The sequence below is a fragment of the Mesoplodon mirus genome (assembly GCF_964341445.2).
Source record: "Mesoplodon mirus genome assembly, chromosome: 2".
NCBI lineage: Eukaryota > Metazoa > Chordata > Mammalia > Artiodactyla > Ziphiidae > Mesoplodon > Mesoplodon mirus.
The window spans coordinates 103,903,990-104,025,885 of NC_138977.1; the positions used below are offsets into that span (position 1 = coordinate 103,903,990).

The following is a 121,896-nucleotide window of genomic DNA, read 5'->3' on the forward strand; positions in this document are numbered from 1 at the left end:
CCACCTCCCAAGGTAGGGGACATGGGTTCGATCCCTAGTCCAGGAGGATCCCACATGCCGTGGAGCAGCTAGCCCGTGCACCACAACTGCTGAGCCTGCACTCTAGAGGCCCCAAGCCACAACTACTGAGCCCACATGCCTAGAGCCTGTGCTCCACAACAAGAGAAGTCACCACATTCAGAAGCCAGCACACCGCAATGAAGAGTAGCCCCTGCTCTCTGCAACTAGAGAAAGCCCACACGTAGCAACAAAGACCCAACACAGCTAAAAATAAATAAATTAAATTAATAAATTTATTTTTTAAAAAAAGAAAATCAATGAAATCTGGAAAGTTTAGTGTCTAAACCAATGAACGTGGGATTATCTCATTTCAGTAAAGCATGTATGTGTGTAGGGAGGTGGTGAGTAAAGGCTTAAAAAAAGTATTCGAGAAACCAGTCACGGAAGATTATTATAGAGCTAAAGAATTTGGATATTAGCCCAAAAGGCAAGTATATTTCCACAACCCACTTGGGTCATTTGTTAAAAATAGAGTTTCCTGAGCCCTATTCACAAATAAATAAATCAGAATCTCTGCCAAATAAGCCTCCAGAATGCACACTTGCAGCTAGCTCCCCATGTATTGATTGCCACACTAAAATTTGAGAACCACTGCATAAGTGGTTGGAAACTATTAAATGGTCCTGAAAATTTTTGAGCAAGGGAATCACCAAATCATGTCTATACTTTAGGATGACTAATCTAATGACAAAAGGTGGTATACATATAATAAAGGAAACATTATAGACAAGGCAGGAGATAGGTTTAGGAGGCTGATGCAAGAAACAATGAAGGCTGGGATAAGGGTGGATATAAAGGGCTCTATCTTGTCATATAAAACACAGGACAAAAGTAGAAATCTAGGATTTTATAACAATAATATCTAAGAGGATGAAAGAAAGGATGCATCTAGGAAGACTAAGGTTGTAAGCCTAAGTAGCTTAGGTACTTAGAGGTAAGATAGTCATAAGGAAAATCTTGCTGGGCATTTAACAAGAAGTACATGATGGATTCAGACTGGGACATGTTGAGTTTGAGATTCTGGTAGGACACCCAGAGCAAGATATTCAACGGTTGGTCTGAAATATAGACTGGAGTCCAAGAGTGAAGTAAGAGCTCAAAACACAGATTCAATATTTTTCTGGATAGAGATGATGGTTGAAGCAATGTGGGTGGGTAACACTTGGCTGTTGTCTAGCCAACACAGGCCCTAGGGGAAGTCACACAGAATCAGTGAACTTAATGAGAATATAGAAGTTAGAAATTGAAATTGTATTACTAATGATATCGTTTCTTGCATTGTTAAGTTTATGATAGTTTATATTATGATCTATAACTAAAATTACACCTCTGGGCCTTTTACATAGATTTTAAAGCTAAAAACAAACAGCCCTTAAAATGTAATTGTAATAAATACCGTAATTTTCAGTGTAGAATCAAGTAGCATAACAGCCAAAGAAATGTGTGACTTGAGGCATATTGTTCCTTACTATCTCCAGTATCTTCTGTGTTCATATTTGCAATTTTTTTTTTCAGGAGTACATTCTCAGTTTTCTTCATATGATGCCCATTGCTCATAAACTTTTTGAGTGTTTTCATATTGACAATCTATCTTACCTTCACTTGATTGTGTGGCTGGATATAGATTTTAAGTTCAAAAATCCTTTTATCTCAGACTTGGAAGGAATTCCCTTTGTCTTTCACTTCCCAGTATTGCTGATGAACTGTCTGAAGCTGATTCTTGTTCTTTTGTAAGGATCTTTTTTTTTTATTTCTCTCTGAAAGCTTTTAGGATTTCCTTTTTATCCTTAAGAGTTCAGAAAGTGTTATCAAAATGTTCCTAGATGTTATCTTTAAAAATTTCTTTCTCCTTGGCTCTTAGAGGATTCTTTCAATCTGAAGACTCTTCAGCTCAAGAAAATTGTCTTTATTGTTGTTTTTCTCCTTTCCACTGGTCTGTTCCTTCCTTACGGAATTTCTATTAATGCTGTACTTTCTGAATCTATGTCCCTTAACTTGTCAATAATATTTCTCATCTCTTTATTTTATTATTTATCTCTATCTTTCAAATTGCCAATTGCTTTTTCAACCATGTCCTTTCTAGTATTTATCACACCTACTGAATGTTTAAATTTCTAGTAACTGTCTTATCCTCTGATTGCTTTTTTTTTTTTTTTTCACTGATAGCCATGCTTTTGTTTTATGGATCGAATTTCTTCTTTTGTACTTCTAAAGACACTAACTGGATTTTTTTTTTTTTACTTTTTTAAATATTTTCTTCTCTTACCTGAATTGTTTCTGTCCCTTCCAGGATGGTCGTTGTGTCAGTTCATCCCGATCTATCTTTTTCAGGCTATATTTTTTTGCTCCTTGTATGGGTTTCTTCTGCAGTTTGCTTCTTCTATCTCCCTAAAAATCCTTTCATTTGAAGAGGAGGGTGGGTTTCACATAAGGGCATGGCATTTGTCAATAGGCAGGCTTCTCTGTAGGGTGGATACCCTGGGAACCAACCAACAGGCAGACAGGGCTGCCATTTGACAAAATAAGGACATAACATATTCTAGCATTTTATACCCATGGATGCAGCTGCCTGTACTTTAAACTTTCCTCTGTATCTATTTTTGAGGACCCGAGCTCTGTTCTACTTCCTTCTCAGGTACAATACCCAAACCAGGAACCTGTTCAAGAATTTGCTCCATAATATTGATATACTGTACCTGGCATTTAATAGAAACAATGAAATTACCTTGCTGATTATTATTACTATTATTATTACTATGACAATTTTTAGAGTAGTTTTAGATTTACAGAAAAATTAAGTGGAAAGTACAGAGAATCCCCATATCCCCCCTCCCCTCCTAATACACCAGCGTTTCCTATTATTAACATCTTGCATTAGTGTGGTATTTTTGTTACCATTGATGAACCATTACCTTGCTTTTCTTTCTTTTTTTATAAATTTATTTATTTTATTTATTTATTTTTGGCTGTGTTGGGTCTTCGCTGCTGCACGCAGGCTTTCTCTAGCTACGGTGAGCAGGGACTACTCCTTGTTGCGGTGCTTGGGCTTCTCATTGCAGTGGTTTCTCATCGCGAAGCACAGGCTCTAGGCACGCAGGCTTCAGTAGTTGTGGCACGTGGCCTCAGTAGTTGTGGCTCATGAGCTCTAGAGCACAGGCTCAGTAGTTGCAGCACACGGGCTTAGTTGCTCTGCAGCATGTAGGATCTTCCTGGACCAGGGGTCAAACCCATGTCCCCTGCATTGGCAGGTGTATTCTCAACCACTGCACCACCAGGGAAGCCCCAACCTTGCATTTTTTTATTGAGGTATAATTGACATATAACAATATATTAGTTTCAGGTGTACAATATAATGATTTGATATTTGTATACATTGCAAAATGATCTCCACAATAAGTCTGGTAAACATCTCTGTCACCATACATAGTTACAATTTTCTTTTCTTGTGTTGAGAATTTTAAGATTTACTCTCTTAGAAACTTTCAAATGTGTAACACAGTATTATTAACTATAGTCACCATTCTGCACATTAGCTCCCCAGGACTTATTTATTTTATAACTGGAAGTTTTTACCTTTTGATCCCCTTCACCCATTTCACCCGCCCCCACACCCCCCACCTCTGGCAACTACCAATCTATTCTCTGTATCTATGGACTTTGTTTTTGTTTTAGATTTTTTTAGATTTGTTTTTGATTCCACATATTAATTATTCCCTGCTTTGCATATAGGCATCATGTCTTCCCTGATTCAGACCTTTCAATACATAATGATTATATATAATATATACATAGAGATTATATCTATATTATATTATATATTATGTATATTAGATTATATATTATATAGATACATTCTTTAAAAATAATAGATAATATATCTACTGAATTTATTTTGCTTTATTATAAATATAAATTTAGCATAAAATAATATTGATATTATAACAATAATTAATAATGTTTCCTTGAGCTTACACATTCTAATGTCCTGTCCACTCACAATAAAAGTTAGTAAATCATTAAGTCCTTTGGATCCAGGGGCCTGATAAGTACCAACTTAAGCCAAGAGAATGGGTCTAATAGGTCAAATCAAAGATAATTTTACTGAGAAAGTAGCTGTTGTGCACTTACTAGATGCCTAGGCATAAGATGGACATTATTGGAAGATACAAAGAATTGTAAAGAATCATCATATGTTGGCACATGTATGGGTTATTTTCCTAATCAAATGTAAGCTTCTTATAGGAGGTTACTGGGTCTTATATATCATTTGTATTTCACAGTTCTAAGCATTAGGCAATAAACCACTAAGCACCTGTTTGTACACAGTTTTCCATTAGAAATGGTATATTCTACCAGTCCTTAGAATGGCTTTCCTTAGTTGTGAATCAACTGCAAATAATCACAAAACATTTGAAGTTTAAACTAATTAGAACTAATTAGGAAAGAAAGTAAACTGAAAGAACATTTGGATTGCACTTTATAATGTGCAAAATTCAAATCAAAGTAAGTAGAAAAAAAGAATCTGTTACTTTTTTGACATTGTCTTGGCAATGACTTCTTGGATATGACACCAAAAGCATACATAATAAAAGCAAAAATAAACAAGTGGGACTACCTCAAACTAAAAATCTTCTGCATAGCAAACAAAACAATCAACAGAATGAAAAGATAATCTACAGAATGGGAGAAAATATTTTCAAACCATATGCCTGATAAGAGGTTAAGATTCAACATATATAAAGAACTCATACAACTCAACAGCAAAAAAAAAAAAAAAAATGGGCAAAGGACTTGAGAAGACAAATGGCCAACAAGTATATGAAGATGCTCAATGTCACTAATCATCAGGAAAATACAAATCAAAATCACAATGAACTATCACCTCTCACCTCTTAGAATGGCTGTTATCAAAACACAAAAGACAACAAGTGTTGACAACAACGTGGAGAAATTGGAACCCTTGTACACTATTGGTAGGAATGTAAGATGGTGCAGCTGCTACGGAAAACGATATAAAGATTCCTCAAAAAATCAAAGATAGAACTACCATATGATCCAGCAATCCCACTTCTGTGTATATATCCTAAGGAAATGAGAGTAGGATCTTGAAGAAGAGATATCTGCACTCCTATGTTTCTTGAAGAATTATTTACAATAGCCAAGATATGGAAACAACTAAAGGGCCATCAATGTATGAATGGATAAAGAAGATATAGTATGTACATACAATGGAATACTATTCAGTCTTTTTTTTTAAGATTTAATTTTGTTTATTTTTGGCTGAATTGGGTCTTCGTTGCTGCACGCAGTCTTTCTCTAGTTGTGGTAAGCAGGGGCTACTGTTTGTTGTGGTGTGCAGGCTCCTCCTTGAAGTGGCTTCTCTTGTTGCTGAGCACAGGCTCTAGGAGCACAGGCTTCAGTAGTTGTGGCACGCAGGCTGCACGGGCTTAGTTGCTCCACGGCATGTAGGATCTTCCCAGAGCAGGGCTCGAACCTGTGTCCCCTGAATTGGGAAGCGGATTCTTAACCACTGTGCCACCAGGGAAGTCCCTATTCAGCCTTTAAAAAGAAGGAAATCCTGCCATATGCAACAACACGAATGAACCTGGAAGACGTTATGCTAAATGAAATAAGCCAGTCACAAAAGGAAAAATACTGCATGATTTCACTCATATGAGGCATCTAAAATAATCAAGTTTATAGATCCAAAGAATGGGATGGTGGCTGCCAAGGTCTTAGGGGCGAGGGAAACAGGGAGTTGCTGTTCAATGGATATAAAGTTATGCAAGATAAACGTGTTCTAGACATATAGTGCACAACATAATGCCTATAATTAACAATACTATATTATGCACTTAAAATTCTGTTAAGAGGGTATATATCATCTTAAATGTTCTTACCACACACACAAAAAAAAGGGCACAGGAAACTTTTGGAGGTGATGGATATTTTTATTATCTTGATTGTTGTGATGAATTAATGGGTATGCATGTATGTCCAAACTCATCAAATTGTATACATTGAATATGTGTAGTTCTTTTGTATATCAATTACACCTCAATAAAGCTATTTAAAAAGTGAAAAAGAATTTGTTATTTTAAGAAACAAACTCTCCTTTCATCCAAATTAACCTGGAGTGTCTTATCAACCTATGGTGGTTTAAACTTAAGAGGCAAGGCACTGCAACACCTGATAAGTCACAGGTATTTTAAAGAGGCTCAGATTAATGAATTTATCTAATCTATTTTTATGTGGCAGAAAAAATGCTGAGGAAAAAGAAAATAATAAATGTAAAAGGCTATAAAGGATATAAAAGACAGAGCCAAAGGCGAATATATTTCGCATGGGTTGTCAATAGTAAAAGCAACATTAAGACAAACGGGTTAAGAAAATAAAGGGAAAAATAAGGGCAAGTTGTTTTTACATTGAGAACTGTCCTAGGGAATGGTTTTATAAAACAGCATTTGGCAGTTTTACAAAGTAAGCATGGTTATACCATACAACCCAGGCATCACATTCCTAGGTATTTGACCAACTGAGTTGAAAACTTATGTTCACACAAAACCTGCACACAAATGTTTATAGTAGCTTTATTCATAATTGCCAAAAATTGGCAGCAACCAAATGTCCTTCAGTATGTGAATGGATAAACAAACATGGATGCATCCATACAATGGAGTTTTGTTTACAAGTAAAAAAAAAATGTATCTATCAAGCCACCAAAAGGCATGTAGGAATCTTAAATGCTTATTGCTAAGTGAAATGAGCCAGTCTAAAAAGGTTACATACTATATTATTCCAACTACATGACATTCTGAAAAAAGCAAAACTATAGAGAACATAAAAATATCATTTTTTGCCAGGGGTTCAGGCAAAGGAGGAGGTGGTTAAACAGGCAAAACACAGGGAATTTTTAGGAAAGTGAGGCTATTCTGCATATTGTAATGGTAGGTACATGACATTTATAAAAAAAAAGGTGCATTTATAAAAACCTATAGGAATTTATGGTACAAATAGTTAAATTATACGTATGCAAACTTTTACAGAATTATTTAGGTCAGAATATCTCTGGATGGAATGCAGAATGTGACAAAACAATCTAACTAAATTAGAAATGCATCAAACAACCTCACTGAAGGGGGTGAGAGAGATATGGGTGCTGACCCAAGAATGAGTGGAGTCTATAAGACTAAAGGCAAAAGAAACGGTATACAAGCATTGTACTCTAGCTGATTGTTTCCTATGAGGATATAAATTAACAACTCTGAAAATGCTATATGTGTTTACTGGAACTGAACAATTGTTGAGAGCCAGGTTCTTCATTGTCCTAATGAGAGATTATAGATAAGCAAAGGGAGAAGGCTAGGATGATCCATGTGGTAATGGATTAGAGTTGGAGACATCAGTATGAATTCATGTTTAGCTTAATACAATACAAATGGTTATGTATAGAGATATTTGTAGACATGTGTATGTACACAGGTTAGTATACATACATATATTATACTGCTCTATAATCTGAGAGGGCTTATAAGGAAAAACATCTGGTAGTAATGAGTACATCTAGCACCCAGATTTTGACTTCTACTACCATTCTCTAATAAGAGGAACCAGGGTTCCTTGGAGAAATGGCTAATACTAGGACTAGGACAATACAAGATGAGCCTGGAGCATCTCAGAGGGCCAGAAAGTAATAAAGTGCTAAAAAACAAAAATAAACCGACAACAAAAAAACCCATAAAACAAAACTCACAAAGATGTCAAAGGGACACAGGAACAACCTGAAGGATCTCCAAGAGCTGAAGCTAGAGTAATTTGAGCAATAAAATAAAGTAATATTTGGTTATAACCTAAAGTATAAAATAAATATCCATTGAGTCCATACAGATATGTTTGAATAAATGAATAAACATGAGAGAAGGGACAAATCTCCCATGCAGAGGAATTCCAAGTAATTTATGTGGGTATTCCACCCTCAAGGAGGGGAGCATTAACTCCCCACTTCTTAAGTATGGGCAGCCTAGTTACATCATTCCAGAGACTACAGTATGGAAAGGGAAAAAATGAACTTCATCTCAGAGAAACACAACATATGCTACCTCAGCCTGGTGACTAGGTCAACATCAACAGTGGTAAATCATGTTGATAGTATGTCTTGAAATGATATGATGAAAATGGCATTTTACCTCTGTGTTCTTCCTCCAAAAACCCATAACTTCAGTATAACCATGAGAAAAATACCAGAGAAACCTCAAGAGGCATTCTACAAAATGTCTTACTAGTACTCCTCAAAACTCTCAGGTTCATCAAAAACAAGGAATGTCTGAGAAGCTATCACTGTCATGAGGAGATTTTAGAAAATCTTACGACTAAATGTAATGTGATACCCTAGAAGGGACCTTTGAAAACAAAAAGGACATTAGGTTAAAATTAAGGAAATCTGAATAAAATTTAGATATTAGTTAATAATAATGCATCAACATTGTTTTATTAATTGTAACAAATACAAATACACCAAAATAATAAAGGAAACTCAGTGTGAAGTGAGCACAGAGAACTCTCTGTACTATCTTCATAACTTTCCTGTAAACCGAAAACTTCTAAAATTTTAAAAGTTTATTGAAAAATAGTTAATAAAAGATTATTTCAAATTCCATTGGGCTGTAATACAAAGGGCTCACATTCTTCTCACATGGAAGTTTGATTCCTTACACTAAACAAAGAACTCTCAACTTTTGAGACACTGAAGGCAAAGGGAATATGGAATGGCTACTGGAGGAGGAAAGTCAAAAAAAATCAGTCATATCCTGATCTCCAGTTGCAGAATCAAGGACAGAATATTTCTTCCTTAATGAATCATTAATGAATTTCATATTAACTGTCATCCCCTCTCTCTGCACTCTTTACCTTCAAAGTACATATATTTGATATTCTGTTGGTAATTAACATTACCACTTAATCCTTGAATTGCAGAATATTGAGATAGGGTCATTATAGCACTGAAGGAAGAATTGAGATCACCTAATTAGACTGTGTTCCTTTGGAGAGGAAGAGTGTACTTATATTATGAACAATTACATTGATTGGAATAATTTTGGAAGTTTACATCTAGGAAGATGGATATACTTGCCTATTAGGCAGCCAAAAATTAGACTGTAGTGCACATATATTTGAGTTTTAGCTATTTCCTTGATTTTCAGAAGCCCAAATAATTGTGGTCTCTCCACCACTGGGTGTGGTCTTGGCAGTTTTGAGCATTCAATGGAAGCTTATGAGAGAGTTGAAGGTAAGATGGATGGAGTAGCAGCAATGGTGGCAGTGGCGGTGGGAGCAGTAGAAGCATCAGTAGTGGAAGAGATTTTATTTAGCTCCATGCTTAGTCCAGGTATTATCCTTTACTGACCCTAGTTCACCAACTCTCTATTATTTCCAAGCACTATCATCTACCCGCTACCCTTCTAATCAATTCTTCTTCTGCTTTATGAGAGTTTCCATTTCTTTTTTAATTATTTTTTTATTTTTATTATTTTTATTTTTTTTGGCTGCATCGGATCTTAGTTATGGCACGTGGGCTCTTCGTTGCCACGCACAGGCTTCTCTCTAGTTGTGGCACACAGGCTTCTCTCTAGTGTGGAATGTGGGTTTCCTCTTCTCTAGTTGTGGCGCATGGGCTCCAGAGCACATGGGCTCTGTAGTTTGCGGCACACGGGCTCTCTAGTTGAGGTGCACGAGCTCAGTAGTTGTGGTGCACAGGCTAAGATGCCCTGTGGCATGTGGGATCTTAGTTCCCCGACCAGGAATCAAACGTGTGACCCCTGAATTGGAAGGCGGATTCTTTACCACTAGACAACCAGCAAAGTCCCTCCATTTCTTTTAACAAAAAATATATTTTCTATGTTGTTGTAAAATAAAGATGAATGATATATATAGATGTATGTTATATATACATCATATACACATGTATGAATATATACGGAAAAAAAGAATGCAAAAGAAATATCAAGGAAAGTTATTTAGCTGCAATATGAGTTTCACATGTGAGTATATTGCATTTTTTTCTAAACCCTAAATATATGTGCTTGTTATACAGCAGATCCTTCTTCTTTTTCCCTTTATCCATCCAGTATCACTTGTCTGTCTGGATTGTGTGCCAGTGTTCCACAGCCCATCCCTGCCAGAAAGGCATTTGCAGAGATATAAGATGTCAGCTCTGGGTGTCTCTAAGTATGTGCCTTTCCTCTAAAAATTCTATTTTCAGTTGACAGTATAGCACTTTCATCTTGTTTCCTTTCTGAATTAAAGGGGAAAAGGAGACCTAGATAATCTCAGTTGACATAACCTGTGCTGCTTAACAAATTAGTTCTCAGGAAAATTAATGATGCATACAGCCATAGGCAAGCTATTTGGATTCCCCCTTTTCCTACAGTGATTAAATAAATGAACAATGGATGTTTTCTAAACAGTAGCTGACAAATTTGTTTGCAGAACACAGACTTTAAAACACTTACTCATGAGGTCCCATTTCCAACATTAGTACCCATATCAACATAGGTTGGTCAAGGTTCAACTAAGTTTAATATTCAGAGGAGATGGCTCATTCACACACATCCATGATAGCTGTTAACACTAAGGAACTAGTTATAGTCTTATGTCTAAAACTAGCATAATGTCCTCTCAAGTAAAGCACTGGTGGTAATGTCTTTCACAGACCGATCCAATAAAAATAGAAGAAAAAAAAGAAGTTAAAATCAAGAAACATAATTCTTTTCTAATATTTCTTTCCTTTTCTTTCTCCTTCATGTTATAGTTAAGGTACTGAATTTTAAAATTATGTATATTATAGACTATATTATAAATTTTGTTTCAAGGTATTAAAGGAGCAAAACAAAATATTTGTTATGGAAATGGGGCTTTCGGTCTTATACAGTTTTTTTTCAGATTTACTGAGGTATAAGTAACAAATTAAAATTGTATACATTTAAAATATACAACTTGATGTTTTGATAGACTTAATACATTGTGAAATGATCTCTGTAATTAACTAATAAACATATCTATCATCTCATATAGTTACCATTATCTTTTTTGTGAGAACAATTAAAATCTACCCGCTTAGCAAATTTCCAGTATACAATACAGTATTGTTAACTATAGTCACCATACTGTACATTATCTCTTTAGAAGGAAGGAGGAGGGATGGGGAGAGGCTGGGGGAGGGGAGAAGAAGTGACAGAGACTGTGTGTGCCCCATAAAGCCTAAAATATTTACCATCTGACCCTTTACAGAAAAAGTCTGCCTACACTGACTTTGTAAAAAAGTTTCTGATTTCCTTCAATAAAGTTGTTTCTAGACTACTTCATTTACTCCTACTCAGCAGTTTCAATTTACAATCCTGGAATTTCTTGAAGCTATTTATTTTCATTAATTTGGTTCATATCATAAAAATTATAAGTAAGAATTGCTAGAACATACTCTAACATCAGAGAGGTGATACTTTTACTAATGTAAAATTCTCTTAAAGAGAAGAAAAAGCTAAATGTTGAAGAAATAAAGAACAGAACACATGTAAAGAATAACATCATTACCAGTCACTCAAAAAAATGAAATGCTTACATGAAAATCTAACACAACATGTACATGACTTGTATGCTGAACATACACAATGCTAATGAAATAAATAAAAAACATCTAAATAGATGGAGATACAGTGTTCATGCATTGAAAGACTCAACATAGTAAAGATGTCATATTTCCCCAAAATGATGTAAGGTTTAACACAATTCTTATCAAAATCTCAGAAAAATTATTTGTTGATATAGACAATTTTATTCCAAATATATATATGAAAAGGCAAAGGAACTAGAATAGCTAAAATCATTCTGAGAAAGAAGAACAAAATGGGAAGGGCCACTCTATCTGATTTCAAGACTTATTATGTAGATATATTAACAAAGACCATGTGGTATTAACAGAGGGGTAGATACAATGGATCAATGACACAGAATAGAGAACCCAGATCCATACAAATATACTGAACTGATCTTTGACAAAGGTGCAAAAGCAATCCAATGGAAGAAAGATAGCCCTTTCAAAAATGGTGCTGGAACAACTGGATATCTACAGTCAAAAAAATGAATTTTGACCTAAACCTTAAATGTAAAATGTAAAACTATAAAACTTTTAGAAGATAACATAGGAGAAAATCTTTTGGAGCAAATGATTGGTCAAGAGTTTGCGTGAACTAACACACCATTGTAAAGCAATAAAAACAAAACAAAACAAAACAAACAAACAAACAAAAAGTTTGTGTGAGGAGGGACATTAGCATACAGTGTGATAAACCAGAAAGTCCCCACTCATAGTCTCTCTCAGTAACAATATTTTGGCAGCCACCCATAGGAAAAAATAAGTGGCTTTGTGGGAGCTTTGAGATCTGGGTAGGAGATTATGAAACCCCAATGGAATCCAAGACCAAAGACGGCTGTCTTGTGAAGTCACACCCAGGTCCAGGTGGTAGACTTGCTCATCATGGTCCTGGCTACAGGTAAAACTGCCCTGCCCCCTGTAGACCCAGCTACAGCCCTGTTTGGACTTGTTCCTGACACCAACCCATGCCCACCGTAAGAGGCCCACCAATCTTGGTCCCGGCTGTGGACCCTGAAGCAAATGGACACTGAAACAGTCAGTGACTAGGCTCCAGCACCTCTTAGCCATGGTCCTGCCTAGGGACCAAGTGGGAGACAAGAGTATCAATGACCCAAGGCAGGCCCTCCAACACTGGTTCAACTGAAAATCCTGAAACAGCCCTGTAACCCAGCTCCAGCCTTTCTCAGCCACAGGATAAAAGAAATTGAGGAAGACACAAATAAATTGAAAGATATCCCTTGTTCATGGATTGGAAGAATTAATATTGTTAAGATGTCCATACTACCCAAAGCTATCTACAGATTCAATGAAATCCCTCTCAAAATTTCAATGGCATTTTTCACAGAAATAGAAAAAATGCTAAAATTCATATGAAACCACAAAAGTCCCCAAGTACCTAAAACAATCTGGAAAAAGATGATCAAATCTGGAGGCATCATACTTCCTGATTTTAAACTGTCTTACAAAGATGTACTAATCAAAACAGTATGGTATTGGCATAAAATAGACACATAATCCAATACAACAGAATAGAGAGCCATGCATATACACTAAACTAATCTTTAACAAGGACCCCAAAAATGCATAATGGGAAAAAAAGTAGTCTGTTCAATAAAGGGTGTTGGGAAAGCTGGATATCCATATGCAGAAGAATGAAGTTGGAACCTTATCTTACACCATACACAAACATTAACTCAAAATGAATTAAAGACTTAAGTGTAAGACCTGAAACTCTAAACTTTTAGAAGAAACATAGGGGAAAAGTTCCTTGACATTGGTTTTAGTAATGATTTTTTTGGATTTGACAGCAAAAGCACAGACAAAAAAGCAAAAATAATTAAGCGTGATTACACCAACCTAAAAAGCTTCTGTACCATAGAAAAAAACTTCAACAAAATAAAAAGGTAACCTATGGAAAGGGAAAAAATAAGTCTTATACTTGAAAAGAGATTTATGTCCAAAATATATAAAGCACTCATACAATTCAATAGCAAAACAAAAAGGAAGAAAAGAAAATTTAAATTAAAAAATAACCCAATTAAGAAATGGGCAAAGCACCACAATGGACATCTTTCCAAGGAAGACATACAAATGGCCAACAGATATATGAAAATGTTTTCAACATCACTAATCATCTGGGAAATGCAAATCAAAACCACAATGAGTTATTACCTCACATCTGTTAGGAGAGCTATTATCAAAATGATAAAAGGTAACAAGTGTTGGCAAGGGTGTGGAGAAAAGGCAATCCTTGTGCACTGTTGGTGGAAATGTGAAGAGGTATGGCCTTTATGGAAAACAGAATGGAGCGTTCAAAAAATTAAAAATAGAATTACCATATGATCCAGCAATCCCTTTTCTGAGTATATATCCAGAGGAAATGAAATCAGGATCTCAAAGTGAAATCTGCACTCTGATGGTCATTGCAGCATATTTCCTAATAACCAAGATAAGAACCTAAGGATCCTTGCTGGATTAATGGACAAAAAAATTATAAATTGAGAAATAAATATATATATGTGTGTATGTATATATATATGTGTGTGTGTATATATATAATATATATATATATATATATATATGAATATTATTCAGCCATAACAAAGAAGAAAATCCTGCTATCTGTAACAACATGAATGAACCTGGTGGACATTATGCTAAGAGAAATAAACCAGACACAGAAAGACAAATACTGTATGATCTCAGTTACATGTTGAATCTTTAAAAAAAAATAAAGTTAAATGCATAGAACTATAGAATGGTGGTTGCCAGGAGCTGGGGGTAGGGTAAAGAGGGAGATGATGGTCAAAGTGTTACAAACTGTCAGTAATAAGATGAGTAAATTCTGGGGATCTAATGTATAGCATGGTGATTATAGCTAATAATATGGTATTGTATACTTGAAATTTGCTAAGAGAGTAGATCTTCAGTGTTCTCACCACATACATGCAAAATATTAACTGTGTGAGGTAATGGATGTGTTAATTAACTTAATTGTGGTAATCATTTCACAATGTATGCTTACATTAAATTAGCATGTTGTATACCTTAAAAAATAAAATAGTTTGCTTGACAGTGAAAGCATGATCTATAAAGAAAAAAATCCATAAATCAGACTTTATCAAGATTTAAAACTGTGCTCTTCAAAAGACCCTGTTAGATGATGAAAAAGCATGCCACAGACTAGGAGAAAATATTTGCAAACTATATATCCAAAAATGATTCATATCCAAAATATATTTTTTATTCTTTTCCAGTTTTATTGAGATATAATTGACATATAACACTGTATTAGTTATAGGTGGATATATTTTTTAAATAATCAAAATTCAACATTTAAAAAAATCCAAATAGAAAATGGTCAAAAGACAAGAAGAGACATTTCACTGAAAAGGATACATGGGTGGCAAATAAGCATATGAAAAGATTTTCAACATCACTAGTGAAATGCAAATAAAGATTATGATGAGATATCCCTACTTATCTATTAGAACAGCTGAAAAAAACCTAACAATAGCAAATGCTGGTAAGGATGCAAAGAAATGGATATTTCATATGTTGATTGTGGGAATGTAAAACAGTACAACCAATCTAGAAAACAGCTTAGCAGATTGACATGGTAGAAATACCTATGTATTTCTGTGCATTTACCCCAGAGAAATGAAAACCTACACTTACAGAACAACCTATACACAATGTTCATATTATCTTTATTTGTGGTACATCCATACCAAGGAATACTACTAAGCAATAAAAAGAAATAAGCTAATGATATACACAACTTGAATGGATTTCAAGGGCATTATGCTGAGTAAGAAAAAGCCAAAGGTCATATACTATATGATTCCATTGATATAACAGTCTCTAAGTGACAAAATTGTAGAGATGGAGAATAAAGTAGTGTTTGCAGGAGGTTAAGATTAGGGGAGTGAAGGGAAGGGGAATCTATGTGATTATAAAGAGGCAGCATGCAGGAAAGCTTTGTGGTGATAGTTCTATACCTTGACTGCAGTGGTGTTTACACAAATTTACACATGATAAAATGACATGCAACCACACACATACACATTATACCCAGGCAAATTTCCTATTTTGGGTATTGCACTATAGTTACATAATATGTAACCATTAAGGGAAACTGGATGAAAGGTACATCCATTCATCATGTAAATGGATAAAACTTGGAATACTACTTGACAATTAAAATGAACTATTACAAGCATCATGAAACTTTTGTGGGTGATTGCCATGATGGATGTCTATTGAATTTGCTCTCCCTCACCAACTATAAACTAGCAAAATATAAAAAGTAACTATGTGCGGGCCTTGGAGAACAGTGCAGGGCTGTGATTCTTGAAAGGCATAAGTTCAGCTCCAAAGTCACCTAGTTTTATGTGCTTTTCAAAACTGGATACAGGATAGAGTTCAAACAGAGCAGAAGTCTCGCTGGGCAGAAGAAACATTATAATTTGGGGCTGTTGAGACAGCTGGAATTGTGGAGCAGGATATCAGAGAAGAGAAAACTGTATTGAAAACAGAGCTCCAGAAATATGCATGGGGTACCCAAGAGCAATGCTGTGCAATAGAACTTTCTGCAATGATGGAAATATATATATCTGTGCTGTCCACTATGGTAGCCACCAGCACTGTGTGGCTATTGAGCCATTGTAATGTGGCAAGTGCAACTAAGGAACTAAATATTTTATTTTGTTTAAATTTAAATGTCTACAGCATGTGGTTTCTGGCTATTGTATTAGCCATCACAGACCCAGAGTTTGGATGAGTAACTGGCTGCAAATGTGCAGAGCAAAATTCTGTGAGGCCTTTCTGTGCCTGGCTTATTTTACTTAGAATAATATAGTCCAGGTTCACCTATATTATCACAAATGGCAGGATCTTCTTTTTAAAGACTGAGTAATATTCTATGGTATATACTGTATAGGACATCTCTTTGTCAGAAGAGATCTGATTAATATGTCCATTCATTAAAAAATCTTTTCTAAATATTAGAGTCACTAATCAAAATAATTCAACAGAGAACTATGGTAAAAGGTACATCTATATTACTTTCCTTGGACTATGGTAACAAAATAGTACAAACTAAATGGCTTAAAACAAGAAAAATGTATTGTCTCACAATTCTGGAGGCTAACAGTCTGCAGTCAAAGTGTAGGCAGGGCCATGCCCTCTCTGAAGCCTGTAGGTTTCACAGTAACGCTTCTGCTTAGAACCCATCATTCTTAAAAGGAGAGTCAGTGTGATATATCATTAGAGAATAACTAAGGCTTTCTTCTTAATGTTACCAGGTGTACTAAAAATATGTAGAAAACTAAAGAGTTTTAGGGGAGAAAATAGTTAAATGTCAGAAATGAACTGCTAGCAGCTATTCCTGAAGTTATTTAAAATATCCTCATATGAACCAGAAAATCTTCATTCCATTTGTCAGAATTATAATTCAACAGTGTGCTTTAAATTTTGCTCTTATTTTAAAAATCAGTGCAAATGTATTACTTTTCATGTGAAACTTGCTAGGCCATTTTCCACTGTATTCCTCAACGTCTCCAAAAGAAGTTATAGAGCTTGGTATATGAATAATTTTTTTAATCATTAGAGAAACTGGTATACTTACTTTCCCAAGTTAAGAGTTATATGACTGGATGTATTTCCATCTTTACTTAGACTGGCCAGAATTTTGCTCAGTCATCTGCAATGGCTTAATTTTTTTTAAGTGAAGCATTTATTTTATTGATATAATTTACAGTCAAATGCATAAGTACAGTTCAATGAGTTTTTGACAAGTACATCTTACACCTAAGTAACCCACAAAATTTTTGTCACTTCTATTCTGTTCAAGTCTTTTCCTGTCAACCCCACTTCCACCCCTTGGGCCACTATTCTATTTATCGCTGTAGATAGGTTTTATTTGTTCTAGAACTTTATACATATGGACTCATAAAATCTTTCACTCAGCACAATGGCTAATATTCATGCACCATGTTATGTCTATCAGTTGTTCATTCATGTTTTATTGCTGAGTGGTATTCCATATGAACATATCACTTTATTTTCCTCTGGATGGACATTTGGGTTGTTTTCTGCTTTGAGCTATTATGAATAGCTGCTATGAATATTCTTGTCAGGGTTATAAATGGACATATGCTTTTGTTTCTCTTGGGTTGATACCTATGATGGAATTGCTAGGTTAAAGTATATGGTTAATGTTATGATAAACTGCCACTTTTCCAAAGTCATTTTATCATTTTACACTCCCAAATTCTGTGCAAATTATGTGAATTGCATTTGCTTCACACCCTTGTTGACATTTGGTGTTATCAGTCTTTAATTTTAGCTATTCCAAGTAGGTTTGAAATATCTGTTTATGAAGATAAGCTTTATTTTATATTATGTTTAGCTCTTATGTTTTATGTTATATGATCCATCTCGAATTAGTTTCTTTTGTATAGTGTCAGGTTGGGGTCAAGATCAATTTTTATCCTATATGGACATCCAGTTGTCTTTATTAAAAAGACTCTGTGAGTCTTCTAATTTTGTTCAAGATTTTCAAGACTGTTTTGTTAATTGTATTGTAGGTTCTTTGAATTTGCATATAAATTTTAGAATTAGCTTCTCAATATCTACTATATAAATAGACTGCTGGGATGTTGATTGGGATTGCATTGATCTTTAGGTCGATTTGGGAAGAATTCTCATCTAAACCAGCATTATGTACACTTCAGTGAACATGATATCTCTTCATTTATTTAGGTCTTATATTTCTCTTGGTCTTATTTTATAATTTCAAAATAGAGATGTTGTTCATCTTTTGTTAACTTTATTGGTAAGCACTGCATGTTTTTTGATGTTATGGTAAATTATATTATTTCTCTAATTTCATTTTTCAAGGTTTTTTTTGCGATATCTAGAAGTACAAGTGATTTTTATGTATTTAACTTTTATTCTATGACCTTGCTAAATTCACTAGTTATCACTTTTTTTTAATATTGCTTAAGATTTTCTATGAATGTATTCTATATATACCATCACACCTGTGAATATAGACATTTCGACTTTTTCTTTCAATCTTTATGCTTTATATTTCTTTTTCTTGACTTATTGTACTGGCTAGGACATCCAGCAAAGTATTGAATAGAAACAGTGAGACTAGCCATCCTGCTTTGTGGCCAACGTTAATGGCATTCATTTCACCTTAAAGTACAATGTTGGCTGTAAGCTTTAAAAAAATTCCTTTATTAGACTGAGAAAGTTCTTTGCATTTCTAGTTTGCTGAGTTCTCTTTTTAAAATCAAGAATCTATTTACCTGTGTCTATTAAAATGATCATATGGTTTTCTCATTTATAATTCACCACTTGGTGAAGTACATTTTTTTCAAATTTTGATCTCCCTTGCATTTCTGGAATAAAGCCCACTTTGTCATGATGTACTATTCTATTTATATATTGCTGTATTCAATCTCTTGATATTTTAAGGATTTTTTGTGTATCTAGGTCCCTGAGGGAATATTTATCTGTGGGTTTCTTTTTTTATTACAACATTGTGAAGTGGTGGTATCACGGTATACAGGCCTTATAAAATGAGTTAGAAACTATCCATTCTTCTGGTAATCTCTGGAAGAGTTTATAAAAGATTGATAGTACTTCCTTCTCAAATGGTAGAAAGACATACCAGTAACATCATCCAGGCCTGGAGTTTGTTTTATGGGAAGATTTTTAATTATGGTTTTAACTTCTTTAATAAGTATCACAGTATTCAGATTTCTTATCTCTTTAGTTTTGATAAATTTAGTTTTGAATTTGCCTATATCTAAATGTTCAACTTGATTTGCATAAAGTTTATAATATTTTCTCCAACAATTTTCTTGAGATTTGACATAAAACATGCTTAAGTTAATACAAAAATACTTAGTACAGTATCTGGAGTGCAAATTATGCTATACAATTATTTTTATTTTTTTCTTGTTCATTCTTGCTAAGCTTTTGTCAGTTTTGTTGTTCTTTCAAAATGATTAACTTTTGGCTTCACTTATTTTTCTCTATTGTGTTTTTGTTTCTAACATTTCACTGATTTTTGATCTGGTCTTTATAATTTACTGTGTTCTGCATACTTTGGTGTTATTTGCTCTTCTTTATCTAGCTTCTTAAGCTGGATGCTTAGATTATTGTAAAATTTCTTCCCTTCTAATTCAACCATTTAAAGCTGCACCTTAATAAGCCATTTTTGTTTTTGCTTAATTTAAGCCATTTTCTAATGCCTTAAATTAAATAACCCATTGGTTATTTTGAAGTGTCTCATAAACTCCAACTATTTGAGAGTTCCCCAAATTTGTTTCTCTGTGTTGATGACTAATTCAGAGATTTGCTAAGTTTTTCCACAATTTTAGTCCTTGACAGCCATGTGGTTTCTATTGCAACTTCTCAGTTCTGCTGTTGAAACATGAAAGCAGCCATAGACAATAGGTAAATGAATAAGTGTGGTTATGTTTCAGTAAAACTTTATATACAAAATGCAGTGAGCTGGATTCAGCCTGTAGGTGTTATTTGTCATCCCCTGATGTGGACACTTTGTACACTTCAATACTTTAACATTTATCTAGATTGTTTGATAATCCACAGTATGATCTTGGAGAATGTTCCATGTGTATTAGAAACAAATATGTTGTCTGTTGTTGGGTAGAATATTCTGTATCTATTAGAAAGAGTTGGTTGACTGTATTGTTTTAGTCTTCTATATTCTTACTGATGTTCTGTGTTTTTCTTTCCATTATTGATAGAAATATTGATAACTCATTCTGTTGAATATCTATTTCTTTTTTAAATCTGCCAATTTTGACTTCACATATTTTGAGACTGTATTGTTAGGTTCATATTAATTTATTGTTGTTATATTTTATTGCTGTATTGACCCTTTTATCATTATGAAATATCACTTTGTAATATTTTCATATTAATGTCTATTTCTCTGATATTACTATAGCCACTTAAGCTTTTTTTTTTTTTAGTCATTTTTTTTTTTTTTTTTTTTTTTTGCGGTACACGGGCCTCTCACTGTTGTGGCCTCTCCCATTGCAGAGCACAGGCTCCGGACATGCAGGTTCAGCAGCCATGGCTCACGGGCCTAGCCGCTCCACGGCATGTGGGATCTTCCCGGACCGGGGCACGAACCTGTGTCCCCTACATCGGCAGGCGGACTCTTAAAACTGCGCCACCAGGGAAGCCCTTAAGCTGTCTTTTATTTACTGTTTGTCTGGTACAGGCATACCTCAGAGATATGGTAAGTTCAGTTCCAGACCACCACAATGAAGCAAATTTACAATAAAGCAAAAATGTAAGTCACATGAAATTTTTGGTTTCCCAGTGCATATAAAAGTCATGTTTTCACCATACTATAGTATATTAAGTGTGTAATAGCATTATGTTTTTTAAAAATGTACATACCTTAGTTTAAAAACAACCCTGTTGGGAAAATAATGCTGATAGACTTACCCAACAAAAGGTTGTCATGAACCTTCAATTTGTAAAAAAATGTAACATGCAAAGCACAGTAAAGTGAAGTGCAATGAAACGTGGTACACCAGATCTTTTTCTGTCATGTTACATCCAACCTACTGTGTCTTTGAATTAAAAATGGCTCTTATATGAACTTGGATCTTGAATTTTAAAAATCCAGTCTAACAATCATTGCCTTTTGATTGTTTAATCCATTCATATTTAATGTAAATATTGGTAAGATTGGATTCCTATCTCCCATTTTCCTTTTTCTTTTCTATATGTCTCATGGGGTTTTGTTGTTATTCCTTTATTCTTCCCTGCCTTATTTTGGGTTAGACAATCTTTTTAGTGTACCATTTTAAGTATTCTGAATTTGTATCTTTTTTTTTTCGTTACATCATTTTTTTAATTTTAAGAAATATTATTATAAAAAACATTAATAATAGGTTTATTCCAAGGTTTCTTAATATCTTCTGTGACATCCCACTCAGAAGGCAGAAAACCACAAAGTTCTTCACTAAGAAACGGTGCAAATGGAGTGTAATATTGTATTACTGCACTGTCTAGAATACAAACTGAAGACAAGGAAACTCAATTCTTTCATTCCTTCCCAGATCACTTTTGCTGAAGAACTGCTCACTTAACATCCTAGGTGTTCTTTTGTTGAAATCTGCTCCTATTATCTTGGAGCAATGAACCTTCTCAGGGAGCATAATGAACGTGCCATGCCTAGACCTGTCCTGTGGGAGAGCTGAAAGGACAAGCCCTCAGCATCACACATCAGTCCACTAGAGAAATCATGCACAAAACTATTTTTCTGCAAGATTCTCCAACTTAACAATTTTAAAAACAGCTATAATATAATTGAGATCACATGGGCACCACACCTAGTAGAGCTATACACAAACATTCCCTGTTCACACACATTCAGCTTCAGAGCAACAACACCCTGGACAGTCAAAGGCACAATCACATTTCTAAAAATTAAGAATGAGAAGTAAGCACAACAGGCATATGCACAATGGCAGAAAATCCTGTTCTTGGTAGGATATTTGAAGGAACCATAGCTATCCCAACAATCTAACATTTTACATTAGTAGTTTCCCATACAACAGTTAAAAAAAAAAAACAACCCTACCAAAAAACAATCCAAACATTATTTTTTTTCTTTAATTAACCATAGTACTCTAAGTTTGGTTGGTGATATCATGAGACTTTGTAGCTTATGTTCTTGAGAAATTTTTCTAATTGCAAGATGCCTCACTATGGAGTCATTAATTAGTAAGCTCAAAGCAAACCCTGAAATGGATATCAAAATTTGTGAAACAATCACATAGTTCCCAAAATTTGAAAAACAGGAGATTTAAGGCAGATGGTAACACCAAAAAGAGCCAGTCAAGTATTAAAAGGCACTCTGGAAATGGTTCATAGCAAAACCTAATTTTCTATTGGTTTTCATCATATGGGTGAAACTATTCAGTCAGTAGGCAACAGATGGGGTGCAGCATGATTAGGCCTCATCAAGGCAATTCCTCTGTGATGTGGCCACAGAAGGAAAATGACTTCTGGTGCCACGTGGCTTGTACTCATCCACAGCAAGACAGACTAGTCCCTCAAACCACTTGTGTACCTGGGAAAAGATAGTAACAGTACTTCCATAGAAGGTAAAGACTAACAGGAATCTATAAGCTCACTCTGGAAAGATGGGAAAATGTAATGGAAAAGGAACACCATATGCTGATTTTTACTAGAGGAATTTATTGGTCATGTACACACCATAGGAAAATTACACTATCCTAAAGGTAATGCAGAAAATTAAATTCATAAGTATACATTCGAAGTAGGCAAAAATATGGCACATGTTTTAAAAACAAAATACAAAAATAATTTCACTATGAAATATGCTTTGATTTGCATGTGACTTGGTACTTATGTCATATTTACCAGGTCCAACTGCTCTAATAAATCTCTATTATACATATTTTAGAATACTTATTTTTAAAAAATATCTTTTTAAGCCAAAACGTAAAATCTACATTTGTGCATCCATGTTATCCTCCTTAGTATCTTCATAGATCCAAGATGCTAAAAGAGTAATAACATTTTTTTTTAATTTCAAGCCACAGATTAACAAATATACTTCAAGTTTTCTGGATTACACTACTAAAAGCAACTTGTATTAATGTACACTGGATTTTCAGATATAAATACCAGTCAATGGTTGGTTGGTCATTACACGACAAGTATAATTATTCTTAGAACTGGGTCATAATATACAGAATGCCTTAACTTTTCTTAGTTCAAACCCTGTAATTTGACCCTAAAATTCATAAAAATAACCCTTTCTGTGCTTTAAGCTGACACACTGACTTTGTAGTCTACACTTTGTAAGACAGCAGGTAACTCTAGCACAGAAGAAACTATATAATGTGGCATGGGGGATGACTTCCATGGCTCCATTCCATTTTTATCTTTCCAGACTGTTGCCTTCAGCCCTGCATTGAGGCCTTTTGAATATCGGTTTCTAGTGTGTCACCAAACATCACACAGTCCCCAGGCTGTACTCCGAGGAGATCACAGGAGTAATAAAATTTTGAAGGTGCTGGTTTCTCCACTTTCTGCTCTCCATCTACAACAACAGCATCAAAATAAGCCAGACAGGCACAAGCCTTGATCTGCCTCTGGGTCTGTCTTTCTCCATTTGTTAATAAAAGTAGGCAGACATCCTTTTGAAGTTCAGTAAACATGGCTTTGACATCTGCCAGTGTCAAACACTGTAAATATGTAGATTTCCACAGAAAATAACATCCTTCACTCAGTTTCCTATTGGCTGCACCACCTTTGGTTTCCTGGATTGCTTCTTCCCAGTGTAAAGTCCTGAGGTCAGTAATGCATGTATTAGAAGGATGAAAACATTCCTTGCTGAGTTTAATTTGAACTTTGTCACAGATGACTTCGGCCTCTTCTTTGAAATGGTATTTTGATTGTAAGAGCTTTATCACCTCCAACATGCCCTTCCAACTCAACCTGGGCACGTTGAAGAGTATGCTGTCCAGGTCGAAGACAGCTCACACCTGGCTCAGCCCCATGCCACTATTGCCTGCATGGCGCACCAACTCCTGAATTTGTATCTTTTGAGTTATTACTTTAATGGCTGCTGTAGATATTTCTATATTCATGTTAAATTTATCCTAGTCTCTGTCAGGTCACCGCTAACTTCATTTTGGTAAAAATATAGCAACTTTGCATCTATGTAGCTTCTTTTCCCCTTTTAATCTGTGCTATCGTTGTGTAGATTATAATATGCATATATTTGATTGTGTATTTATATATCCCAACAAGTTGGTGTTACAATTATTGCTTTGAATTATCTTTTCAATTAAGAGAAAACATATAACCAATCTTTTATATTTAATACCTTTGGTACTCGTCATTCTGCCCTGTGTATCTAACTTATCATCAGGTGTGTTTCTTTTCAGCCTTAAGAACTTCAGTATTTCTTACAGGTTAGGTCTATTAGCAACAAATTTTCTCAATTTTTTTTATACCTGAGAATATTTTCATTTTGACTTCATTTCTGAATGAATGTTCCACTTGATATACAATTCTGGGTGTTTTCTTTTGTTCCAGCACTTTGTGTCATTCCATTATCTTCTATCCTCCATCATTTCTGATAAGAAGTCCATTGTTAAACATATTATTGTTCCATTCTATGTGATGAGTCATTTTCTCTGGCTCCTTTGAGGAGTTGTCTTTTATCATTTTGACTATGTTGTTTCTAGTTATGGTGCTCTTTTTACTTACCCTACTATTGATTTGGTGAGCTATTTGCATCTAAATGTTAATGTTTTTAATCAACTTTCGAAAGTTTGGAGCTATTGTTCAAAAATTTTGTCTCCTCTTCTCTTTCTCTCCTCTCCTTCGCCAAATCCCTTTATACATGTTGGAATGCTTGTCATTGTATCACAGGTCTTTAGGGTTCTTCTGTTCATTTTTTCAATCTTTTAAAATTCTTTGTATACTTTCTATTGATATATCTTCAAATAAATGATCTCTGCTACCTCAAATTTGCTGTTGAGTCCATCTAATAATTTTTATTTTTAATTCAGTCACGCTTTTTAACTCTAGAATTCAAATTTGGTTATTTTTTATAGTTTATATTTCTCTATAGATTATATATATAATTTATATACATTTTTTTCTGTTGACTCATTTCTAACATTTTAACCTTTAATTCTTTGAGCTTGTCTATTAATTCCTGAAGTCTTTGCTAATCTAACATTTAGGTCCATACAGACTCAGTTTCCATTAGCTGCTGATTTTTTCCCTTAGTACGTTTCACACTTTTCTATTTCTTTGCATGTCTAATAATTTTTGGCTGAAAACTAGACATTTTAGGTAATTTATTATAGCAAATCTAGACTGTGTTTTACATCTAAGGAGTGTTTTTTATTTTATCATCTTGCCTGTACTCAAACTGTGGAATCTATTGGCCTGTGATGTGGAGCTATTGGCTGTCTCTGCTCATTTTTTCAAATTCTTTATTTCAATTTTCATCCTGGCTCCCCAGGGGTAGCCTCTGTCTCTGAATAGCTTAATAGTCAGCTAATGATTTGGACAGAAGTTAACATCACACACTTGAGTCTATAAGCCTTCTACCCTCTGCTAACTGTTCTCTGTGTGAGATGGGAGATATATTTAATATTGCAGCCAGTTCTCAAGTCCCCCTTGGCTTTCATTTTTTGCCATGCTCTCTCAAGTCCACCCTGTGCATGCATCATTTCTGAGTTAGACTGGGATGCTTGGTGTACAGCATGTTTTGATATACTTAGTGAAATGATTACTACAGTCAAACTAATTAGCATACCCATCTCCTCAGTTTTCCGTGTGTGTGTGTTGTATGTGGTGCAACCACTTGAAATCTACTCTTAGCGAATTTCCAGTATACAATAGAGTATTAACTATAGTCATCATGTTGTACATTAGGACTCTAGAACTTACTCATTCTACATAACTACAACTTTCTACCCTCTGAGCAACCATCTGTCCATTTTCTCCACCCCACCCCCCTCGCCCCTGGTAACCACTGCTCTGTTCTCTGCTTCTATGAGTGTGATTTTAGACTTCATATATAACTGAGATCATTTTCCAAAAAAGACATACAAAGGGCCAGCAGGTAATGAAAAGATGCTCATCATCACTAATCATCAGGGAAATGCAAATCAAAACCACAATGGCTTATCACCTCAAATCTGTTAGAAGGGCTAGTATCAAAAGGGTAAAAGATAACAAGTGCTAGTGAAGATGTGAAGAAATGGAAACTCTTTTACACTGTTGGTGGAAATATAAAGTGGTACAGCCTTAATAGAAAACAGTATGGAAGTTCCTCAAAAAATTAAAAATAGAACTACCATACAATTCAGTAATCCCTCTTTTGCATATATATCCAAAGGAAATGAAATCAGTACCTTGAAGAGATATCTGCACTCCTATGTTCATTATAGCATAACTCACAAGAGTCAAGATAAGGAAAAATTCTTGAAGGAAATTAAAAGTGCTACTCTAGTGAATATATGAATAAGAAAGTGAAAGAGCTTTACTGACATGGAAAAAGTTTTAGTGTTCTGGACGGAAGATCAAACCAGCCACAGCATCCTCTTAAGACAAAGCCTACACCAGAGCAAGGCTCTAACACTCTTCAATTCTATGAAGGCTGAGAGAGGTAAGGAAGCTGCAGAAGTCTGAAGCCAGCAGAGGTTGGTTCATGAAGTTTAAGGAAAGAAACTGACTCCATAATATAAAAGTGCAAGGTGAAGCAAGTACTGATGTAGAAGCTGCAAGTTATCCAGAAGATCTAGCTAAGATAATTCATGAAGGTGGCTGCAATAAGCCAACAGATTTTCAGGGTAGGCAAAAGAGACTTATATTGGGAAAAATGCCATCTAAGACTCACAGCTAGAGAGAAGAAGTCAATGCCTAGCTTTAGTTTCAGAGGACAGGCTGTCTCTCTTTAGGGGGAAAGACAGCTGGTGACTTTAAGTTGAAGCCAATGCTCATTTACCATTCCAAAAATCCTAGGGCCCTTAAGAATTATGGAAAATTTACTCTGCTTGTACTCTATAAATAAATGGAACAAAGCCTGGATGACAGCACATCTCTTTACAACATGGTTTTCTGAGTATTTTAAGCCCACTGTTGAGGACTACTGCTCAGAAAAAAAAATGATTCCTTTCAAAATATCACAGCTCACTGACAACGCACCTGGTCACCCAAGAGCTCTACTGGACATGCACAATGAGATTAACGTTGTTTTCATGCCTCCTAACACAACATCCATTCTGAAACCCATGGATCAAGGAGTAATTTTGACTTTCAAGTCTATTAGTTAAGAAATATAGTTCAGGAGGCTATAGCTGCCATAGATATGATTCCTCTGATGGATCTGGGGAAAGTAATTCAAAAACCTGCTGGAAAGGATTCAACATTCTAGATGCCATTAAGAACATTCATGATTCGTGGGAAGAGGTCAAAATACAACATGAATACAGGAGTCTGGAAGAAGTTGATTACAACCCTAATGGATGACTTTGAGTGGTTCAAGGCTACAGTGGAGGAAGGAACATAAGATGTGGTGGAAATAATGAGAACTAGAATCAGAAGTGGAGTCTGAAGATGTGACAATTGCTACAATACCCTAATAAAACTTTTAACAGATCAGGCGTTGCTTCTTAAGGATGAACAAAGAAAGCTGTTTCTTGAAATGGAATTTATACCTGGTGAAGATGTTGGAATGACTGTAGAAATGACAAGACTGTTGAAACGATGACAAAGGATTTAGAATTTTATAGCTGATAAAGCAGCAGCAGGGTTTGAGAGGGCTGACTCCAATTTTGAAAGAAGTTCTACTGTACTTAAAATGCTATCAAACAGCACTGCATGCTACAGAGAAATCATTTGTGAAAGGAAGTCAACAGATGCAGCAATTGATCTTTTTTTTTTAATGGTGGCAGTATGCTTTATTAAGCTGTACCTTAGTATAGGTGCTGGGGCTTGCCCATGGTGCTCTTAATGTACAAAGCCTGTACGTTCTGCCAATTTTTCTTGAGCAATGACACCAGGAAGATAACAGCTAAGTGGATGTTGTACACAAGCTCATCATCTGTCATCTTCACGTGGGCAACAGCCTCTGTCAGATACAGCAACTCCTTCATCTGGAACTTGATCATGGACTTCACCTCATCAACTTTGGCCACCATGTTCTCATTGGGGGTCAGCAAGGGAACTTGCCAGCATTATTCAGGCCTGGGCCCAGGATTCATGGGATCTGCTTGATCACAGACTCTGGAGCCAAAAAGGCATCATACTTCTTGGCCATCTTCTTGACAAGTTTCTTATTCTTGTTGAGTTTCTTCAACACCTCAATGCCCATGTGGGAGATTATCCACAGCCTTGGCCTCATCACAATGCTGCTGGTCCCCCAAAACACATATGGAGAACTTGGGGCAGAGAGTGGACTTAAGCCTGACAGTGCTGAGAAGGGTTTGTCCTTCTGAGGTCATAGTTCCTCAGGCTGATCTTTAGCTCCACCATCTCCAAAACCTTCTGGCGCTTGCACTGGTTCCCATGTAGGACTTTCCGCACTGCCTTGTACAGGGTGTCACGGGAGACTCTGCTGCTCATGGTGCCTCACACCACAATAACCGAAGAAAGCTATTGTCTTATTTTTTTAAATTGCCATAGCCACCCCAACCTTCAGCAACCTCCACCCTGGTCAGCAGCCATCAACCTCAAGGCAAGACCCTCCACCAGCAAAAAGATTATGACTCACTGAAGGTATCAATGATGGTTAGCATTTTTTAGCAATAAAGTATTTCTTAAATGAAGCTATATGCATTAATTTTGAGACATAAAGCTACTGCACACCTAACAGATGACAGTATAGTGTAAACGTAACTTTTATACGCACTGGGAAATCAAAAAAATTGTGACTCACTTTATTGCAATATTCACTTTATTGTGGTGGTCTGGAATCAAGCCCACAACCTTTCCAAGGTATGCCTGTATATCACTGGGAGCAGTGATTTTGGTGTTCCTTTCATGTTATTAAAATACTATGAACATGGTTATCACTACAGGCTATGTGTATATTCGTGGAAAAATTAGAAGATACATATGGAAGTTTGTAATGTTTATTGAAACAAGTACACAACACTGAATATTTTAAAACATTACGAATAATTACAACATCTCAACTACACAATGTGTTTTATATGTATGTATGTAAATATATATATACACACATATTTAAACTTTGCTTCATCTTTCAACTTTTTATCTGTGTAAAAAGAAGAACACTTTCCTCATTCAGGAGATTTTTGATGTTGTAATAATTACCTAGAAATAAAGTGATAAGAAAATTAAAAATTATTTCCATAGGAATCATTCCCTTTTGATTAAATGTTTAGTCATCACTAAGACCTATTACAGTATATAGTGTCAAATTAAAAAAAATCATCTAACATCAAATAACTCTTATTTAATTCCATGAACTGAAAAATCCAAGGACCATCTGTGATCCAGATAAAGCTTAAAACGATGTAAATTTCACATCATTTTGATAATGAATGCAAAAAGAGATTAGACAAGGGTGCAGATAGGAAAAAAAATCTCCCTCTGAATCCAATCATGTTTGGGGTGTTTTTGTTTTTTTAAATTGAAGTATAGGTGATTTACAATGTTATATTAGTTTCAGGTATACAACAGTGATTCAATTATTTTTATAGTTTATACTCAATTTAAAGTTATTATAAAATATTTTCTATATTCCCTGTGCTATACATTACATCCTTGTATCTTATTTATTGTATACTTTGTAGTTTGTACCTCTATTCCTCTTCCCCTATCTTGCCCCTTCCCTCTACCCCTCTCCCCACTGGTAACCACTAGTTTGCTCTCTGTATCTATGAGTCTGATTCTGTTTTGTTATATTCATTTGTTTGTGTTCACAACAGTGTTGGCACATACAAAGGACTACATAAATATAGCTATTATTATTGTTTCCTTTCATTAGAATGTAAGCTCCATGAGGGCAGGGATTTTTTTTCTGTATCCCACACTCTTAGAGCAATACTTGGTAGACTCTCAATCACATTTGTTGAATGAATGAACAAATTAAAATTCCTATCTCCAAAGACTTGTGCTCCAATAGCTTATGAAGCACACTATTCTTTATGTTTAAAATAACCAACTAAAAATTGTTTGACTACATAATGTCTTTGAGATAACATAGGGGAAAAATTTTCTTTCTACTCTGGATACAACATATCTTCTATTTTTATATTCAGCAATTACCAACTCATTCAGTTTTCATGTACCAAAACACTGATATACTTATCTAATAAAAAAAAATTAAAAGAAAATATGCACCACACTTCTTTGGCATCAGTCACATCATGCTTCATTTTGACCACTGTGGCTTCCATTTTCATGGTGCTCATGAGCAACTACATAAGTATTCAACTATGCAAAAGAAAAGGTTTTTAATTATTCTTACCTGAAGGAACATAGAATGAATCCCCAGTTGTTATTACATAAGGTGTTTCGTGTAAGGTACATAAAAGGTCACCAAAGTTAACATAAAAAATCTGTAAAATTAAAAATTAAAATCTCATTTCAAATTTAACACCACAACAACTACACTCCAAAGAAACTTAAAAGTAAATGTGGTAGGCAGAATAAGGGCCCTCCAAAGATATCCATGCTCTAATCTCCAGAATTTGTTAGTCACATGGCAAAGGAGACCTCGAGATGGTGAGATTATCCTGGATTACCTAAATGGGCCCAATCTAATTACATAAACCTTACTTGAAAGTGGACAATTTTCCTACTGGAAGCAGACGAGAGATGAAGCAGAGGAGAAGTCAGAGAAATTTGAAGCATGAAAAGGGCTTTCACTGTTGCTGGCACTGAAGATAAGAGAGCCATAAGCCAAGGAGTATAGACTATTTCTAGACACCCCAGCCAACAGCCAGTGAGGAAACAGGAACCTCAGCCCTACAACCACGTGAAACTGAATTCTGCCAACAACCTGAATGAATTTGAAACAGATTCATTCTAAAAGCCTTCAGAGAGGAATACAGATCTCACAATACCTTGATTCCAGCCTAGTGATACTCTAAACAGAGTACTCAGCCAAGCCCACCTGACTTCTAACCTACGTATCTGTGAGATAATAAATGAGAGTTGTTTAAATTTGTGGTAATTTGTTAAAGCAGTAATAGAAAACTAGTATAGGCAAACATTTCTTTTGTTCTTCCTTATTATTTACCAGTTTATGAAAATTCAGAACCATTGTAAAGAATATCACTTAGCTATATTAGAAAAATAGCTAGGTTTTATGTACACCTCTTTAAAGGTTACATGCTTGGTATATGTAACTTAATCTGACCAATGAATCAAAGAGAACAAAAAGCAAAAAAAAAAAAAGTACATTTAAACAAGCATCAACATTAAGAAAGTAAAAGAGGATAAATATAGTGCTCAGTCATACAGGCTTCCATATTCAAACACAGCAAATTTTACATTTTATATATAGATAGCACCTGGCAATGACCTTTTTTTTTGACAACTAAATACAAAATGTAGGGCCTTCAAACTCTGAGATTCAAATTCTGAGATTCAGCCATCAGGAATATTTTGCCTCAGAGAATTATGCCTTCTTCTCCTTTTTTTCTTACCACTTTTGTAAAATGAGCCTAAAATACCAGAAAAATGAGAGCAGCTAGCACTTATCCAGCACTTACCCCATGCCAGCCACTGTTCTAAGCACTTCATTTTTACTCATTTAATGTATACATCTATCAATGAGACAGTACTATTTTAATAGCTTTTCACAGATGAAGAAAATGAGGCACAGAGAAGTGTAACTTTCCAAGGTCACAATGTAAATGGAACAGCTGGAATTTGAACTCAGGTACTTTGATTCCAGAATCCATGTTCTTAACCACTACAATATACTCTCTCAATGGAAAAAAAGTTCTTAAAGTGGTTCTAAAGGTATTTTTTATAATTTAATAAAAGAAATATATTTATTACATCCAAAGTTATTTGCCTAAAAAAAGGAACACACACACTACCCAGAAAGTCAAGCATGTATTTATAGATGTTTTTTCCTTATCTATTCAGATTGGCTCTCTATGCACACCTCTCCCCACTTCTGCAAACATTTTACTAAGAATGCTTTTGAAATACACAAAAATAGAATGATGAACTCCCACAAATAAATATTGAACCCTGATACCCTGCTCTTTTCAAAGTCTGATTCCCCCATTCCATATTATTTTGAAATAAATGCCCAGCATCATAAACCATCTGTAAATATTTCAATGTGTACTGAAAGACCAAAGTCCTTTTTTAAAACATGACAACACTGTTGTCACACATAAAAATAAATGAATATTTAGTGTTAAACACCCAGTCAATATTCAAATTTCCAGTTGGCTTTTCAATGTCTTACTTTTAAGGGTTTGTTTGAATTGGGATCCAAGTAAGAGTCACATATGGTCAGTGCTTGATCTATCTTTTAAAGCAATCTATTGAGTGGTTATCAATTTGGGGGTGATTCTGTCCCTCAGGGGACAATTGGCAATGTCTGGGAACATTTTTAATTCTCACAACTAGAGGGGTACTACTGGAATCTAGTGCATAGAGGCCAGGGTTGCTTCTAAACCTCTTACAATGCATAGGATAGCCTCCCTACAACAAAGAATTATTGAGTCCAAAATGTCAATAGTGCCACGGTTGAGGACCCTGATCTCTATACATTCCACGTGGTTGTCTTTTTTATTCCTTGCACCTTATTAAAGAAATCAAGCAGCAAAATTTGTTTTAAAAATCTTCACATAGCTGGATTTTGCTTATTACAATGTGAGGTTGTCATCTGAAAAGTCTGCCATTCTTTATTTCCTGTAAATTGGTGGTTAGATCTAAGGACTTAACTTCAGGTGGTTGTGTGTGGGTTTTGTTTTGTTTTTTTTTAAAGAAGGTGGGGAAGGCAAGACTACTTCATAGACAGTGTTGTATTCTTCCATCAGGAGACACATAATGTCTGGTTGTGTTCTTTTTAGATGTTAGTAGACAATGATGCTAGAACCAATGGTTTATTGGGTGTTGTAAAATGATAATAGTCCATTCTGACATTCATTCTTCATTTATTAATTGGACTATTTCTAAAAAGGATAAACTTCCCCTCATCTATTATTTGATTACCTAGTAGTACAGTTTATATGAGAACAGCAGAATAAATGTTTAATTATTTTCCTTTACTTACCATATTTGTCAAAGTGAGTTGGCTTCCTAGAATTCTCCGACAGTGATGAATTAAGTTTTTCTTTTTGTAGTAGCCTTACAAATTCATGGGTTTAGATATAATTGATGCATATCAATCCAATGAATTTATTCTTATTGATACCCAAGTTTTCATATCTTTGTCCAGAGAGAGCATCTTCCAGTTGGATCCAGAGACCTTATGACCCAATCCTAACGGTATTTGATAGTCTGCTATCAGGTATGATAAATATTCCAAGCTCAGTCCCAGGCCTGGAATCAGACATTTCTCTAAGGAACTCTGGTTCCTTTAAGTGTATTGTTATCACTTTTTTGATTTTTTACCTCTGGAACAATTATTGTCTAGTTTTTCATATATTTCTACCTTTTGATCTATTTGGGTTTTTTCTCTCTTCTGGTTTTTGACTGGTCTTCCACATCACTTAACTTTAATATTTTCCATTTCTTTTTTTTTAACATTAATTAATTAATTAATTAATTTGGCTGCATCGGGTCTTAGTTACAGCATGTGGGATCCTTCACTGCAGTGCGCAGGCTCTTCGTTGCAATGCGCGGGCTTCTCTCTAGCTGTGGCGCACGGGCTTAGTTGCCGCGCGGCATGTGGAATCTTAGTTCCCCAACCAGGGATCGAACCTGCATCTGCTGCATTGGAATGCAGATTCTTAACCACTGGACCACCAGGGAAGTCCCAATATTTCCCATTTCTTAATACCCTTTTGTTTTCTAGGAGAGCTCCACAACAAACTCCCATAGTTAATTTGTTCATTCTTCTGTGGTTTGAATTTAACAGATCTAACACTGCTACTTTCCCTTTTACTCATTATCTAGACCTGAGTTTGAAAGAAAGAGTTAATGGCTTATGCTGGTTCTCCATCTTGCCCTTTTGCTTCTCAAAAGCATATATTTAAAAGTGTGCCTCATTTTTTTAAAATGTAAAAATACTCCCCTTGTTATTAAAAAAAAAACCTTTAAGTCTAGTTTTCATTATAAAAACTTAAAGGCAATATTTAGAAAAAACAAAAATAAACTATAATCACCTACTGACATGTTATTTTCTATAGTTCCTTCAAGGTTCTGTCATTTTCATTTTTAATTTTTACTCAGAAAAAAATAAAAAGAGTTTTCTACTTTGCAGTTTCCTTAAATATTTATCCTAAAGGTGTTCCTATATGGCTATTCTGCAAAATAATATACTTAAATTAATATTAAAATGTTTAGTATAGCACCTGGAACATGTAAGTGCTATATAGCTGATTATCATATATAATGGTTTATCTCATTACTAAGTCAAAATATAAATATAACCATTTTTTCCTGCAGCACACATTTCAGTGGTTTCCAATTTTTGCAATTACTGTCTATGTTAAAATAAAGAGCTACATATGTTCAAACACTTCCAAACATTTACTATTCAATATTCCTTTTTTAAAGGAATAAAGGCATTATAGCTTAATGGGTAACTACAGTTAGTTCAATGATGACATTTCATAATGCTTATTTTCATTATTAATTGATCCTTAAAATGATTACACAGGGATTATCTATTACTTTAGTTAGTTTAATATGTTATATTTACTCTTTTAATACCACCTGGAGATCTACAACATTTTAAGATTGGATTAAAGAATATTTTTAAATACTTTAGATCTGGATTCTACATACTATACTGATGTAGCAATAAATTATTCTTTTACTCTTCTGTGTATCTTCTCCTTTCCCTGCCTTGATTTGCCCTTCTTAGTTAATATAAACTGAAGGGTCCTGATGCTCTTTCTGTTTCTCCTTTGTGGGCTTACTTTCATTTTATCAGTAAAAAGAACTGTTTTGAACCATGATTTCATAGGTTCCTGAAATGTTACTTACTGAAAGATGTACCTCAGATGTAACATGTTTTAAATACTGATATAATATTAAATATTCTCTAAATCTGGTGATTTTCAAAATCTTTCACTTTCAAATTCAAAATGCAAAAATTATCTGATATAAATACAATGTTATAGGGGTGTGTGTCTCCAATGAGAAAGAGACAGAGAGACAGACTCAGAGAAGAGAGACTCACCTTGAGTCTCATTATAACTTCAGCCAATAATACTGCTATATACAGTAATATATTCTTTAGTACTTACTGAAGCAACTAGCTTCCAGTCCTCAATCTGCTGTTACACTTAATCTCAATAATCTCCTCCAGCTCTAAAATTCTAATGATTTGTTTGCAAACCTAATTTCAAGCATTCTTTTAAGTAAAGACCATTCCCTAAACTTCTGAATCTCAAGCCTACACTGCTATGCACAGAACAAGTACTTTTAAAGAGACATTGGTTGACTGACTTTAAACAGATGAAAAAAACTAAAAAATTATCTATGCACTATAGTAATCATATATCATTTTTGAGGAAATAGTATTTTTAACGCTTCATCAAGTCCAACAAATCAGAGTTGTGCCAAGAGCAAAACATAAATATATGGAAAAATACACTCACCAATGTGTCTAGGCCTACATGCTGCTTTCCCTTTTCTTGATGTGGTCCTAATACCAATTTTCCAGTAGAAAAAAATGGTGTGTCCAATGTTTTATATACTTTCAACTCACCATGTTCAACACAAAATTGGTATGTATCTCGTGGCCTTACAAGATCTAAGGGAAAAAAATTAATGTAAGTACAAAGTAATAGCAATTACATTTCTCTAATACAGCATATACACACATAAACCTGCCTTAGAAAGATAGATGTGATTAATATCACTGACTCTGGAGCTAGAATGCCACAGGTCAGATCCTATCTCTGTCTTACAAGCTGTGTGAACTTAGCCAAGTTGCTTATCCTCTCTATTTGTGCCTACATTTTCTTTTCTGTAAAATGGGATAATAATACTTCATCTATGTTAGAGTTGTGAATATCAAATGACTTAAAGTGTGTAAAGTATTTAAAATACTGGCACAAAGTAAGCATTAGGTAAGTCTTGGCTATTAATAATAACAATGGTAGTATTACTATTTTTCCCATAATAGCTCAGACAGAAAACAAAATCAGCTAAGAGACAAGAAAGGATCCTATCTTCAAAAAGTTTAACATAGCCACAATACAAATGTATCATTACCATGTCAGTAAATTCCTTTGTGCTTGCTTGGCTGATTATTAAATAACAAGATTTTTATTTATTTATCAGGTAAAGCCTCTAAGTAACCGGAGTTCTAAATGTAGCTCACAAATTACTATATCACTTTTTTTTTTTGCGGTACGCGGGCCTCTCACTCTTGTGGCCTCTCCCGTTGCGGAGCGCAGGCTCTGGACGTGCAGGCTCAGCAGCCATGGCTCACGGGCCCAGCCGCTCCACGGCATGTGGGATCTTCTCTGACCGGGGCACAAACCCATGTCCCCTGCATCGGCAGGCGGACTCTCAACCACTGCACCACCAGGGAAGCCCTACTATATCACTTTTTAATTTCCCTTTTACTTACAACCTTTTCCAGACCTATAATTAATACATTTTTCTATCATCAGCTTCTGACTGTACTCCCACAGACTACAGGATAAAGAAAATACATAGGCTCAAGAAAAAAAAGTGATGAATTCTTGACAACACACAACTTTTTTAACCTGATACAGTATAGCAATGTTTTTAGTTAAGACACTTCACTAAACAAAATTCTCTGTGCTTCTACCTCTGTTGCCAAATAAACAACCTGGAATATAGAAATAACTTTGCTACTTAAGATATCAAATGGAACCTATGCCACAGCCAAAATTTTAAGTGTAAATACTGCCTCTCTGGTTTGAGATATCTGTCCTCTGACTTGGGATAAATAGTCCCAAGCACTCACTGGTACAGTCATAACATTTGTTAAAATATTTAAATATTTCCTGTATGTATATATTCCCTGGTTGGTAAACAGCTGAGTGTCCCCTACTTAACCCCACCACTCTATAGCCCATCCCTTGGGACCTCCCATGTTGTCCTAGACTCTAAATGTTTAATGCCTATTAAGTATAGGAGGAGGCTTCTAGGACCCTGTACCAGCCTTAAGGTTCAGCATGGCATTTGTTTGGCTGACAGATGCCCTTGCTAGTCATCTCCAGAAAGGTTTTATGCCCCAGATACCAATATTAGCATCTCACAGCACCAAAGGCTGTCTAAATCCTGCCACAATCTCCATCTGGTCTCACAGTAAGAGTGTATCCGGGAGTCTACCAGTTAACTTGCTACAGTTCCCTATGAACAGCCCCTGTCCGCTTGTGTCCTCCTGGTCAAAGAAGGCCTGGACCCTACTGGCGGAGGCAACACTCCTGATGGTAGCACTTGTATCACAGAGGACAACTGCATGGTGCTATGTGTACCCTGGAGGTTGTCTGCCATCAATTCCCCTAGTGTAGTCCTCATACAGGCTGCTTATTTGAATTAGACTCTCTACTAGACTTTGGCTCTGAAAGATCTGGGGAGAGAAAGGGAAAGCAGACAAGCCAGACTTCAGTTTGTCCTTACTAGTTGTTAAATTAAGTATTCTCAATATCAACCCTGATCTTACCCATAAGAATAATCTCTCGTGTTTCTGGGTCCTTTACCCTCGTTGGCTGCAAAGGATCTCCCAGAGGTATATTCATATTTACCACGAATTTATTCTCTGCAAAAGAAATATCACTGAAATACTAACTACTCACTTAAAATTCTTTTTCATTAAAAAAAATCTAGTATGAAAATAGAGTTATGGACAAGTTTTAAAGGAAAATTGCCAGAGGCATATCTTTTTCCTGTTTATCAATGACCACTTTGATAAACAAAAATTCAAAAATCAGTGATTTACCACAGAAGCAAACATCCTAAACTTCTTATTTTCTTACAACTTTTGAACTCTTGCATCATCAAGAAGTTAAATGGTGTTTTGCATATTCTCTAAGAGAGCTGAAGTACACAATACACTTTAAAAAGAATTCTTTAAAATGTTTATTTTAACCAAGATAAGCTTCATTTGACAGGGCAATTTACTCAGGTGGAAATGTTTTACACTCTGCTATTAGTGATTTTTTTAAAAGAATAAAATTAGTTTACTTTCAAAATCTGAAAAAAATGTGGACATTAAAAAGATAATTTACCCTGAAGTAGTAGTATATCTGAAGCTTTTAGAGATTATTTCAAAATTTGCAAAGAGCTACTTCTCAAAGCACTGTTATTTAAAATAAGGAATAAGTTCATACTTCTTTCATCATTATCAAGACAGATCCTTTTCCTATTAACTACTGTATTGACTCTTCCCAAGTTTCCTTTTGCTTTCCTTTTAGATGATACTTTGTCTGGGGAGAGTATTCCACCAATCACAAATCCTCCTGAAATTTAACCAAAAAAAAAAAAGGTAAATTATCATACCTGGCAAAGTGAAAATCTTGAAACAAAACTCATTAAATTAATACAGCACATTTCCTTTCAAAGTACCAAAGAATACATTAGTTTTACCACACTCTACAGTTAAAAATTCAAACAACACAAATAGCAACCAATTTCACTTGTCTCTAACTATCCTAAATCTAGAAGCACTGATGAAACATGACTGAATGATCTCTGTTGCTTGAAATCAAGTCATCAGTGGAAGTGTACAAAAAAAAAGATCAGCAATGAACTATTTATAGTAATTCACATGTCAGTTTAGTCCTTTGACTCAGAAATATACATCAAAAGAAAGGAAATAACTTTAAGATAACACTCACTATACTTTCTTTCCCACCCTCTACAATTTTTGTAGAAAAATATAAGAAAATAGAATGAGAATAATAATGGGGAATACTTAATCTTTGACAGTTATAATTTTCTCATGTTCTGATCTAATGCTTCATTTTATGCAATTAAAAACCTTCCTAGGTAGTATAAAAATAAAAACACTCTATCAAGCCACATGCTCACCTCAAACTGCTACCAAAAAGAAAACAAATCAGCATCTCTATAGTAATCAGAGAAATCTGGACTTGAATCTATTCTTGTCACATTTTTGGAGGATGATGATTAAATAAGGTAATGTATATAAATACATAAGACAGTACTTGGCACGTAATGTACCTAAATAAATTGTAGCAATTATCATTATTATTATTTTGGGACACTAAAGCATAAATTTTACCAGATGGCCTTCCTTGATACTCTATTCGCTCCCCTCGCCAGTATTCCAAAGGTTTTGATCGTGTTCTCATGGTCCTGCGAACATTTGGTGTGTTGGAGGGCAATACTGTAAAAAGACATCAGACAAAAAAGGCACATATATGTTTAATTGGATGATACTCTGCAGTGAAAAGATTGATATTACTTTCTAGAACACAAATGCTTCTAGACAGAACACTAGAAAAACAAATTTTAAGACATATTTGTGCTATTAAAGAAATGCCAAGCTACTAGATTGGAAAAGATTTAAAAACATGGTAACAAACATTCACGGTTAATGATGTTAAAGGTACACCGGAATTCTCATATATTGTAGGTGGAAATGTAAACTGACTGATGACAATTTGACAATACCTATAATTGTAATACTGTTTGACGCAGAAATTTCATTTTTAGAAAATGAGTTTGCAAAATATTCACAAAAATGGGCAAAGATATAGGTGTTAAGAACATTCATGGTAGTACTGTTCATAATAGAAACAGAAAAGAAAAGTCAAAAAGCAAACTGAAAACCCCCTAAATGCTCCACAATAGGAATTTATAAATCAGGGGTGGTTATGTATACATGTGTTTGTGTGTATACACACATATCTACTTGTTTTATCTGAATAATGCCAAGTTCTATATACTAAGTTTGTTGGCTACATAATCAACTTCCTATGTTCTTACTTACTTCTGGTTTGCTGGAGTTGTCCAATTCTGAAAGTGGTTTAACAGAATCTCCCAGTCTAACTGTATTGTTTAAATTAAAATCTCCTTGCTTTTTCTTAGCTTTTTTCCTTTACACATTTTAGTTGCTAGGTTGTTTGGTACATAGTAGTTTATGATTTTTCTATCTTCTTCATAAAGTGCTAATTTTATTATTACAAGTCCTTCATCCTGTTCAGCACTTTTAACCTTAAATTTCAATTCACCTAATATTAAAAATACACTACTTTCTTTCTGTTTATATTAGCCTACTTAATTCTTTGATAATCTTCTATTTTAAAACCTGTTTTAAGTGTTTCTTATAAACACATAGGTAAGTTTGTTTAACCAAATCTGATAGTCTCTATCTTACTAGAGGAATTCAATCCATTCACACTTATTTAGTACAACAAGTAATACACATCTATTTATTTCTTCCATTTTACTTTATATTTACAGGTTATTTTACATCAGTGATTCTTTTTCCCCTCATTCTCACTGGTTTGGTCAGAACACCATTTCTTCCCCCATACCCCAAACCTTGGTCATTTCAAAGTTTACTGTGCTTTTTCACTCTAATATTGGTTACCTTCCCATTCCTGACACTCAACAGTCATACTCATTTCTCCATCATTATATTAACAACTATATCCCCTACCAAGATGTTATCTTCTCCTTTTTCTCATTTAGTAAAATGAAACTTTTAGACTACTTTTATTACCCCTCTTCCACTCCTACTCTCCTCCCCACCACACCAAGTTTTGTTAAGATAGTGTGGATTTCAAGCTACCACTGCAAAAATCCTTACTTAGTACTTATAAATCCCCAATCATATTAGCATTAAGTAGTAGACACATCCTAAGGTGTGAGCAATGAGACACACCTTTAATAATCCCCTTCCCTAGGATACATGTGGAACCTATGACACACTCAACAGAATATGGCAAAAGCAATGGGAAGTCACTTCTGTGATTACATCATGATCATACATATAAGACACTAGCAGAAGGAGAGAAAAATTCTTCCTTGCTCACTTTGGAGAAGCAAGCTGCCATACTGTGAAGGGTCTATGAAAAGGGTCATGCGACAAGGAACTGCAGGTGACCCCTAGATCGAGAGTAGTGGCCCATGGCTCACAGCCACCAAGGAAACATGTACCTCAGTCCTACAATTCCAAGAAACTGAATTCTGCTAACAACTACATGAGCTTGTGGTGGTTAACAGGACCTCGAGCCTCAGATAAGACCATGTCCCAGGCTGAGACGTTGGACTGCAGCCTGTGCAACCCTTGAACAGAGGACCCAGCTAATTTGTGCCTGAGCTCCTGACCCATGGAAACCAAGGGATAATAATATGTGTTGTCTAAACAACTAAATTTGTAGTAATTTGGTACACAGCAACAGAAAACAAATATACATTGCTTAAATTTAACCACATATATTGAGAATCATTCCTCAGCACTGTTTCCTCTCCTTGAACTCATTTTTGACTTATATGATACTTCGTTAGATTACCTTACATGGATATTTTACATAGAGGAAGCTAAACTTAATCTTGCGTTATCTGCAAAATAAATTCACTTATCAGAAAGAAAGATATCTTGGCTAGTTGTAACAAAGGATTGTAATATATTGCTTTTTTTTTTACCATCTTTATTGGAATATAATTGCTTTACAATGTTGTGTTAGTACCTACTGTATAACAAGGTGAATAAGCTATATGTATACATATATCCCGATATCCCCTCCCTCTTGCACCTCCCTCCCACCATCCCTATCCCACCCATTGAGGTGGTCACAAAGCACTTAGTTGATCTCCCTGTGCTATGCAGGTGCTTCCCACTAGCTATCTATTTTACATTTCGTAGTGTAGTATGTATGTCAATGTTACTCTCTCACTTCGTCCCAGCTTACCCTTCTCCCTCCCCGTGACCTCAAGTCCATTCTCTAAGTCTGCGTCATTATTCCTGTCCTGCCCCTAGGTTCGTCAGACTCATTTTTTTTTTTTAGATTCCATATATGTGTGTTAGCATACAGTATTTGTTTTTCTCTGACTTACTTCACTCTGTATGACACACTCTTAAGTCCATCCACCTCATACAAGTAACTCAATTTCATTTCTTTTTATGTCTGAGTAATATTCCATTGTATATATGTGCCACATCTTCTTTATCCATTCATCTGCTGATGGACACAGGTTGCTTCCATGTCCTGGCTATTGTAAATAGTGCAGCAAAGAACACGGTGGTACATGATCTTTTTGAATTGTGGTTTTCTCAGGGTATATGCCCAGTAGTGGGATTGCTGGGTTATATGGTAGTTCTATTTGTAGTTTTTTCAGGAACCTCCATACTGTTCCTCCATAGTGGCTGTATCAGTTTACATTCCCACCAACAGTGCAAGAGGGTTCCCTTTTCTCCACACCCTCTCCAGCATTTATTGTTTCTAGATTTTTTGATGACCATTCTGACTGGTGTGAAGTGATACCTCATTGTAGTTTTGATTTGCATTTCTCTAATGATTAGTGATGTTGGGCATATTTCCATGTGTTTGTTGGCAATTTGTATATCTTATTTGGAGAAATATCCATTTAGGTTTTCTGCTCATTTTTGGATTGGGTTTTTTGTTGACATTGAGCTGCATGAGCTGCTTGTATATTTTGGAGATTAATCCTTTGTCAGTTGCTTCGTTTGCACATATTTTCTCCCATTCTTAGGATTGTTTTTTCATCTGGTTTATGGTTTCCTTTGCTGTGCAAAAAGCTTTTAAGTTTCATTAGGTCCAGTGGTTTATTTTTGTTTTCATTCCCTTTACTCTAGGAGGTGGGTCAAAAAGGATCTTACTGTGATTTATCTCATGGAGTGTTCTGCCTATGTTTTCCTCTAAGAGTTTTATAGTGTCTGGTCTTACATTTAGGCCTTTAATCCATTTTATTTTTGGGTATGGTGTTAGGAAGTGTTCTAATGTCATTCTTTTAGATGTAGCTGTCCAGTTTTCCCAGCACCACTTATTGAAGAGGCTCTCTTTTCTCCATTGTATATTCTTGCCTCCTTTATCAAGGATAAGGTGACCATATGTGCATGGCTTTATCTCTGGGCTTTCTATCCTGTTCCATTGATCCATATTTCTGGTTTTTTGTTTTTTTTTTTTTTGCCAGTACCATACTGCCTTGATTACTGTAGCTTTGTAGTACAGTCTGAAATCCGGGAGCCTGATTCCTCCAGCTCTGTTTTTCTTTCTCAAGATTGCTTTGGTTATTCGGGGTCTTTTGTGTTTCCATACAAATTGTGAAATATTTTGTTCTGGTTCTGTGAAAAATGCTATTGGTAGTTTCACACGGATTGGACTGAATCTGTAGATTGCTTTGGGTAGTATAGTCATTTTCACAATGTTGATTCTTCCAACCCAAGAACATGATATATCTCTCCATCTGTTTGTATCATCTTTAATTTCTTTCATTAGTGTCTAATATTTTTCGGCATACAGGTCTTTTGTCTCCTTAGGTAGGTTTATTCCTAGGTATTTTATTCTTCTTGTTGCAATAGTAAATTGGAGTGTTTCCTTAACTTCTCTTTCAGATTTTTCATCATTAGTGTTTAGGAATACAGGAGATTTCTGTGCATTAATTTTGTATCTTGCTACTCTACCAAATTCACTGATTAGCTCTAGTAGTTTTCTGGTAGCATCTTTAGGATTCTCTATATATAGTATCATGTCATCTGCAAACAGTGACAGTTTTACTACTTCTTTTCTGCTTTGGATCCCTTTTCTTTTTCTTCTCTGATGGCTGTGGCTAAGGCTTCCAAAACTAAGTTGAATAATAGTGGTGAGAGTGGGCAACCTTGTCTTGTTCCTGGATCTTAGAGGACATGTTTTCAGTTTTTCACCATTGAGAATGATGTTGACTGTGGATTTATCATATATACCTTTTATTATGTTGAGGTAGGTTCCCTCTATGCCTACTTTCTAGAGAGTTTTTTCATAAATGGGTGTTGAATTTTGTCAAAAGCTTTTTCTGCATTTATTGAGATTATCATATGGTTTTTAATCTCTCAATTTGTTAATATGGTGTATCATATTAATTGATTTGCGTATACTGAAGAATCCTTGCATTCCTGGGGCAAACCCCACTTGATCATGGTGTCTGATCCTTTTAATGTGCTGTTGGATTCTGTTTGCTAGTATTTTTTTGAGGATTTTTGCATCTATGTTCATCAGAGATACTGGCCTGTAGTTTTCTTTTTTTGTGACATCTTTGTCTGGTTTTGGCATCAGGGTGATGGTAGCTTTGTAGAATGAGTTTGGGAGTATTCCTCCTTCTGCTATATTTTGGAAGAGTTTGAGAAGGATGGGTGTTAGCTCTTATCTAAATGTTTGATAGAATTTACCAGTGAATCCATCTGGTCCTGGGCTGTTTATTGGAAGATTGCTAATCACAGTTTCAATTTCAGTGCTTGTGACTGGTCTGTTTATATTTTCTATTTTTCCTGGTTCAGTCTCAGAAGGTTGTACTTGTCTAAGAATGTGTCCATTTCTTCCAGGTTGTCCATTTTATTGGCATAGAGTTGCTTGTAGTAATCTCTCATGATCCTTTGTATTTCTGCACTGTCAGTTGTTACTTCTCTGTTTTCATTCCTAATTCTGTTGATTTGAGTCTTCTCCCTTTTTTCTTCGTAAGTCTGGCTAATGGTTTATCAATTTTGTTTATCTTCTCAAAGAACCAGCTTTTAGTTTTACTGATCTTTGCTATTGTTTCCTTCATTTCTTTTCTACTTATTTCTGATCTGATCTTTATGAATTCTTTCCTTCTGGTAACTTTGGGTTTTCTTGTCCTTCTTTCTCTAATTGCTTTAGGTGTAAGGTTAGGTTATTTATTTGCGATTTTTCTTGTTTCTTGAGGTAGTATTGTATTGCTATAAACTTCCCTCGTAGAACTGCTTTTACTGCATCCCACAGGTTTTGGGTCGTCATGTTTCCATTGTCATTTGTTTCTAGGTATTTTTTGATTTCCTCTTTGATTTCTTCAGTGACCTCTTGGTTATTAAGTAGCATATTGTTTAGCCTCCATGTGGTTGTATATTTTACAGTTTTTTTCCTGTAAATGATATCTAGTCTCATAGCGTTGTGATCAGAAAAGATACTTCATACAATTTCAATTTTCTTAAAATTTACCAAGGCTTGATTTGTGACCCAGCATATGGTCTCTCCTGCAGAATGTTGCATGAGCACTTGAGAAGAAAGTGTATTCTGTTGTTTTTGGATGGAATGTTCTATAAATATCAATTAAGTCCATCTTGTTTAATGTGTCATTTAAAGCTTGTGTTTCCTTATTTATTTTCATTTTGGATGATCTATTGGTGAAAGTGGGGTGTTAAAAGTCCCATACTATGATTGTGTTACTGTCAATTTCCCATTTTATGGCTGTTAGCATTTGCCTTATGTATTGAGGAGCTCCTATGTTGGGTGCATATATTGTTACAATTGTATCTTCTTCTTGGATTGATCCCTTGATCATTCTGTAGTGTCCTTCTTTGTCTCCTGTAATAGTCTTTATTTTGAAGTCTATTTTGTCTGATATAAGAATTGCTACTCCAGCTTTTATTTGATTTCCATTTGCATGGAATTTCTTTTTCCATCCGCTCACTTTCAGTCTGTATGTGTCCCTAGGTCTGAAGTGGGTCTCTTGTAGACAGCATATATACGGGTCTTGTTTTTATATCCATTCAGCCAGTCTGTGTCTTTTGGTGGGAGCATTTAATCCATTTACATTTAAGATAATTATCAATATGCATGTTCCTATGACCATTTTCTTAATTGTTGTGGGTTTTTGTAGTTCTTTCCTTCTCTTGTGTTTCCTGCCTAGAGAAGTTCCTTTAGCATTTGTTGTAAAGCTGGTTTGGTGGTGCTGAATTCTCGTAACTTTTGCTTATCTGTAAAGGTTTTAGTTTCTCCATCGAATCTGAATTAGATCCTTGCTGGGTAGAGTAATCTTGGTTGTAGGTTTTTCCCTTTCATCACTTTAAGTATGTCCTGCCACTCCCTTCTGGCTTGCAGTTTCTGCTGAAAGATCAACTGTTAACTTTATGGGGATTCCCTTGTATGTTATTTGTTGCTTTTCCCTTGCTGCTTTTAATACTTTGTATTTAATTTTTGATAGTTTAATATGTGTCTTGGTGTGTTTCTCTTTGGCTTTATCCTGTATGGTACCCTCTGTGCTTCCTGGACTTGATTGATGATTTCCTTTCCCATGTTAGGGAAGTTTTCGACTATAATCTCTTCAAATATTTTCTCAGACCCTTTTTCTTTCTCTTCTTCTGGGACCCCTATAATTTGAATGTTGGTGCATTTAATGTTGTCCCAGAGGTCTCTGACTGTCCTCAAGTCTTTTCATTCTTTTTTCTTTGTTATGCTCCCTTACAGTTATTTCCACCATTTTATTTTCTAGCTCACTTGTCTGTTCTTCTGCCTCAGTTATTCTGCTATTGATTCCTTTACAGTATTTTTAATTTCAGTAATTGTGTTATTCATCACTGTTTGTTTGTTCTTTAGTTCCTCTAGATCCTTGTTAAATGTTTCTTGTATTTTCTCCATTCTGTTTCCAAGATTTTGGATCATCTTTACTATGATTACTCTGAATTCTTCTTCAGGAAGACTGCCTATTTCCTCTTCATTTGCTTGGTTTGGTGGGTTTTTACCTTGCTCCTTCATCTGTAACATACTTTTTTGTCCTTTTTTTTTCTTTGATGGGTGGTGCTGTATTCCTGTCTTACTGGTTGTTTGGCCTGAGACGTCCAGCACTGGAGTTTGCAGACAGTTGGATAGAGCTGGTTCTTGGTGCTGAGATGAGGACCTCCAGGAGGTCTTACTCTGATTGATATTCCGTGGGGGCTGAGTTTCTGTGTTAGTCCAGCGATTTGGACTTGCAGCTCCCACCACAGGAGCTTGGGCACAACCTCTGGCCTGATGACCAAGATCCCACAAGATTCGTGGCTCATAAAAAGAAAAAAAAGAAAGAAAGAAAGAAAGAAAAAGGGAGCAGTACAATATCTAAGAATAAAAAACAAAATAGGGCTTCCCTGGTGGCGTAGTAGTTGAGAGTCTGCCTGCCGATGCAGGGGACACGGGTTCATGCCCCGGTCCGGGAAGATCCCACATGCCGCGGAGCGGCTGGGCCCGTGAGCCATGGCCGCTGGGCCTGTGCATCTGGAGCCTGTGCTCCGCAACGGGAGAGGCCACAAGAGTGAGAGGCCCACGTACCGCAACAACAAAAAAAAATCAAAATAAAATTAGAAAGATAAAAAATATATCAGGAAAAATAAAAGTATAATCAAAACAACCAGTCACTGGGGGTTCATCTTGTCCCCTTAGGTGTCCGTGGTCCCCCACTGGTGCCTGGTAGGTGCCCTAGTTGTGAGGAGACATGAATTCCACATGCTCCTAGTATGCCATCTTGACCACGCCTGCCTCTGTAATACATTTCTGAAAGTAGGCTATATATATTATTTTATTCTTCCAGAGTTGCATACATGAGTTATGGTAGTCAGGTTTTGTTGGGTTTTTTTTTTTTTTTCTCCTTTTCATGTAACTTTTCTGTCTGGAAGCTTTCTTCTATCCTTGAAATTCAGGAATTTTATTCACTTATGTCTAGAGATGTATCTTTTTCATTAATTCTCTCTGGCAGTTGGTAAACTTCCTCAAATTGCAGATCAAGCCTATCTTTACTCCAGGGAAGTTTTAACTAGTACTTTCTTTAACTGTTTTAACTGTTTCTTTAACTGTTTTCATTCCTCCATCTGTTTCTTTTTTCTGGAAATCCTGTTATTTGCATGTTTTATCTGCTGTCTCCATGTTATTTCCACTGCATATGTTTTTCTTCATCATTTCCATCTTTTTTTACATTTCTGTTCTGATGAATTTCTTCAGTGTCAATACCAGCTACTAATTCAGCTCTCAACAGAAAATATCTTTACTTTCAGTTCACATACTGACTTTTTAAACTGAAATATTATGCTTTAGCAACCAGAAAGCCTTCTATGATATAACTAGATCTCTGACAGTACTCATATTTCCTTCATTGTTAAAATTGTTATCCATCTACTACAATGGTTCTAGCACACCAGAAGCTGCCTACTGTCGCTAGGCATAATTCTTGATTTTCCTCTCTTGCGTTGCTGGAGCCCCTGTTCAGGGACACTTTTATTTCTCTTTGCCTACTCTGACTCTAGGCATATTCCACTCCAAGACAAGCATTAAGCACAGAGAAGTATAGCAGCCTCTCTTCACATGGGCCTACAAAATACTAACTGACAAGATGTGAGGTTCTGGTTGAAGCAATTAGGAAAAGGTTCATTCCTACAGGTTCTCTTCAGGTACAAGTGTAGAAGCCTCAAGTGTAGGGAGAGAAATAAAAAGCCACTCCAGTTCCACAAAGGTGAGAGGTCCCATGAATCCTGACCAGCAAATATCTCTTTGAAAACCATAGTTTTAATCCTCATGTGAGCCTCTCCATGGATTCCTTAGCTCCCAGCTTACTTATCCTAGTTACTGCTTTGTTTAGGTGTGAACTGGAAAAAACGGGAGAATTTGTCAGGGATGCCATCTACCTAGCAGTTACATTTTATAGAATTCTCCACCCTAGCTTCTTAGCTTATCAGCTCCCTACTATAGAGCAATGAGTGAGAGGATTACAGGCTTCATAAATGGACAATAAAGAAACTCAGTGGCCTGTGATGATTTACCATGAAATTCATGAAAACTAAATACAAGTTTTACTTTCTCTGACAATTAATCCAAATAATATTTTCCCCCTGCCTGAGAAAAAATTAAGTTATATTTAGAAATAAAGGTTTTATAATATGAAAATATTAAGAGAAAAGTAATCTTACCTAATTTGTGATGCACCTTGTTCTCTGGTGTTGAGTTAGACCTTTTTACTCTTGAATCATCTGCAAATTGCAGAAGCAATATCATGAGCAATGGACACTAATTTCATGTTGAGTTAAAGTGGGTTATTCAGTCAACTTCAGTATATTTTAAAATAAAATTCAACCTGAAAATACATTTTTTTTCTTAGAAAATAACAGTTCTTTACTTGGATGCATACTTTTTTTTTAATAACATTTTTATTGGAGTACAATTTCTTTACAATGTTGTGTTAGTTTCTGGTATATAACGAAGTGAATCAGCGATATGCATACATATATCCCCATAACCCCTCCCACCCTCCTTATCCCACCTCTCTAAGTGGTCAAAAAGCACTGAGCTGATCTCCCTGTGCTATGCAGCTGCTTCCCACTAGCTATCTATTTTATATTTTGTAGTGTATATATGTCAGTGTTACTCTCTCACTTCGTCCCAGCTTACCCTTCTCCCTCCCCGTGTTCTCAAGTCCATTCTCTACGTCTGTGTCTTTATTCCTGTCCTGCCCCTAGGTTTATCAGAACCTTTTTTTTTTTTTTTTTAGATTCCATGTATATGTGTTAGCATACAGTATTTATTTCTCTCTTTCTGACTTACTTCACTCTGTATGACAGACTCTAGGTCCATCCACCTCACTACAAATAACTCAATTTCGTTTCTTTTTATGGCTGAGTAATATTCCATTGTATACATGTGCCACATCTTCTTTATCCATTCATCTGTCAACCTGACAATACATTTTATTACTCCCTTTGCTTTTCACTGCTGAGAAATGAAGGCTAGTGAAAAACAGTATAATATGTCTCTAGATTTTGCTACAGTGAATATATCTTAAGACGATAACAGTTACAAGTAACAAAAAACAAACAGGTTTTCTATTGGTTGTGGACTTTAAGTGAAATAAGCCACTGGGTGGATAAAAATGCAAGGTGTGATAATGAATAATTACTGTGTTAATAAAGTAATCTATGATTCTTAAAGTTGTAAATAGAGCAACCGTACCGAATTTACTTAGCAGTGTGACAATTAGGTCAAGAGGTCTCAACTTTAGTATGATAAATAGCATCTAAACATAACAACCATTACCTCTTTCCCTTCCTATGCACAAACGCTGTTCTTTTTTTTTTTTTTTTTTTTTTTTATAAATTTAGTTATTTATTTTTGGCTGTGTTGGGTCTTCGTTTGTGTGCGAGGGTCTTCTCCAGTTGTGGCAAGCGGGGACCACTCCTCATCGCGGTGCGCAGGCCTCTCACTGTCGCGGCCCCTCCCGTTAAGGAGCACAGGCTCCAGACGCGCAGGCTCAGCAGCCGTGGCCCGCAGGCCCAGCCGCTCCGCGGCATGCGGGATCCCCCCAGACCAGGGCCCGAACCCATGCCCCTGCATCGGCAGGCAGACTCTCAACCACCGCGCCACCAGGGAAGCCCCACAAACGCTGTTCTTTATCAAGAGGCAAAGTTTAATTGCCTTCTCCTTGAATCATCACTGGCCTTAGTGAGTTGCCTGACTAATGGAATGCACAGAAATGACATTCTGGGACTTTGAAAGCTAATTCCTCAGAAGACATGCAGGTGCCACCTGGATCTCTTGGAACATCAGTCTGAGGAAAGACAGCCATCATTATGAAGACTGATTACCCCAAGACTGCCATGCTGTGAGGAAACCCAAGATAACCAAGTGGAAAGGATGCTTGGCCAGCCCCCAATTATTTCAGCCACCCTGGCAGGGTACCAAATATATAAGTAAATAAGTCACCGTGGATTTCCAGTCCAGCTGATATTTCAAATGACTCCAGCCCCAGCAGCTTGCATCTAACTACAAATGCATGAGAGAGCCAAAATGAGAATTGCCCAGCTAATAAGCTAAGTCAACCCACAGAACCATAAGAGATAAATCGACTGCTGTATTAAGCCACTAAGTTTGGGATGGTAAGTTATGCAGCAATATGAAACTAGAATACTTAATATCCATGAACCATCTTATGTTTCTGATACAATATTGTGTGTAATATACATTTCCTGAAAAGCAGGTCTAAGTTTTTAGTACATTCTCAGCTAAAGAGTAGAAGGTTTCTTTTTTGGGATCATGAAAGTGTTCTAAAATTTACTGTGGTGATAATTATAAACTACTGAATTATATACTATAAATGGGTTAATTGTATGGTATGTGAAGTACATCCCAATAAAGTTATTCCAAAAAATAAATAAATAAATACAATTTCCCTTGTACTTCCCAGTATAACAAGTAGAAGGCTAGTCATTCTTGGAAATTTTCCTATAGCAGTGGGCTCTGGAGGCAACTGTTGGAGCCAAGAGAAGGAACAAAGCAAATGAATAAATATACTGAGGATAATGGGAGCCAGACTTCTCACTCTCCTTGAGAAAGGGCTTATTAAAATGGAAAAGGGAAAGTCAAACATGTTGGACTGGAGTTGGAGGTACCAATGTGAACTCATGGTTTCTAAATACAGAAACACCTCAGAGATATTGAGAGTTTGGTTCCAGACCACTGCAATAAAACAAATTTGGCAATAAAGCAAGTCACATGAATATTTTTGTTTCCCAATACATATAAAAGTTATGTTTACACTATAATGTAGTCTATTAAGTGTACAAAAGCATTATGCCTAAAAATCAATGTATCTTAAATACTTTATTGCTAAAAAATGCTACATATCATCTGTGCCTTCTGCAAGTCGTAATTTTTTTTACAATAGTAACAAAGATCACTGATCACAGATTACCATAATATAATAATGAAATATTGTGTTAATTACCAAAATGTGACACCGAGATACTAAGTGAGCAAATGTCATTGGAAAATGGTGCCAATTGATTTGTTTGATCAGGGCTGCCTGCCACAAAACTTCAATTTGTAAAAAATGCAAAATCTGTGACACAGATTAAAGCAAAGAGCAATAAAGCAAGGGATGCCTGAATAAGTACAGAAACAAGATACAGATGCTTGTGTATGTACAGCGCACATATATATGTATGTGTGTGTTTATCTATTTCCTATCTCAGTCCACTGAGAGAACCTAAAAGCAGTGATATCCCAGTAACAATGAGTACACCAAGCACCCGGATCTAAGTTTCTAAATGTCATCCCTCCACTAGGTTCCTTTGGAGAAATAACTGATTCCAGACTAGAGGCAGGGGAAGGAGCCTGGAACACCTTCTGCCAAAAAATAAGACAGTATTCAAAAAATGACAGAAACATGACAAAAGGTCTCAGGAACCAGTTGAAAGGATGTCTCCTCCTGGCCAAATTTGGCACAATTTGAGTACCAGAATAAATGATAAAGATTATAACCCACTGAATAAAACAGGAACCCAGTAGTAGTCCATAATAATATAAATAAATGAATAATGAATAAATAAATGGGGAAGGAGTAAGTAAAACTATTTCTTATAGAATGCCAACTAATTAATAGAGAAGAAATTAGGGAAATAGAAAATAGTAATTTGGCACCACCATTAGTGGATTCAGGTGGGAATATTCAAAAGATGCTAATATTGGTGCAGAGGTTTGAAAAGGGACAAGTTACTAAAATAGGATATCATTCCACAAAATACTTATCAATTACCAAAGAGAAAAACCCTGAGTGGAGAAACCTGGCAGACAATAACTTGAACAGGTGATGAAGATTAAAATCACTAGTAGAGGGGCTTCCCTGGTGACGTAGTGGTTAAGAATCCACCTGCCAATGCAGGGGACACCGGTTCGAGCCCTGGTCTGGGAAGATCCCATATGCCACGGGGCAACTAAGCCCGTGTGCCACAACTACTAAAGCCTGCACACCTAGAGCCCGTGCTCTGCAACAAGAGAAGTCACCGCAATGAGAAGCCTGCACACCACAATGAAGAGTAGCTTCCACTTGCTGCAACTAGAGAAAGCTAGCACGCAGCAACGAAGACCCAACACAGCCAAAAATAAATAAATAAAATAAATAAATTTATTTTAAAATTAAATAAATAAATAAAATCACTAGTAGAAGATGAGTCAGCACTGTGTGCCTCCTAATGTGATGCACAAAGAACACAGCATCATTTCTGTAGTATTTCTGTCAAATATGCATGGCTCACATCTGATCATGAGGAAATATTAGAGACACCCAGGTTGAAGGTCATTCTAAAGAATGAAAAGCTTGTACTCTTTGAAAAAGTGTCAAGGTCAGGAAAGTTAGAAGAAGACTAAAGAACTATTCCTTATTGAAGGAAACTGAAGGGACATGAGACCCAAACACAGTCCATGACCTTAGATTGGATCCTGAACCCGAGAGAAAAAGGAACACTGATGGAACTGCTGGTGAAATCTGCATGGAGTCAGTGAAGGAAGACTAGTGTTATACTAATGCTGATTTCCTGACGTGGATGGATGAAGAGTGAATTATGTTCTTGTCTTGCATCATGTCTGCACATACTCACACGTAATAATATGTATGCGACTTGCACTCGAACAGTCAGTCCCAAAAAAAGACTAATAAACATGTATAAACATTTATGTAGAGACGGCAGGGAGGTAAATGAAACAAATATTATAAAATGTTGGCAATTATGGAAACTGGATGAAGGGGATATGGTATTTGAGTAAATTAAAAATTATTTCCCAGAAGAGTATAAAACAAAACAAAGCAAAACACAGAGACAACTCCAGAATTTCAAAGACTAACAAAGCCTAATAAGCATGATGGAAGACACAGGTTATTTACAAAGGAAAAAAGAAGTAAGGCTGTCTTACAATATCTACTCATAAGCATTAGCTATCATGAGATAAAAGAGCAATAGCCAAATAGTTTAAAGGACAAAAAGATTGTGACTCAAAAGACTTTTACTATTTGACTAGTTGTTCATTGTGATACAAAAGAAAGTTCCTGAGTCCTTGCTAGCATATGTGAGACTTATCTACCAACTTTACAAAGAAGTAACAAAGCATATCTGTTAAACATTTATTAAAGGAAAAAAATACTGACAGAGCAAGTCAAAAATAAAAATTCAATCATGCTGTTTGAAGCCACTCTGCTTTAGTTTGGTAAAAAAAAGGTTAAGTAAAAGGAAGAAAAGAAATATAAGAAACAAAAACAAACCAAAAGAAAGCAGGGAGTCACAATGTTAATATTAGACAAAAAAAGACTACAAAGTAAAAGCATTGTAACATGATCAAGAAGGTAAATTTGACCAAAACAGGTACATTCCATATGCAAACTTACATGCTCAGTAAGAGCGCTGAAATGTACATAGTAAAGACTGCAGCAAATAGGAGAGACAGACCACTGCAAAGCAAACATTTTACTTCAACTCTGGCAGTCCTTAACAGACCTCACAAATGGTAAGGATACAAAGGATAAGAATAATATGAAACACAGAATGTCCAAATCTAAGATCCTGTTCTTTTTCCCCAAACCTGCCCTTCTTTAGTAGTCTCCAAATCAAGAAATGACAATGCCATTCTTCCAGGTGCTCATGCCAAAAACTTTAAAGTCCATTATCCTTGACACTTCACTTTCTTTTACACCTTACATCCCATCCATCAGGAAATAATGTTGACTCTACCATCAAAAACACCTAAAATCCTACTACTGCTCTCCACCTTCTGCTGCTAACCCCCTAGTCCAAGCTACCACCTCACAAAGGGATTACTAATGTCTTGCCAACTGGTCTCCCTGCTTCCAACCTTACACTTGCCCCCTTCAAACTTATCAGTCCACCCCTAATGTGTATTCTACAGCAGCCGCAATGATTCTGTTTATAGGTTAGTCATGTCTCTCCTTGCTCAAAATCCTCCAATGGCTTCCCATCTCTCTCAGTAAAGCCCGAAATCCTTATAGTAGCCTTTAACATCCTATATGATCTTTCATTCTTGTTAGCTCTGTGACATCATCTCCTACTACCCTCTCCCTCTCTTCCTCAACTCCAGCCTTCCCAGCCTCCTTGGTGTTTCTTGATCAAAACCTTTGCCCTTATCTTCCCTCTGCATGAGGCACTATTTCTCCATACAGCTGCATGATTTGATTTCTCACCTTTCTCATATCTTTGCTCAAATTATCACTTCTTCAGTAAGACCTTTTCTGCCCATCTACCTAAAAATGTAACTCGCATTTCCCACCCTAAAAATACCTGCTTTATCTTTCTACTCTCAACATCCAACAAATCACAAGTTTTGATATCTTTTTCCCTTAGAAGAATGCATAGTAAGTATTCCATAATATTCCATAAATATTTAAGAATTTCATAAATATTCAAAGTATATTAAAAATATATACCCACTTACATTAACAAAATTTTTAATCCATATCTGTACACAAAAAGTAATATTCTCTTTTTCAAGCATCCATGGAAGAATTATAAAATTCTTCCATGAATTTTATGTGTTCTAAGCATACTCTAGAACACAAAGAAAATTCAAAGAATTAATAATACAGGGCAAAGTTATCAAGAACAATGAAATGAAACTATAATTTATTAACAAAAGAACAAAACAAAACACAACTTCTTAGGATTACAGCCAACACTGCATAATGAACATATACCAGGTATTAAAACTAAGCAAAGAATGTGTATTCATCTTTGCATCAATCTATGCAATTAGAATTGATATCGCCAGTTTACAAATAAGGAAGTTGAAGCTAAGAACACTGAAATTTCTTACTCAAGATAACATAGCTAATAAGTGGTAAAGCTAGATTCAATCCCAGGTTCCTGACTCTGGAGACCAAACTCTTGACTAATGTACTCTTTTAAATAACACCTGGGTCAAAGAAAAATCACCACTATAATTCAGAGTGTACAACAATAAGAACACTCTATTGAAAAAAGAAAACCTTTAATTTTAAACTAAAACTATACTCCAGAAAATTTAGCTTATTCTTTACCAAATAAAAAGCAGAAAAATAAATATAAAAAGCATTCCACTTAGAGAAAAATAATAAAGTAAATCTAAACAAAAGGGGAAGAAACAATTTAAATGGAAAAATAATTAGTGAATTAGGAAAGAAAAAACAGTATAAGAGATTATATTTCAAGCACATTCTTCAGGGACATAAAAAATTATAAAACTCTCTATTAAGAGGCATTTTAAAAACTTCAACACTTAACTTCAGTAATCATCAATATATATCTAATCTTCCTTCATTTATACCCTTATCAGCTTTAAAATACTGCAGTATGTGTCTTAAGTGCCAATTATATTATTATGTCCTACTTCAAAGAAAGGACTGTCATTCATCTCTCTCATTATTTCTCCCTCTCTCTCTTCTCCCTCCCTCCCTCTCTCACCCAGGTATAAGGTCTTAGAAATCTCTAACCATAAAGTAAGGCTCTTAAGGGTAGGTACTCAATACATATTTGTCACAAAAATGTCACTGGTGATAATTTAAATAAAACATAGCACACCTTACTCCACATGCATAACACTATAAAAATCAAGACAGTAGAAAATAAATCATAACTTACTCGAACTTTCCTGAACTTCATTATCATCCACATCTGAATTATTCATTCCAGACGTTAAATAATTCTTGAGCCTAGAAGGTCCACTTAAGAAAAAAAGGTAAACCACAAAATTTGTGCATTTATATCTATCTAATATATCTACCTTAATGGTCATTTTTATCCTAAAACAGCCAAAGGTTTTTTCCTTATAAAATATTAAGAGTATACTTATTTGCTGCATAAAACAAAAAAATCTACAATTTAATCCCACATTTGACTTGTCAAACATGATAACACTGAATTTTATAACCTTTTAAACTAACTCATGAATCAGAGTTACAAATTTAAGTCAACTCAAATAACACTCTGATAAAAATCAAATCATAAGAAATAAAATTAGAAATAAATCAGCTTATCTTAATTTTTTTTAAACTACAGGCAAAATCAAGCAATTTAAAATATAGTTCAGAAGTTGTTCAGAGATGATTCAGTTTATCCCAGTCCTAGATCCTCTTCCTCCTATTATGAGCCCAAGACAGGCCTAATGGTCACAGGCTCCCAAAGAGTAAAGAAATCTAAGCCATCCCTTCAAAGTCTGAGAATCTGCTATAATTTACCATTCTTTCATTTTGTAAAAGGGTGTATGACTTCAGATATTAGGAGACTAGGTTAATTTGGTTTGCTCACTGAGTATGCTCTCTTTAAACTTATATCCACAAATTCTTAGATGATGCCCCTTTCAAAAGGTACAGCCTAATTCTAACTCCCCTCTTCTGAGTGTGCTATGGACTTAGTGACTTGTTTCTAGTGAACAGAATAAAGTGGAAGACTTCAAAGACTAGGTCATCAAAAGACACTATGGTCTCCATCATAGTTACACTTTCTGTTGGATCACCTGCTTTGTGGGAAGCCAGCTAGCTACCATACTGAATACCCCTATGGAGAGAGCCACATGACAAGAAACTGTGGCCTCTAGCTACCTTATAAGTGGATCCTCCAAGTTCTAGTCAAGCCTTCAAAGGACTGCAAACCAGATAGATATCTTGACTGCTATACCTTATGAGATTCCCTGAGCCAGAACTAGCCAGCTAATTCTCTCCCAGATTTCTACCCACAGAAACTGTGAAATAATGTTTGCAAGGCACTAACAAAATTATTAAGCTTTGAGAGCAATTTGTTACACAGCAATTGGTAACAAATACAGTGAGTAAATCCTATTATCCTTAGAACACATGCATACCTTCCTTCCAAAACTGAAGTCCCAGGCTCTCTAGAATCCAAGTTTGACTCTGCTCGTGTCTTGCATGTATATCCACTGATCTGAGACTTTTGATGAACATTTTGTGCAGCCATACTATCTTGATTCTTTGAGCTTCCTGTACCTCTATGAAAATGAAAAGTTTGTAATTGTTTACATTTCTTCAAAAAATATTTCTTCTAGAACATCACACAAGGTGGGTAGACAATATAACATTGGCTATATAACAAATATCAGATAACCTTGTTCAGGTCCTAAAACTTACAACTAGTCCAGGAAGGAAATTTGACTTTAGAACCTATCAAGAGTTCTAATTTGAAAAATTCTGATAAAAGAAATGGTACAGACCTGGCCTAACTAAGATAGACATGATGATAGGAGGGCACTGGGAGACATTAACTACAGGCAGCTTATGATGTATACTACACAGTTAAATCTATCACAGTTTTTGTTGAAAATCCACAAACAACTGAAATTGTTTTATGATACCTCTACTCAACCTACTAAGGAACAGCAGAGTGCTCAGAGGGACCTAAATATATGCAAACCCCAAATATATGCAAACAAGATACATTATTCCTAGACTGCATAATTCTCTCTCCACTCTCACGTCTTACAAGTCCTATGTTTTAAATTTGTTTCCTGACTCAGTCTACCAGCCTATTCTTATCATTTGTGAAAAAAAATCTTTAGTTATGTTTGCAACATAACTAAAGAGCATCCAAACTTCTGAGTATTCTTTGATAGTTTATTTCTGGAGTTTCTAGTCTCCCTCTAGGTCCTACCATCAGAGTCAAAAGAAAAAAAAAAAAAAGGATTATTAGAGAATACTATAAACAACTGTATGCCAACAAATTAGATAACCTAGATGGAATGGACAAATTCCTAGAAACACACAAATTACCAAAACTGATTCAAGAGAAAAATAAACAATTTCAAAAGACTTATAACAAGAGAATAAATCAGTAATCAAAAAACTACCCAGAAAGAAAGGCCCAGGCCCAGATGGTTTCACCACTGAATTCTACCGTCATTCAAAGACTTAATAGGAATTCTTCACAAACTCCTCCAAAAAAGAAAAGAGCACTTCCCAACTCATTTTGTGAAGTCAGTGTTACCTTGATAACAAAACTAGACAAACACATCACAAGAAAACTACAGCCAAAAAAAAAAAAAAAACCCAAAACAAAACAAAAAACCCTCAAAAAAAACTAGCAACATTTTATCAACAAAAAAAGTATCACATGATCACCTCAGTAGATGCAAAAAAAAAAAAAAAAGCATTTGACAAAATGCATCTTTTCACTACAAAAACACTCAACAAAGTAGGAATAAAAAGGAACTTCCTCAACCTGATAAAAGGGCATCTATGAAAAACCCACAGCTAATAACATACTGAATGGTGAAAGACTCCATGCTTTCCCCCTAAAATTAAGGACAAGATAAGGAAATCTGCTATTGTCACTTCTACTTAGCATAGTACTAAGGATTTCAGCCAGGACAATAGTGCAAGAAAAAGAAAGAAAAAGCATCCAGATTGGAAAGGGAGTAATAAAACTATCACTATTCACAAATGACATGATCTTGTACTTAGAAAGTCCTACAAAATCTACTAAAGAGCTCTCAGAACTAATACATGAATTCAACAAGATTGCAGGATAAAGATCAAAATACAAAGATCAATTGTATGTCTATACATTTGCAATGATCAATCCAAAAATAAAATTTAAAAAGCAATTCCATTCACAACAGCATCAAAAGGGATACTTAGGAATGAACTTAACAAAAGAAGTGTAAAACATATTCTGAAAATACCGTTGAGAGAAATTAAAGATCTAAATAATAGGACAAACACCCCTGTTCAAGGATCAATAGACACTGTTAAGATGGAAATATTCCTCAAACCAATAGATTCAACGCAATCCATTTCAGAATTCTAACTGACATCTTGGCAGAAATTGACATACTGATTCTAAAACTTATATGGAATTGCAAGGGACTTAGAATAGCCAAAATATTCCTGAAAAAGAAAAATCACACTTCCTGAATTCAAAACTTACCTCTAAGCAATGGTAATCAAGACAGTGTGGTTCTAGAACAACAACTGATATATAGACAACAATAAAATTGAGAATCCAGAAATAAGCCTATACATCTATGGTCAGCTGATTTTCAAAAATGGTGCTAAGACCATTCGACAAACAGTTATGGGAAAACTGGATAGTCACATGCAAAAGAATGAAGTTGGACTTTTCACAGCATATACAAAAATTAACTCAAAATGGATCAAAGAATTAAATTTAAGAGCTAAAACTACAAAACTCTTAGGAAAAAAACATGGTAGTAAATCTTCATGAACTTGGACTGGGCAAAGGATTCTTAGATATGACACCAAAAGTACAAGCAACAATGGACAAAACAGATCAATGGGACTTTATCAAAATTAAAAACTTTTGTGCTTCAAAGGACACCATCAAGAAAGTGAGACAATCCAAAGAATAAGAGAGATTATCAAATATCATTTATTTGATGAGACTTGTATCTAGAATATATTAAAACCTCATACAATTCAATTAAAAAAAAAGACAATTCCAAAAAAATCAGGCAAAGGATCTGAGTAAATCTTTCTCTAAAGATTGGCAAATGGCCAATAAGCACATGAAAAGATGCTCAACATCATTAGTCTTCACAGAAATGAAAATCAAAACCACAATGAGATGCCATTTCATACCAACTAGGATGGCTAGAATAAAAAAATCAGATAATAACAAATGTTGGCAAGGATGTGGAGACACTGGAAGCCTTAAACACTGCTGGTAGGAATATAAAATGGTGCAGATGCTTTGGAAAACAGTCTTGCAGCTCCTCAAAGGATTAATGTAAAGTTACCATATGACTTAGCAATTTCATTTGTACACAAATGTTTATACCAGCATTATTCATAATAGCCAAAAAGTAGAAACAACCCAAATGTCCAGCAATGGATGAATAATAAACAAAACATAATGTAACAAAATGAAATAGCACTCAATCATAAAAAGGGATGAATTACTGATACATGGTACAACATAGATAAAACTTGAAAATACACAAACTGAAAGAAGTCAATGCAAACAAACTCGTACTATATGATTTCACTCATATGAAAGTCCAGGATAGAGAAATCTGTAGACAGAAAGTAGGTTAGTGGTTCCATAGAGTTGCTGGGGAGGGGAATAGGGAGATGATAGCTAAAGGACCCTAGTGATGAAAATGTTCTAAAATTGACTATTTTGACGGTTTGCACTATCAGTGAATACAATAAAAACCAATGAATTCTACATGTCATGAGTGAACTATGTATGAGTTATACCTCAATAAAGCTGTTAAAAAATCTAATGTAGTAAACCTCTGTTCCAAATGGCTTATAGAAATAATATAAAAATTAAGTGCTTATACAAATTTAAAATGAGAGAAATTCAAAGATTTCTAGAGGGTAATTGCTTCTTATACTTTAAATGCACTAGCTCTTTAATATTTTTTTTTCTAAATGCTTTAAGAGGGGAATGAGGGTGTTAGCTTGTAGTTTAATTAATGACCATGGTTACTAGGTTATAAGAAGCAAAAAATATCACTTTAGACAAGTTAAAATTTTAATATCTGTTACTTGTATAAAGGAGAAGCTCACGTAATATTTTTTTCCATGTAATATTTCTAATCAAGAAGACTCCTTAGACAAATTAGACATATTCATATTTTAATGTAATAATGTCTCTTTTTTTTGCTTTTCCTAAATACAGAACAATAATACTGTTAACATGCTTTTTAAATCTAAATTATCTTTGAGGTTTCCATGAGAGCCACTGAGTAACCACAAAGATTTATCTTCCCACCTTATGGCAAGTAGAATACCAAAATAATTACATATTTGATCTTTTATTTATAGTAAGTAGCTTAATGACTATACAGGTTAACTAAACAAATGTCTCAAAGATCTTCCTTTCTATGAATCCAGATACGCAACAGACTTTCTTAAGCAAATACTGTAGCAACTATCAACTCTGGATATTTCTCATTAGACTAACTCCTTCTCACTGTGCATAAGATAAGATTTGTTTTAGGGGTACTAGCTCAAATTCAGAAACTTAACATAAAAACTCAATTTTTATACCTTAGTATTTCTCTCAACCCATAGCTAAGGCTTATCTGCTTTGTTTAATAAAACAGTGATTTATTATTATTAATACATTCAAGTAAAATCAGTTGGACTAATAAAAGACCTACATATCCAATGACACACTATTTATTTAACCTAAGTGTACCTTCCTCATATGTAAAAATAGAGCTAACACCTGTCCTATCGACCTCTTAAGATTCTTAATGAAAATCAAATGATATTAAGGAACAAGATAATATAAATATGGAAGTCTGATATAAGACAGAGAGGGCATTACAAATCAGTGGGGGGAAATTCACTACTCAACTGTTCAGATAGTATGCACTATAATGACATACACTAATGTATTTTAGAGCACTCTATCATTTATTTCAATACATCCCCACCACCTGCAGTTTGTCACACATAATATGTATTAAGTATTTTTTTAATGAATGAATGAGTGAATGCTCTATCAAAAAGCAAAAATGCATAAGAACAATACTTACCTCAGTAGGTTGTCAGGACTGATGAGAATTTATTGAAAGCATCTAGTGAATACTTGATACATAGTAAGCACTAAAATATGTTAACTATTATCATCTTATGGGGAAAAGAATTAAGATGTATTCCTGATTATTGTAATTACATTAACCTCATTTAAAAGAAAGCAACTCAAACGATACACTTAAAAGTGATTAAGATGATAAATTTTATGTTATACATTTTTATCACAATTTTTAAAAAGGGATTGTTAGGTGACAATAATGCTTACCTTATTAAATTTATCACTCACACCCCATGTGCTATACATTATTCCCCATTTTAATATGAGGAAACATTCAGAGTACTATTTTGCCTGAGGTGTCACCCAGCTAACGGCAGACCGTGGATTTACTAGCAGGTCTGTCAGACTGCAGACTCCTTTATGCTAACATTGCCTCTATATAAATGATTAAATAACATAGGCACATTATTAAATGCCAAACAAAAATAACTGCATTGTACACATAAGAGACATTATTACCTAGAAGGATTAAGGTTTTTCTTCTCAGCTGGGTCTGCCTCACCACTTTCCAATGACTCATTCTGGGGACAACCAGAACCTTTAGCATTTAAAACCTTCTGTGTTCTTGAGCTGCCTTCATTAGTTCTCTTCTGCCTTTTAAATGGAATAGTTTTTTTCCCAGTATTCTTAGATGATTGGTTTGTTTTTTCAGCAGGTTTTTGTTTACTGTTATGATACAATGACAATTCACTTCTTACTGAAGAATTGCTAGAAAAAGGACCTAAAGGATTAAATGATAACCTAAAGTTAGTATAATGTTTGATTATTTGGCTCACTAAAATACCAACATGATTTATATTTTACATGTAAACATATACACACCCCAATCTCATAGGCTATATTTGTTTTCTTTTTTTTTAAGATTTTTTTTTGATGTGGACCATTTTTAAAGTCTTTATTGAATTTGTTACAATATTGCTTCTGTTTTATGTTTTGGTTTTTTTGGCCCCGAGGCATGTGGGATCTTAGCTTCCTGACCAGGGATCGAACCCGCACCCCCTACACTGGAAGGCAAAGTCTCAACCACTGGACGGCCAGGGAAGTCCCTCATAGGCTATATTTGTTTTCAAGTTAAATTCATAAACTACGCAGCTCTTCAATTTATAGATACATGTACCAAACCTTTTAAATTTATCACGAGTTTCCAAAACCATCCTCTCTGGCTCTGCCCACTACTCTTCTAGTCATCCTTAAGATCCTGGTATTTCCCCAAGGTCCCAGCTTCATCTTCTCACTCTATGTACCTTCTCTGAGGGACCTATCAACCCATAACTAATTACTATCTACATGCTGATATCTATAATATTCAGCTACCACTCTCTCCCAAATCTGCCACTCTGGTTTTACTTCCTATCTTAATGAAAAGTATAACTAACTACCCAGATGCCTAAATCAGAAATCTGAGTCATCCAAGACTCCTATCCCTATCCACAAGCAATCCCTAAATCCTGTCATTATACTTCTTTTTTAATGTCTCTCAAATCCTCTTCTTTTAAGCTCTGCTACCTGTCATTAGCAGGGACTTTTATCATTCTTATCTGGATCATTAAAACAGCCTCTTAACTGATCTCCTTTCTCTAGCCTTGCCATTCTTCAATCCATCCTTCACACTGCTTCAAGAATCATCCTTGGAAAACACAAACTGAATCATTACAATCCTGGTTAAAATCTTTTCGTGATTACCTATAGCTTAAGGATCAAGTCTAAATATTTTCAATTCTAATTTATTACTACATCTAGAGCGCTTATTTCATTAATCATAACTCTCAGCACTCTCCTCCAAACAGACAAATCAAAAAAAAAAGGCAGTAGGGGCTTCCCTGGTGGCGCAGTGGTTGAGTCCGCCTGCCGATGCAGGGACACGGGTTTGTGCCCCGGTCCGGGAGGATCCCACATGCCCTGGAGCGGCTGGGCCCGTGGGCCATGGCCGTTGGGTCTGCACATCCGGAGCCTGTGCTCCGCAACGGGAGAGGCCACAACAGTGAGAGGCCCGCGTACCGCAAAAAAAAAAAAAAAAAAAAAAAAAAAAGGCAGCAGCACTGAACTATTTGCATTTCTCCAAAGTACTGATCTTAAAGAGTCCCTAGACCAGCAGATCAGCATCACTTGGGAATTTGTTTGAAATGCAAATTCTCAGGCCTTACCTCAGACCTACTAACTCAAAACTTTCAGAGTAGGGTCCTATAATTTGTGTTGTAACAACTCCTCCAGATAATTCTAATGAAACAACTTAAAAGATCAAGCTCTCAGCTCCAGATCTCTACACGTGCTACTTTTGCTTGAAACATTCCATCCTTTTTCCTCACCACACCCAATCACTTAGCTGACTCCTAATCCAATCTTCAGGAAGCCTTCTCTAATTCCCAAGGCTAAATTAGGTAGCTTTCTCTCAGTCCTTTGACAATGTTTATCATACATCTGATTGTTTACTTATCACTCTCTTCCAGCAGACTGGCAATCCTTAAGATCAAGATTGATATTTCACCTATCTTTATATTCCTCGTGCCTAATAGCAAGGGCAGGATTATGGTGAAGCAAGAGTAGCCTAGGGTAGAAAAAAAATTTTTCCCAGTTTTACTGGGAAAAAATTGACATATTAACACTGTACAAGTTTAAGGTACAGAATACAATAACTAATATATGTATATATTGCAAAATGATTATCAGAGAGTATATCTTTAAAGTTCTCATAAGGAAAAAATAAAAATTCTAACTAGGGTAGAAAATTTAAAAAGGTGTTTACTCCAAGTCACTCACACAACCCTAAGACCAAGTGTCTCCTTAAATTTCCCATTCTAGGTTGCTCATTTGCCTCATCTAGACCTGGCCCAGCCTAACACCATTCCTGCCTCACAGTGGAAACTCAATAAATGTTTCTCGACATATATGAAAAAGCAGGAGGGTCACATGTACACTACAGGCAGTAGATCAAGAGTCAAGAAATCTGGGTTCCATTATTTTCCAATTCTAGCACAAAGGTCTATAACCTTAGGTGGAATTTATGTTGCTTTTCTATGCTTCAGACTTAGTTTCTTCTTCCATCAGATGAAGGAGTTTGGTGATCTGTAAGCATTCCTCCACTTTTGTGACTCCCTACTTGATCAGCAACCCAACATGTCTCAGGACTGATATGTTTCAGGTCTTTTTTGGTAAATTTTGGAGTTCCAGCATGCTTATCCAAGCTCTGTAAGATTTTTATTAATCCATATATTTACATGTTCACTGACTATAGTAGTTTCCAGAAACGTGGGGCAAAAAGATGAGTTCTCCATAAGAGTAACAGTAGTAGTTAACATTTTAATACTAAGTATATGCCATTTAATACTTATAACAACTTAATGAGGTGGAAGTATTGGTAATCACATTTTACAGAGTGAGAAACTGAAAAAAGTAATCTCCTCAAAGAGGAGGAATCATAATTTGAACTCAGATCTAACTCAAAAATCCAAGAAAAGCTGCAACAGAATAAACATTTCTTACTGGATTACAATTCAATAATTCATAGCAACAAGACCTCACAGATACAGTGCCACATATGCACTAGTCTCTCACTTACTGACTTAAATGCCCCAGTCGACAGTATCTACATATGTAAATGTTACCTTACCATATACCAATCTTTCCATGATCATCTCCTTTAAAAAATTCTACCAAAACAATAAATGTTTCATATTATACAGAAAAGAGCTGGCATAGCAGGCTTAAGAATGCTATCCTTTGAAAGGCCTGCTTGCAAAGTTAGCCCTTAGCCCTTGGGTAGTGTATAGGCACTTGAATTTCAGGAGGGTTCCCATCATTTCATAACTGGTAAATGTGGTTTAGTGTGCCTAAACTGCTTGTGCAAAAAATATGGTTTATGACAAATACTTGCTTTTCCTTCAGGGAGCCTGGAATTTTAGGACACGCTAGGCAGAGGGTGCCTAGGTGACCATCGCCAATAAAAATCTTGGGCACTAAATCGCTAATGAGCTTCCTTGATAAACAACATTTTATGAACTTGTCAAAACTAGCTAGAGGAACTAAGTGCCTCCTGTATGAACGCACTGGTAGAAGACTCTTGGAAGCTTGCACACAATTTCCTTCAGACTTTATGTAACTTTTCTCTGCGGATTTTGCTTTGTATCCTATCACTACAAGGTAACTTCAGACATCCATTATCACCTTTCCCACTTCACTTTTACCTGATGACCCTGCTTACTATTCCACTGAGAAAACAAAAATGTTCTGAAGAGTACATCTTCACTGTGTGGCTGAACTACACTGACTCCATTTTGTCAGTTCCTTCTTAGTCCCACAGTCCCTCCCCCTTCCCCTCAGTGTGACTGAGCTTTAGCCTCCTCAAAAGGAATGTGCCCAAGCCAGATATGTTCCCTATCAACTTTTATCCTTGCCTTAATCTGATATGAAAACTGGAAGAATGCCTTTACTGACTCAGATGGTTAAATGAGACCCTCAGAGGGGAGGAAAAGCCCTGGTTCCTATCTGTGCAGATGTGCTTCTCACTAGTAGTCAGAATCTATTTTTAGCTCTGGCCCCTTTAAAACCCCCTGTACCCCTTTTGGCTGTGCGGAGTGCAGCTGCAAATGCCTCTGGATCATCGACCACCTGATCCTTCCTTTACAACCAAAATAAACTTCATAATTGTACTTTATGGAGTTACCTGGTTTTTCAGTCTCAAAGTTCCTTCTCAGTTCGGAGGATATTATTCAATGTCTCCACTGCCCAACATTTACCTTTGCACCATCAACTCTACCAACCTATTTCTAAGTGTCGCCATATACCCTGCCTTTCCTCTTTTATATGATATACTGTCCTTGCTCCTATCTAGAGCTAACCCTTTTACTATGGACTGGACCACACCCTACTCCTTGCCTACACAAGGACTGTGATCCTGTATTTATCCTCTACCTTTCTACAAGGTCGTTTTAATGAGCAGGTAAGCTGATGTAGTATCTTGCATATTAAAAGAGAGAGAGACACCTTCCCTTGACCCCACATCTGCTATGTCCCTTTATCTTACTGTCTTTCCTACCTCACTTCCTACACTCCCTTGAACCCCCCCCTCCAATCAGGCTTTTGGTCTCATCATTCTACAGAAAACAATTTCTATCAAGGTGACCAACAACCTCCATGTTGCCAAAACCATACTGTCAATTCTTAGCTCTCATCTAATTCAGGCCATGAGCACTATTTAAAATAGTTCATCACCCAATACTTAAAATGTTTTCATTACTTCACTTCCATAACCCTAATTTCTCCTCATTTTTCTTTAATCTCACTAACTGCTCCCTTTCAGTCCTTTTGATGGATCTTCCTTTCTCTTCCCTACTCCTAACATTGGAGTCTCCCAGGACTCAATTATTAGCTTTCTTTCTTCTCCAAGTATAGTCTATTACTAGATGATTTCAAGTAGTCCTGAAGTTTTAACGATCACCTCTATATTGATAACTCCCTAATTATATGTCCTCCCAGATCTTCCCCCCAACTTTAGATTCATTTTATCAAGCTATCTCCTCAATATATCTACTTCAATATCTAATTAACATATTCAACCTAAAATCTTGATATCCTTCCCAAATCTGCTTCTCTCATATCTTTCCTCATCTCAGTAAACCATTCCCCACCTCAGCAAACAGTAGATCCATTCTTCTGCTTGTCCAGGCAGAAAAATCTGAATCATCCTTGAAGCCAGCTCTCACTCCAATTCATCAGTACTTTGTGACTTACCTTCAAAAATATCCTGAATCCAACCATTTCCATTCTTTTCCCTCCAACCACCTCCTAACTACTCTCCATGCTTCCATTTTTGCCCAGTCCTAGTTCCCTCCCTACACTGCAGTAAAAATAATCCTTTTAAAAGATAAGTCAATCAGGTCACTTTATTGCTTAAAATTGTCCAGTAGCTTCCCAATACACTTTGACTAAACTCATTATCACAGCCTGCTTCTCTGACTTCATCTGCCCTGGCTTACTCTCTTCTTCAGCCATACTGACTTTTTGACATTCCTCAAGCTTTTCCAGCAAGGCCCATCAGTACTTTTATTATACTAATACTGTTCCCTTGGTCTGGAATGCTCCACACCAAATCATTTACATGGCTCCCTCCTTCACTTTATTCATATATGTGCTCTGAAAGATCCTAATCAACTCTTACTGCTACCTTTTACAAAAACAATATTCTGCTCCATTCTCCTATCTACTCCCAGCTCTGCCATTTACTTCCCAACTCTAATCTTTATGTGCCTTGTTTTTCTCAATTACCCATCACTGAATGAATTATGCATCTATATTGTTGATCTTCCTCCAGTAGAATGTAAGTCCTATAAGAGCAGCAATTTTTCATTTTTGGTTTTATTCTTCCACAGCTGTATCCCTATATCTAGAATACTGTATATGATAAAGCCTCATAAATATCCTTATAATTAATTGATTTAATATTTCTATTGATGATCCAATTTACATTTTTCCTCAAGAGATTCTTCTCAAGAGAATGGGAGTATAAATCAAACATAGAGGCTCTTATAGAATGAACATAACTTAAATAAAAATACTTACTCTGCTCTGATTTTACCACCCACCAATTAGATGGATGTCTGGAAATTCTTTGACTTCTTGTGACAGTTGAAGTCAATTCTTCAGGTACAATTTTGTTCTTCTTGGACCCATCTGAAAAACCCTTCTTTTTGCATTCCTTATCTTTTTTCTGATTCTCTGCATGAGGAACATTGGTGCTACCTTTCTTGCTTCCTAAAATAAAGAATAAAAACAATTCAAAATCTACTGCACCAAAGAATATTCAGAAAACCAGAGCAGATTATAAAAAAAAAACTCTCAATTATAGGAACTTCTTAAATTTATTCTGTGGGCTTCTTTTCATCTCTATTTTTTAAAAGTCACATGTTCTCAATAAAATCTACAACTTTCTGTCAGTTAAATGCAAACTTTTCACATTGCTTGATAACTAACATATACTCCTGAATCAAAAAAAAAAGTATACTCTGAAAAGGAAAAATGAAATATATGACTCCTTCCACTACTAAAGTCCCATGTAAAAAAAAGGTTAACTACTGCTTTTCTTTTTTAAAATAATTCATGATTTTTGTCAATCTAATTTATGGAAGAGAATATTTTAAGGAAGTTTTCAATAAAGAGATCTTTCCTATATGAAGGAAAAAAGATTGTTTCTTTAAACAGAATTTAAAGAGGAAAAAGACTTTTTAAAACAATGAATATGGCAAGCAACAAAAAGCTAATGAAAAGGTTTGGCATCAACAGTAACTTCATTTTACTACAAAAGCAGGTAGATAAGAAAAGATCTAAGAAAAGGGACAGATAAATTCTAGTTTTGTTTTTGAGACTGACAACCAGGAAGAAGGGGAAATCAGAGAAATAGAAGCTATTTTAATATAAATATTGCATCTAAAAGATGTACAACCACCAAAATGAGTTTAAAAATGGAAATTTTCAGAAGATTTAAAACATTAGATGTTAGTAGATGTAATGAAAAATTTTCTTGACCAATGAGTAAATCAAGAAACCAGCATTTTTAAGTTTCTGACACAAAGATTTCTCTGAGATCCAAAGAAGGAGTTAAAATCATAGCAAGCAGGAAACTCATAGAGCAAGTGAACTGCATAAAAGTAGATAAGATCAGGGGCAGTGGCCAAGATGGTGGAGTAGAAAGACCCTGAGCTCACCTCCTCCCACAGGCACACTAAAATTACAACTATTTACAGAGTAACTATTGATGTGAACAATGTGAAGCCTAGCAGAAAAGACCTTCCACAACAAAAGATATAAAGAAGGAACCACAATAAGACAGGTAGAGATAAGGCAGAGTCAAGACCCACGGTGGGCAACCTACAAACAGGAGGATAATTACAATTGCATGGTTCTTTCCAGGCAGCCACAGGTCTGAGCCCCACACTGGGCTCCCCTGACTAGGGTTCCTGTACCAGAAAGACAAGCCCCTCCAAATGTTTGGCTTTGAAGGCCAGTGAGGCTTACTTTCACAAGAACCTGAGGGCTACAGGAAATACATACTCCACTCTTAACGGGCAAAGGCACTGTAATTAAAATGGCAAAATCTCAAATACTCCAAGGCCCAGGGTAGAAGCAGTAATTTGAAAGAAGCCTGTGTCAGAACCACCCGCTGATCTTGGAGACCCTCCCAAAGAGGTAGGAGGCAACTGGAGCTCACCCTGGGGACAAGGACACTGGTTGCAGTCATTTTGGGGAGCTTGTTCTATCACAAGGACACTGCTGTCGGCAAGCACAATTCTGGAATCCTCTCTCTAGCTTATTAGTGCCAGAACCCAGATCCTCCCACCTGCTGGTTGGCGCCAGTCCTGGGATGCCCGAGGCCAAGAAGCTAGCCTAGTGGTGACCCAGCCTTACTCACCAGTGAGCCAGCACTATCCCTTGGGCCCCTGGGACCCCACAGCCAACCACCAGGATTCAGCGCTAGCCACCATCAGGCTGACACCAGCTCCAGGAATCCCAGGGCTCTAGAGCCAAAAATCCAAGGACCCAGCTCTGCTCACCAGTGAATGTACACCAGCTCCAGGACACCGTGGGCCTCACAGCCACCCATGTCAGGAACAGGTTCTGCCCATCAGCAGACAACATCAACCCCAGGAACCACCTCCCCAGGCCACAGCCCCACACACCAGCAGGCCAACACTAGCTCCAAGACCTCCAGCACCACACCCAGCCACCCCAGGACCTGGCTCCGCCCACCAGCAGCCAGCAGCCTCCACATTATGCAGGGCCAGAAAACCAACCAGATGGGGGCAAGCCTGTCTACCAGTGCATCCACAGTAATCAACCTGCCACAACCGAAGGGCCAACTCAGCCCACACAGGGCACCCCTAGAGCATATAGCTTTGATGACCAGAGGGCAGGTCACTGATGGGCACCCACTGGACATCTCATAAGGAAGGCCACTTCCCCAAGATTGGAACTGTAACCAACCTACTAAACACATAGAAATAAAAAGAGAATTAGGCAAAATGAGGTGACAGAGGAATATGTTCCAAACAAAGGAACAAGATAAAGCCCTAGAAGAACTAAATGAAATGAAGTTAACCCATTTACCCAATTAAAAGTTCAAGATAATGATCTTAATAAAGATGCTCAAAGAACTAGGGAGAATGATGAACACAGTGAGAAATTAGAAGTTTCTAACAAAAAGACTTAGAAATTATAAAGAAGAACCAAACAGAGCTGAAGAAATACAATAACTGAAACTAAAAATACACTGGAAGGAATCAACAGCAGATTAGATGCTACAGAGGTATGGATCAGTGAACTGGAAGACAGAGTAGTGGAAATCATTCAAGCTGAAGAGAAAAAGAAAAAATAAAAAGAAATGAGGACAGTTTAAGAGATATGTGGAACAACAACATCAAGTGTACTACCACTCACATTATAAAGGTCCCAGAAAAAGAGAGAGAAAAGGGTCGGAGAACATATTTGAAGACATAATAACTGAAAAGTTCCCTAATGAGATAAAAGAAACAAACGGTCAGGTTCAGGAAGCACAGAGAGTCCCAAACAAGATCAACCCGAAGAGGACCACAGTAACACACAATGAAATTAAAATGGCATATGACCTAGCAATCCCACTCCTGGGCATATACCCCAACAATTATAGTTTAATTAGAAAAGATACCTGAACCCCTATGTTCATAGCAGCACTATTTACAATAGCCAAGGCATGGAAACAACCTAAATGTTCACTGAAAGGTGAATGGATAAAGAAGATGTTATATATATACAGAATAGAATATTAGTCATAAAAAAGAATGAAATAATGCCATCTACAGCAACATGGATGGACCTAGAGATTATCATACTAAGTGAAGTCAGAAAGAGAAAGACAAATACCATATGATATCACTTCTATGTGAATCTAAAATACAACACAAATGAACATATCTGTGAAACAGAAATAGACTCACAGACATAGAGAACAGACTTGTGGCTGCCAAGAGGGAGGGGGAGTGGGGGAGGGGAGGACTGGGAGCTTGGGATTAGCAGATGCAAACTATTACACATAGGATGGATAAACAAGGTCCTACTGTATAGCACAGGGAACTATATTCAATATCCTGTGATAAACCATAATAGAAAAGAATATGAAAAGAATGTAGATATGCATAACTGAGTCACTTTGCTGTACAGCAATTAACACAACACTGTAAATCAACTATACCTCAATAATTTTTTTTTAAAAAATAAGTTAAAATGGCAAAAAAAAAAAAAAAGATTAAAAAGAGAATATTAAGAGCAGCAAGGGAGGGCTTCCGTGGTGGCGCAGTGGTTGAGAGTCCGCCTGCCGATGCAGGGGACACCGGGTTTGTGCCCCGGTCCGGGAAGATCCCACATACCACGGAGCGGCTGCGCCCGTGAGCCATGGCCGCTGAGCCTGCGCATCCCGAGCCTGTGCTCCGCAATGGGAGAGGCCACAACAGTGAGAGGCCCGCGTACCGCAAAAAAAAAAAAAAGAGCAGCAAGGGAAAAGCAACTAGTTACATACAAGGGCACTTCCATAAGGCTACTGGCTGACTTTTCAGCAAAAATTCTGCAGGCCAGAAGGGAGTAGCACAATATATTTAAAGTGACAAAAGGGAAAAAACCTACAAACAAGACTATCCGGCAAAGCTATCATTCAGATTTGAAAGAGATCAAAAGTTTTATCGACAAGCAAAATCTAAAAGAGTTCAGCACCATGAAACCAGGTTTATAAAAAGTGTTAAAGGGACTTTAAGTAGAAAAGGCCACAACTAGGAATATAAAAATCATGAAAGGAAAAATCTCATTGGTAAAGGCAAATATACAGGAAAGGTAGTAGATCAACCACTTATAAACTTAGTAGAAAGGTTAAAGGACAAAAGTAGTAAGTCGTCTATATCTGTTAGCAGTTAAGGGATAAATAAAACATGATGTATATATTATGTCAAAAAATTTTAAGCATGGTAAATAGGGGGTAAAATGCAGGGTTGTTAAAATGCGTTCGAACTTAAGAAATCAGCAACTTAAAATAATCATGTAATACATATAGATTGCTATATATAAACTCCATGTTAACCACAAGCCAAAAAGCCATAACAGACATACACACGAAAAGGAAAAAAGAATCCAAACATAACACTAAAGGTAGACATCAAATCACAAGGGAAGAGAGCATAAGAAGGAACAAAAAATAACTACAAAACTATTAACAAAATGGCAATAAATACCTATTAATAATTACTTTAAATGTAAACAGACTAAATGCTCCAATCAAAGAAATAAGAGTGACTGAAAAATAAGACCCATATAGATGCTACCTACAAGAGACTCACTTCAGATCTAAAGACACACACAGACTGAAAGTGAGGGAATGGAAAAAGGTATTCCATGCAAATCAAAAGGAAGCTGGGGTAGCAATACTTATTTCAGACAAAACAGACTTTAAAACAAAAACTCTAACAAGAAACAAAGAAGGACATTATATAATGATTAAGGGATCAATCCAAGGAGAAGATATAACAATTGTAAATGTATATGCATCCAACATTGGAGCACTTAAATATATAAAGCAAATACTAACAGATATAAAGGGAGAAACTGATGGTAAAAATAATAGTAGAGAACTGTAAACCCCACTTACATCAATGGACAGATCATCCAGACAGAAAACCAACAAGAAAACACTGGCCTTAAATGACATATTAAATCAGATGGAATTAAAAGATATATAGAGAACATTCCATCCAAATTTTGTGGGCCCATGGAACATTCTGCAGGATGGATCACACGGTAGGCCACAAAACAAGTCTCAGTAAACATAAGAAGACTGCAATCATATTAAGCAACATTTCTGACCACAGTGCTATGAGACTAGAAAACAAGTATAAAAACACAAACATGTGGAGGGGATATGGAAGAAAAGAAATAGGGGAGGGAAATTAAGAGCTACAAAGTTCCAGCTGCAAACAAATGAGTCATGGGCATGAAACATACGGTGTTAGAATATAATCAATAACTATGTAACATCTTTATATGGTGACAGATCTTAACTAGATGTGTCATGGCAATCAGCTTGAAATGTATAGAAATTCTGAATCACTATGTTGTGTGACAAGAACTAACACAGTGTTGTAGTCAATTATACTTCAAAAACAAATAATCTCATAGAAAAATAGATCAGATCTGTGGTTATCAGAGTTGCGAGGGTAGAAGGAGAATTGTATGAAGGCAATCAAAAGGTACAAACTTCCAATTATAACAGAAATAATTACTAGGAATGTAATGTACAACATGATAAATATAATTAATACTGCTGTACATTATGTATGACAGTTGTTAAGAGAGTAAATCCAAGGAGTTCTCATCACAAGGAAAATAATGTTTTTCTACTTCCTTAATTCTGTATCTGTATGAAATGACAGATGTTCACTAAACTTATTGTGGTAATCATTTCATGATTTATGTAAGTGAAATCATTATGCTGCATACTTTAAACTTACATAGTGTTGTATATCAATGATGTCTCAATAAAACTGGAAGAAAAAAACAAAAAACAAACAGAAAATAGTATATAAGGCCAACAGAGCAGGCATTATATATAACCACATAATTAAGTATTAAATTATACAGAATAAAAAGAAGAAAGGACAGCATAATAGGGGTTGAAATCTGGACATACAAGACTAGAGCTATCACTAAGAAGGTAAATTTGGGGAACTAATTCAGACAGAGTTGATATCTAATGCAAAGAAAAAATGTTCTCAAAGTATGAATGTAAAGGAAGAACAGAAGGAAAACTATTAAACTTGGGAAATATAGAGACCGTCATCAAAATTTATAGATGAAATGAGAAAAAGTAATCAATAAAAAGACACTGAAGGAAATCTAACAAAGAACATGGAGAACCAGAATAATACAGTACCAGAAGTTAGCTGGTGCTTAATTAGGCTAGAATGAAAACTACATCTTAGTCATCTTTATTACCTATAACATATAACATTATGTTTGGTACCCAGGCTCTCAATAAATAGGCATCAAAATAATGAATTCAGGTTGAAGCCTATATTTCACTAAGCAGTGATACTGGCAAAACTGCTACCCAGCATGAGCTATTTTAGATACTATCTAAATTTTGATACTCAAAATGTGGTTCACAAACCAGCTATACCAGCATCACCTGGAATAGACTGTTTAGAAATACAGAATCTTGGGTCCCACCCCAGACCTACTAAATCAGTTTATTAATCAGTATTTTAACAAGACCCTCAGTGAATTCAAATGCACATGCAAATATGAAAAGCACTGTTCTAGGTGCTTTAGTCATTTCCCCAGTTAAATTTGATTGGGGAGTAGAGGGATAAAGGATAAAATGAGCCAAATTCTGTCATGAACCCTCACAGCAGTATCACTCTCTGATTCTACTTTAAGAATAAGTTACAGGATTTGGCAATACTTTAAATTTGGGATAAAATGCTGATAAAAGAGAACTGATTCATGCTTATAAGGTGTATTCACCTTAATTATACTGAACCAGGCACAAAAATTTTAATTAAAAAAAGAAAATAATCTATTTTACCAATATTATGCTTAATAGTATCAACCAATACTTTTGAAGTGATGATAATAGAAGACATTAGAAGAGTTACCACAAAGTAAACCTTGTCAGTAAATAAGACCTTTTAGGGAGTAGATATAGAAAACAATAAAGGGTCAATTTCCAAAACACTAAAGCAAGAATGGGAACTTTCAACATGGTTGACAGTGATTAGTAGTTTCAAGAATTATTTGTACAACAGCAAGAATCCTCACTGATGAGCATCATTTTCCAGCCCCTCTCCAATCTCATCTCTCTTCTCCAACTTTTTTTCTTCTATTTCTTCCTTTCTTGTTCTTCCCTTACACTTCTCAAAAATATCCTCAGGAACTGCTCTAACAAATGAGAGGTGCTTATGATGACAGAGATTATTGTCCATGTCCATGAATTGACTCAAACACTAATGTGAATAATGATTTAAAGCAAAAGAATGTGAGGGGGAAAATGCTACCATCAAAGATTTATTCAGACAGTGATATAGGAAAAAAAAATCATACAAAGTAAAAAACAAACCAATTGGGGCTTCCCTGGTGGCACAGTGGTTGAGAGTCCGCCTGCCGATGCAGGGGACATGGGTTCGTGCCCCGGTCCGGGAAGATCCCACATGCCACGAAGCAGCTAGGCCCGTGAGCCATGGCTGCTGAGCCTGTGTGCCCGGAGCCTGTGCTCCGCAACGGTAGAGGCCAGAACAGTGAGAGGCCCGCATACCGCAGAAACAAACAAACAAACACCAAAAAAAAACAATTAAGAACATCATTTCAGAATCCAGTTCCAGATCAGGAAAGGTTAAAAACTGAATGACAACAAATTTAGAAAACTAATAAAAAAAGAAAATATATAGAAAATAAAGCTGATATATGAAACAGCTGGTAATGTGAAGAGAGGTGACTTAGAACTGAGGAGACATATGTCATAAACAGGGAAACAACCAGAAAAGAGGTGACTACTGTAGAAAATTTTGCATATTTACATGTACAGGAATAGGATGCTGAAGGTGGGCATTTTTAAATAAACACCACAAAAGTATTCATTCAAAATAGAGTAATACTTCTGTCACTGTTGATAATATATTCCAGTGACCCACAGAAATGCTAAGGCTATGATATGGGGACTATTTTAGGAATAGGACAGATATAGTCCCTGTTCTCATGGAGCTTTCAGTCCAGACTCTAGAATACAAGACAAATTCAGCAAGTAATTATATGTCTGAAAATGAAGAGTGCTATTAGAGCAAATATAGGAACATACCAGGTTGAGGGGTAAGTATCAAGGAAAGTGATATTTAAACTGAGTACAAAGCTTGGTAAGGAACCCAGAGTATATTTAGGAAAATTTTTCTAAGTAAAAGGAAGAGGGCTTCCCTGGTGGTGCAGTGGTTAAGAATCTGCCTGCCAATGCAGGGGACACGGGTTCGAGCCCTGGTCCGGGAAGATCCCACATGCCACGGAGCAACTAAGCCCATGCACCAGGACTACTGAGCCTGCACTCTAGACCCTGCGAGCCACAACTACTGAAGCCCATGCACCTAGAGCCCATGCTCTGCAACAAGCCACAGCAGTGAGAAGCCCACGCACCGCAAAAAAGAGAAGCCCCCACTCGTCGCAACTAGAGAAAGTGCGTGCACATCAACGAAGACCCAGTGCAGCCAAAAATAAATTAATTAATTAAAAAAAAAAAAGGAAGAGCATATTTAAAGGTCCACTTGTGAAAGTGGTCTGTTCATGGAACTGGAAAAATTTCATTATAAAGCAACCCAGGAGATGAATCTGGAGAGGAAGAGAAAAGTGAGAAGGTATATGCATAAACTGCTACAATACTCTAAGAAATAAATTACTCTAGTTTCGCTAAGGGGAGTAGCAGGAGGAATGGAGAGAAATAACAGATGTGAAAGCTACTTAAGAAGAAGTCAAAAGACTTACTGACTTTATATGGTTTGCTAGGTAAAGAAAACAGGAGCTAAAGATGAATCAGATTTCTTTCTTGAGCTAATAGATTTACTATGGCTCCATTTATGAAGATACTGAAAATGAGAGGAGGAAGAAGTTTGGAAGAATTTAGTTCCCAGCATGTTCAGCTTGAGAAGCCTGTGAGACAACAAAAGTAGAAAAGTTAATTTGCTCAATCCAGGTCATCAGTTTAGGCATTACGAGAGTATGTCAAGTGCTTGTGAACTAAAGGAAAATTATCTTCAGAGTAAAATATCTTTGGAATTAAATTATCTCAATATTTTTAGTCTTTGAAAACTGATGTGGTTGGCAGAATAACAGCCTCCTAAAGATGCACCCAACCTAATCACAAAATCTGTGAAAATATTATCTTACGTGGCAAGAGACTTTAGAGATATGATTAAGGTTATAAACCTTAAAATGGTGAGATTATCCTGGATTATCCAGGTTGGCCGAATCTAATGACATGTGTCCCTAAAAGCTGTGGTAAGAGGGAGAGAGATGGGATGATGGAAGAGAGGCAAGAGAAATTTGAAACAATAAAAAGGCTGGCATTGCGGGTTTTGAGGATGTAAAAGGGGAGCCATGATTTAAGGAACATAGGCGATTTCAAGAAGGTAGAAAAAGCAAGGAAACAGATCCTCTCCTAGAACCACCAAAAAGGAACAAAAAACCTTGTCAACACCTGGATTTTGCCCCAGTAAAATCCATTTCAGACTCCTGACTCACAGAACGGTAAGATAATAAATGTGTGTTGTTTTAAGCCACTAAGTATGTAGTAAGTTGTTATGAGAGCAAAAGAAAATTAATACAGAATGCTATATTCACTAATGAACCTAGATAAGAAAAATTTAATATACATGAAAATTAGTGTACAATATATAGCAAGTACTCAATAAGTCTTTTAACATTTATAATTTCAGAGAGTATCTTTCAAGTACACTTTCTTGATGTAATGTTTTTTCCTAAGAAATTACAGATAAATCAAAATCTTGTATCTTCAAATTCTGTGAATTCATATTCTACTTAAAGAACTAGTAAGAAAAATGCTTTCTTGTAATGTTAACTACCTCCTTCAGTTTAGTCAGATTCTCCATGTTGTATTTCCTTAAAATAAACAACTGCTAACAAGAAACTGAAATAAGCAAAAAAATAAAGAATAATTCCAATAAAAAAGATGTGGTACATGTCTGACATTTATAAGAGGGCCACAAAATAGGTCACTTTTCCTTCTATTCTAAGCAGAATTTTTCAAGTATGCAAAGGCACATACAGGCAAAAATTGAAGTCTGACAACTATTATTTCAGGTGATATAAAGTCTATGTTATAGACTATACAAAAAGAAAGCTAAAATAACTGAGTGGTAACTATATTAAAGTGGAATTTTTTAAATTAAAAACTAGCTTAAATATTGTGCTTTAATACACTCTCTCTTCCCTCTATATCCACAATCGAGTATAGTATATTTAGAACCTTCAGGTGCAAAAACATTTTTGGTCAAGAAAATTTCCCCATTAAATAACAGTTTTTCCATTTGAACATCAAAAACGTTTTCACTTATTTCAAAACTTCTTGATACAGCTGAGAAAATATGGGCTCTATGTTGGGACAGACCCTGGACCAATATTTAACTTCCTTTGAGTGTTATCTCCTACCATATAGGATTGTCGAGAAGGATTAAATTATATTATGCACACATGAAGTGCAATTACATTTGGTAAGTGTTTTCTATTCCATTAACTATTCTGGAGAAAATTCTTTCTGTAAGAAATACCTTTTCTATTACTTAAAAAGTGATATACTTCAACACACATTTATGATAAAAACTCTCCAGAAAGTGGGCATAGAGGGAACATTCCTCAATATAACAAAGGCCATATATGACAAACCCACAGCCAACATCATACTCAACAGTGAAAAGCTGAAAGCACTTCCTCTAAAATGAGGAACGAGACAAGGATGCCAATTCTCACCACTTTTATTCAACATAGTTTTGGAAGTCTTAGCCACAGCAATCAGGAAACAAAAAGAAATAAAAGGAATCCAAATTGGAAAGAAAGAAAGAAAACTGTCACTGTCTGCAGATGACATGACACTATATATAGAAAATCCTAAAGATGCTACCAGAAAACTACTAGAGCTCATCAATGAATTCAGTAAAGTTGCAGAATACAAAATTAAAACACAAATCTGTTGCATTTCTATACATTAACAACAAAAGTTCAGAAAGAGAAATTAAGGAAACTATCCCATTTACCATTGCATCAAAAAGAATAAAATACCTAGGAATAATCCACCTAAGGAGGCAGAAGACCTGTACTCCAAAAACTTTAAGATGCTGACGAAAGAAATCAAAGATGACAAAACAGATGGAAAGATATACCATGTTTTTGGATTGGAAGAATCAGTATCGTCAAAATGACTATCTTACCCAAGGCAATCTACAGAGTCAATGCAATCCCTATCAAATTACCAATGGCATTTTTCACAGAACCAGAACAAAAAATTTTACAATTTGTATGGAAACACAGAAGACCCTGAATAGCCAAAGCAACCTTCAGAAAGAAAAACAGAGCTGGAGGAATCAGGCTCCTGGACTTCAGACTATACTACAAAGCTACAGTAATCAAAACAGTATGATACTGGAACAAAAACAGACATACAGATCAATGGAACATGACAAAAATCCCAGAAATAAACCCACGCACCTATGGCCAATTAATTTTACAAAGGAGGCTAGGGGGCTTCCCTGGTGGCGCAGTGGTTGAGAGTCCGCCTGCCGATGCAGGGGACATGGTTTCGTACCCCGGTCCAGGAAGATCTCACATGCCGCAGAGCGGCTAGGCCCGTGAGCCATGGCCGCTGAGCCTGCGCGTCTGGAGCCTGTGCTCCGCAATGGGAGAGGCCAGAGCAGTGAGAAGCCCGCGTACTGCAAAACAATACAAAGGAGGCAAGAATACACAATAGAGAAAAGACAATCTCTTCAATAAGTGGTGCTGGGAAAACTTGTCAGCCACAGATAGAGAATGTTCTAATTTCATTCTTTAACACTATACACAAAAATAAACTCAAATGGATTACAGACCTAAATTTAAGACTGGATACTATGAAACTCCTAGAGGAAAACATAGGCAGGACACTCTTTGACATATATCACAGCAATATCTTTTTGGATCCACCTCCTAGAGTAATGAAAATAAAAACAAAAATAAACAAATAGGACCTAATTAAACTTAAAAGCTTTTGCACAGTAAAGGAAACCATAAACAAAACAAAAAGACAACCCAAAAATGGGAGAAAATATTTCCCCATTGGAAATATTTGGTTGGAAACGAAGCAACCAACAAGAGATTAATCTCCAAAATATACAAACACTTCATGAAGCTCACTATCAAAAAAACAAACAATTTCAATCAAAAAATGGGCAGAAGATCTAAACAGACGTTTCTCCAAGGAAGACATACAGATGGCCAAGAGGCACATGAAAAGATGTTCAACACTGTAAATTATTAGAGAAATGCAAATCAAAACTACGAGGTATCACCTCGCACCAGTCTGAATGGCCATCATCAAAAAGTCTACAAATAGCAAATGCTGGAGAGGGTGTGGAGGAAAAGGAACCCTCCCTACCCTGTTGGTGGGAATGTAAATTGGTGCAGCCACTGTGGAGTACAGTATGGAAGTTCCTTAAAAAACTAAAGACAGCAATTATACTCCAATAAAGATGTTAAAAAAAAAAAACTAAAGATAGCGTTACCATATGATCTGCAATCCCACTCTTGGACATATATCCAGAGAAAACCGTAATTGGAAAAGATACATGCACCCCAATGTTCACTACAGCACTATTTACTATAGCCAAGACATGGAAGCAACCTAAATGTCCATCCACAGATGAATGGATAAAGAAGGTGTAATGTATAATATATGTGTGTATGTATGTGTGTATATACACACATACACACACACATACACACATATACATACACACATACACTATGGAATATTGCTCAGCCATAAAAAAAGAATGAAACAATGCCATTTGCAGCAACATGGATGGACCTAGAGATTATCATACTAAGCAAACTAAGCCAGACAAAGACAAATATCATATAACGTCCCTTATATGTGGATCTACCAAAAAAAAAAAAAAAAAAGATACAAATGAACTTATTTTCAAAACAGAAATAGACTCACAGACATACAAAACAAACTTATGGTTACCAAAGGGGAAAGGTGGGGGGAACGGCAGATAAATTAGGAGTTTGGAATTAACATATACACACTATTATATATGAAATAGATAACCAACAAGTACCTATTATATAGCACAGGGAACTATACTCAAAATTTTGTAATAACCTATAACGGAAAAGAACATGAAAAAGAATATATGTGTGTGTGTGTGTGTGTGTGTGCGTGTATAACTGATTCACTTTGCTGTACATCTGAAACACAACTATACTTCAATAAAAAAAGTGATACAAAAAGCACAAATCGATCTTTTCTTCATGATAGTGTCACCATTACAAATCTCAATCACTATACAGTGATGACATAAGAAGAGTGGCCATATTTTGGTTTGACATATTTGGTTTGACAGGACAATCCCAGTTTATGTTTACTGTCCTGACATCCTCTCCCATTCTCAAATGTCCCAGTTTGGATAATAAATAAATAATGAGTAAATAATGGAATAGAAGAGTATTAATTTTTATCTATAAGAACTAGCCCCACTAGCTTAATTTTTTCCCAATTTATATTTTAATAAACCTCAAGAATATATGATGCTGTCTTATTTGTGTTATGGTAACCACCTGGTTTACTAAGCCTTTACCTTTTACTTTTCCCTTTATATATGCTGCCGTTTTAGAAGCTACACAAAAGTCAAGTGACCTGGAGTTGAATTATGTGTAAAATAAAGAGATTCTAGAAAAGAGTTTGTAAGCTTTTGAGGCTCTGTATAGATTTAAGTTTACTTTGCCTACTTCCCAAAGCTAAATAGGAGTATCACAAAAACACAAAGTGGTAGAATAATATTCTACCACTTTACATTACATATAAATACTCACGTTATAAGTATTTATACATATAAATACTTACCCAGAGGTAGCAACTGTTTTTTGGAAGTGTGAACACTTATCTCTTCACCCTCGTCCATATTTCGGTCTGAATTTCTTTGTAACCTGTCTTGGGCAATATGTGATATATTTATATTTCTACCTTTAGATTGTTCCATGTCAACTTGTTCTTCAACTACACTGGCCTTAAATTTTGTTCCCCGTTTTTGTTTTATAGTCCTTTTGTTTCCAGATGATTTTTTTGCATTCTCAGAATACATTTCATATTTTGAAGATTTACAATTATTTTCCATTTCATCTGTCAAAGCACAACTCCCACCGAGTATTTTTTGTTCAGAAGACTGAGATTTCTCTACTGGGTGAGCTTTACCAGGATGTTTGCCACTTTTCAAACCTGTAGATGATACACTGTCATGTTTTTCTCTTGACTTCTTCCTTTGAAGGAGTACAGTGCTCTCAGCAGGAGATACTGTGCATTGTTTCAGAGGCCCAGTCTTTCTTGGTATAGTAATCCATGGTTGATTGGCAAAACTTTTATCTGATTCATCAATTATAAATTCATCTTCTAATAACTTCATATTATTTGCAGGAGATAAATGAGGTGGAGCAGTTGCTATATGCCTAACAATAGAACTAAAACAGAATGTTACAATAAATAATAGCTCAAAAAGTAAAGCTTTTACCTTTGCTTTAAAGAGCAGTTCACATGTCTCCTCAATTTTTCCTTCCCCATTAAAATCCTTCCTGGGACTTCCCTGGTGGTCCACTGGTTAAGGATCCGCCTTTCAACGCAGGGGATGTGGGTTCAATCCCTGGTCAGGAAACTAAGATCTCACATGCCACGGGGCAACTAAGCCTGTACGCCACAACTACTGAGGCCATGTGCTGCAACTACTGAGCCCGCACGCCACAACTAGAGAGAAGCCCATGCACCACAATGAGCCCACGCGCCACAACGAAAGACTCTGTGTGCCGCAACTAAGACCCAACGCAGCCAAATATAAATAAGTAAATAAATAGTTTTTTTTAAAAATTCTTCCCTCCTTTTACATTTCTATAATATCTGAGCATACTCATTTATTACCCTAATGGGATCACAGAAATTTAGAGCTGGAAGGAATCTCTACTGTATCAACTAATTTGGCATTCCTCCATTCATTACATACATTAAACAGATAAAACCCAGAGATGTATAAATACAGCCCAGATACATTGACTTATAGTACAAAAATGCATGCCATTATTATATATAATGTTATATTAAATTTTGTTTATATAGATGTCTCTTGGGGCCTGAATCCCTTAACATCCAAAACAAGATTATTTCTGAGATACCTTCTAGTCTAATAGTCTAAGAAAACACAACAAAATTACAGACTAAATTATATTATGTAAAAATTCACTCCAAGTTGGATAATTCACACATTTTCATATGTGTTTTAATACTGTAATCAGAGTATAGAAATAAATGAAGTGTATCTAGAAAGGTAAGCACACTGGGATTACACAGCATCTCTTCCAATTAGTTGGAAAAGTTTTCTAAAGAAGGATGGAATTATTCAAAAGATGGTAATCTGATGGAGTCATTTTGCACTTCCCTCCTTTTTATGACAACAGCCTTGAGCAAACCATATATTGGAGTGAATATGCAAAAATAAACACCTAGGGTAAACATCCAAATTCCAAAGCCAGCATATACACTCCTGTTTCTGCCTTTTTCACTTGAATAAGGATGCTTAACTATTTTTATACACAGTAGAAGAAAAGGAAGAATGGAAGAACTGGATTATCATGTCTAGTTTTTTTCTCATTTTTAAGATATAAAAAAAGATTATAAAATGAAAATGCCTTCTCTACTTCTCTAATCTCAAACCCCTGATAAATCTTATAATGTAAAAAATTTATACACATATATGCTAAGAAATATACTGTCTTCTAATAGGTAGACTCTTACAAGTTTATATAATTAGAAAACTCTAGAAAATCTAATAAAAAAGCAAAGTCACTATAAATAGACCACATAATATATAAATAGAAGACCATGTTTAAACAGAAATATTATTTTTCAGCACTTAAAGAAAAAGCCACTCTGATATAAATGTTTAATTTGCTTTACTGTATGTTATCTGTAATATCTATTAATTCTATATATTAAAGAAGTAATGCTAAGTATTTAAAAATAAAGCCTTCCCAAACCAGCCAACAAGAACTCTCTAAATCCACTCCTCTATTCAAGAGACTTCCATAACTTCAAGGTTATTCAAACCAAAGATATCCTTAGGAAACAACTTTGACACTTACTATAGATCAAATGTTTACACCCTTCAAAAATTCATAAATTGAAACCTAATCCCCAGTATGATGGTATTTGAGGGTGGGGACTTTAGGAAGTGATTAGGTCATTAGGGTGGAATGGCTCATAAATGAATTAGTATCTTTATAAAAGAGACCCCAGAAAGCCCCCTCACTACCTTCTACCATTTGAGGTTATAGCAATAAGACAGATATCCATGAACCAGGAAGCAAGCCTCACCAGACAGTGAATCTACCTGAGCCTTGATCTTGGACTTCCCAGCCTCCAGCACTGTGAAATGTAAATTTCTGTTGTTTGTAAGCCACCCAGTCTGTTTAGCAGCTCAAATGGACTAGACAACACTATTAAAATTGAGAATATAGAAAGATGACTTCTGGCTAGGTGGAAAAAATCAAGAAAGACTCTGTGGCATTTGAGTTGGATCTTGAAGAATGGATATGATTTGGTCATGAGGAAATACAAGAAAGACAATCATAAGGAAGAGCATAAGCACAGAAAAGGAGCAGGAAAGCACAAGTAATAGTGAGTAGTTACATCTGGCTACAGCAATTAAACATACACTTTACTCACTAGTTTATTAAAAAAAAAACCCAGCACATTAAAAAATACTTAATTACTTTTTTGGACATAGATATAATTAGCCTCTAAGTATAACGTATTTCTATCAGATTATGGGGCAACATCCATACAAGGGATAGGAGGCCACATATATACATATGTATATATATATACTGTATATATGTATATATATATATATATATATATATATACTGTATATATATACACACACACAAAGGCGGGGGGAGAGGGAGGAAGACTGGAGGGGTGGGGAGGGGAGGAGTCAACTATGGAACACAGACTGAACCAAAGAGGAATTTCATTCATTCAATATGTTTTTTATAAAACCTTCCTAATATATTCACTAGCATTCTGATAGATCTCACAGAAAACACAAAAGAAACTAAACTCCTGGAAAGAAGGGCTTATGTCTTAACCTACTAAGAAAGATATACAAAATAGCTAAACTATAATACAAGGCAAGAACTATTTTAAAAAACACTGGAGTGGGACTTGGAAAAAATCAGAAGCCTACCATGGACCTTAGAATAAAATATAAATTGGCATACGACAAGGGGAAAAGGCGTGCCAAAGCCAGGACAACTGCAAATATGTATGACAAGTTGGTAGAAACAGTTCACTAGTGACAGTGAAAGCCTTAAATACCAGCTGACAGATCTCAAGTTTATTCTATAGACCAGTGGTTCTCAACCCTAGCTGCTATTAATTCTAGTTAACTCTAATGTGCAGCCAGTTAAGAATCACTGTATGGATATTGTAGAACCACCAAAGGTTTTTAAGTAGGCAAAAACAGATTAAAACTTATTTTAGGACTATCCTTTTACTAACACAATCAAAAGAAATAGAAAGAGGGAAGGGATGGGGGAACAGATGTATATGTATGACTGATTCACTTTGTTATAAAGCAGAAACTAAAAAAAAAAAAAAAAGAAATAGAAAAAACATTTAAAACACTTAACAGTGGAATACAGGCACCCTGACATAATTTTATTTCTAAATACTGTCTTTATTCTTTGATCTCATACATACTAGAAAGTGCTGATGAACAGAAGCAATGAAAGCTGAATAAACTTTTCTTTCACATCTAATTTAATATCCCTTAAATGATGGCTTTGGGATTAACTTACTGGTAAGAAACTACTCTCTCCTTATGGGTTAGACATAATTTCAATTAAAAATTGTGTCAATTAAGATTAACTTCTAGTTAAGTATCACTAAGAATCCTTAGATACTATTCAAAGAATGTGAAAGAAAAATGTGGACCATTTCTTAATAACTCACCTGGATTCACTTTTTCTTTTTACAGTTTCTAAAAACAATGTTGAAAAACTCTTTCTAGCTTGTGGTTGATCTTCACATTCTGAATCTTGTATTCTTTTTTGAGATGTTCCTAACTCTTTCTTCTCTTGTGGTCCTTCTGATACTTTATCCTCTATTTCTGATACTTTATTCATTACTTCTACTTTATTCAAATCATCTTTATCTTCAAAGTTTAACCTAAAAGGTTAAAAGGAAGACATGATGAATGTTCCCACCATTTGTTGAGTTATAAGTATTCCTGAACTCCCTTACAGTGACAATACAACTGCTTACAAAATTTTCCAGTGGGCCTTTATTTAAAAATTATAAATGTTGATGTGTTTCTCTTACACAACATACACAAGGCAAATTGCTCAGAAAAATTAAATTTTGTATTTGTTGATAGAAAAAAATAAGAGAGAAAAAGAATGGCTAAATCATATAACAAGGAAATGTGTAGCTTAGAACACTAGTTCTCAAACATTTAATATGAATTTGAACCATCTGGAGAATCTTACTAAAATGTAGATTCTGATTCAGTAGGTCTAGCATAGGGTTTGAGATTCTATATTTCTAACAGGCTTCCAGATAATGCCACTGCTCTCGATCCTGAGCTGCAGATCACACTGTGAATAGCAAAATCTTAGAATGTACTTAACTCCTCAGCTCCAAGAATCACACAAGACCCTAGAAAGATATTACACTCATGGCAGAGGTTCCCAATAGCAAAGGACCTTGAACAATCTATTTTGCTTCTTAAAGGTCAAAGGGAAAGCCCCAAGAAATGGATGTGGGTTTACCGCAACTCATCCTCAACAAAACTTACTCTTTGCTACCCTCAGATGACCTGATATATACCTACCCTTATAATTAGAAATAACATAGAGAAAATACAAATTGTTTCTCTTAGGAAGTTATAGAAAACTTATTATAAGGAAAAAAAACACATCCTGTGATAAACAATAAAGGAAAAGAATATGAAAAAGAATGTATATATATGTATAACTGAGTCACTATGCTGTACAGCAGTAATTAATGCAACATTGTATTCAACTATACTTCAATAAAAAACATTTTTTTAAAAAGAGAAAGATCTGAATATAACAAAATATTCACATATGTCAAATCTGAATATGTGAGTGCCTATTGTGTTATCTTCTGTATGTCTACAGTATTTTAAAATAAAAATCTTAAAGAAAAGAAAAAAGAAAAAAAAACATGCTTTTCCATAGACCATAGAAAAGTTTACCCCCAAACTTCTCTGAAGAACACTTTAAGGCCTTCCATATTAAATATAAACTGAATATATACTAAATGTATGTTATGTTTTTCTCAAAACATGTTAATATTCCTCAATACTTACTATAAAATACCTAAAAGACTAAATTACCCACTTTTTAACATAAAAGACAAAATACAGTAAGATTAATATCATTTAAATAAACAAAAATTCACCTTTTTTTGGTTTTATGAGAAATCTCTGTACTTGAAGGCAGCATATTTACTGAATTTTCAGAAGTATAGGTCTCTCTCTTTTGGGCAACAGATGGAATAGTCTTTTTCAATAAAGATGCTTTTGCATCCAGATCAGAAGGTAAGCCAATAGATAAGTAAAATTCCTCATCAGCTTCATTGTGATGATCTTTTAGTTTTTTACTTGACATTTTTCTCGAGTCAGATGTATTGTTAGAATGAACATCAGTTTCCAAAATTTCCTGATGAAACTCATGGGCCTGAACTAGAAGAAAATTACATGAAGGTATTAAAAACTCTTTAAATAATAATACTAGAACAAAATGTGCTTTTTAAAATACAGCAACAATTTAATTAGAAAGTTTCCAGAAGACTCACAGGTCATTAAGTTTATAATCAAAGATCAAGGATTAAAATACACAAGTACTTTAAGAGTTCTAATTTATGAAATTAATAAACTGAAAGGTGTATTTGGTCCATGCTCCACAGTTCTAAAATGAATAAAATCCTCAAACATAGAAAATTCACAGTTTTATTGATATAGTAAATTTATTCAAGATTTGAATATAGTCAAACTCAGAGAAGGAGAGATTTGAATAATGGTTGCCAGGAACTGGGAGAAGGGAGAAATTCGGAGTTGTTAATTAACAGGTGTAAAGTTTCAGTTATACAAGATAAATAAGTTTTAGAGATCTAGAGTACATTGTGCCTATACATAACAATACTCTATTGTACACTTAAAAATCTGTTGAGAGGGAAGATCTCATGTAAAAATGTTCTTACTGGGACTTCCCAGGTGGTGCAGTGGTTAAGAGTCCACCTGCCAATGCAGGGAACACGGGTTCGAGCCTTGGTCTAGGAAGATCCCACATGCCACAGAGCAACTAAGCCCATGTGCCACAACTACTGAGCCTGCACTCTAGAGCCCACGAGTCACAACTACTGAGGCTGTGTGCCACAACTCCTGAGCCTGCGTGCCGCAACTACTGAAGCCTGTGCGCTCTAGGGCCCATGCACCACAACTACTGAACCAATGTGCTGCAACTACTGAAGCCCACGTGCCTAGAGCCCATGCTCTGCAACAAGAGAAGCCACTGCAATGAAGAGTAGCCCCCGCCTGCCACAACTAGAGAAAGTCCATGCGCAGCAACAAAGACCCAATGCAGCCAAAAATAAATAAAATTAAAAAAAAATAAAATAAAATGTTCTTACCACAATAAAATAAAAATTCTTTTAAAGATTTAAATAAATCTTTACATAGCTAAAATAAGTAACAGGTAATCCTAGAAAAATTTTGAGATTCAATCTTTAGGTTAAGAGTTGGGTAAACTAGGGCAGCTAGATGAGCACATTTTTATACATATACATACACATATACATATAGAACAGATACATATATAGATATATAAAATATATCTTATATGTATATATAAGGAGAATATTTATATACACATACATCTTGATACCTATACAAAGAGAATATATATTAGACATATATATCTTTATAGCTATATAAAGAGAAATATATATTCTCTTAACCCTTAACCTTCAAATATCAAAGAAAAAGTAGAATGGCTGGGTAGTACTCATACTGATTCATACTCTCAAAAAGAAAAGATTAAAAATTTAAAATAAGCTAAAATGGCTTTTGATTCTGGAACAAAATTACATAGACTCACTTTTTCCTGCTTCTCCCTTTAAGTACAACTTAAACCAACAATAATAACAGAACTCTGAAAGCTGGAAGAAGGTATATTTGCTAGGAACCTCAAGCCTTAAGCAACAACAGATAATGTGGTGAATCCCCTGTAGCATCAGAAAATGAAACAAACCAAAATACCACTGCTAGAACTCTAAACACTTAAACGTCATTGGAAATAAACTCCACAAAAATAGGCAAGAGCCTTCACATTAAACCAAAACAGGGCAACTATAACAAATGACTGAAATACAATGAAGAGTCCCTTAACATAATAACCAAAATGTTGAGGATACAATCAAAATGATTCATCATGATAAAAATTTTAAAAAAAGAAAAAACACAATCTGAAGAAGAAAATACGATCAATGGATGCAAATGGACAAGATGAATCAGATGCTGGAATTATTTAACAAGAATTTATTTAAAGCAACCACCATAAAAATGTCTTAACGGGGCTTCCCTGGTGGCGCAGTGGTTGAGAGTCCGACTGCCGATGCAGGGGACGCGGGATCGTGTCCCGGTCCGGGAGGATCCCACATGCCGCGGAGCGGCTGGGCCCGTGAGCCATGGCCGCTGAGCCTGCGCGGCCAGAGCCTGTGCTCCGCAACGGGAGAGGCCACAACAGTGAGAGGCCCACGTACAGCAAAAAAAAAAAAAAAAAAAAAAAAAAAAAGTCTTAACGTTCAATTATAAATTCTCTTGAAACAAATGAAAAGACAGAAACTCTCAAATAAATAGGAGTTACAAAAGAGACCCAGCTTTTGGATCTTAGCCATTATAGTTGTGTAGTGGTATCTAACTGTTGTTTTAATTTAAAATTCCCTAATGACGATAATGATGAACAAATCAAAACCACAATGCGATACTACTTCACACCCATTAGGATGGGGAGGGAGGGAGGGAGGGAGAAAATAACAAGTTAACAAGTGTTGGTGAGGATATAGAAAAACTGGAACCCTTGTGCACAGCTGGTGGGAATGTAAAATGATGCAGCCACTATGGAAGATAGCTTGGTCGTTCCTCAAGAAATTAAAAATGCAATTACCATATGATCTAGTAATTCCTTTTTTGCCTATATATCCAAAAAGATTGAAAGCAGGGGCTGCAAGAGGTACTTGTACATCTGTGCTCACAGCAACGTTATTCACAAAACACAAAAGGTGGAAACCACCTAAATGTCCATCAATGGATAAATGGACAGAACAAAATATGGTATACATACAGTGAAATATTATTCAGTTTTATAAAGGAAATCCTGACACATGCTACAACCTGGCTGACACTTGAGGACATTATGCTAAGTGAAATAAGCCAGTTGCAAAAGGACAAAAACTACACAATTCCACTCATATGAGGTATTTAGAGTAGTCAAATTCAAAAACAGAATGTAGAAGCGTGGTTACCAGAGGCTGGGGGGTAGGGGGAGATTGTTTAATGGGTTCAGTTTTGCAAGATGAATAAGTTCTGTGGATGGATGGTGGTGACAGTTAGACAACCTGACTGTCCTTAATGCCAAAGAACTGTACACTTAAAAATGTTTAAAATGGTAAATTTTGTTATATTATTTTACCGTAATTTTTTAAAATCATTTTTTAAAAGGAATAAAGAGCACAAACAGTGATGTATGTGTAAATATAAACACTGACTGATTAAAACAAAAATAAAGTCTTATAGAGATAAAAGATATCAAAATACATAGCAGAATTAAAATAGAGGATAACAGAAATAAAATATATGACAACAGTATGTCAGTTGGGAATTAGGGAGTTGTTCTAGTTACTCTGTCTGCATAATAAGTAACTCCATGCCTTGGCTGCATAAAACAACCATATATTATGTTCACTTATTCTGTGGGGCCGGAATTTGGCAGGGCACAGCAGGGATGACTTGTCTCTACTCCATGAAGTCTGGGGCCTGGAACAATTTGAAAGCTTGCTTACTCACATGTCTAACATCTGAGGCTGGCTGCAGGCCGAAGGAATATTGCTGTCTATGTATGTCTGCAAGTAGGCTAGTTTGGGCTTCCTCACAGCATGATGTCTGGGTTATAAGGTAGAGTGTATCCTAAGAGGGCAATAAGGAGAAAGGGAAGGAGCCAAGCAGAAGCCTTTTACGTCCTAACCTTGGAAGTCACACAGTATTACATATACCACATTCTATATCATATGATATGATATGATATATGATATGATATGATACATACAAACCACCTCACTTACGGGGGTGAGGAAAAATGCTGACCTAAGTAAGGTTAGAAATGAATAGAGTCTGTAAAACTAAAAGCTAAAGAAATTGTACATAACATTGTCATACTAAGTGAATTAAGTCAGACAGACAAAGACAAATATTATATGATATCACTTATACGTGAAATCTGAAAAATAAAACAAAACAGAAACAGACTCACAGACACAGAATACAAACTTCTGGTTACCAAAGAGGAAGGAGGGAGAGGGATAAATTAGGAGTACGGGATTAACAGATACACATTACCATATATAAAATAGATAAACTACAAGGATTTATTGTGTAGCACAGGGACTATATTCAATATCTTATAATAACCTATAATGGAAAAGAATCAAGAAAAAAGTATATGTATGTGTACATATATACATATATATATAACCAAATCACTTTGCTGTATACCTGAAACTAACACAATATTGTAAATTAAGTACAATAAAGAAATTGTACATAAGCACTGTACTCCAGTAGATAAAATGGTTTTCCATGGGTTTAAGTCAACAATTCTGATACTGTTATACATGTATATAGGAATAAAAAGTTAAGTAGGTGGATGGTGAGTGGTAAGTGCCAAGTTTCTTACACACAGAGTGGACGTTTACAGATAAGCAAGGCAAAGAAGCAAGAATAATAATCCATGTGGTAATAAATTACAGTTGGAAACATCAATATGAATTCATGTTTAACTTAATACAGATACAGTTACACAGAAAAATATTTATAGATATGTTTATATATACCGGTTACCATACACACACATATTTCCTTGCTCTGTCAGTTGAGACAACCTTGAAGCATTACACCCCAGGAGAAACAGCACACCTAGCACCCAGATCTTGGTTCCTAATACCATTCTCCAGTAAAAGGAACCACTGGCTCCTTGGAGAAATGGCTGATTCTAGGGTAAGTTGAGCCTGGAGCATCCTGTAATTCCAGAAGGTAAGGAAGTGTTCAAAAACAACAGCAATAACAACAAAAATGGGGTCCATCAAAGGGGCATAGGAGCCAGTGAAAGAGCTTTCTAATGGCCAAAGCTGGAACACTTTGAGTAACAAATTTAATAAAATAGTACTGGATTATAAACCAAAGTATAAAATAAAGTTTCTACCTCAAAAACTAAAAAAAGAGCAAAATAAACCCAAACCAAGGACAAGAATGGAAAAAATAAGAGCAGAAATCAATGAAACTAAAAACAGGAAAACATAAAAACTTACTGAAACAAGAAGCTAGTTCTTTTAAAACAGTGAATAAAAATGATAATCCTGTAACAAAATTAACAAAGGCAAAAAGACACAAATCAACAATATCCAGAATAAAATGGTATATCACAACAGATCCTGCAGCCATTAAAAGGATAACAAAGTAAAACTATGTACAACGTTATGCTGATAAACTCAACAACTTAGAAGAAATGGACCAATTCTTCAAAAATCATAAACTATCAAAAATGTGCCAAGATAAAATAAATAACCTAAATAGTCCTATAACTATTAAAGAACTGAATTTGTAACGTAAAAGCTCTTGAAAAAGAAATGCCACAGACCAGATGATATCACTGGAGAATATTATACCAAAAAATCAGAGAATTAAAATCAATTTTACATAATCCCTTCTAGGAATTAGAAGGGGGAATAATTTCCAGCTCATTTTATAAGGTTGGTGAGCATTACCTTGATACCAAAACCATACAAATACAGCATAAAAAAGAAAACTACAGACCACTATCTCTCATTAACTTAGATGCAAAAAATTCTCAAAATTTTAGCAAACTGCATCAAACAATGTATAAAAATTAGTAATACAACATAATTGACATTTATGGTCAACTGCACTCAACAACAGAATACTTGTTTTTCAAGTGCCCATGAAGCATTCATAAAGGCAGACAACAAATAAAACAAATAAAACAAATCTTCACAAATTTAAAAGAACTAAAATGACATAGTGTATATATGCTATGCCATAAAGAAATCAAGACTAGAAATCACTAAGGGAAAGACAACAGGAAAGTCCAGAAGTATATTTATTTAGCATAATGTTTCTAAGGTTCTTCCATGTTGTAGCATGTATCAGAACTTCATTCCTTTTTATGGTTGAATAATATTCCACTCTACACATGTACCACATGTTGTTTGTCCATTCACTCGTTCATGGGACACTTTGGTTGTTTCCACCTTTTGGGTATTATGAATCATACTGCTATGAACACTGGGGTATAAGTGTCTGTTTGAGTCCCTGTTTTCAATTCTTTTGAATATAAACCTAGAAGTAGAAATACTACTTAATACCTAATTTTTTGAGGAACCACCAAACTGTTTTCCACTGGCTGCATAATGCATGTGGGTTTCTATAAATTCCACATCCTCAACATCTTTTATTTTATTTAAAAAGTATTAATGTCCATCCTAATATGTATAAAGTGGTATCTCTGTGGGGTTTTGATTTGCATATCCCTAATGACTAACAATGTTGAACAACTTTTCATGTAGTTGTTATCAGCTTGCCAGATGCATAGCAAGCCAAAACGCTGAGACAACAAGGTTTTGTAGTAAAGAGAGGGTTTATTTGCAAGGCAGCCAAACAAGATGATCTGAGGCGTGGGGAGCTTGGGGAAAGGTGACTGAAAAAAAGTTGCAATAATCATCACTCTGCACAGGCCTCTGCACGGTCAAAAGGCTACTGGAGTGGACACTTAAGCATAACCAGTTGAAGGGTGGTCCTATTCAGGCTTAACCAGCTCAGCACAAACTAGATGCAGCTGACTTGAAGTTCCCAGAAAACAACTCAGGCAAATATCTTGTTCAGGTTACAAGCCACTTGAAGGACATGCAAGTCTGAAAGCAAACTCGATTAGTGAAGGCAGGTAAAACACATTCATTGGCCAACTGGACAAATGTCTATTCAAGTCCTCTTTTCAGCTGGGATGTTTATTTTTGTTGTTGTTGAGTTACAGGAAGTCTTTATGTATTCTTGATATAAATCCCTTATTTCATGGGTCCCCAACCCCCAGGCCACGGACCAGCACCGGTCCATGGCCTGTTAGGAACAGGGCCACACAGCAGGAGGTGAGCAGTAGGTGAGCGAGCAAAGCTTCACCTGTATTTACAGCCACTCCCCATCGCTCGCATTATCACCTGAGCCCCACGTCCTGTCAGATCATCGGTGGCATTAGATTCTCATCAGAGCACGAACCCTACTGTGAACTGCACATGCAAAGGATCTAGCTTGCATGCTCCTTATGAGACTCTAATGTGAGGTAGAACTGGGGAGCAGATGCAAATACAGATTATCATTAGCAAAGAGTTCTGACTGCACAGAGACCATAATAAATCAATTGCTTGCAGACTCATATCAAAACCCTATCAGTGACTGGCAAGTGAAAATAAGCTCAGGGCTCCCACTGATGCTGCATTATGGTGAGTTGTATAATTATTTCATTAGATCTTACAACGTAATAATAATAGAAATAAAGTGCACAATAAATGTAATGTGCTTGAATCATAACAAAACCACCCGCCCCCCCAACCCCCAGTCCATGGAAAAATTGTCTTCCACAAAACCGCTCCATGGTGCCAAAAAGGTTAGAGACCACTGCCTTATAAGATATACTATATGCAATTATTTTCCCCCATTTTGTGGGTTATCCTTTCATGCTACTGATAGTACCCTTCACACACTTTTGAAGGACATAAATATATAAGACATATTTGTTCTTAAGCAGAAAACCTAAATGATGCAAAAATATGAATTTTCACAAAATTACTATACAAATTAAATGCAACTTTAGTTAAAATCACAACAAAATTTTACTGGAAACTGAATAAACAAAATTCATAGAAATTAAAAAGGTCTAAGAATGGTAGAATAGTGGCAGGTATCAGAACTAGATATATAAATAGATACCTTTATATCAGCATATGCTATAAAACTACAATTAGTAAAACAGTATTGTGTTGACATTAAGAATAAACAAATGGACCAAAATTCAAAAGTATACTGAGGGCTTCCCTGGTGGCGCAGTGGTTGAGAGTCTGCCTGCCGATGCAGGGGACACGGGTTCGTGTCCTGGTCTGGGAAGATCCCACATGCCACGGAGCGGCTGGGCCCGTGAGCCATGGCCGCTAAGCCTGCGCGTCCGGAGCCTGTGCTCCGCAACGGGAGAGGCCACAACAGTGAGAGGCCCGCGTACCGCAAAAAAAAAAAAAAAAAAAAAAAAAAGTATATTGAATGATATATGAGACTTAATACATGTTAAAAGTAGCACATTCATATGAGAATGGATTATGTAATTAATAAAAGGAACTAGCACAACTGACCATAACTCAAAAGCTATTGAAAAAAAAAAAAAAACACACACTTCACATTTGACAATTAAAATAAAAAATGTTATCCATCATATAAGATACTATAACCAAAATCTGTAATAGTCTAGGGATCATTTGGAAAAATATCTGATAAATAACAGATAAATTATACAAATTACAGATAAACAGTTACAGATACTCAATTTAAAGATCTCTCATAAACTAGAAAAAACAAATGGCCAAAGGATATGAAAAGATAAAAAGGTATTTCAAATAGCCAGTAAACTTATGAAAAGGTGTTCAAACTCAGTGGTAATCACTAAAGTAACACTGAGATCATTTAATACTGATCAAATTGGCAAAAAGTTCAATAGAATAGTAAATACTCTATCAGGTGAAAGGTACTTTCTTACATTGCTGGTATAAAAGGAAATTGTAAAAGCCTCTTCTGAAAGCATGCGTGCACACACACACACGTTTATATATGTGTTCGTTCAGGAGCACCAATGAAGATATGGAAGGATTTAAGGCTACCTCAGCAGGATGAGGGGAGTAATGATTAGTAGCTTTTTCTTTTAAATCTTTGACTCTCCTCAAATGAAGGACTTTTCTAATTTGAAAGATGCAAATAAAACTTTACAAACTGGCAGCACATATAAATGACTGAAGGAAATGCAACAAAATGCAACAAAGAGAAAAAGAACACTGACCACATATATTCAAATATCAAATCATTATGTTGTATTCCTGAAACTAGTATTATGTAAATTATACCTTAGTTAAAAAAACAAATGCTCAAGGAGTCCATGGAGAGGCCCACATGGGAGGAAATTAAGGCTTCCTGCCAGCAAACAGACCCACATAAGTGTCATCTTGGAAATACATCCTTAGCCCCAGTCAAGCCTTCAGATGACTGCAACCCTGGCCATGATCTTGACTACCACCTCATGAGATTACAAGCCAGCACCACCTAACTAAGTTGCTTCTGAATTCCTGACCCACAGAAACTGTATGAGATCATAAATATTTTTTTAAAAAAAAGAAGAAAAGAAAAGAAAAAAGAAAAATCTATTTGAAAACTCTTAAAGCTATGGTCCCTATAATAATTCTTAGTTAATGTCTCTTACGACATCCTATTAACAACGCTCCTATCACTAAAACAAAAAACCACATAATAATCAGATAAAACTTATTATTCTGCAAATCAAAACAACGAGGTACCACCTCACACCGGTCGGAATGGCCATCATTAAAAAGTCTACAAATAATAAATGCTGGAGAGGGTGAGGAGAAAAGGGAACCCTCTTACACTGTTGGTAAGAATGTAAATTGGTGCAGCCACTATAGAAAACAGTTATGAAGGTTCCTCAAAAAACTAAAAATAGGGTTTTCCTGGTGGCACAGTGGTTGAGAGTCCACCTGCCAATGCAGGGGACACAGGTTTGTGCCCTGGTCCGGGAGGATCCCACATGCCACGGGGCAGCTGGGCCCATGAGCCATGGCCACTGAGCCTGCGTGTCTGGAGCCTGTGCTCCACAACAGGAGAGGCCACAACAGTGAGAGGCCCACGTACCACAAAAAAAAAAAAACAAACAAAAAAAAACCTAAAAATAAAGTTGCCAAATGATCCAGCGATCCCACTCCTGGTCATATACCCAGACAAAACGATAATTCGAAAAGATACATGCACCCCTATGTTCATAGCAGCACTATTTACAATAGCCAAGACATGGAAACAACCTAAATGTCCACTGTTGGATGAATGGATAAAGATGTGGCACATATATACAATGGAATATTACTCAGCCGTTAAAAAGAAAGAAGTAATGCCACTTGCAGCAACATGGATAGACCTAGAGATTATCAGACTAAGTGAAGTAAGTCAGAAAGACAAATAACATATATCACTTATATGTGGAATTGAAAATACAACACAAATGAACATATCTATGAAACAAAAATGAACTCACAGATATAAAGAACACACTTGTGGTTGCCGAGGGGGAGTGGGGAGGGAAGGATTGAGAGCTTGGGATTAGCAGATGCAAACTATTATACATAGGATGGATAAACAACAAGGTCCTACTATATAGCACAGGGAACTATATTCAATATCCTATGATAAACCATAATGGAAAAGAATATATATGTATAACTGAGTCACTCTGCTGTGCAGCAGAAATTAAACACAACATTGTAAATCAACTATATTTCAATAAAATAAAAAAAAAAAACTTACTCATGTTTTGTTTTGTTTTGTTTTGTTTTAAATACACTGACAGTGGACTTGAGAGGGACTCAGAAACAACTTCATCCATTTCACAATTCTGCCTAGGCTGACCCTGACCTTGTCACTCAAGCTGACATATGTGCTACCTTCAGCATTTCTAACTCTTTTTTTTTTTCTTTTTGCGGTACGCAGGCCTCTCACTGTTGTGGCCTCTTGCGTTGTGTAGCACAGGCTCCAGATGCGCAGGCTCAGTGGCCATGGCTCACTGGCCCAGCCACTCCGCAGCTTGTGGGATCTTCCCAGACCAGGGCACGAACCCGTGTCCCCTGCATCAGCAGGCGGACTCTCAACCACTGCGCCACCAGGGAAGCCCCTAACTCTTTAAATATATCTAGGCAAATATCACCCATGGGGATGCTACCAACCTGATTTGTTGACAGTTTCACTTGATTCCACAACTAACTGCAGAGGGGCTTCTTTCTTCCTTGAAGAAACTGTACCTGACTTTGGATGTGATTTCTGGCACTGAGTCTAAAAGAGATACAACATTAGATCTATTCTATTAAATTACCAATTTTGATTAAACACATTTGTTCTTAAATGGAAAAAAAAAGCATTTTTAAAAACAATAAACCAGCTGGTAAAGTTGCATACTTAAATCCTTAGAAACCAATTTCATATTATCTAGAAAAGCTGAAATTTCATATAACCTATCACAGAAACAATGTTGCTCTGAACAGCTTTTAAAAACCTATTCTGCCAGAAGATTGGATAAATAAATTACCGTATAGTCATATATCACAATATCACAAATACAACAGTGAAAGGAATAAACTACAGCATATATGAATGATTATGTTAAACAAAAAAAGCAAGTCACACAAGTATATAATCTCATTTACGTTAAGTTCAGAATAGATGCAAAAACATGTAAAACACTAAATATATATAGTATTTAGAGATTCACTCTATGCAGGAAAGAGTTAATGCACCAGGCCTGATCACTTAAAAACCTGCTTACAGGACTAGCCCTTGGCTGGCACACAGAGTCTTGGCTTTCAAAATGTCTCCTCCATTACCAACTGGAACCTGCTATGCCAGCCTGCCTAGACTGTTTGTATAAACAATGTGATTTATGGTGAACACCTTCCTTCTTTCCTTCAGAGAATACAGAATTTTGGTGGGCAGAGCGTACCAATATAACCAGCTCCCAATAAAAACAGGCTAAATTTCAAAAGGCTTCCCAGGGCAGAAAGACTGTACATGTTTTATAGCATTTTACTGCTGGATGCAAAGAGTGAACTCTGTGTGGCCCCTTTGGAGAGCCTGACATGGATTCCACCATACTCTGCCTGATAACGTACTTTTCTCTTACTGATCTGGCTGTGTATCCTGACTATATGCCTATAACAAATCTCAGTCATGAGTACAACTAACTACAAGTGGAGTCTCATGAGTTCTATCTAGTGAAGCACCCAGCATGTGAATGGTAGTAGGACCTGTCTCAAGTAGTGAAAGAAATATTGACACAAATGTCAGCACACACCCACGTGTGGTAAAGCTATAAAGCAAAAGACGGGAATGATGAACATGAAATTCAAAACAGTGGTTACCTCTGTGCAGGGAGGAGAGGCAAAAGAATAAGATCACAAAGGGGCACATAGGTGCTTCAAAGGTACTGGTATTTCTGACATTGAGAAATGGGCACGTGGATGTTCATTTATGTTATTTTTAATACCTTATGTACATAACATGCTTTCTTTTGAAAATTTGAAATATATCAAGTTGTAAATTTTTTAATTCTAGAAAAGAGAAATCTCATTTATACATTACAGGTGGGAAAGTAAACTAATAGACCATTCTGAAGAAAAAACTGACAATACTTAACAATTTCATTTCAAAAGTACATATCCTAGAGAAATTCAGTTTACAAATGCAAACAAGGAGGCATAGACAAAGGCGTTCACTACATCATTATTATAATGAATAGAGGGAAAAAAAATCTAAAAATCTACCAATAGGGAAATATGTAAATAATGGAGCCACTACATTGCTAGTTCAGCAGATACACTATGGAACTCAATTACATAAAGTAACAAAAGCAAGTTTTTATTATATTCTACTCCCTTTTGAAACCTCACCAAGGATTTTTTTAATGCATTCTTTTTTTTTTTTAATTTATTTTATTTATTTATTTATTTTTGTCTGCATTGGGTCTTTGTTGCTGTGCGCAGGCTTTCTCTAGTTGTGGTGAGCGGGGGCTACTCTTCATTGCAGAGTGCAGGCTTCTCATTGAAGTGGTTCTCCTGTTGCGAAGCACAGGCTCTAGGTGCACAGGCTTCAGTAGTTGTGGCACATGGGCTCAGTAGTTGTGGCTCGTGGGATCTAGAGTGCAGGTTCAGTAGCTGTGGCGCACAGGCTTAGGTGCTCCACAGCATGTGGGATCTTCCCAGACCAGGGATCAAACTCGTGTCCCCTGCATTGGCAGGTACATTCTTAAGCAATGCATCACCAGGGAAGTCCCACTAAGGATTGTTTTAAATGTATAAACCCAGAAGGATGAAGAGAAAGAGAAGGGAGTAGATGAGAGACATCAATAAACCTCTTTAGGTTGGAAAGCAGATCAGTACCAACTAAGCAGCCCAGAAAGACCAGAAACATGCTAACAATGAAGTAAGCCCAGAAGCAGACAGATTTATGTTTAAGGAGAAACCCATAAGTTCAATTTTTCAAGGTACAATGCACCTCTAAAAGAGGGGCTCCAGGTAGGGCCTGCAAACAGAAGAGTTGTTAAAGGATGCATGGGGGGGAGCAGAGTCAAGATGGCGGAGTAGGAGGACATGGAATTCATGTCTCCACATAGCTAGAGCACCTACAAGGCACTAGTGGGGGACCTCAGACACCTATGGGGACAGGAAGAACCCCCAAGTGACCCGGTAGGACATACGGGAGGGAAAGTAGAGGCTGGTTGGGACCAGTGCCCTGAGGGGTGGCTGGGGAGGGGAGGAGTTCCCATGCTCAGGAGGGGCCCACCCATGGTGAAGGGTTTGGCGGGACAGGGAGAGACCTTCAGGGGATTGGAGAATCAGAGGGGAATGTGGCCAGAGTTTCCCCCAACCTCTCGGCCCCTAGATAGTCTGCTGGGGTCCCAGGCCAAAACCCTTAAACTTAAGGTCCCCTCAGGGACTGTTTCTTTTTTTCTTTTGCGGTACGTGGGCCTCTCACTGTTGTGGCCTCTCCCGTTGCAGAGCACAGGCTCCGGACGCGCAGGCTCAGCAGCCATGGCTCACGGGCCTAGCCGCTCCACGGCATGTGGGATCTTCCCAGACCGGGGCACAAACCCGTGTCCCCTGAATCAGCAGGCAGACTCTCAACCACTGTGCCACCAGGGAAGCCCCCCTCAGGGACTTTTCCAGCCACATGGGTCTTGAACCTAGGTCCTGCCACCCCACAGCAAAGGTCTTCTCTGGTTTGTTTGGGTTTTTTTCTTTTTTTTTTTCTTCCTGTTCTGGTTCTGTTTTACCTTGTTGTTGTTCATTTATATATAAATTTTCTAAAAAACTTTTTACTTTTCTAATTTTATTTTTTATTCTTTGTTATACTTTTGCCTTTTTTGTTTTTTTGTTTTGTTTTTCTGCCACACCATGCAGCTTGCAGGATCTTGGCTCCCAAGCTGGGGGTCAGGCATGAGCTCCTGTAGTGGGAACGCTGAGTCCAAACTGCTAGACTAACAGAGAACCTCATACCCCAGGGAATATTAATCACAGTGAGGTTTCCCAGAGTTCCTCATCTTGGCACCAAGACCCAGCTCTACCCAACTGCTTGCAAGCTCCAGTGCTGGATGCCTCAGGCCAAACAACCTGTAAGACAGGAACACAGCCCCACCCACCAAAAACAATAAAAAGATGAGACAACAAAAAAATGTTACAGATGAAGAAGCAAGGTAAAAACCTACAAGACCAAATAAATGAAGAAGAAATAGGCAACCAACCTGACAAAGAATTCAGGGTAATTATGGTAAAGATGCTCCAAAATCTCAGAAATAGAATGAAGGCATGGATCGAGAAAATACAAGAAATATATAACAAAGACCTAGAAGAACTAAAAAACAAACAGTGATGAACAACATAATAACTAGAATGAAAAATACTCTAGAAGGAATCAATAGCAGAATAGTTGAGGCGAAAGAACAAATAAATAAGCTGAAAGATAGAACGGTGGAAATAACTGCTGAAGAGCAGAATAAAGAAAAAAGAGAGAAGATAATTGAGAAGGGTCTCAGAGACCTCTGGGGCAACATTAAATGCACCAACATCTGAATTATAGGGGTCCCAGAAGAAGAAAAGAAAGAGAAAGGATCAGAAAAAATATTTGAAGAGATTATAGTTAAAAACTTCCCTAACATGGGAAAGGAAATAGCCACCCAAGTCCAGGAAGCACAGAGAGTCCTATATAGGAGAAACACACCAAGACACATACTAATCAAACTAACAAAAATTAAATTCAAAGAAAAAATACTAAAAGCAGCAAGGGTAAAGCAACAAATAACATACAAAGGAATTCACATACAGTTATCAGCTTATTTTTCAGCAGAAACTCTGCAGGCCAGAAGGGAGTGGCAGGATATATTCATTCAGTCTCATTCAGACTTGATGGACAAATCAAAATGTTTACAGATAAGCAAAAGTTAAGAGAATTCAACACCACCAAACCAGCTTTATGACAAACGTGAAAGGAACTTCTCTAGGCAGAAAAGGAAAAGACCCACAGAAACAAACCAAGACAATTAAGAAAATGGTAATAGGAACATAGGTATCAATAATTACCTTGAATGTAAATGAATTAAATGCTCCAACCAAAATACACAGACTGGCTGAATGGATACAAAAACAAGACCCATATATATGCTGTCTACAAGAAAGACCTAGGGACACATACAGACTGAAAGTGAGGGGATGAAAAAAGACATTCCATGAAGATGGAAGTCAAAAGAAAGCTGGAGTAGCAATACTCATATAAGACAAAACAGACTTTAAAATGAAGACTGTTACAAGAGATAAGGAAGGACACTACATAATGATCAAGGGATCAATACAAAAAGAAGATATAACAATTATAAATATTTATGTACCCAACAGAGGAGTACCTCAAAACATAAGGCAAATGCTAACAGCCATAAAAAGGGAAAACAACAGTAACAAAATAATAGTGGGGGACTTAAAACACCCCACTCACACCAGAGGACAGATCATCCAGACAGAAAATAAGTAATGAAATACCAGCTTTAAATGACACAATAGACCAGACAGATTTAATTGATATTTATAGGACATTCTACCCAAAAGCAGCAGAATACACTTTCTTCTCAAGTGCACATGGAATATTCTCCAGGATAGATCACATCTTGGGTCACAAATCGAGCCTCGGATTATTTAAGAAAACTGAAATCGTATCAAGCATCTTTTCCGACCACAACGCTATGAGATTAGAAATCAATTACAGGAAAGAAACTGTAAAAAAAAAAAAAAAAAAAAAAAACCACATATGGAAGCTAAACAGTGTGCTGCTAAATAACCAAGAGATCACTGAAGAAATCAAAGAGGAAATAAAAAATACATAGAAACAAATGACAATGAAAACACAACGGCCCCAAACCTATGGGACGCAGCAAAAGCAGTTCCAAGAAGGAAGTTTTGTTTTTTTTTTTTTAATTTATTTAATTAATTTATTTATGGCTGCGTTGGGTCTTCGTCTCCGCGCGAGGGCTCTCTCCAGTTGTGGCAAGCGGGGGCCACTCTTCATTGCGGTGCGCGGGCCTCCCACTATTTTGGCCCCTCCCGTTGCGGAGCACAGGCTCCAGACGCGCAGGCTCAGCAATTGTGGCCCACGGGCCCAGCCACTCCGCGGCACGTGGGATCCTCCCAGACCAGGGCTCGAACCCATGGCCCCTGCACCGGCAGGCAGACTCCCAACCACTGCGCCACCAGGGAAGCCCCAAGAAGGAAGTTTATACCAATTCAATGTCACCTCAAGAAACAAAAAAACTCCCAAATAAATGATCTAATCTTACACCTAAAGCAACAAGAGAAAGAAGAACAAAGAAAACCCAAAATTAGTAGAAGGAAAGAAGCCATAAAGATCAGACCAGAAATAAATGAAATAGAAATAAAGAAAATAATAGCAAAGATCAATAAAACTAAAAGTTGGTTCTTTGAGAAGATAAACAAAATTGATAAACCTTTAGCCAGGACATCAGAAAAAAAGGGAGAGAACTCAAATCAGTAAAATTAGAAATGACAGACTTCCCTGGTGGCACAGTGGTTAAGAATCATGCCTGCCAACGCAGGGGACATGGATACAAGCCCTGGTCCAGGAAGATCCCACATGCCGCGGAGCAACTAAGCCCGTGCGCCACAACTACTGAGCCTGCACTCCAGAGCCCGTGAGCCACAACTACTGAGCCCATGAATCACAACTACTGAAGCCACTCACTCTAGGGCCTGTGCTTCGCAACAAAAGAAGCCATCGCAATAAGAAGCATGCGCAGCACAACGAAGAGTAGCCCCCGCACACCAAAACTAGAGAAAGCCCACGTGCAGCAACGAAGATCCAACACAGACAAAAATAAATTAATTAAATAAATTTGTAAAAAAAAAATTAGAAATGAAAAAGGAGCAATTACAACTGACATCACAGAAATACAAAGAATCATAAGACACTACAACAAGCAACTATATGCCAATAAAATAGAAAACCCAGAAGAAATGGACAAATTCTTAGACAGGTGCAAACTTCCAAGACTGAACCAGGAAGAAATAGAAAATATAAACAGACCAATCACAAGTAATGAAATCTAAACTGTAATTAAAAATTTTCCAACAAACAAAAGTCCAGGACCAGATGGCTTCACAGTTGAATTCTATCAAGCGTTTAGAGAATAGTTAACACCTATCATTCTCAAACTCTTCTAAAAAATTGCAGAGATGAACACTCCCAAATTCATTCTGTGAGGCCACCATCATCCTGATACCAAATCCAGACAAAGATATCACAAAAAAAGAAAATTACAGACCAATATCACTGCTGAACATAGACACAAAAATCCTCAACAAAATACCAGCAAACAGAATCTAACAACACATTAAAAGAATCATACACCATGATCAAGTGGGATTTATTCCAGGGATGCAAGGATTCTTCAACATACGCAAATCAATCAATGTGATACACCACATTAACTGAAGAATAAAAACCATATGGTCATCTCAATAGATGAAGAAAAAGCTTCTGACAAAATTCAACACCCATTTATGATAAAAACTCTCCAGAAAGTTGGCTTAGAGGGAACCTACCTCTACATAATAAAGGCCATATACAACAAACCCACAGCAAACATCATTCTCATTGGTGAAAAACTGAAAGCATTTCCTCTAAGATCAGGAACAAGACCAGGATGTCCACTCTCACCACTATTATTCAACATAGTTTTGGAAGTCCTAGCCACAGCAATAAGAGAAGAAGAATAAATCAAAGGAATCCAAATTGGAAAAGAAGTAAAACTGCCACTGTTTGCAGATGACATGATACTATACATAGAGAACCCTAAAGATGCCACGAGAAAACTACTAGAGCTAATCAATGTATTTGGTAAAATAGCAGGATACAAAATTAATTCACAGAAATCTCTTGCATTCCTATACACTAACAACGAAAGATCAGAAAGAGAAATTAAGGAAACAATCCCATTCAGCATTGCAACAAAAAGAATAAAATAAAAATAACTAGGAATAAACCTCCCTAAGGAGGCAAAAGACCTGTACACAGAAAACTGTAAAACAGTGATGAAAGAAATCAACTGTAAAACACTGATGAAAGAAATCAAAGATGACACAAACAGATGGAGAGATATACCATGTTCTTGGATGGGAAGAATCAATACTGTGAAAATGACTATACTACACAAAGCAATCTACAGATTCAATGCAATCCCTATCAAATTACCGATGGCATTTTTCACAGAACTAGAACAAAAAATTTTTTAATTTGTATGGAAGCACAAAAGACCCCAAACAGCCAAAGCAATATTGAGAAAGAAAGATGGAGATGGAGGAATCAGGCTCCCTGACTTCAGACTGTACTACAGCTAGAGTCATCAAGACAGTATGGTACTGGCACAAAAACAGAAATATAGATCAATGGTACATGATAGAAAACCCAGAGATAAACCCACACACTTATGGTCAACTAATTTATGACAAAGGAGGCAAGAATATACAATGGAGAAAAGACAGCCTCTTCAATAAGTGGTGTTGGGAAAACTGGACAGCTACATATAAAAGAATGAAATTAGAACACTCCCTAACACCATACACAAAAATAAACTCAAAATGGATTACAGACCTAAACATAAGGCCAGACACTATAAAACTCTTAGAGGAAAACATAGGATGAACACTCGATGACATAAATCACAGCAAGGTCCTTTTTGACCCACCTCCTAGAGTAATGAAAATAAAAACAAAAATAAACAAATGGGACCTAATTAAACTTAAAAGCTTTTACACAGCAAAGGAAACCATAAACAAGATGAATAGACAACCCTCAGAATGGGAGAAAATATTTGCAAATGAAATGACAAAGGATTAATCTCCAAAATATACAAACAGCTCAGGCAGCTCAGTATCAAAAAAAACCAACCCAATCAAAAAATGAGCTGAAGACCTAAACAGACATTTCTCAGAACAAGATATACAGATAGCCAACAAACATATGAAAAGATGCTTAACATCACTAATCATTAGAGAAATGCACATCAAAACTATAATGAGGTATCATCTCACACCGGTCAGAATGGCCATCATCAAAAAATCTACAAACAATAAATGCTGGAAAGGGTGAGGAGAAAAGGGAACCCTCCTGCACTGCTGGTGGGAATGTAAATTGATACAGCCACTGTGGAGAACAGTATGGAGGTTCCTTAAAAAACTAAAAATAGAACTACCATATGACCCAGCAATCCCACTACCAGGCATATACCCTGAGAAACTGTAATTCAAAAAGACACATGTACCCCAATGTTCACTGCAGCACTATTTACAATATAGCCAGGTCATGGAAACAACCTAAATGTCCACTGAGAGATGAATGGATAAAAGAAGATGTGGTACATATATAAATACAATGGAATATTACTCAGCCATAAAAAGGAATGAAATTGGGTCATTTGTGGAAATGTGGATGGATCTAGAGTCTGTCATACAGAGTGAAGTAAGTCAGAAAGAGAAAAACAAATTTCATATATTAATGCATATATGTGGAATCTAGAAAAATCGTACAGATAAACCTATTTCCAGGGTAGGAATAGAGACGCAGATGTAGAGGATGGGCGTGTGAACATAGAGGCAGAAGGGGAGGGTGGGATGAACTGGGAGATTAGGTTTGATATAAAAACACTACCACATGTAAAATAGATAGCTAGTGGGAACCTGCAGTATAGCACAGGGAGGACAGCTTGGTGCTCTGTGATGACCTAGAAGGGCGGGATGGTGGGGCATGCAAGGGAGGTCCAAAAGGCAGGGGATATATGTATACATATAGTTGATTCACTTTGTTTTACAGCAGAAACTAACACAACATTGTAAAGCAATTATACTCCAAAAGGAACTTGCCTGGTGGCACAGTGGTTAAGAATCCGCCTGCCAATGCAGGGGACACGGGTTCGAGCCCTGGTCCGGGAAAATCCCACATGCCGCAAAGCAACTAAGCCCGTGCACCACAACTACTGAGCCTGAGCTCTAGAGCCTGCGAGCCACAACTACTGAAGCCCACGCACCTAGAGCCCATGCTCTGCAACAAGAAAAGCCACCGCAATGAGAAGCCTGCACACCGCAACAAAGAGTAGCCCCAGCTCGCCACAACTAGAGAAAGCCCGTGCACAGCAACAAAGACCCAACGCAGCCAAAAATAAAAATAAAATAAAATAAATAAAAATTTAAAAAATTATACTCCAATAAATAAAATTTCTGTAATAAAAATTTTAAAAAAATTTAAATGTAAGTATACGAAGCAGTCAGTCACTGAGTCCCTCCTCTTCCTACCCAAACAGAAGATTAAATGTTTTCTCCCTTGAGTTTTGAATCAGAGAGACTGTGAGCTCAAAGACATGAAATATAACTGAAGGTAAGAGTAACACATTGAAAACAGAAATATTAAGTGCAAGTATTCAAATTGCACCTTTCCCCTTACCCACCGGGCTGAGAACACTCACAGTTAGAATCAGACCCCTAAGCAGGAAAGAAGAATTCTTTGTCAGAAAAACTTATCAAGTCAAGAGAAAAAAACCTGCAGATATTAACAACTGGACATCCACAATAATGTGGCCCGGACAAATCATACCATGGTGAAATCTACCAATGTACAACTCTAACTCTGCAAATACAGCTTCCAATCACCATTTTAGTTTTTCATCCTTAAAAGTGAGACCGATAAGGATCACTGGACCACTGGACATTTGACAAAAAGCTCTAGTGTAAAAGGTAATGAGCAAAGTAAGCGGAAAAGGTACTTGTATGAAACAGAAACTCTTAAGAAGAAATCTTAATTAAAAGAATTAGAAGGGCTTCCCTGGTGGCACAGTGGTTGAGAGTCTGCCTGCCGATGCAGGGGACACGTGTTCATGCCCCAGTCCGGGAGGATCCCACATGCTGCGGAGCGGCTGGTCCCGTGAGCCATGGCCGCTGGGCCTGCGTGTCTGGAGCCCGTGCTCCACAGCAGGAGAGGCCACAGCGGTGAGAGGCCCACATACCGCCAAAAAAAAAAAAAAAAAGAATTAGAAGAACCTAACATCGAGGAATATCATGAAATTTCAAATCAATAAAGACAGATGACAAGATTCTAAAAGCTTGTAAACATGAAAAAATAGTGGCTCACAAAGGATCAATCAGAGCAATATTCTCAACAACACAAGAAGCTTTAAAAAAAATAGAGCATGTCTTTAGAAGTCTGAAAGAGAATCATTTCCAGCCTAGAATTCTATACACATAATTACCCATCATGAGGGTAAAGTCATGGTATTTTCAAACATTTAAGGTCTTAAATTCTCAGGACGCTACTAAAGGATGAGCCCCACCAAAAAAAAAAAAAAAAAAAAAAAGAAAGAGGGCAAGAAATATGAGCTACAGAACAGGACAAAAGAGAAGGGACTTCCCTGGATGATAAAGGGAAATCACATTGCCAACACTTACGTGACAGGCCTAAAGATGTACAGGAACAAAAAACAGAGAAGAGAGATCTAGGAAGGATAGCTCCAGAAAAAAATTGAAAATGATGAATTACTTGATGTGTCTACATACACTGAGAAAACATTTATAACTCTGTCACAGAAACTGGTTATAAATTAGTCAGAGGTGCACAGAATATCAACAAATTTAAAAACCAAGACAAGTAAATCAAGAGAAAACTAAGAGATAAGCAAATGGCTAAGCAAACTGTGGTATATCCATACCATGAAATACCACTCAGCAATATTCCAAAAAGTTATATACTATATGATTCCATTTAAACAACATTCTTGAAATGACAAAACTGTAAAAATAAAGAACAGATTAGGGGTTTCAGGAGTTGAGGGAGTAAGGGTGAGAGAGAAGTAACTTGTTATAAAAGGATAAGAGGGATCCTATAGTGATGGAATTTTTCTGTATCCTGTCTGTATCAATGTCAATATCCTGGTTGTAATGTTGTACTACAGTTTTGCAAGATGTTACCTTTAGAGGAAACTAGGTAAATCATACACAGTCCTGAATTCTACTATTTGTTACAGCTGCTATAAATCTACAATTATCTCAAAACAAAAGGCTTAAAAAAAAAAGTAGAAGCTCCCAGTAATATCTCTCTATAGAGAAGGTTATTTTTTTCTCCTTTTAAACAGATTGGATTGAAATGATTAGATCCTCACTCTCAAGGACTGAGCTGGGTCTGATATGACATTTTAGTAAGACTCAGTCCACTCGTAACCTGCCCTGTTCTTCAGAATGCCCCCTCCTGGGTTACTGAGAGCCTAGTGAGCCTGTTTAACCCTTAAAGATTGTGAGATATTCAGTCCAGCCCTTCAGAGGTTTTTGCTCAACTTTTTAGCCTCTGGCCTCAAATTGTTCAAAATGTGTCAAATGCCTATTTGTGGTGGGCCACTTTCCTGCAGTAGGACTTTACCTTCTTAGCACAGCAAGACTACATGTTTCACTCCTCCATTCTGGCCTAAGGTTCTTCACTACCTCAGAACTTACAAATGTTCTTTAAGGAAAAGTGGCTATACATTTGAGGCGCCTCCAGAATTCCAATTTGTCATGCCATCCCTGCACAAGTGACAAAATCTCTGCTTTCCCTCAGTGGACTCACACTGTCTGGACCAACCTAAAATCCTCAGCTTTTGCCCAAAATTAACATACTCTCAGGGAAGAAAATGACCAACAATCATCAACACATATTCTAAGGATTCCACTGTCTTTGAAATTTTAGTTCATCTAGTCCTTGTCGCTTCCACAGCTCCACAGCTCTAAAAACATGATTTGTTTTCATTTTATTTTTTTTTTTTAACCAGCTCTTCAGCAGGAGTGTTGACTTACTGTAATCTGTTACATCCTTCCTAAAAGTGGAACCTCTACCATAACCTTGATACCAAAGCCCAACAAGAACATTTTGAGAAAAGAAAAAAAAAAGACAATATTGTTCATGAACACAGATGCAAACATCTTAAATACTGGCAAACCAAATCAAAACAGGTTAATACTTTATGACCAAGTCAAGTTTATCCCAGGAAACTTAGTTGATTTAACTTTCAAAAATCAATATAATTGGGCTTCCCTGGTGGCGCAGTGGTTGAGAGTCTGCCTGCCAATGCAGGGGACACGGGTTTGTGCCCCGGTCCAGGAAGATCCCACATGCCGCGGAGCAGCTGGGCCCATGAGCCATGGCTGCTGAGCCTGAGCGTCCGGAGCCTGTGCTCCGCAACGGGAAAGGCCACAACAGTGAGAGGTCCGCGTACCGCCAAAAAAAAGAAAAAAAAAATCAATATAATTTATCACATTAAAGAAGGTCTCTCAATTCTGACAGAATTGGATGTCTTCATTTCTTGGAACCAAAAGGCTATATGTGTTTATTTGTTTATTCAAGTTTCTAGTGAATGTTATTTCTATAACTACAGGTATTCCTCAGAGATATTGCAGGGTCAGTTCCACACCACCCCAATAAAGCAAGTACTGCAATAAAGCAAGTCACATGAATTTTTTGATTTCCCAGTGCATATAAAAGTTATGTTTACACTATACTGTAGTATATTAAGTGTGCAATAGCATTATGTCTAAAAAAAAGTACATACCTTAATTAAAAAATATTTAATGTTAACCATCATCTGAGCCTTCTGGAAGTCATAATTTTTTTGCAATGGTAACATCAAAGATCTCTGATCACAGATCATAACAAATATAATTATAATGAAAATGTCTGAAATATTGTAAGAATTACCAAAATATGACAGAGAGACATGAAGCAAGCAAATGCTGTCGGAATAATGGCACTGACAGACTTGCTTGACACAGGGTTGCCACAAACCTTCAATTTGTAAAAAATGCACTATCTGTGAAAGGCAATAAAGCAAAGCACAATAAAACAAGGTATGTCTATATACAATTCTTCTAATTAGTATTGTGCTTTTGAATAATTTGTCTTTAATCATTAGCTTCAAAAACTCTATTCCAAAGTCTGCTATTTTGTAGAGTTAGGTCAACCTATCCTCTTAAGATATATAATCAAGAAAAGATTGATTCCCCTGTTTAGCAAATTGCCTTCAGTTTTAAAAAAATAACCAAACTTGCCAACCTGGATTAGGAACTTCAGTAGTTGCCCACTTTCCTAAAAACCTAATTTAGGCATCATTTAAGTAAGAGTGAAAAATAATTGTGTTAAAATTTGATAATTCTAATTCCCAGACCTCCAATTTCAAACACAGGAAATGTCAGACCAAAATTTTCACAAAATACCTCCAAATTTTATATAAACTCAATGGGAATATAGGGTTCCTTTTTAAGAATAAGACTTACAAACAACTAAAATGTATCTAACTATATATTGTGTATTGTTCACTCACTAAACTATTAAATTTGTACCAGTTCTCCTTTTTGACTTACCTCTTTACTTGGTGACTGAACACAAATGTCTTTTATTTTAGGTGTTGAATAAAGCACTGATTTTGTGGAATTTGTGCTAAAATCATTGGCAAGACCTAAAAAAAGTTAAAACAAAACATGTATAAAATTTTTTGGTTACAATTAAAAAAGGCCTACATGATATGTGAAGAAGCCTTTTGACTCTTTTAAGCGCAATTAGTTTAACTTAAGTACAGACATCAGTTCAATATTCAAATGTTCCTAGAAGGCATCAGGACTGAAACAGACAAACAAGATTCCTGAAGAAATATGTGCCAGTTCTTCTTTCAGAACTTGTAAAGAGAAGATACTTTTCCACTATCTGTGTTTTTCTTTGGTTGGCCTATTCTTTTATCCCAATACCTTCTGACACCGACCAGCACTAGGAAAAGTTTTTGCCATTATACTCTTTTCTTTAGAAAGGGGTGCAAATCACCAAACATTATCTCAAGCTCTCCAGTGATCCCAAGAATTCTGCACATTTATTTCCATTAATGAAATACTTTCTCTCGTGTATGATAATTATTTATGGAATTCCAGACTATAGGAATCTAGTGTGAACTAAAGGGAATAACAAATTATTCTCATTTTTGCCAGTATTATCTTCAGTATACTGGAAGGTACATGAAGGACTGCACATGTACTCAAAATTCCTGGGAAAATATTTTATATATTGAAATGCTAGAACATATTTGCTGAATTTGGTATTAAAGGACAAATTTACATTTTCATCCATCCCAACCCTCAAAGTCCATCTATAAATGAAACCTTACTTTTTTCTTCAAAACAGTCTAGTAAGATTTCCAGTATATTCTGGCCTTTCTCCGTATTAATGTCAGGTGCCCTAATAAGAAGGAAAGAAGGGAAAATGTTAACATATCATCTCCAAAAGATATTTGCTACTTATTAACATCTACCTTGAAAATTCCGTATCTCCTTATTATAAAATCTTAATTTTTACTTAATGGGAAAAATATCACCTTTACTATCTGAGGACAAAACAAGTATTTGACAGTCCAAGAGTTCCCAGAAAAGTATGTGAAGTAGTATGTCATTGTCTACATTAACAATTATATACCCTGACTGAATAGCCACATCTAAAGTTGTTTTAGACTACTGCTCTATCTAAACAATAACATAAACTTTTTTGAACATATTCAATCAATCCTGAAATGCTTCTTTAATAAAGACTCTATGGTCACAAGTCCTATCAGCTCCAAGTAACACAGTCTTCCCTACAAGATCTCAAATGCATTTCTGATTCAATACCTTTAATCTTAAGGAGCTAATGAATCAGTATAAATTTTTTAATTAAAATTTGTATTGAGACAATTGTAGATTGACATGCAGTTGTAAGAAATAATATAGAAGAGATCCCTTGTTCACTTTATCCAGTTTCCTGCAATGGTAACATTTCACAAAGCCATAGAGTATACTATCACAACCAGGATACTGATGTTGACAGAATCCACCAATCTTATTCAGATTTCTCCAGTTCTACATGTACTCATTTGCGTGTTTATGTTTGTGTATATAGTTAGTTCTATACACTTTATTACATTTGAAGGTTCAGATATGACCACCATAGTCAAAATACTGAACAGTTCCATCACCACAAAGATTCTTCTATTGCCCTTTTAGAACCACATCCACCTTTTCTTTTAGCCCCATGGAATAAACTGCATCTTTCTATTATTTCCATTCAATCCACTTTAGAGTGCTTTCCCCATAGTTGTCATTTAGTCAGAATTGAAACTGCCTCTTCCTGGTCCATCATTTATCAGGCGAATTTCTTTTCTCACCTCCATTAAGTCATTGAACTGCCTGCATTAATATTTCTCTGTTAATATAAAATAACTAAGATGACTGTACTTAACCAGTGGGTATATAAATCATTATTTTAGTCAGAGGTAATAGTTCTTCCTTTCTTCATTTAAAAATTCCACTTTCAAGATGCAAATAAAAATCATCTTAAAAGTTTAAGTACACAAATCACCTGGATGGTCGGCAAAATCTTCTTCTATAGTCATTTTTGAGATGATCCTGAAAGAAAAGTAAATCATCAATTTGGTGAAAGTTTAAGTTCTTTATTCACTCATTCAGCAAGTATTTGCTGACTGCCTATTATAATACTATAAAGAGGAATATCTTCTTGATCAAGTGAAAAAGAACTTGTCTCATATCCACTGTTTCCAAATGTTTGTTTATACTATTTCCTTACTCTGGATTTATTCCATCTTCTTCCTCCTCTTCCTCCTCTTCCTCTTCTTCTTCCTCCTCCTCCACCTCCCCCCATACCTCTTCCATCATCAAAATCATACTATCTGGGCTTCCAATAATTCAAGTTGGTTGACCAACAGTATCTATTTATCTCCTTTTCCTGCAAGGAGATCCCTCTGAAGTAACAGTAAAGGACTAAACTGGCATAAAATGACAATGAAAAAAGAGAATGGAAGAAAGGGCCATCTGTGGACAAACAAATATAACAGATTTCTGGAAGATGGAAAACAAATGAAACATGATAATTGATGAAACAGAAGAAAAGCAGCAGCCTAAAGTAAGCTCAGAGGATACTGTTCTGGATGAGGAGTGAATGGCCAGCATAAGGTAAATACCTAGGAAGTTAAGAATGAAATATCAGAAAAACTGAGGATAAAAAGATGTTAGAATGTTTCCAGAAAGAGAAAAGAGGTAACCCCAACAAAGAAGCAGCCCCAATAAATGGAAGCAACAGGAAAAATAAAACACACAGACATGCTGAAATTGGATATGGAGAGCATATTTGTGAGACTTTGGGTCCTATCTTTTAATTGTAAAATCTATAAAGTTAAATTTTCTAGTTGAAAATTTGGTGGTAATAGGAAGAACAGTATGCTTTTTAAAATAAATAAATTACTACCAATACAAAATGTTTAGTAAGCTGCACTCTTTTTTTTTTTTTTTTTTTTTTTTTGCGTTACGGGGGCCTCTCACTGTTGTGGCCTCTCCCGTTGCGGAGCACAGGCTCCGGACGCGCAGGCTCAGCGGCCATGGCTTACGGGCCCAGCCACTCCGCGGCATGTGGGATCTTCCCAGACCGGGGCACAAACCCGCGTCCCCTGCATTGGCAGGCGGACTCTCAACCACTGCGCCACCAGGGAAGCCCCGTAAGCTGCACTCTTCCTTGGCCCAATGGGATATAAATGACCCCACCCCATGTGAACACTCTCTTTACCCCACTCATGCTCTGACATCCTGAGCTGAGCCTCACTCCTGACTCTACTAAGGCTCCTACACACAACTTTGGACCACTGTAGTTTCCTACCCACGGGGACTGCTGCCACCTTGCTTCACTTTTGGATTGAATTATTCAGAAAGATGAAGACCTCTATTAGATTTTAAGAAACTTGAGAGCAGAAACTTTGTTTTAAGCTAGCTTATATTCTTCCCAGAGCCTTGCCTAGTGCATTGTATACCACACAAACACCATTTTTTGTTATCTTTTTGACGTGCCAAATAAATAAGACCAAAAATGTATGAGATAAAAGTGTCTTTCTTTAAAGAAGGTGACAGTGTTTCACATAGCCTGTTATCTTCAGGAGGTAAGTAAGGAGCAAAAGATTAAATCTATTTTATAGATAGCAAACTAAGGAACAAAGACATCTAACAAATCTGCATTTTATCACAAGTCATTTGATGGAAAATTAACTCAAGCACTTAGGTCTCTCATCAGTACTCAGCATTCTGAAACACTTAAGTAAACCCCTGAGAATGTTAGTTAACTCCCTTCCAAGGCCTCATTTAAGGTCACTCTTCTCCTAATTTAATACAATAAAATGATAGAGTCATCATATTTGCACACTAAATGTTTTTGAACATTAAATAACACCTGTAAAGTACTCTGTTCCTCCTTCAAATAGAAAAATTTTAAGGTTAAGACAGTTCTTTCCCTCAGCAAATATGAAATCGAGCACCTACTACAAGGCCAAATGCTATTTAGGCACGCTAGAAAACAAGTGGTGAATAAGACAAAAGAGGTCTCTTAATTCTAAATTAAAAGTTAGAACACAAAATTTTTTGATTTTCAAAATAAATACACATTCAAAAACTTGCAATTTCAACTCATTTTTCACTCAATTTCAATTTTAGTTTCTTCCATTTACTGTGAGATTATTTTTCTCAAAGAAAATAATATACAATACAGCAGGGTTTCTCAGCCCTAGCACTAATGACATTTTGGGGTGACTCTCTTTGTTGTGAGGGCCTGTCCTGTGCATTGGGAGGATGCTTGCAGCATCCCTGGCCTCCACCTAGATGCCCTTAGCACCCCCTCATCCATGCTTTCTCAGGACAACCAGAAATTTTTCCAGACAACACCAGACCGTCTCCTACAGGGCAAAATCACACCCAGTTAGAAACCACTTAAGTACAGGAATGACTGAGGATAATCTTTCAACTCCTTTCTCCCCTTGTCTTTTAAATGAGTTATGACGCAAAGTCAGATGTTAGAACTAAAAGGCTCAAAACAATTCTAAGGTTATGATAGGCATTTTAAAAGTGAACTGTGGAAATTTGCTCCTAGCCATGTCTTCTCACCAGACTTTAAGGATCAAGTGATTCCTGGCCAAGGAACAAAAGCAGAATCGTCCCATTCCCCAATGGATCTGAATGAAAACTGGTAATAAAATCAGATACAACTCCAAGAGAAAACACCGGAGAAGAACCAAGCTGGGTCTATAAGGAGCCCTGCACATAAGGTGGCACACATATTTATGCTGTGTCAAGGGCACTTGCATCTTACCATATCACTCTGAAGAATCACTACTATCTGAACAGCTGGATGTGTTTTATCAGGAAAATGATTTTTCTCTTTGTGTCAGTGTGTCTGCACTAGTGCTCTGGTGAGACCTTTTGTTGTAAAATAAAAGTGAACTGTGGTCAGACCAGCAGCTGCTCTTCCAGCTTCAGTTTTGTCCATCTCTCTCCTCCTCAGTCTGAGAAGCCAAGTGCAATACCCCGGAAGAAGGAAAGAGAACTTTGAAATAAGGAGACACAAGGGCAATGATTACAGAAGTTTGACTGGAGGCATGAAAAGCAAGAAAAGCAGTCAATGTGAGAACTAAGACAAGCTTCAACCAGTCTAAGCTTCCCATATTCTGAAGGGCATCATCTTAAAGATAGGAGAAATTCATAACAGAAAGGCAGAGATCTCAGTGAGAAAACAAGTTGTTTATTAATAATATCATTAATATTATTATTACTAATCGTAGATTTTAAACCATACCAACACTGATACAAATAAAACACAGATCATGGTTTAAAAAAAAAGAGAGAAAGATAAAGAATGAGAAGACAAGCCACAGACCAGGAGAAGATAGTTGCAAAAGGCACATCTGATAAGGACTGTTATCCAAAATATAAAAGAACACTTAAAACTCAACAAAAGGGCTTCCCTGGTGGCGCAGTGGTTGAGAATCTGCCTGCCAATGCAGGGGACATGGGTTCGAGCCCTGGTCTGGGAGGATCCCACATGCCGCGGAGCAACTGGCCCCGTGAACCACAATTACTGAGCCTGCGCGTCTGGAGCCTGTGCTCTGCAACAAGAGAGGCCGCGATAGTGAGAGGCCTGCGCACCGCGATGAGGAGTGGCCCCCACTTGCCACAACTAGAGAAAGCCCTCGCACAGAAACGAAGAGCCAACACAGCCATAAATAAATAAATAAATAAAATTTAAAAAAAAAAAAAAAAAACTCAACAAAAAGAAAACCCAATTAAAAAATAAATGGTTCAGGGGCTTCCCTGGTGGCGCAGTGGTTGAGAGTCCGCCTGCCGATGCAGGGGACACGGGTTCGTGCCCTGGTCCGGGAAGATCCCACATGCCGCGGAGCGGCTGGGCCCGTGAGCCATGGCTGCTGAGCCTAAGCGTCCGGAGCCTTGCTCCGCAACGGGAGAGGCCACAACAGTGAGAGGCCCGCGTACCGCAAAAAAAAAAAAAAAAAATGGTTCAAAGACCTTAACAGACACCTCACTTAAGAAGATATACAGATGACAAATAAGCATAAGAAAAGATGCTCCATATCATATGTCAAGCAGTAATGCAAGTTAAAACCAGATACCACTACCCATCTGGTTGTGTGACTAAACTCTGGAACAATGACAACTCTAAATGTGGAACAACGGGAACTCTCATTTTGGAAGGCAAAACGGTACAGCCACTTTGGAGGACAGCTTGGTGGTTTCTTACAAAAGTAAACATACTCTTACCACATGACCCAGCAATCATGCATTTTCTTTAGTCAACAGTATGAAAGGGTGGTATAGGAGTACTTTTTACTATGAGCACCTGCATTGTTTACATTATATATAACTGTCAACTGAAAAAAAATGGGCAACTTAAAATCTGCGAGTTAAGTTTTATTCGGGGACCTTACTGAGGACTACAGCCCCGTAGACAGGCTCTCAGCGAGCTCTGAGGAACAGCTCCAAAGAGGTAAGGGGGGGACCGGGATATACAGGAGTTTGGGATGGGAAAAAAAAGGTAGTCAAACATCAAAATCAGACACCTCAAGTTAATGATTTTTAGTGCTTCTCTATAAATGGGAAGATGCAAGAGTCTGGGCTCATTGAAGTTATTCCTTATGTAAGTCTCATAACTATCTAGGGCCAGTGTCCTGTTTTTCTCCATCCTGAATTCCCCTTAGGCACACCCTGCAGGCAGCTGCAGTTGCTGGTGGCTTGAAGGTGGGTAACATTCGTTGTTTACTGAAATGGCAGGTAACAGTTTTTCTCCACAATACATCTTTTTATACATACAAGCATACATATATAACTTTATTATAAATGGGAAGATCTTATTCATCCATGCTGAAGATCTTAAAAGGGGAGATAAAGTAGAAAACACAAGTTTAGGATAGGGGCTGCTATGGGTTGTATAAGGTATAGTAACCATAAGCGAAGTCTGAAATATAGAACAGTGAATACCACGGGAGTCCAGAAATAGGCCAACAAAAAAATGAGTTCCCGCCCCCTTCAGCCATTCACAGCTGGCACTTTTAACTAGTAGCTGCCTCTCAGAAAACTTTCTGTCAATAACAGACGCCTCTCTACACTAGCAACTCTGAAGCAAAGGCACACTTTCAAGGCGTTTCAATACTTCTAAGGACAGAAAATTATTTGGAGGACTAGGAACTGGAGTTAGGCTAACAAGTAGAAATCGCAAGATTCTCTGAAGAGAAAGACGCCGTCACGCCCGGGGATTACAAAAAGCCTTGAGGAAACACAAGTAAATTAACTCTAGCTATCGGCACCCGATCACTCCCGAGGTCAAAAAACTCGCGCGGCTTCCCCACTGAAACCCCCCAGAAGCCACAACACCTGCCCAAACGCTTCACTCTCCCCGCCTCGCTGGGTCCGCGGCCTGCACTTACCAGCCCCCACGCGGCCATGTTCCGGCGCGGCTCAGCCCGCGCAGGGTTTGGGGGCGGAAGTCCACACGGGACGCAGCTCCAGGCAGCCCAGCGAGGACGGAGTCACCCGAAGAACAGCCAGGCGGAAATCCAGTAGCACCTTAAGCGAAAGACGGCGGTAGATGGCAGGAACGAAAGAGCCGCGACCCAGCGAGCGCGCGCGAGTGCGCGCCCACTCGCGCGCATCCGCCTACGCAATTTAAAACGGGCTGCACATGCGCAGAATGGGCCCTTCGACTCCAAAGGAAGAAAGCCGTTAGGGGCCTGCCCCCTCACTGGTACTCTCCCGCAGTCCAGCCTTCCTCCTCCCAAGAGCCCCGCCCCATCACGTCGTAGCCCTTCCCCCATCTCATGTGTCCCCTAGTCCCTTACTCCCACAGCTTCATAGTCTCTCTCTCTCCCCCTTTCCCTCCTTACCTCCCTCCCTCCCTCCCTCCCTCCCTCTCTCTCTCTCTCCCTCCCTCAGCTTCATTCTTTCTCTCTCTCTCTCTCTCTCTCTCTCTCTCTCTCTCTCTCTCTCCTCTCTTCCTCTCTCTCTCTCTCCCTGTCTCTCTCTCTCCTTCCCACGCAGAGAAGGTGTAAAACTTCCTGACGGTTCTCTTATAAAGTAATACTTGGAAGGATAAGAGACAGAAATTGCAGAAGACGTTTGAAGAGTAATGTTTTACTGTGTAGGCTCATCACCCACACCTCAGCCCGTTTATGCATCATCTCTGAAAGCAATAATGTTATAGTAAAAATGGTGATGGATGATGTATTCTTTTTTCCAAAT

General features: G+C 36.4%; 1 protein-coding gene and 2 pseudogenes across 4 annotated transcripts; all 3 read right to left on the reverse strand.

Annotated features, from left to right (window-relative positions):
* Nucleotides 1-23,539: 23,539 nt before the first annotated feature.
* LOC309793873 (N-acylneuraminate-9-phosphatase-like) lies at nucleotides 23,540-24,303 on the reverse strand (annotated as a pseudogene). The gene has a single exon. The product of its transcript is annotated as an N-acylneuraminate-9-phosphatase-like (transcript).
* A 3,932-nt stretch (nucleotides 24,304-28,235) lies between these two features.
* Nucleotides 28,236-28,894, reverse strand: LOC309795296 (large ribosomal subunit protein uL1-like; annotated as a pseudogene). The gene has a single exon. The product of its transcript is annotated as a large ribosomal subunit protein uL1-like (transcript).
* Nucleotides 28,895-29,389: 495 nt separating this feature from the next.
* CENPC (centromere protein C) lies at nucleotides 29,390-121,346 on the reverse strand. 2 transcript variants are annotated; one of them, XM_082629490.1, is made up of 20 exons: nucleotides 121,086-121,346; nucleotides 115,676-115,722; nucleotides 114,453-114,523; nucleotides 113,662-113,756; nucleotides 99,907-100,012; nucleotides 88,981-89,263; nucleotides 87,508-87,723; nucleotides 83,356-83,966; nucleotides 69,252-69,443; nucleotides 63,156-63,417; nucleotides 57,976-58,119; nucleotides 56,757-56,839; nucleotides 51,061-51,120; nucleotides 49,275-49,334; nucleotides 39,666-39,770; nucleotides 38,752-38,880; nucleotides 38,085-38,180; nucleotides 36,040-36,194; nucleotides 30,768-30,858; nucleotides 29,390-29,608 (listed from the first exon to the last, which is right to left on the reverse strand). In XM_082629490.1, exons 1-20 carry the CDS (start codon nucleotides 121,101-121,103, stop codon nucleotides 29,538-29,540), a joined length of 2,895 nt encoding a protein of 964 aa, XP_082485616.1. In that variant the 5' UTR covers nucleotides 121,104-121,346; the 3' UTR covers nucleotides 29,390-29,537. The 2 variants fall into 2 exon arrangements, with proteins under 2 accessions (XP_082485616.1, XP_082485617.1); XM_082629491.1 differs by lacking the exon at nucleotides 51,061-51,120.
* Nucleotides 121,347-121,896: the final 550 nt, after the last annotated feature.

What these genes read in the sequence shown, in the direction of transcription:
- CENPC (XM_082629490.1), bottom strand. An exon ending in AAAACAGTTGCTACCTCTGG is followed by an intron (nt 69,444 to 83,355) that starts GTAAGTATTTAT and finishes TCTTTATTTTAG; the next exon opens with GAAGCAAGAAAGGTAGCACC. An exon ending in AGCTGGACTGGAAATCCACG is followed by an intron (nt 49,335 to 51,060) that starts GTGACTTATTTA and finishes TGCAATTTGCAG; the next exon opens with ATGATTCAAGAGTAAAAAGG.